Source organism: Lytechinus variegatus, chromosome 2 (genome assembly GCF_018143015.1).
Source record: "Lytechinus variegatus isolate NC3 chromosome 2, Lvar_3.0, whole genome shotgun sequence".
In the NCBI taxonomy this organism is placed as follows: Eukaryota; Metazoa; Echinodermata; class Echinoidea; order Temnopleuroida; family Toxopneustidae; genus Lytechinus; species Lytechinus variegatus.
The window spans coordinates 17,360,187-17,504,365 of record NC_054741.1 but is presented as its reverse complement, the minus strand read 5'-3'; the positions used below and the strand labels follow the sequence as shown (position 1 = coordinate 17,504,365).

Below are 144,179 nucleotides of genomic sequence, written 5' to 3'. Positions count from 1 at the left end.
GATTCAAATCAACATTTTTCTGAGGTGGACTTGACCTTTAACTTCGCCAACATACCCGATACAGTAAAAACGATGTTTACAAAATGAACCTTACAGTATAGTTGATTAACAGTTTAAACAACCATGATTATTTAATTGAGAATATTAAAAATCAAACTTGATTGTTTAAGATTTTTTTTAAACATTTTGTTTTGTAGGCGTTTCATAAAGCTGTTCGTAAAGTTTCGAACGACTTTACGCACGACTGGAACCTGTTCTTAGGTCATAAATCAATTACATAGGGATATCGCATAGCACAAGAAAGGATCACTAATCGTACGTAAGGTCATTCGTATCTTACGAACAGCTTTATGAAACACCCACCTGTTTAAACAACAAATTGAGGTTCATATATCATAGTAAACAGTGAAGTATACAACAAAATAAATTGAATTTACTATGGAGAAGACTTATTTTCTTTTTTTAATACATGTTTTGGTTTATTTTTTTTACATAATGTAGACGAGGCAAAAATGTGAACCCAAGGCTCTCCATGTAGTGTAAGGCAGTTGGAGCTCTAAAGTGACAAACTATTAAAAAAACCGACAGTAATTACTTAAGTAACTAAATTATCAGTCACTGCGTGTTCTCAATGCGGTGTTTCAATTCGTTCGTTCTGTCGGCGTTGACTAAATTTGTGGTTGCTGATTGGCTTAAAATAAGATAAGAACTATTTCTCGGTGACAATTTTATAAATAGGTCATCAAATGATCTACTTGATCAAGATATTTTCTTTTGGTCTTGCCGATCTAGCTTTCTCATGTGAGATTGTCAGTCTCCCTTGAACGACGTCGCTCTGGTTACCTAATCGGATATTTCGAACAAGTCCAAATATTCGAGTATCATTATTACCATCGTCGTCACCATCATCACCACCACCACCACCATCATCTTCATCATCATAACCGCATCATCATCAAAATCATCAGGTTGATGTATTTTTCAAACTATTTACTAATTCACATTGTGTTAATACATTTCATCTGTTAAGGACTTTTCAACACAAACACTGCTTATATACAAATTCTCTCTTTATATATATTATCTCCAAGTGCGTATGTTATTACAATCTTTGTGATGTAAAAATGAACATTATTTAGTTGCAATCTATATGAAGGCAGAAGCAAGTAATTCTTCAAATTCAAATTACGTAATGTGTTTCAACATCAAGTCTACTTCAAGTTTACATTATACTCGGTCCCAAATGGCAATGGATAACGGTAATTTAGACAAGATAAGGTATGTAAAAATAGCTACTTATTCCCTTTTCCTTATTCAAAATGTGAAGTTAGCTACTTATTCCCTTTTCCTTATTCAAACCACACTCTCCTTATTAAATATTGCTCTCTCCTTCATGTATTATGAAGAAAAGTGTATTTTGAATAAGGAAAAGTGCATATTGAAAATAGAAAATTGTAATTTTGAATAAGGTAAAGTGTATTTTGAATAAGAACAAGTGGAATGCCTCTGGCCGTCTCACCTGCATCACGCGGTTCAATATAGCAGCAATGCTGACTTTGAATACTACTCTAACTCGCACAAGATGTTTAGTGATACATGGTTACTCTTATGTCCACTTTTTATGAACTAGACCAATAAACCTACAGAGATATGATGGTTATTCAACAAAAAAACCCAACATGGCCAAAGTTCATTGACCTTACATGACCTTTGACCTTGATCATGTGACCTGAAACTCGCACAGGATGTTCAGTGATACTTGATTACTCTTATGTACAAGTTTCATGAATGAGATCCATAAACTTTCAAAGTTATGATGGTAATTCAACAGATACACCCAATTCGGCCAAAGTTCATTGACCTTTGACCTTGGTCATGTGACCTGAAACGCACACAGGATGTTCAGTGATACTTAATTACTCTAATGTCCAAGTTTAATGAACTAGACCAATAAACTTTCAAAGTTATGATGGTAATTCAACAGATACCCCCGATTCGGCCAAAGTTCATTGACCCTAAATGACCTTTGACCTTAATCATGAGACCTGAAACTTCCACAAAATGTTCAGTGATGCTTGATTACTATTATGTCCAAGTTTCATGAATCAGATCCATAAACTTTCAAAGTTATGATGGGAATTCAACAGATATCCCCAATTCGGCCAAAGTTCATTGACCCTAAATGACCTTTGACCTTGGTCATGTGATGTGAAACTCATGCAGGATGTTCAGTGATACTTGATTAACCTTATGTCCAAGTTTCATGAAGTAGGTCCATATATTTTCTAAGTTATGATTACATTTCAAAAACTTAACCTCAGGTTAAGATTTCGATGTTGATTCCTCCAACATGGTCTAAGTTCATTGACCCTAAATGACCTTTGACCTTGGTCATGTGACATGAAACTCTGATAGGATGTTCAGTAATACTTGATTAACCTTATGGCCAAGTTTTATTAACTAGGTCCATATACTTTCTAAGTTATGACGTCATTTCAAAAACTTAACCTCAGGTTAAGATTTGATGTTGACGCCGCCGCCGTCGCCGTCGGAAAAGCGGCGCCTATAGTCTCACTTTGCTTCGCAGGTGAGACAAAAAGTGTATATTGAATAAAGAAAATGTATTTTGAATAAGGAAAAGTGTATTTTGAATTAGGAAAATTGTATTTTTAACAAGGAAAAATGCAATATGAAAAAGGAAAATTGTACTTTGAATATCAATAAGGAAATGTGTATTTTGAATATGGATAAGTGTATTTTCAATAAGTAATAGTACATTTTGAATAAGGGAAAGTATATCTTGAATGAGAAATAAGGAAAAGGAATAAGCTAACTTAACACATTGAATAAGGAATAAGTAGCTAACTTCATGGACCTAAAAAAAAAATTAAAAAAGGGTAAATAATCCCCTCTCTCTTGTCTCACACACACCCACACACATTTTTAAGACAGGTGCGTACATAGTTACTCCGAATGCTTTTAGCAATTCCATTTATTTGAATTTGGGATTTAAAAAAAAAGCAGAAATGCACTGCTCACGAGCATAGGTGCCATGGACCACTCGGCCACGACCCCCCCCCCCTTCCCTCACACTCACCCACACAAGTCTTCCTGATAAATCTTTCCATTTCACCATTTCTTATTTGACCTGAGAACCATTCTGTTTTCTTTTTACATGTATATGAATCATCACAAATACAACAGCAGCTGATAAATTACTTTTGGAAATAGGAAAATCATTTATTACATTGTACATAGATATCATTAATATCATTCTGGAATTATACAATTGACAGACAATCAAAAGATGCATAGTAAAACTCACACCATCTACAGAAAATCAAAATCAAGACAAAAATTAAATACAATCAAAGATTCGTATTCTGCTTATTCAGCTAAATCCCATACACAAAGAGTGCCAAAAAATAGACCTCTAATTGGGTAGCACCCTTTGATTATTCTATAGGAATTAAGTTTCATTAGAATACATGCTAGCAAAAAGTGCAGTGACATGAACACAACTAACTACATAAGCAAGAAAAGATAATAAATGAATATCTGTCCAACAATTCATTGTATCATTTCATTATGCATACTGTGAAAGGACGATATATATATTTATTTCTTTGAAAAGAACTAAAATCATATCCAAACTATTGCGCACAAGGTGAGCTAAAGAAGTGTTTCAAGTTCTTATCAATAATATACTTATACTTCAATTCACCGGAACAGAGGCCTTTTTTTCATATTGTTTTTTTAAAAAGGTTGAATTATTTGTATTTGAGGGATTCAAAGTATATATATATATATATATATTAAATCTTCATCTGTATAAAGTGAGAAACATGATTATGTATATTCCTAATCATATATTAATTTGACTTAAAGGCCCATATCCTCAAGAGATTTCAATTGTACCGTGATACACAACCATGGTTTATGCAGATTTCTTGTATGATCATGATTCCTTGTTTAGCGCTCTTTCCCAAAGGCATGCATTTGATTGCATATTTTTTAGTGCGTGTGATGAATTAAGAGAGATTATGTAAAAAAAAACACTGAAAGAAATGGATAGTTCATGGTTTAGTACCATGGTACAATTGAAACCTCTTTCGAGAATAACGGTCCAAAGATTGTAAATTTGAATATTGTGGAAAGATTTGAAACTTGTATTGGTTAGATGTTTGTCTCAGACAGTCACTGAACAATTCTGTGTATCAACATATTCCTATTACACACAGAGAAGGTGGGGGTAATATAAAACAAATATATAACAAATCTTAAAACAGGTGATATAAAATCATTGATTTCTATTTTAATCTTATTTCATTACAATTGTAACCCAAAATATGCCATACAAACAAATTGATAAAAACATGCAAAACTATTTCATTGAAGTCAGCCGAAACGAACAATTTTCACTAAACACTCTATTTTTATTTATCTTAGTGTTATAAAGGAATGCCAATGTTCCAAAGTTCTTTCTATTTTGCATAATCAATAATTGCCTTAATTCTCTCTTTTGTTATTTCAAAAAAAAATAAGCTACTTGCTCTTCATTCATTATTCAATTACTTTTTCTGAAAGCAGAAAGGAAACAAAAATGTATGCATTTATACGTTATAATATTAAAATACATTGTAATAATACTTCAATCAGAAATATCATATTTGCTGTTGTATAATTTTTTTTAAATGTTTTTGGAAGGAGACAATACAAAAACCTCTTGTGTTGAACAAGGCGGAAACTTTGCTGGTAATCTGCTCAAAGTAATTGTGGTTATCATGTAGTGAAATGTCATTCCGCAACAAAATAATCACAGAAAAACACCTATACAGCAAAAGAAACTTCATAATAATAATACAAAGCAAATAAAATATAGATTACAGAGATTAAATATGTTTCAGAAGCCAGAGAAAATCAGAAAATATATCAAAAATATATTTTGTAAGGTATAGCATTTTGTCTACAAGTATCATTACATATCATAACACAAATACACTTCTTTCAACACAATTCTCTAATTTAAAAATCATGTAAATTCAAAATATTTCTGAATGTATTAAGACCAAATTTGAATATATATAACTTTCAATCACAACTGTTTTACAGAAAAAAAAAACAGAGTGATGTTTTGAGAAATGCCATTTATAGGCTCAGTCGTGATTAAATACAATACTATACAGTTTCTACATTTAAAGAGAGTGGACTGAAAATGAAACTCATAATCTAGAAAGGAAATTGACTTTGAATAAAATGCGTTGATGACTATGGCTCATACATACAATTGAACAACTTAAATTCTTACATATTCCTCGGCTATACAGCACTTTTACACGACAGTGAAGCATTCCCCTAATGAAGAGAATGATTAATATTATAATCATAAAGACTAAAACACATAGACGACAATATGTGTATAATACAAGGTGATGTTACATTAAATTTTCAGTGAATTAAAGTGTATGTTTATAAATAACCATACATGATATTTATGCTCCCATAAGAAATGCCTAGTCTAAATGTGTGTGTGTGTGGGGAGTGTATGAGAGTGTTTTCTGGAGGGTGCGTAATGATTTCATAAAGATTAAAGGCTGATGCAAGCAACATTGGCAATTATCAACTAAAAAAAAATTGTGACTGATCAACTCAAGCAGAAAATTAATCCATACCTGTTGAATGGCGCAGACTAGCAATCAATTCAAAGAGATTTATGATTGATTGTATTTTACTTGCAATTAATCGCAATTTTCTACAATGCCACATGTTAAATCTTGTAAAAAGTGCAAAGTTCATTGTATCGCTTAAAAGAGATACTTATAGCATTGCACTTTTTTCGTCAAGTCATTACCAATATTCTGTCCAGTACATAGATGCAGACATGATAGCGAGTATTGACAGAAAGCCTTAACTAAAAAACAGTGATTTAGAGAAAAGTGATGTTCAGTCATTTTCTTCCATGCAAAACTCTTCATTACCCAAAATGAAAGCATCTTGTTTAGCTTATGTTCATGGCTTAATAGCAAACTTTTTTCATTCTCAGAAATAGAATCAATCAATCGGCTGAATTTTCAACAAGACAAGAAAATCATTAAGCGTCGCTTAAATCACCGTCTTTGAGTCATGGCCTTCTGTCCTCTATACTGGCTTGCCATTAGAGTTATGACAATGTTAGCACTTTCCAAGAAAGAGACCAATCAATGTATATCATGATACATTCTTCAGTCCACAAGAAAGTGACAAATTTTTAAGTACGTAATATATATGTATATCATTCATAGACATATTTGTGACAATGAAATTATCTTCACAACAGATATTAAAATATTGGCATAGGGTATACAGATCTGGGCCCTGTCTTATAAAGAGTTACGTCTGATCCGATCAAGCGCAACTATGGACAGCCAGCAACGTCAACATCAAAAAATATATTCTAACCATGATGTATATTCATGCATTCATTGTTTTCTTGAAAATTCACTTCTCTTTGTTTACAAAGGACCTTTTGCCAATATCCTACAGAAAAAATTATGAGTGATGGATTTCCATAGGGTTACAATTGATTGGATCAATTGTAACTCTTTGTAAGACAGGCCCCTGGTTCTCTCATTTGAACAAAGTAAACGTCACAAGACTTCAACAGTATGAAACATGACGCATACACAGCATGAACGATCAACCAAACTCAAGCCTATTCAAAACTTTTCAAAGTATGTAAAATAATTAAAACATGACACCTACACCACTTTATGACACATCCTTAAAAATATATTTCAACAACGATCAAACAAGCTCTCCATTTTTATTGATTTTTTTTGTATAAAAAAAACTATCTACCATTAATCTACAAATCTACAAAATGGCTATGATTCTATCCTGGCTACACACCTTGTCCTCCCCTCCCCCTTCTTTTTTTTCAGCTATCCATTACACACCACAATATAAGGTGCAGGGAATATAATTCTGTACAAATTTAAGTCCTATAGAAGAAATATTTACACCAAATCTTACTAGATATAGATAATAATAATGTTGATTTGCTGAATGTGAGAGCCTTTTTTTTTTTTAAATATAAATAACAAAACAATAACCCTAATTTGTAAAATGAGAGAGGGGGGGGGGGAAGAAGCATCTGCAAGATGCAGAATGATGACAAAGCAATGTTCTTTATGAGCCCTCTCACCAGTATAAAATGTCAAATGGTCAAATGTACCGGTCAAAAAGAACCACCCCCAATGCCTGACTATGTAGGTCATAAGTTAAAATGAGATTTGAAATAACTTCTTTGATGTTCTAATTCAGGAAGGAACTATACTTTAACACATCGGTAAAAATTTAGTTCTAAACAATTATTGCCTCTCTCTCTTAGTACAGAGATACAAATAATTATCTTGCTTCAACTGGGAAATAAAAAGATCTTTAAATAATTCATCTCCAATAGTGATTATTTTTTCATAAAGGTAAAATTGGTCTTTTTGTAGAGCTTTGTTTTCCTCTGTGTATTTCACAGCTGTCATTTCAACTTTTAAATGTAAATGATTACTTTTACAAATAAATATGAAGTGAAAACCAAGAAATACTTATATTGAAAAAAATAAACATCTTTAAGAAGTTATACGTATCCTCTGAAACCATCTTTGTAGACACCAAAATAATCTCATTAAACACTGTTTGAAATATATTTCCCCTCGCCTCCCCCCAAAATAAAATAATAATACAATAGAACACCAAAAAATGTCTGATTAACATGTTAAAATGATCATTAACTAAACATTTTGATTGATATCCTAACCCATAGTTACAATTATATATCGTTGGGGGGAAGAATTGTACACCAGTATGTGCAGAGCCATACAGAGTATGGGATGACACACTTACTTCTGGGATCCATTTTCATAGAGACTTGTTATGCACAATTTCCTTAACACGTGCACTATCAGCCAGTTAAAATTGAAAGATTTCAGTAGCTTTAAGTTGTTACTGCAAATTTGCTATCATAACAAGTTTTATGAAACAGGCCCTAGAAATGAATCAAACAAAAAAAGAATGAAGCTTGTCTTCTAATATTACAAAGAAGAATAACTTTGCGAGAAATGAGGACTAAAAGAGAAGTGATAAAAATAACACAAAATGATAGATGCAGATAGGACAGAGGTTTTATACCACAGATGGTCTGCAGCAAATCTTATGGCAACATTTTTTGTGGGGTGTCAGCCAATCGGCTTGTCCTGAGAGAGACAGAGATAGACAGAGACAGAATAAAGATGGAAAACTGAGAGCAAACGACGGACATATATACTCTCTGGGAAAAAGGATGATCTTGTACTTTCACGCGTATTCCACACAAAACAGTTCCAAATCTGGAATTCCATCCTAGTTGGTTGCGCGGAAGCCGAATGGGGCCCATCATTATTTGTTTTTTACTTCCTGTCTAACCCGCTTCGTGACACGTCCGCAGCACAGGCCGAAGAAAAAGAGAACCCCCACGAAGGAGAGGAAAACCATCACAAAGTAATTATGGGATGGGGAGTTTCGTATCTGATTGTAAAGGTCGAAGAAATTTAAAGCGGGTGCCACCTGGAGGAAGAAAGAAAAGAGAACAACAAAAAGGCATCACTTGGATGTTTGCTTCAATGGTACACTGAGTAGATCAATATATTCTCGTTCATTTTCTTCTCTCCCGTTTCACTTCTTCTTTCTCAATCTTGTCAACAATCTTCTCAATCATCACCCCTATTCCCTTGCTTTGCTGATTCTTCTCCCCCTCCTCTTTCCACTACTTTGCCTCCTTCCTCTTTCATCCTTCTCCTAATCCTTCTTTCTATCATTTCCTCTGTACATTTCTCTCTCTTCCCATCCTTATTCATCCTATCCTGTTTACACGATCTTCCTTTTGTCTCTCATTCTTCCACTTTTCCTTCCATTTCTCTCTTTATTCCTTTCTCCTCCTTTTCCCCTTTCTCTCTTTCTCATCCTATCCTAGTTTTCATATACTCTTATAAGATACTATTCTCTTTGCTTTCACATTTTTTAATATTTATTCTTTTTCTTTTCCTATACCTCATCCCTCTTGAAGACTTATCCCAACCCCCTTTTCTAATTTCTCCCTTTCTCAGCACATCCCTCCCTATAAGCCTCCCTCCCCATATAATTTTACCTGTCCACCCCCTCCCTCTATCCGAATGCGTGACACGTACAATACTACAAGGCAATTAATTATCACGCAGCGAAGTAAACAAAGAGAAACAATCGTGCGTGTATTAACAGTACTCCCCGCCTTCGGATGAGTTCACTGAACGCAATGTATTATGTGTGTACCAAAAATTTTACATGGCTATTGGCGCTGAAAAGCATAGTGAAAATGAAGGTCGCAGGCATAGTGGCGTAATCAGGCGTGAAAAGCAAAATGAATATGAATTTTTGTCTTTCTCTGCCCCTATCTATCTTACCTGTGCAGCATATTCCCACATTTCTTTTCTTTCACTTAGCATCCTCTTGCAGTCAGGTTGTAATCTTACTGCTTTTTCATCTAAAGCTTCTAGCAGACACGACATTTCTAAAAATGAAAATCAAAAATCAAAATAAAATTCATTGAAATCCAATAAAAAATACTTTAAAAAATCCCTCTTACTCCTCACTGGAAATTTTATTATATCGATTAAATTTTCATCAAATTCCCCCCCCCGAACTATTCACTAACAATGTTCTCTTTATGTAAGGGTCGTAATCATATGCGATCTTTGGGCCATGTTCAAAGCCTCACTATATAGGATATCAGGAGTGTCATAGATGGACTAAAATGTGCTCAGTTTTAAACTGATCGTGCTCATATATGTCAATTTTGTGGGATCACAAGCTAACTGTATTTCTGTCTGTTTGCAAATTGTAGTTACTCTACTGGACCGCTGGAGTTATAGCACCGTTTCGGATTGAGAAGCAAAGAATGGTAGTAGTCATAAACAAATATTATAGCACAAGGCAATGATATCTTAGCATCACAGGCTGATGAATTCAAGCAATGAAATTGAGAATTCCTACATGGTAATGATCTCACTTCTATGGTCCCACTTGGTTGATAATACCATAATTTTGAAACTTTACTCTCATCAACTGTAATTACATAATTCCTTATTTCATCAGTCCACCGATTTGCAGGAAATTACACCAGTGACCTGCAGCATCTGTCTGGCACTGGTAGAATGGTAAATTCAACTCAGCCCTTATTAATATCTATCAAAAACAAAAGAGATATGAAACTTACGTTGTCCCTGTCCTTGCGGAATTCCTGAACAGTAATGCTTGATATCTAAGGCACAGGCCTTATAAAGTAGAGGATCAACATGGATATCAGCTAAGCCCTCACGGAATAGACCTACCACTTGCTGTTAGGAAAAACACAAGAAAAAATAGTTAGGTAAAGTACTTCAATTTTTTGTCATTTAAAGAGCTCATGTTGCTACTGTCTAAACAATGATACAAACAAACGACTTACAGTTTAAGAACTGCTTATATGAAGGTATGATATTTTGTTTCATCCAAAAAAATAGTCCGTCCGAAAAATGCTCTTATCTCATTGACACCCTTATAACTCAAGTTTGGTACCACACAAAAGATTGTTTAGCAACGCTTTTTTCCATATATGGCATACAATATGTTTATGTTGTAAATTTTCATGTTACATGCATTTGAATGTTGTGAGACTAAATGTGTGTACACAAATCTCACAGGAGGAGAAAAAATGGGTTGTCATCCGAAGGGATGGTTTGTAGTCTTCTCCAGTTCTACATATATTGAAATAACTATAAAATAAGTTCAGCAAGGGTGAGTTGAATACATACGGAAGGTATTTAGTGACTGAAATTTGAGTAGATATCTCTGTTCTTCATATGCTCTCCAAGTAAGCATTGGAATTGAACGTTTAATACGATCGTTTGAAAATGAAAACCTTGCAGTAAGACAGGTTGACAATGGCTTGAAGGATGTGGTCACGATGGTGTTAATACAGGCTTGAAACATCACATCAAGTAGTAATACGACATTTGCTCTTAAAAAAATTGCTCCTCACCTAATTTCACTGGAGAAATAAGGTGAAAGATAGGGTGGTTGTAGGGTTTGAAAATCTGGGGGGTGTTTCACAAAGATTAAGTATGACTTAAGTCGCACTTAAATGCCGACGCGTACAAGATATGCAACGTGCGATCTTATTGATAGATACGCATTAGTGCGCGTCCTCTTGAGACGATCTGACCAATGCGGTCAAGCCTTTCATACCGTACGCAACCCGGTATTTAAGTGCGACTCTAAGTCATACTTAAATCTTTGTGAAACACCCCCCAGGTTTATCTTTGGCTTAATATGTTGATGTTTAGTAGGAGCATTTGTCACAGGAGCAAACTGTCAAGGAACCCAATGAGCACTGACCTGCTGACACTTTCCATCCTTGATCTCACCAAGGTGAGCCTTGAGGCACTCCTCCACCCTACCGGTGCCTGGGTTATCCATCTCCTCCGAACACTTCTCCTTGATGGTGGTGGAGCAGTACTTGACCAGGTTACGGTCCAGTCGGTAGTCCTCTGCGCCTTCTTTCAGAAGCTTCACAATAATAACAAAATATAACAATTACTATTACACGATGAGGGGAATCCTTATCATACAGGCCATTTTGTGATAACGATTTAACTTAAGAAGTTATAGCATATTTAGATTTTCTTTGACAAAGGAGTTAGGTGTACAATAAACTCACTTCACATTTTGTCTGATTTTCTTATATTGTGAAATCTAGGCTATTTCAAGTTTTGTACGTTTGACAATACCAGAAAGCTTTTATTAACTGAATCAAAACAGGCTACAACGATGAAAATTACATATGTACAGGGAGGAATCAAACCTTGTTTCAATTTATAATGTGAAATAAGTATTTCATATTTCACATAATAAAATGCAAATAGAAATAGTGAATGGGTGCTATCATCGGTTCTCTCATTTGCATACTGACAAGAATGTGCCTATATCTGTTTTTTTGTGAAATAAAAATGTCATAAATTTATTTTTATTTTATAACAGCATTTTCTCTATTTACTGAGTTTTCTCTATTTATTCATATCCATTTGTTGTTGGGGTGGACTTGGCCTAAAAGAAACAAACCTAAATTGAAATGTAAAAGCTCTATGCCTAATACTCACTCCACTTATATGCTGCTCACAGGCTGGACTCAATTTCTGTAAAAGAAAATAAAAACAGACAAAATCTTAGTGTGATTTCTGAAAAGTAAACCAATAATGTTTATATTAATTTGAAATGAAATCAAATGAGTTGTACTGAACCAAAGTGAAGTGGATGAACTGAACACATTGATGGAGAGAAAATTATCAAACTCCACCGAGTTGAGTGAAATTGAACAGAACTAAAATTGGACTGAACTGAACTCAGCTGAACTAACATGGACTGAACTGATGTGAAATAAACTGAACTGAGCTGAAATGGACCAAACTGAACTAAAGTGAGCTTAACTGAAAACATAATGCCTTTGGCAACCACCTACAGTTAGCGAAGGCATACGTTGTACTTACAGCTTGTCTCTTGGAGAACTCTCCCCTGAGGCATGCGATGACCTTTCCTTCCATGGTGGTAGGGTTCCTGTTCACTTCTTCGTTGATGTCCCTGCAGAACTTGGGGATATCCAACTTGCAGGCCTTACGCAACTGTGGATTCAGCTGGATGTTGGAGTTGCGCTCCATCTGGCGTTTGTTTAGGACCATCCTACATCTGTGGATGGAGAAAAAAAATGAAGAACTTCGTCAATCAATAATGGGAAGAATAATACAAAGGAGTATTCATCAATGAAAGTACCTGACACCATGTTGATATGGACTAAAAAGGAATTTGTCAGTACTGGCAATTTTTCAGAAATGGTGGTCAGTTCTGCAGGCTGTTTCATATAGAACCGAGTACATAACTTTCAGTTTGAAGTGTCTTAAGTCTCACTTAACACTTTGTGAAACTTCTACAAGGGATTGTTTCAAACAAAATACTTCTGAATAAATTTCCTCAACAGTAGGAAGCTGATTGCTCTGGGCTTCCACTGGGTCTATTTATATGACAGTGTAATGCAAAAGGATCTTACACTTTTGAAAAACTTAAACCTATGTTAAGATTCAATCCACATACATTCATCATAACAAGAGGCCTACTTTTACTTGTGGATCAACAAATTTTTCCAAATAAAACACACTACAAGCAATAATTGAAAACTTCATGATATATTTAGCTGAATGATTGATCCCAAGCATAGGGAAGATTAAGATTTATGAAAACCAAAAGATCCCAAGCAAAGAAAACTATATAAATAAAATTTGTTATAACTTTAAAAGAGGAACAAGGTGAATGATGCATGTTGTTGGTGACACCACTTATCTTTAACCAATCTTTAAGAATCAATGTTACGAAGTGACAGTAGAAAAGGATGCAACTTGCATGAATTGTGAAATGGCTTAAGCTGCAACATCCTTTATGTTATTATCAAGATTCTTTAGAGAGCAGTCTCACCTTGGTTCTGTATCTGGATCATCCTTGTGACCTTTAAGACAGTCAATCAATTTATCAGGGTCAACATCTTTACACTTTAACTGGAAGAACAACCAAGAAAAACAAATTAGTTTTGACATGTTAAAAAAATAATAGCTTGATATGTGAAGTTTTATGAATCTGATACAAAGATATTCTCTCAACTAGACTACTTCACATCAGCCACTCCATTTAAGCTACAAAACTATATTTTTATATTTATGGTCTCAATTAGCTGATGCTCCATCAGCCAAAGTTCGCTTCAAGAAGATTGCTGTCTGTTCATGGAGAAAAAGACACCATTTGGATATAAATCACCCAGAGTAAAATGGGATTTATGTCTAGTAGACAGATAATGTTATGCCACTGGAAAATGTTTTATGATAAAAGTCATCATCTCACTTTCTCTGGCCTGACAGTTGCCAGAGGCTAAGCAAGCATGGTCAAAGATTTTCTTGCTGGTACACCATACTTTGCTTACCCCCAAAGATGTCTCTGTTACATGGAATTCCAATGCTTTTGACAAAGCCTGGGGTCAGCTAATGATAACCTGCTCCCAATGAAAGTCGACACCCATCTGACTTTAATAATAATAATAATACCAACATGCTTATACAGCGCATATCCAAATGCGTCCCTATGCGCTCAATTGGAAATTATTACCCTGGCTTTAGCCTCGCAGCCTTTTACAGCGCGATGGCATTTCAAGGAATAAATTCCTGCCAGGTACCCATTTACCTCACCTGAGTCGAGTGCAGCACAATGTGGATGAATTTCTTGCTGAAGGAAATTACGCCATGGCTGGGATTCGAACCCACGACCCTCTGTTTCAAAGTCCGAAGACTAATCCACTGGGCCACAACGCTCCAAGATTAAAACTCAAGATTCTAGCCCTATTAGCACTCTATGGCCTGAATGCACAAAGGTGTTTTTTAAAATCATCGGCTTTACCCAGGGTTTATGCAGATTTCTTGTATAAATAATGCTATAAAAAAAAGTCCAATGCTGATGCATGCTTTTGTCAGTGCGCCAAATTGACGCCTGTTGCTGTGGTTATCCACGCTATATTATTCATGAGTCCACTGTTCTGAATTCATGAATTAACTCATGAATAAAATAGCATACTTAACCAACAGGCGTCAATTTAGAACACTGACAGAAGCACGCATCAGCATCAAATTCTGTACTATACACAGTATACAGGAAATCTGCATAAACCATAGGTTCAACCAATGGTTTTAAAAAGCACTGTTGTGGGTTCGGGTGTTTGGGATTACTCACTACTATCTCACACACCTTTAGAGATTCACAACATCCGGGAATGCACTTCATGAGCTTCAGAACTCGCTCATCTGATCAGAAATTGCTCACAAACGTGATTTCATGCAAAAATCCCTTACAAATTGTGTTTCCAGCATGAAGTCATAATGTAGGGTTTTCAAAAGTTTTAGTTCTAAAACACAACTAGACTCATTATAATATAAATAAAAAATAAGTAACATAGTGGCAAGAAGAGTTTCCCACAACAAAAATGTCTTTGAATGGTATAAAACATTGGTGGAACTATCATAAAATGTCAGAATGTGGGTAAGAAATCCAAGATAGATGTAACACCTCATGACTAAAACTGATGCTGTTACTGCATTCACGGACAAGTATGATTGTGAAAAGTAACATACCTTGATGGTTTTCTTGCACGAGTGCATGAGAGCATAATCGATGTCGGGTTTGGCAGCCATTTCTTTCTCCCTGTTGAAGACCTTGACATGGCAGTCGTTGCCCAGTTGTTCCTGGTGGGACCGCAGACACTCCATCATCCTGGCATTTCCCTGGGTCACCTTGGGACAAAGATCTCGGACTTCACTCTCGCATGCTTTCTTTAGCTCGGGATCCAACTTGATATTTTCATCCTACGGAAGCAAACGGGAATGCCATCAAGTGATCCTTCAAAATTATCTAGTTAAAACAATCTTTCATCCTTTTAAGTGAAGACCAAAATCCTCACAGCTGGAAAAAACACACTCTTTCAATTTTTTTTCTTTCCTTTTTGATCCAGTTACTCCTATGTCCCTTCTACATCATCAAGGCCCAAAACTGAGCTCAACTGAGCCCTCATCAACCCCTTTGCATGAATCCAAGCAGATTTCCTTACATGAACTGAATTTGACCTTTAATGAATTTAATTGACCTCTATCTGCCATCTAATTGGGCCTCATCAGCAACCTACATTATCCTACAGTAGCTAGAAGACAAGACCTGAATATGATACTGAAATAACCCTACTTTACCAAATCTCACCTCTACATGCCCTCTTCTTCTTCTCTATCAAACCATACAAGACTTCAATGAATCTGAAAGGTAGCCCCTACAGGATCTGAGCATGATTGAATCATGAACTCACTCTGACCCCTATCAAACCTCTATCTGCCCTCCACCTGACCCTCAACAACACTACAAGACATAAGTGCAACAAGGTGGTCTCAAGTATGATCGCAACATAACCCCAAAATGACCTCTCGACCCCTACCTGACCTCTATTGCCCCTCTTGACCCTAGCAAAATCTTAAACCTTCATGAAAATAAGTTTTAATGAAGTTAAAAGATGGCACCTACGTGATCTGAATATGACCCTAACTGACCATAATCGACCCCTTCTGACCTCTTTGTGACCTCATACTCACCCTCTGGAGGAGTTCAAACTTGAGTTGCGAGCGGCACTCTGGATCTACTGGTGGTTCCATTTGCTTTAAGACACTGTCCCGCACGGCTGAACTAAGGCAATTGATGATGGAAGGTCTGTTTGTGACACAAGAGATGTATAAGGGGATGGTAACATTGGGTCGAATATCGAGGACAAGCAATTCATAGAGTATACGAAAAAATGATGATGATAATGAGTACGATGATGACGATGACAATGGTAATGGTGGTGACGATGATGACAATGATGATCAAGATAATGGTGATGGTGGTGGTGAAGAAGATGATGATGATGAAACTGACAATAATGATGCTGATAACGATGATAAAGATGATGATTTACAGCATCTGCATGATGCCATATAACTTTTTAAGCATGGACCTACTACAATTGGACATTTAACGAATCCACCCCTTTGAACAAAAGGTTGTCTGCTAATCCTTTTATAAACCGAGCACTGACAGCGGATGCTCATCAAGCCAATCGTAAAATATGCTGCCACTGAAGGACAGCAGAAATCAATTGTGCGCTGCTCCCACACATTGTGATGTTGTTCGTTCACTTCAAAAAGCAGTACGCACAGCAGAGAACACGAGCGCCATCAAAATGATCACAGAAAAAAGAAAACAGCCTTACACTTCCTCTTTTTTTATGTACATCGCTAACAAACCACTCACAGAAAATTTGAGGAAAGACATAAAAAATCCCGCATTTTAGAAGACTAATTACATCGAAAGTCGCACTAATCTTAGCTCGAAATGTGATGTAGATATGTAAAATTTCACAAGATTTTTTTTTCGGACGAGAATTGCACAAAATCAATAGCATATTATCATGCACTGAAACCGGATGTTAAAAGCGCATAGCACTAATGGTTATATAAAGCGAACAGAATTATAGCTAGAGCATGATCGTCTCTGGCAAAAAGAGAACCTGTGCTTTCTTGGTGACAATGATCAGGTTCACATAACTGTTGGATAAACATGCGCGGCGGGCAAGGTCATAAAAACAGCTTTAAGAGAAAGTTAACTGTGTGACAGCAATTTTGACAGCTGAAGATAGGTGGTGGCCATAAAATTCTCTTTTTTAATGTCCTTTTGTAATAGGTCCATGGTTTAAGGCATTAAAACATGCAAACTCCGTCAAATTTATCATTCAAACATCTCAATGTGAAAGTCTTGAGGAGCTCCAGACTCTTAGTGTTCATGTTTGGATAGGAAATCAATTAGGCACACTGATAATATCATACAAAATCAATCAATCAAACAAATTCAATAAAAGCAATTGCTTATAATACTGTATTAGCAACGCAGTCTATTATCCGACTGCAAGAACAAGGCACTTAAAATTCAAGATGAGCGTTTGAAAACGACATGTATCTGAACAATACTTACTTATCTCGGCTTCCTTTACACAGTTTGAGCACATCTTTGCGACAGCTCTCCTTGAATTTGAAGGTAAATTGGTAGTCCTTCAACTGAACCTGTAAATTCAACAAAGGAAATATGTCATCATAGGATTTCATGGTTATATCAAATGGTCAATTTGGACAAAACATGCCACATGTGATCCATTAAATTAATACCTGCAGTTAAAAGTTGCACAAAATAGGCATAGTTTGTGAACAGAAAAAAAGTACGAGGTGGCTCAGGTTTCTTCATCCCAGTAATGTTATTAATGACTTAAGTAGCCTTATTTCATGTTGAAGATACCATTATGGCAGAGCTGCCAACCTAATACCTTGGTCACATTTGCTCTACGGCGGCTGTACAGCAAGTCGAAAACAGCCGTTTTAACATTTTATGTACGAGCTACATGTAGGTGGTTTGTATAAAAATTAATAAAACGGCTGCTTTCGACTCGCCGTACGGCCGCCCTAGAGCAAATGTGACCAAGGTATAAACAAGAACATTTTCAGTATTTTCAAAGAAATATCGTAGGACAACACATTACACTGAAATTTTAGAAATCCATATTTTTGCATGAAACCATCAATATTATTCTCATTTTTTGGTACTTAATGCAGAAAATCTGTATTACTTGAATCTGTTTGTTTGTAATTTTCCACATTTTTAATCTTTCCATCCATTCATCGACATCTATCCATCAGTCTTCAATGCAGTAATCAATCCTACCCTTCTTCCATGCCACATTCATCTCTCACTATACTTACAAGTTGAAAGTGTTCAATGCTTGCTTGGCATTTAGCTTCCATCTCGTCATCATTCTTGTGTTCTATTAGACATTTCAGAGCTTCTCCTTCATCAACTCTCTTAGCTTTCAACTTATCCTGATAAAAGAACAAACACACAATGATATCGGATTTAGTGTAACTTTCAAACACAGAAAAAATAATGGAGAAAACTAATTTAGCCTATAACGTAATAGATATTCTCACAATAAATACAAGTTTTTGGTTCCGCAAAATTGTAAAATGTTCTGTTCATTCATGAGATATTACTGAAATGAGTGCATGTCAGAAAGCTTAACTATGTCCAATTTTAAGGCAATTTCATGAATTATCTCTTTCTTTCATCACCACAACAAGATGAATTTGAGTCAAAATAATCATATCGCAACTAAAGTCTTTCAAAAATGAAATATTTACAGTCACTGAAATAAACTTTTCAATTGTAACCTTACTATGCCGTTTAAAAATTAACCTGAAAATCAACTAAGTAGTCTTACAATTATGTGAAAGGATTGGAATGTAATGTGCTATATAAAAATCAGTGAAAGAATAATAAATTGATAAAACAATGTTGAATGTCACATACTGTGACACAACATTTGCTCCTGCGACATTTTCTCTAGGCTTAATTTTGTCTTCGATGTAAGGTTAGGTTTACAATAGGGTTTCATTTTGGTTTAGGGTTAGGTTTAGGATAGGGTATAGTGTTAAACCCAGGGTTGAAGTTGGCTATTAGTGTTTGGAATTTAGAGCGGAGCAAGTGTCATGAAGCTGTCACATACACTGCACATAGAAAGAAATGAATGGGACTACATTCACATGCAGGTTGAAAATTTGATCTGAATATAAGCACATTTTTTTTAATTCTCAGGCATTCAAAATAATTACACTTGTTACCTTTAAAACAGCCCGTTAGGCCGGGTCGTCCATGCAATAAATGCCGTCACATCACTCCGTGCAAGCCTTGCAGGAGAGTTGCGGCCAATCATTAACAATTCACCCGTAACAACGTTTTGAGCATGTTTAAAACTTTTCTCCGTGCAAATGAGACTTGCATGCGCTTCTGCAGGCAACTGCGTGCGACCTGTAGGCGACCGGCGGGTAGCAAAAATAGTCACCCGCAATGCTTGCATGGAACGATGTGACGGGGTCTTAATGGCTTTGATGATGTGAGAAACTACCCAGTTCTCCTAAGACAACAAAAATGAACTGATCCCACCATAATGATTGATTTTGGTTGTTTCCTCCGTTGTGGTGCAACTTATTGGTGGATTTGAGGTGTGAGTCACATGACAAGTTTAAGCAAATGGCTCCAAACAGAAATAGGCCTACCTGAAAACTCTGAAAAACCATGGGAACAAATGATAAAGAAGTTTTTTTCACAAATTTTGATATTTTCCAATATTCTACTAGTAGGCAAAGACATTTTTTTAAAGAAAATGGGAATTAAAGGGTAAAAATAAGCTTTTCTTCTCCAAAAAACTGATATTGCCATATCTCACTGTAACAGACTGCAGGAACAACTTGAATCTTCTTCAGTTTTATTCATATGAATAAGTATTAGTGATAAGGGGTTAGGTATAATTTCCTATGACCTTCAAAAAAATTTCCCTCAGCAGTCTTAAACATTGGGAATATAATGTATAAGGTAAAAGGTGTAAGAAATGAAGAGCAAGGTGTTAGGTATTAAGTACAAGGTGTAAAGTGCATGACGTGATAGGTGAACATGATACATACAAAAATATATATTAAACAAGGGTACAGTACAAGCAGGAAGTTGTTAGGAAGGAGCGGGGTCAAGCTGCTTTCCTTTGATCCCATGCTTGACATCGCCGTTAAGTTATGCGCTAATCTGCGTCTGTTATCCAGCTGGTAAGATACTATAACGCATGAATAGTAAGTATTTCAAACTCATGCACCAGAACATTGTGTCTCGGCAATGATTTCTCATCAATGGACAAATGTGCAATGCATTTCATGAGCTTTTGTAATATCATATCATACCAACTTGTTCGGTGTGCTATTTCTAACACAAACCATTCATAAGCTTTACAATTTATATTGCGATTCAACAAATATTTTTATAAACTTTTAAACTGGTTCAAGGCTCCCAAAAATCACCTCAGCTGACTAACAGCGTGCCGCACGAAAGTTCAAAGACAAGTGGAATGCTACGAATCCCGTTGTTACACTTTAGATCCCATCAAAAACGTTTTGCATAAATTACAAGAGTTACGGCTCCATCCTAACAACTATCTGGTACAAGGTATGCCGTTTAGATGAAAGAGCTCACCTGACAGAATTTCCTCAGCATAGGAGCACATGCAGCAATGAGCTTTCTGTTCATCTGGACATCTTCAGCTTCTTCAACAGTGAAGTTACCAACGGCTTGCTTGCACTTCTCTACTAGTTCACCCAGATTGTCTTGGAGACACCGTAACTCCTGCAGAATTCAAGAAATTCATCATTGTTCCATGATTAAAAAATGTGTGTCTGGGGCTGATTGCATGAAAGGGTCTTTGTTTGTGTTTGTGTTGCCGATTCAATATGATGTGATGTTCGAGGGAAATTCAAAAAAATGTATCAAACTATGAAAATTACTTAATTAAATGAAATAATACATTATTTATAACCAACTTGTTTATGCTAATGGATGAATAAAATCATAATAAATCCTGAGTCTCTGTCCTCCTGACCTCATTCCATACAATGCAAATTTTTTATTCTATTATCATGAAAAATACAAGAAATCTGACAATTCTTGTGTAATAGCACTCATTGATAAGGATGGCATATATCTCAAATACCGGGTCCTTCATAGAGGATCTAACACCATCAGTCCTCTGGTTGCTTGCTTAAAAGTGGTAGCTCGAGCTAAAGCAGGGGTATAAGTATTTGTTTTACTTTGTATCCTCTGGCAAAAGCAACCCCCCCAGATCTCTGCCGTTGATTGTGTGATCAAGATGAAACTTGGCACACACGTCACCCTTGACGTAATCTCTACAATTCAGTTGTGAATTTTACCAAAATTATTCAAATTCGTTTTTAATCAATTCTTCGACTTTCCACTCAAGTGGACAAACATTTAAAAAAAAATCTGTACTGTAGTGGGGTTATGCTTGCCACAAACAGTTTCTATTTTATAATCACCGTTTATGGTCTTAAAAACATTAAAGGAGAATAAAACCTTAGGAAAGAGATAGCTTGTGTGAAAACAGAAAAATCAAAGAAACAGATCAACAAAAGTTCGAGAAATTCAGACAAATAATGAGAAAGTTATGAGCATTTGAATTTTGTGATCACTAATGCTATGGAGATCTTCACATTGGCAATGCGACAAAGATGTGTGATGTCACTTGTGAACAACACTCCCCATTACTTAAGTATATATTTCACTTTAAACTGCCTCTTTTATCACATCTATCAGTAGATCATGTGTTCTTTCTATAGGAGGGCATGTAATACAGATTTTTAAAGAATATATCATGGATACAAAGTTTGAATCAACATAAGAAAAAGCAAAGAGACATTTGGGGGTATTTTATAGTCCATCAAAGGGAAAGTTGTTCACATGTGACATCACACATCCTTGTCGCTTTGCCAATGGGAGGATCTCCATGGCATTAGTATAAATGGGAGATATCCTTCCTTTTCTTACCTCTCCTCTCTTGGTCTTTTCATTACACAGCTTGCCTAGATCGGCCCTACAGTTTTCTTCTATTCTTGGGTTGAGGTGAACGCTCACAGCCCTCTGGCGCAGAACACGGTGGACTTGGTCGGCACAGCGCGATTGCAGCTGAAATGCATAAGGAAATAATGTTCATGTGAAGGGGTGTCATACATGCTCTATTTATCTCCATCACTATCTCTCTCTCTTCTTGTTATTTGTTCAAGCTAATGGGTCTTCCTGTCTCTCTCCTATTGCCACAACTCCTCCTTCTCTCACCTTCTCTTATCTGCCTTCAGATACTGTCCCTCCCCTCTCTCTCTCTTTATCTATCTTCTTCTTTCAGTCTCTACCCTTGCCTTCCTTCCTTATTACGTCCTAGCCCTCTCTCTCTCCGGTCTTTCGTTTATTCAATCTACGAGTCTCTGACATATTTATTCAAATCTAGTATTTGTAATTATCATCACTTAAATATGTATACTGCACTCTTGCCATAATGCCTGAAGTGATTAGAATTTGTGTATGTTAAACATTTGCTCCGATGGAAAATATGCATGTTACGCCAAACATAACTAAATAAACTATCCTTATCTTCATATTATTCTGAACAAAAACTCCACTACTATCCTAACTCTAACCCGATGCCCTCAGAAACTGAAGCAAATGTCACAGGAGCAAAAGTTATGTCACCAAATATTTACCCCCACCCTTACTTTCTCTCCTTCCTATGTTCATTCTCTCCTTCCTATGTTCAGCCCCTCTCTGCCTATCTTTCTATCAAAAATGTATGAGTACCTCACATACTATTTTATAAACATAACATTGCTCATATAATCATTATTACTACTCATGAGTACTGCACTTTTGCCAGAATGTAATATCAAATGAAACAAAAATACATAAAATCAATATAGTACACTTTTATTCTTAATAAGAAGTTCGAGGAGCTTCAGAGCAAATAAGAGAAACATAATAATGTAAGAAAAATCATTACAATTTTAAACATATTTGTCAATGTTAAATATTTACCCCTCCCCCCAAACACTTTCTCTCAGCATTATTTTTTTTAAGATTTAAAATCTCTAATGTAAAAGCAGTGATGAAAATAAGTATTTTTCCCCAAAAAATCACAAACATTTAGGCATCTCTGTGAAAACGAGGGAGAGTATACCTACCGGGCTCTGGTGGTCATGGAGGTGACGATGAAGACAAGAAAATACAAGTCCACTGGGAGTTCCTTCTTTTCCATTCCACTTCTGCTCGTAGCAGTATATATTTGCATCAGATTCACAGTTTTTAAACAGGACAGGGTCAAGCCTTCACGGTCAGGGAAGATAACAAACACAGCAGTTTGAAATTGATGCAAATAATCATACTTTCTCATACTGCCTCTAACACTTTCTTTATCACAATTATAGCCATGTTGTCACATTCATAATGGGTCACTTCAATGCTGTCTTCTTTTTCTTTTATTTTTATTTGAATTTCAAACCAATATACTGGAAAAATTAGATATCAATCTCACTATATAAATATATTGCCTGAACTGAAAACATTATTGCCCGAGTAGTCAATATTACAAATATTTGTCATACCACATTAAAATGAACTTCTACTATTTTCTAATCAATGACTTTAATAATCCAACCAACATTCGCTTTATTATGGGTTGCTAAATTTGCTTATTAAATTTATTATCAAATTACAATGATTGCAATAACTCAAGGCTAATGTTTTAAAAAAATAACAGATGTCATTGAAAATCACTAATTGCACAAGGAAGCACTCCCTTTTACTCAGAATAGCGATTGCAGATTTTTCAAATTAACTTGCATGCCTGAAAGAAACCAAAATATAATGAAAACTCACCTGAAATTTCTGGAGATGAAATATTGTATTTCAAGAAGCTTCTCAGCACAGACATCCTTCATCTGATTATCTTCAATATTTTCCATCAAACAAGACAATGTTCTATGAAAGATAACAACAAAAGTGTAGAACCCATTTTTAGGCTTGTTAGGGTTTATTTTCATTGATATCTAATGCATAAAGCAAAGAAATAAAGAATGAAGAAAGGACTATAGAACTGATGATGATGAAATTATTATCATCACTGCTGCTGCTACCACTACTACTGCTGCTACTGCTACTACTACATTATCATCATTACTATTGCTACTTCTCCTATTACTTCTACCATCATTATCATCATCATCATCATCATCATCATCATCATCATCATCATCATCATCATCAGTATCATCACCACCATCATCATCATCCTCCTCCTCCTCCTCCTCATCACCATCACCATCATCATCATCACAATCATCATCATCATCATCACCATCTTCGTCATCATCACCATCTTCGTCATCATCACCATCTTCATCATCATCATCACCATCCTCATCATCATCATCATCGTCATCATCATCATTATTCAGACACTTACTCAGCATCTGACTTCTTGGGGCAGAGAGCATCCTTGGATTCCTTACAAGCTTTATGAAGAGCAGGGTCTATCCTGTAGTCTGAACCAGCATCCGCCTCCTCCACAAGCGTAGACAGCTAGGGAAGAAAGTCCACGCATTATTTATTTCGGGTCAAAGGTCATAAAACTCAATGAATAATTTCATTATCATTTTCATTGAGGTTCTTTACAGAGCTGTGCAAAACTTGCTATATATCACATCTTTATATGTAGCATTCAGAAAATAATGCAAAGCAAATTCTGATGCAATATGAAATTTATGTCGTGAATAAAATCTGTACAGCAGAATACATAGATTATTAACACACTAAGCCTTATACCTCAGATGACTCTTTGCAAAAGGTTTCATACAGAAAACAAACAAAGTTCATAGTTTAACATAAGCTTTCTGACACCATCCTGATCACTTGATTTCCAACAGGTGTATGCCTTTTTGATGCGAAAATTATCATAAAGAGTCAGGGAATAAGTTCAGTAGTTTATTTACCACTAAAGCATGGTACAAAAAATCCAGTTAATATCTAAGGACAAAGATAATTATATTTTGTGACAAATATTTTTTTCCCTCTCTATCTTCAGATCGAGGTAATTACAAACAAAAATGTGTACGTATTACAAACATTATAACAAAGTAAAGGTTCAATGCAAACAAAATTTGTTATCACAATCTTTTCCAAACTTGATTTTACATTAACCTAACCTTCCCAAATAATTTAAAATCAACCCATGAAAAATTGTGTTATCTTTCTTACCTTTAAATATACTTTTGATGTAATTTTGCAATTGCGAAAAAAATTAACATTTCATAAGATTGTATTTATCAACATTTAAAGTTAATTTGCTGTGAAATGCAGCAATTACATAACATCACGGTTGGGATGTGGGTGGGGCCTTTAAAGTGAGATGGGGTGTCAGCAGGTCAACTGCAATCACTTACCCCTTTTTTGCATTGAGGGGACATCTCTCCCTTCTTAGCCAGTGCCATGAGGCAATGGATAGTCTTGCCCTCTCGTCTCAACCCTCTGCATTGGTCCTCGATCTCGCTGGAACACGCCTTGACAAGCTCTGGGTTGATCATGTAGTCGGACATGATTTCCTTACGTGTGTCTGTCAACTCCGCCTGGCATTCTCCGGAGAATTTGGCTCCTAGAGGAAGACATTGAGGTGGTGAGTGTAGACTTAGGGTCAGGGGAGTGTGTACATCCTTCACTCGAGGTCTGAATATGCACCCTTAAGTCAATGCCAAAGACCAGGAGGTCTCTCTCATTAGATAGAAATAGTCATTTTTATTTGTGCAAGTCTTGTGTGAAGACTCACTTGTTGATTAAAGTTTCAATCAGGGTCTGCGCCTGCCGACTAGCGTCGGTAATTTTTATTTGAGCAGGGCCCCGAGATTATGCCATGGGTATAATGGGTGCGATCGACGGCCGAGATCATAAGGGGGGCTGAATCAGCCCCCCCCCCTCTGCAGTCTTCTTAGGTGCCGAAAAACTCAGTCTATTTATAGAGTTAATAGAGGTAGTTCATTAATTACTTGTTGGTACAGTGTCAGAGATAGTGACTTCAGATCGAGAAAAAAAGTGCTAATAATCCACAAGAGATTGCCTTTGAACATATAGAGATCAATACATATATATAAAGAAGAAAAGACCAAGAGCAAGAGGAAAACGGTGAAGAGGAAGAACCAAAGAGGAAGAGGGTGGAGAAGAGAAAGAGGCAAGACGGGAGGAAAAAAATCTGAAGAGGACGAGAAAGATTGAGATGACAAAAAAAGTAGAAATAAATAAGAGAAAGAATGAGAGAAAGAAAGAGAGGAAGATGGGAGAGGAAAGGAGTAATGAGGATGTGAACTGGAAAACAAGTTACCTCCTTTGCCAGCTTCTTCCAAGCAAAGCAAGATTTCAGCCAACTTAACCTCCTTAGTTTTGGCTGATGCTGGTAGTTCACCACAGGCAGCTTGTTCTATTTCTTTCCTGCATCGACGCTGTAGCCTGTAGTTCACCTTGTAATCCTGGGCGACCACCTTCTGCCTCGTAGTGAGTTTCTCTTTACACTGTAGATTTCAAAATTAAATCACATCAAGAGTTATGTTCACATGTGACTATCAGGGTTTGAATTCCTGAGGATTTGTAACTGTAAGAATTTAAAATCGATGGCTAATGCCTGAGTCAGGTTCACACAGAGTGCATATCCCTGAGGATAACTATCCCAGACTCTCTTCATCTTTCACTGCAAGTCTTGCAGTTGATCACTACCATGGTTTCAACAAACCAAAGTTAGTCAACTCATCCTTACAGCTGAATGGTTATATGTATCTTTTTGATGTATCACATCATAATCCATCCTAATTGAATTGAATCCTAACTTTCTGGTTGATTGTGTAACTTCACACTTGCAAAGTCTGTTTCCGTTTAAAGTAAAATAAAATCACCAGGTCCCTGTTGCATAAGAGTTACTACAATGGTAATTTTGCCATCCAATGATAACCGCCATGGTAACGGTGATCAACAGCCAATCAAAATCAAGGATTCCATGCAAGTTACCACTGCCAAGGAACAACGATAGCTTCTAGCAAGGTATTCTGAGAAGTAACCAAAGGCACTACAAGGGGGAGTCTGGACACTTTGGCAATTTTTTTAAAAATGCTCAATGCATTGGGTAAGTAAACCTCACACATCAGTGGCTGTGTTTAAAGCACATGGGGGCAATGACAAAGGGACTTCAGGAGAGAGGAAAAAGGGCTGTGCTTGGGGATAACTCCACCTCTCCTTTCCCATAAACCTATAAGATATATTCAACTCTAATTTTTATTAGAATTTTTTTGAAGGGAAAAAAAATCTTCCACCATTTCCCTTCATATGTTTCCTACACAACCCAAACTGGTGATACGCTATTATCTTACCTTACACTGTAGGGCGTTCTTCCTAAGTGTTTCATTACATGCTCTATTGACTGTCAAGTTTTCCCTTTGTAGTGTCTTTGATGTAACTTACTCATTTATTTCTTATTTTCTTCAACCCACAAAGGTACAATGTCTCCTTAAAGATACACATTTGCAGTTTCTCATTATCCTGAATGCTTGCTATCACACATGGAATATGGGACTGGAAAAAAAAATTGGGACTAATAAGACAATGTGATGAAAGCAACAAAATATCTTTTAAAATGCAAATTGGCAACGTTTCAGTAAATTTACTCCCTTATCATTAATTCAGGGTCATGTTATAACCATATTTAATTTTGTCAAAGTATGAAAGTCAATAGAAAATAAATGTTGCCAATTTGAGGAACCCAAAACAGATTGATTTTGAACTTATGGAAGCTGTGCAAATCTGTGGGTTATTAATCAAATAGTGTGAAATAAGTTTTGGAGGAAATTTCTGAGTTAATGATATGGTATGCTTACCTCTGTACTCATCTCTGGATTAAACTTGTGTTCCTTGAGACACTTGTAGATGTTGCCCTGCCCTGCATGAGTCTTGGCGCAGAATCTCTCCCGATCTTCCCGGCACGCAAAATAGAGAGACCTGTCCTCGTGGTAGTCGTTGGCGGAGAGCTCAGCAACGCGAAGGATCTGAAGCTTGCAGGCGCCCTCAAGTGACTGGATGTTTTTCTCCAAGCAATGGATAGTGCCGCCTTGAGAGTGAGGCAGTGGGGGCTGTAAGGGGTAAAAAGCAAACTTGACTCAATACCTACCAATTTGAGCGATCTGCTATACTGGCAACAAGCTAAATTACTCGACATTCACCACAAATATTTGACAGCACCTTTTCCAAAACAGACAATTCCCTGTTCACAGTGAACTAGTGATCTTCACACTTAATTTCAAGTGAATTTTGTAAAAAATAACCATTTGACACCATTTGGACATAAATCACCGTGATTAACAGGATTTATGACCAGCAGAGATTATAGAATGCCACTGGAAAATGCCTTATGGGGAAACTCACTATTTCACTTTCTCTGGTCTTACAGTTGGCTAAGCAGGCTTGGCCAAGGAAATTCTCAATGGTGCACAGAGTTTGCTTACCCCCTGAAGATGCCTCTATTACAGGTATTTCTAATGCTCTACACAAAGTCTGAAGTCGGCAAATAATCATCCACTCAATGAAAACCGTCGGCCTTTAAAGACAACTCCCACACCCATACCCTAAATAAAATTCTCTATCCTCACTGAAACTACGTAAAACCATTATCCGTACCTTGTTTTGCGGAGGAGTCCCATCTTCGTTGACAACACCACACTTAAAATGTTCAATGTCTCCTTTGCAGGTATCAAAGAAACCGGAGATGAGCCTGTAGTCGCTGAAGATGATCTGTTTCATTCTGTTGAGGTACTGGGTACACTGGTCATTGCCGATATCTTCCAGGTGGTCAAGGAGACACGGAAGAACCTGACCCTTGCCGCTCTCAAGCTCTTTGCAGTCTTTTAACTGTGTATTTCACAACATAAACAAAATAACAGTAACTGATCTTCTACAGAAATAGAAATAATAGAAGTGCTAAATATCATGGTAGAAGAGGAAAGGAGGTGGAGACAGCAGAGGAAAAATTGGAAGAGGAGGAGGGAGAGGAAGGGGTGGAGGGGGAGGAGAAGAACAAAAAAAAGAGGAAGGCAGGAGGGACAGCGGAAACAGAGGATGATGATGAGGTGGAAGGGGGAAGAGGAGATGGGAGAGGAAGAGAATGCAATGGAGGCAGAGGAGGGGGAGAACTAGCCTAGGAGCAAGAGAAGGCAGCGGAGACAGAGGAGGAGAAAGAGGTAGAGGGGGATGGGGAGGAGGAGGAAGGGGAAGAGGAGAAGGAGTAAGACATTAAGGAGAAGAGAAGACATTAGACATACATCCAATAATGCTACATGTAGTTTGAACTCTGAGACCTAAACATGCAAGTTTGGATATTTAAATGCCTTACCTACAAAAGTGGGTTCATGCAATTTTGTTAATATGGTTTTTCATTTATAATTATATACTGCTCCTTTTATGTATACTTCACAATACAACTTTCTCAGAGTATCCTTTTAACATCCTCAATCATACACACATGAATTATTAAAACATGTTTCAAAACAATCATTTTTATGGAAACTTAAATGCAACCATAATTACCTTTCCCAAGTCCTCTCTGCATACTTCAGATGCAGCGTTGTCAAAACGGTAATCCATCGTCAAATTCCTCTTATAATTCCAAAGGAACTGGAGAAAAATGAAAATTGAATGAAATAGTTGATAGCTTTTAAACACCTGATTCTGCAACAAAAAACAATGATTTCATGAGGAAGTCTAAAATTGTCACAATACAATGATAAATCAAATTAATGATATATAAGCTGAAAATGACAACAATGAAGATAAATGTAACCAACATAGATAAGCATATGGTGCATTGTTATTGCTAAAGCCCCTATCACATTTATTCAGAATCAGCAGGAATCAAGCTGAAGCTGGAACAAAAAAATGTTTTAAAATCTAGAAATTTTGGGGAGGAACTTTATGGATTCATCAAACTGGAGTTAAAATTCAGTCAATTGACCAGGTGAATCATCATACACTAGTCAAAATAAACCGATTGATGATTAGTGCTACATTCTTGGACATTCTAGGCGCATTCTAAATATTTTGACTGCATTCAAAATATTTTTGTACTTTCTTTTGGCCGTCCCAAAGGTTTTGGTCATGTTCAAAACATTTGAGGGGTATATATTTAAATGACCAACTGGTGATCGAACAATAGTCCTTTTATTCCGGCCAATTCTGCTTGATTTGGAATAAGTGTGATGGGGCTTTAAAAAAACTCTGACATCTGACTGAAATGCCATGCTTGTTGAGTCAATGTCTCCTTTTCTAACGGAATCACTTGGCACATTTTTTTTCCATTAATACATAAACAATTTGGTTGTCATTTTACGGTATTCTATAAATACTGTAGAAGCCAATATATTTTGCCACACAGATGAAAGTTTCCTCACAAACTCATCAATCATGCAAAAGCTCTTGTTTGCAGCAACAACAATGAATAGATACCAGTATTTTTAATTTTTACAATGAATAGACATTTTAACTTTTGTATTTATTTCAATCTTTTTATTTATTTATCTGTATGAGTGGGGGCATTGTGGTCTAATGGTTAAGACACTCGTCTTTCAATCTGCGGGACGTGGCTTCAGTTCCCAGTTGAGTTTTCCTTCAGCAAAAAGTTTACCCATTGGGCTGTACTCAACTCAGGTGAGGTAAATGGGTACCAGCTCGAAGTACTTCCTCAAAAAGCTGTGATTACCGGAATCGGTAGACTAGCTTAATAGCTGGGGTAATATAGAAGTGCCTTGAGCAACTGAACAAGGTGGATACATGTATGTGTGCTATATAAATCCTGCATTACTATTTATTGTAAAATCCTTGAGTTAATTTAAAGTGTTGTACACATGGAGAACACTGTTTTTTTCTTCCATTATCTACATGCGAGAATGTTGTTAACTGTTAATACTTCCATTATCATGTACAAAGGCTTTTTCTTCTTGGATTGATAATGTGATAATTATTGCTCAAACGCTAAAAAATAATTCCATGTTTTTATAAAATTGTACTCTTTTGTCGAGAAGTGACGAGAGGAACATATGAGGTATAAAGGCAATACAAAATATACCTTCATACATGTCATGTAGGAACCAATGTCATTGTTTTTATGTTGACTTCCAACCCTTCAGAGGCCATCAAGATTTACCAAAGGTAAAATGCACATACAATGAACAAATATTGGTATTTATAAATATCATTATTTCCATCCTTTCTTGTTGAGCTAAAAACGGAAGCATTTTTTTAAATCACAAATCAGTCAAGCTCGAAACTGCATTCAATAGCAAAAATGTTGAACTATGCTTTTGCATTATTATCTCTTTAAGGCTCAGTGGTGTATTGTATGATCTCAAAGTCATAAGGGTGTATGGCAAAGACTGTGTACACGTGGACAATGAACTGTGCATACAATATCGACATGTGTTTAATTGGAGTTCAAATCCAAATGATTTGTAATGATTTGGAACTCATTTTCACTTAAAATTCTTGCTTGATAAGGGATCTGTATCACACAGGCTTCCAATCAATATGCAAGGGCTTGTTGCCAATTTGCCCCTGAATCCCATCCCCTATTTTACTACATAAGAGCCCCTAAGACTCCCATAAGGTCCAATGTAAAACATGTAGCTAATTTGGGCAGGTGAGCTAAAAGGCTGCCCTTAAAACTAAAAGTAATTAATTTTGCACCTGCTATGTTCTATCAAGATCATTCATGTGTTTGCATTGGGTTCAACTAAATCAATATCCCATAAAACAAATAACATTTCTGTTATTCTGATAAAAAGTCCTTATAAAATTGTTATCCAAGGTTACAAACAGTACAAGTATTAGAATAATACATAACACATGAAAAGTGTTTTTTAAAAAAAGAAGATAAACTACATGATTTTGCCTTTATGAGGCTCTTTTCAGAACTTTGAGGGCATTTTCACTCTTGTCACTTCATTTATTCCTTGAAAAAAAACCCTAGAATTTATGCTTATTCAATGAATAATGATTCAATGAATACCAATTCTACAAATATTCATAATAATTTTAAAAAAATATTTTCCACAACTACTGGATGGTTACGGTTAGTTCCAGGGCCCACAAACATACTTTTCTTCAATGAATTTAAAATTGTGTATATTACGCTACATATACTCACATGGTTGCAGTCTGCTGATATATCATTATCTGCCTGTAAAGCAAAATAAAAGAGAAGAAAAGGATAGAATAAGTATTGAGTGCAGACATGAGCTACATGTACATGTAACTTTTCATTGAAACATTTGAAAAGAAATCTGTTTCAACTTTTATTCAAACTAAAAATTAAATTCAGCATCAAGATAATATTGTACGTCAATTCATGAAAATATATTTTGGAGTTGTTCACTGGAAACTGTACATGCCTCTCCTGACAGAAATTCCATTGTTCCATAGTACAACAAACTACAGAACTGAAAATAAGTATTACATATATGTGCATTTTTAATAATTGCCTTTATATAAATTGGAAAATAATATACATGTACAATTAGGCATAAACAAGGAGACCCTTGGTTGATACATCAGAGAGTTTATGACTATGTCTGTTTGATGATTAAACTACAAAATAAATAAAATTTCTCCATGTAGTCAGAATTTACATGAATTTAAACTTCAATCATTAATCAGATTATTTGGCTGAAAGAAGCCTTTGTGTACAAATGGTTCCGGTGGGACAATAAAAAGCGTATGACATTTTCATTTATTTTGTATTTTTATTATCATATGACAGATTTTGAAGTCAGTATATCATTGGCCTGGTTCTAACTGTAAGTAACCAGGCTAATAATACATTGACTTAATTGGGGCTAATTATGTATTCATAGGTCATATCTAAGACCCCACGGTCCAATTCCCACCAAATTTGGGTAGTGGGGGAATTTTATCATGCTCTACCAAAATATGGTAACAAAAATCCTGATATGCAAAAAGTGAAAATTGATAACGTCATACTTCGGTACTCTACACACACATCAACTACAGGGACTTTAGTTTATGCTAATATTCAGAACACATTCTTGGGTACAATGTAAAAAGTTGTTCAGAAAACTATTAAAGACTACTCTTTACTTCATTGCAGTTTGTTTGTAACTGTGGAAAAGGATTTTCCATCAACATTTTATTGATCATGTTGTTTGTTTTAATACTAAGATAGAGGCTTTTGTCTAGAAGCTCTGACTGACTGAGACACTGAAATGTTATGAATACATGTATGTGCAAATTGTGGAGTATAATTATACTTTCTGGATGGTTTGCGATTTACTGATGAACAACAAATTACTGTTCTTATATGTGTTTCTATGAGTTACAAAGAATTTAATTGTTTTTGGTGGGTTTTTTTAAGAGGAAGGTCAATCACTTCATTTCTTCTAGATCTTTAAAATTAAGGCATCATAAGAGCTATAAAATTGAGGGAAATAAGGCAAAGTGTTGCTATATAACCTAAAACCCAAGTCAATTTAATGACAAAGATAATTACACAACTCCTAGCCTAAGCTCTCCTTCGGATACTCTTTCTTTTTCTCCCTTTTTTCCAATACTAAAAAATTACACCCGCACCCAAGTAGGTCTGCGGGCACAGACCCTGATTGAAACTTCTCACCATGCAATGACTAACAACGAAACGTGCTGTTTCGAACGAGAGGGCTTCAGTACACAAGGCATTATAGGCTGCACATTCAGACCCGTACATTAACTCGAGTGAAGGGTTTGCACAGCAGACTACCCCCTCCCCCAGCAATGCCCTTTACTGTGCCTTTTCATCTCTTGAAAAGGCCCTATTCATCAACTTTCAGTGAATTTGAACAAACATGAATCATTCACTGAGTTATGATGCTTAAAAACAAACGACTCGAGTAAATAAAAAAAATTGTGCACGTCTCTGAATCTCCTTTTTCTTATTGCCAACAATACACAGAGTTTTCCTTTTGGGACATACAGGATGTTTGCATGCATGCATACTGTACATGAAGACCTACAATTTATGCACTTTTGCATACTTTGGTGTGGAAGACGCCTCTGTTCATTTGATTTGCTTCTCTTCTCCCTCTCACGCATAACTAGCTAGAGTGCTTTCAGCCATATTGGGCAAACAAGGGGTTTCACACCTGCCCTGTCAGAAAAAAGTACACATAATGTACATGTACCTGGGGTCTTTCACAATCCATGAAGGAATTATTAAAGTTCAATGCACAATCTCCTTGGTTTAATACACTGTAGCACGTTTCCCCATGCATGATTTGACTGATGCAGTGATGCATATTAGACTATAAACAAACTAATATTTAAGTCTGACTTTGACTTTTATAATCAAATGAAATCTTTGAAAAAGCACCCTTGGTAATATTGTCCTTAATAGCAATTTTACCCATGAGTAGCAGATATACTGCCCACTGGTGTGGAAAGAACGTACTGTACATAGAGCCCTAATTATACACACAAAAGGAAATTTCCACAAGTACATGTATTAAATATTGTAACTTAGAAATATTTACATACAATGTAGTATTAAAAAAAATTCTCCAAGCATGAATGCACATTACCTTTTATGAGAGGCAAAAGAATAGTGGACAAAAATGCCAAAGTACAGTACTGTACATTATTGCAGACTCATACTACAAAAACATTATACGGCTTTAATAAAAAGGAGTGAATGGGACATTCATCACAATCAGGTATTTTAAGGTCTGAACAAGTTCTTGTGGGTACTTTTCTGAATGGGGAGGTGCGAACACACCTACATATATAGTGTATAGTTTTTAAACTGAACTGATGACTGCACAGTACATCTCTATATCCCTTTAAATGTACTTTTTTGTCTTTTTTTCAACACCATATATTGTACACTATACATTCGCAACATTGGAAGTGTTTTTGTTTTTTATTCCATTTGCACATGAACATGTTGGCCTATAGAGAGAAAAATAACCCTATTTTCCTACACATGTTTTTCTTTTGCTTTTCTTCCCCCTTTCGCATCCGACAACCAATTTCACTGCCAAGTTGAAAATAGAGGTACATTTTCTACATAGAACAATATAAATACTAGACTGGTTGCTATTTTTATGGAAACTGAGCTATAAAGGAGGATTCAAGTATGCACTTCCTGACATACCAACATACATGTACATATCTTTGGCAGTCATCCGAACAGTTGTATCATACATACAACGGTAAAATCGACTTGTTGGAAAGACCAAAAAGACAATTGCTTGACATTGGTATTCTTATTTTTACACAAAACTAAGGATCAGAGAAAACATCGCAAAAGAGCTACATTCTTGAAATTTTGGTTTAAGCGGCTTAAATTTTCCCTGTACAAAAACGCCATAGGGAAAAAGTGATACAACGTTTTGACTGACCGCAATTCCAATGCACGTGATCAGTGAAAATGTTGTAGCGCTTTTCACATGCAAAGTCAATGTAGTGCCCATTACGATACAACGGTTTGGCTGACCATGTGCATCGAAATCGCGGTCAGTCAAAACGTTGTATCGCCCTCTTACAGTAGGCCTACACGTTTCAAATGGGATTTGCGCATTTTATTGAAAATTTGTATGGCATCGTCGTGAAAATTCTCTTATATCTCAAAAATCTCAAAATAGATTTTTTTTGGGGGGGACCAAAATTGACTGATAAGATGGTTCAGATGAATGCCGATGATATCTCTAATTAAATGTATAATCCATTGAATTGACAACCTCCCCACCCCCTGTAAAATCTGACACGAGCTGTCCAGTGTTTTGAAACTGAATGAATTGATATGAAATGTTCATAGAATTTCAGATGTTTTCACCAATCTAAATACCTAATTCCAATCACCAAACCCTACATGTACATGTAAGTATAAAGATCAAAGATAATTCAGTTGAATACAGAAATTTGTCTGATACTAGATAGTAATGTGATATTTGGTGGAACACTGCGATAAGAAATAGGCCTACATGCAGTATGCACTGACTACCTCAAAACAAATTTTTGCACTATGCACAAAAAACGAAAATTATACAGTAAGGAGCAAAGCAAAACTTGCCAGATCTTTTCATATTTTTTCTCATCATATTTCAATAAATATGAGTAATTCATGTAAAATGTAAATGATCATATTCCAATACATGAATGAGTGCATGGAGATCCAGCATTTATTAGCCCCCTCCCCCCTTAAAAGGGGGAATGACGACAACATCCACTCGGCCCATGATTTGAAATGAAATTGGTGGTATGATTTACACCAAAAGTAGGACACAACCAAATTACATTCTCATTTTTCACCTTGATGGAGGATGAAACTTCACAACCTCCCAACACTTGGTACTTGAACAAATGCAATATCCTCAAAGACTCATTTTTCTTTTATTGGCAAAGCAAATACTGTGATAGATAAGCCAGTGTACCGGAATGGCTCACTTATGATCTTATTTCGCTTTTAAAATAGCACTTCCAGCCCTTACTTTACATACTTATTGATCTGATATCATAAAAGCTATACAGAGATTACATGTACAGTATGTTTAGACCATACAATGCTTCAATGAAATGGTTTACAAAAACAAAATATGCAGACATTTTCATTTTGATCTGCCACCCGATATCAATTTTTTGTTTCATGTAAAATTGCAAAATTCTATCCACATGCATGTACATGTAATTATTTTTATTACCTTCACATAAAGGCATACACATACACATTCATATCATTAACAGTATTGTACATATATTAACGAATTAACGAATAGCAACATTTCGAAAATTTACCAGATATCCTAATCCTATAAGTACAAGTTGTAGAATAAGTGCTCAATGTGTTAAAATATAAAATAAAATCATTACCAAGACTAGAGAAGGTAACAAATACATGTATCTGATAAATATAAATTCATTAAAAAAAATTAAATGGCCACCGTAGGTTTAGACTTCAGACTGGCATCAAATCAGTGTTTTTGATTTTCTTTCTTACAGAGCAGCAAAATAATAAAGAGATAGCCCCCAAAATTCAGAAATTGTCCAAATGTGGCAAAAACGCAACTAAAAAATAGAAAATATTTCCCATACTGCAATGGAGGTGAAATAAAATCTATTGATCATTACCATTTTCAAGAAAAAAATATCAATGGCTCATCTACATGTATGTACATGTAGGATTAAGCAAGAGATTGTGATAGAGAATTTAGTATGACATGGGGAAGCCTTCATTGATCACTCTAATAACTGATCACTGCATTGGATAAAATCACCTTACACTAGGATCAGAGAGGATGTCTTGTCAAGGATAGCCTAGCCCAATGTACACAACATGGTACAGTACCTGTTGTACATTCACACATGAATAAAAATTAATAATATCCTTTCAAGTGAAGTCATTGGCCCGTATTCTGAACTCGGGTTGATCCAAACTCAGTGGTTTAAATATGGGTTGCCAACTGTATCTAAAAAAATCTTTAAAAGTAGGGATTCTATTTGACAGCACATTCTTTAAAAAAAATTCTTTTATAATGATTTTCCGGTAGTCTAAACTTATGTCCCATTCCCTTTTTATTCAAATATTTAAAGATACAGTATCATTAATGCATGTGGATGTACACACCTCAATAAGTTCATATTAGAACAATAAAGCATGTTATTTCAAGAAGAACATACATGTACATTTCATGCAAACATGGCAAGCCCTGCCTTGTAGAAGCCAACAACAAAATGCTAATTGATGGTCTTATCATACAGATACTGTCAATGTCATTCACCATGGAATGGATAGCCAGTGTATCCTACAAAGCTGTGAGACATCATGACTTTCAAATGAACTTGTCACCAAGGCAGATCTGTCAGTCAGGTTAATAGGCATTCATGTACATGTATGGGATTGTAGTCTCGATCTTGAGCCCCTTTGGAACTAATTTGACACCTAAAGATCGCGTTCTTTGGCAAGGCATTTACCTACATTTGCCACTCTCAACCCAGGTATAGTAAATGGATGTACAAATGATTGCGCACCTACATGTACGCAGCCCAGCTAAAGCCAGGGTAAATACTGTATATTCATGTTGAGCAGGGCTCACTAGGAGAACGCTTTTTGAACAAAAATGTATCCGTCCTATATACCCAATGATTATACGTACCTGTATGTACATTACTATGTAGAACTTTTTGTCTCCTGTTTGTCACCCATTGCAAACTTTGAACCATTGCACAAATTAAAATATTCAGTTTGTGTTGTAAAGTACATGTAGCTCAGAAACTAATGACCTTCGGTAAAAATAAATATTTTGGAAATGTATTCCAGGACCTTGTATTCATTATTATAAAAAGGGGGGGGAGAATTCTTGACTGAATTAATACTGTTGATAACAGATTGCATAACTTCCCCCATTACAAGTTCACATGCAGTTTGAAGGGTGAAGCTGACGTCATAAATACAAAAACAAAACAATTATTTTGAAGTAAATCTAATTGGATCCAAACACTGGAACACATGTACACAGCTTCACTCAAATGAGCAAATAGTATTTTGAATGATACATATAAATACAACAAGTCAACCTTGATACGAATTTTGCATGTTTTAGTACCCATACAATGTAGGCTCGCATGCAACAAGCTCAAAGGGTTCAGCAATACAGGGGAACATCTCTTTTATAGGATCTGTTTCTAATACAGAATTTTTATACTTTAATTCTCCTAGAGCCAAATTAAAAGCAGCTCGCAAATTTGACAGGTAAGCTTTAGAGTAATTATTCCCAGCTGCCTTCAACTTATGTCTTTGCTCCACATACTCAAATCATAGAGCCATAGAGCTATTACAGAAGGAGAACCATCTTCCAATTCCTCTCAGTGTTAATCCTTTGTTATCGCTTCCTTCGGGCGAAGGAAGGATATCTAATATCAATTGGCGAGCCACCAGGCGAAAGTTAGAGCTCGCTTACATAACGTGATAAGCCCGCTCGTAAAATCTGAGGTCAGAGATTTTTTGAAGGTCCCTGCATGGCACCACCGTAAATGACGTTCTCCCACATAACTTCCCTTCGAGCTCTGTTTTTTTTTTCAAAATTGAAACACAACTTGCTGTTCTTCCAACATCCATATCTCTTTGTATGGATTCCTGATGTACGTCTTTTATGTATGGTTGAACTTCTGAGATGATCCCCTTTGCATACATACCAAATACGTTACAATCTGATTCAACCAAGCCATGGTACGTACGGAGAAAGTTGGTTATTAGTCATTTATGTATGTCTTTCTTGCTTTATTTAAACCTTCTCCTGTGCGCTCCTGTCTTAAAAATTGCAATGAGGGGGAAAGCATACTTCAAGGTTGATTCAGATTGTAAGATTATTTGTTGGTCGTGTATGCCTTGAAAATATAACGACGAATCTACAAGGCATTTCTACATGTACGTCGATTGATGCATCATCGAGTATCTTCCGGTGCCCCACATATATTCCTATTTGTGTAAGTTGAAGGTGAGTGTGATGCTTGAGCTCACGCGCTCAGCTCATTCACACAATACAGGCCTCAGCTCCGGACCGTTTCGGAAAAATACTAGAATTGACGCACTTGAAGAGATAGATTTAGACCTAACTTTTATGATATTTCGTTGATTATGATCTGTAAATTGTATTTATATTAATACATTACCCAATAGGTCCGAATGATGGCATTTTAAATTGCATTCGATCAACTTTCCCTATCTGACTTAGGGCTGATTTACGGGCAGCATGTGCCTGTGTGAAAGTGCCGTGATGGACCACCCTACTGTGAGAAGATTAGCGGTGCCGCGCATGGGGCAATGCATTCGTGAGAGTCAGTCCTCCTTCTGTAATAGCTCTATGCTCAAATTGACAAGATTTTTTGCCAGTCAATCAGTTTGCTGCGCAGAACCTTTTCTCAAGGAAAGTGGTCTGTGGCTTGTGTACACAAGGTCCTCCATGCCCCCCCCCCCATCCCATAACATAAAGCATTGGGATTGATTATGAGAATTATATTTACGTTTGGTCATACAAAATAATCCATATTAATCAAACATAGAAATCAGCCCATCAATCAATTCCTAAGCTTTATGTCACAAGGTCTCAAAATTGAAACGCCCTTTTCTTCTCCTTCTCTCAGTTTAAAAGAGAAATGCCAGTAGGTGCAGTAAACACTGATTTCGTGAGAAAGTCTGTAAAACGAGGCTTCATTGTCAAGAATATCATCGATGATCTATCATCTAGATCTGGTACAGTTACATAAACTGAACTTTGTGAAATCTTGAAATCTACCCTGAAAAATGTTAACACGGAAGATCACCAACACAGATAGGCACACGTGGGACAGTGTATTATTATTGCTGGAATAAAGACCCAATGGAAGTGACAGAATCCACGCTTATGTTGCTTATTTCTCAGCAATTACACAATTTCTCCCAGAATCCTTTGGCACATATTTTTTATTCATACAAACAGACACTTGGGTGGTCATTATATTAGATTCTGTAAAAAGTCATTTTGAGATCATTACCAAAACTGGAACTTATCTTTAAAAGCAACAATCAAAGCTGACTTGTTGCATTTCTGCTAGTCTTGTCTTTCTTATGACCCATTTGTTCAATCAGGGTCTATGCCTGCAGACTACCACTCAATCTAATGAAGCTATCAATCTTTAATAAGTTGCGGGGATATTCATTCATCCATTAGTCACAAAAGTAACAATACTACATGTATAATATGCTATTTTCATTTTCATCAAGATCATTCTCAATTAGCTTCCATGCAATTGCCATGAGTTCACGCAGAACACATGATGAGCAGGCTGCTGCAAATATGGGAATGCATGATTCATTAAATTAATAGGATTAATTAAAAGAAAAATACATGTGTACATATATGTAGTACTGTACATTGCATATTAGTGTATTACACTTGAGACAATTACCAGTAATTAATGAATCTATGTAAAAAAAAAACATAAATCTATGATGATAAAGCTAAACTTATTAAACAAAGATGGATCAAGTGATGCATGCACTTTCAGTTTCAAAGCTACTTTGCTAAAATGTAGAGATGTTTACCATGTTGCGCCCCCCCCCCCCCTCAAATTTGTTGGCTCATAATGCTACCGGACCCTTCCTACTTGTTCATGTGTATTTCTGGCTCTCTCTTTTTTTTTATTCTTTGTTCATGAGGAAATAGGTAATCTTGAATAAGTAGCCTTTGTCTCGTTTGTGTCTTAGACTACATTGTGTAGCTATAAATAACTAAAAAGGTTACACTGTAGACACTGAATTAGTTTGAGAAGTTTTACCAGAACTGATTGGCAATTGAGATCATTCCATAAATACATGAACCTGTATGTGTTTCACTGCTACACAATTCCAAATAGTACAAAAATTACCATTCCACCATCCCCACACATGCATAATGCAAACCTGTCTATAACATTGCAGTGAAGGGGCAAATGAAATATGGACATTTTAATATTGCATGGAAGATGAATGCAAATTGCAACCACATGACAAAAAAAGGTCAATGGATTCAATGCCAATGGGATGAATAAAATTATTCTGTTGATAACGTGGCAAACTGCATTCAGGCGTATCCAGTGAATATGGAGCTCAAAGTACACGTACACAGCGTAACACGAGGGGAGATCACATGCACAGTCAAATGACTACAAATAACATTACAACTATTGTCATGGTCGCATTTAGGACGTGGAAAATGTATTGCACCTCTATAAATTGTTCATACATACATGTATTATCAGCAAGCAATATAATGCCTCTTGTCTGCCTACATGTACATGTAGTAGGACGTTCCATGGGCACATAGGGACATGGACCTGTGCCTTGATGACATGTATACTGTAGCATATGAGTCCATTAAATTCAATTCCATTGTCGGAACAGTGAATTTCCACGATCATGAAAAAAACGGACGGAATTCGAAGAAACAGCCTTTTGAAACAGAAAATGGCTTATCAAACGGAAAATCACGGAAAAGGTATTTTTCCTAAAAATGCACAGAACAGCATCCCAAATCCCAATTAAAAAAAAGGATACCAAATGGCCACAAAACACGATCTCACTTTGCTACAATCATCGCAATCCACACATCGCGCCTAGACTGCATTCGATCTCATATCGAAAACATTCACAAGCGCAAGCTGAAATAAGAGACCAAAACCAACGAACATAGAAGTCAGCAACACGGCCGTGTATTGCTACCCTCTGCATTTAGTGATTAGAGCAGCATTATCAAGGTACTCCTCAAATCCAAAAAGGTAGATAGGTGAAAGTCTTTGACTGCCTGAAATGATGTCCAAAAAGTCTCAAAATTATCTATAAAATCTCATACAACCCTAAAATAATGCTAATAATGTGAAAGGTGAGGATGTACATGTAGTCATGTTAAATGTGTTTCATATCTCTTGGATCAAAGTAGATTCTTAAGCATTGTTAGTACAGTGGCAGATACAAAGTTTGACCAAAGCGAGTATCGACATCGCTACTCAATGCGTATCGATTTTCCATGTTCACAAAACTTTTTCATGTACACAAAGTCTATGGGGAAACAGAATTTACATTTTTTAGACATGCTAAACAGAATATAGGATATTCTGAAATGGAAAAGTTTATTTTCTGAAATAGTATTTACTGTCCCTACCATTGCAATTTTAAAGTTTTTAGGCCTTAATTGCACAAAGTACATGTATAAGGGGGTTGAATTTTAGTAGATCTATGCATTCATTAGCAATAATTAATATAAACCCATCTTTTCCCTTCCATTAAAAATTATGTTTCTTCAATGTAAATAATTACAAAAATATCAATATTTTTCAAATCTACGATGTTCATTGCTTCATGCATGTACCATCCTGTATTGTCATTTGTATTAAAATTAAATTGATCGATCACCGAATGAAATCTTGACATTGCCTACATAGGCATGCAGGTGGCAATGTGTTTATCAGACTCTTCCAATTTTCCTACACAACTTGACATCTACATTATTTCATTTGCAGGTCGACTGAGCAAGACAGTGGGGGACACTGCCGAATGACATGCTCTCTCTGGACGAGAACGCACTGTTCTACAGATTGAGGCATTTTCTAGTGTAACAGCACACACACCAAAGAAGCGAGGCAACATGAAACGTGATGATATCTTCTTCGCTGCACATCAGGCCACAGAGCTGCTTATTTTCACGCTCTCTTTTGCATACCCTGGAGGGATAGAGTGACTGGCTGACTACTATTTTTTTCTTCTTCAGTTTATCGAGATCACGGGATCTCTAGTTCTGTCTGATGGAAATGGCGCCTTGCTTGATGAAGGATATGTTTACAAGCATTAAATAATAAACACAATCCTCACTATCAATCCAGTAGCACATTTCTTGCTAAAGGTTACAATATTTTCCTAAGATTTGCTACAATAATATTATGCATCACTTTAATCAAAATAAAAGATTTTGGGGGAGGTTAAGAGTTGGGTAAGACCAACTCACATTAATCACCCCCCCCCCTTTTTTTTTAAAGGATGTGAGACCTACTATCATAATGTTATTGAATTGTTCTACTCTTTATTATCAAATATGAATAGTCAAGTGAAGCAAGACAAAAAAATAAAAGAAAAAAAAAACTTCCAGTCAGACCAAAGGTCCCTTTGCTGATGAGCAGGATTCATCCTCCCTCTTCCCTTCAAAGTAGTGTGAATTCCTTTCTTTCTCTATTACAGTTGAAAGTTATATTCGATCTCATTGAACCACTTGATTAATAATACATTGTATTCAAACACTTTTAGGTCTAAAAAAAAAGGGCCGCAAAAACAGCATATTGCAAAAATTTCATTTAGACTTTGGAAACCTGCTGCATAATACGTGTACAGTATTATCATCATACAACTGAAAATATGAACTTTCTTGTGATATCATTCTTCATATGTGGCACCTTTAATCTTGTCTGCAGGCACAGACCCTGATTGAATCTTTGATCAACAAGAGTGTCTCCATGCAAAGACTAGCACATGTATACAAAGCTTGCTGTTTCAATTCCTGAGCAAGAGCATGGCGAGAGGGCCTTCAGTACACAAGGCATGAGTAGGTTGCACATTCAGACCCGTAACTCAAGCAAAGGGTTTGCACAGCAGACTACCTTTAATCAGATCAAGATCACTCTTCCCATCAAGATATTAAACAGACAAGATTTCAAATCCAAGTTCCACATTGAATGACATAAGAAATTTACTCGTGATTATTTATTCATACAGGCTACTTTTTACATTCTGAACAACAAACTCTTAGTATCAGCCACATTACTTGAGATTTTATTCAACTCCCTGGAAGCCACAGTACATCAATCAGCAGAAAGCTTCCATCTCGCAGTCCCCCAAGAATGTACCATACAGACAAATTTGTCAATAACAGTGACAATCCTTGTCATGTACTTTATTGCATACATAGCTTTCAGAAAAACTAAAGTGTACAACATACTACATGTACATGTTCATGTTTGAAAACGTGGAAGGATTCAGAATTTGAGCTGACTTTTCATCGGTTTCCTTCACCACTTCCACCTTATCTGAACTTGACCCGTGACCTCTTGAAATGAACTCTACCTGCTGCTTCACTTACATAGATGTAATTGTTTTCAAACTTATAAACCTTGAATTGTGCATGTACATTTACACAATTCTCGAATTAAAATGTTTGAACAATGGGAAAAAGGATTCAATGAAGTTGGGTGCAGTCCCATAGGGAGAAAATGATATACAAAACAATGCACATTTTATGTAACTGTCTGCAGTGGAGTAAACAGACAAAAGAACATGACCACACCCATGCATCGGGATAATAACGTTAGGTATATAATATACTTATTTTAGCGGTCCGCCAGCCTCCACCAAAAATTCACATTCAGTCATCAAATACCAAAAAAGTAATGACTTGGCCCTACATGTACAGCAGTGTAATCCATACACTGTATGCAGGTCCAGTCCCACCAAGAAGCATGCACTGTATCCCATACACATGTACAGCAGTGTTATCCATATACTGTATGCAGGTCCCAGTCCCACCAAAAAGCACATCTCGTACACATGCACATTACGTGTGAAACTAATCAAGGCATTCCGAATCTCCAACTTTATTCATACATATGTTCATCATGATCTAATTGATACAAATGAAACAAGACGATTGCTGTGATAGGTTTCACACATTTTAAAGCCATGTGATTGAATGCCACTATTTCAAATACATGTACAATGCTTTATACTGCAATAGACAGCAAATGTAAATGTACATGTAGGCCTACAAGCCACTGAAAATGCACTGCAGATATTCTAATTGCATATTTTTCTAACGAGATGAAGAGAGATTCTCTTCGATGCCCGGCTAATCAATTATGAATGGAGGTGGTGAATATACTTTACACAAACCGATGGAAACAAAGCATGAACTGTAAAGTGGACTAGCAAGAAGGCTCTTATGAACAATATCAAGAAAAATGCAATATTCGCAAGGCTACAGGCAGGGAAGGGGGAATCTAACCAAATTGGAATATTCACAAGGCTATGATGTTATTTGAAAACTGCATTACTGGACCTGACCTGATCATGTACTTAAATCATTCTTCATTTGTTGCAGATGTGTACAATTGAGATGAAAATTGCATTCAAATGAGTAAACAACCTAGACTCCTTTCCGTTCTCAGTCAATGGTAAACGTACCTGGACAGTGCTAGATAATTTCTTGTGTCACACATATCAAACAGCATTTAATGTCTCTATGTGCTTCTAATGGGACTTTGGACATTATTAATGTGGCCTTAGCCCAGCAAGCATTTCAGAATTTCGAGGAATAAATTCCTGCCAAGTACCCATTAATACAGTATACATGATGTACATGTACCTCACCTGGGTTAAGTGCAGCACCATGTGGATCAACTTCTTTCTGAAGGAAATTACGCCATGACTAAGGATACAAACACACGACCCCTCTATTAATACCCCTTTTACACACGCTAAAATTTCCTTAACCCTGTACTATAGGTGGGGCTAAATTGCCATTTAGCCCTACGTCTAGTACGGGGTTAAGCTTAGCCCACTTTCTTTTTACACAGCATTTTTGCAAAGTGGGCTAACCCCACCTTTAGTACGGGATTATTTGGCCCTGCAAAAGAGCAGGGTTATCCCAGCAATTGCGGTGCTAAGAGCGATAGTACAGGGTTAAGATCGCTAGTGGAAAACGAAAGTGGGCTAACCTTAACCCCGTACTATAGGTGGGGCTAAATGGCAATTTAGCCCCACCTACACTGTAGAGTACGGGGTTAAGCAATGCTAGCGTGTGTAAAAAGTGTAAGAGTAAAGTACTTGTACTACTAATGATTGACAAATGTATTTAAAGCATGAGCTACCACTAGTCCGGGGTTAGCGAGTTTCGTGTATGAAAAGCAAGCATTCCTTATCCGGGGTTAGCAATAACAATTTGGCATGTGTGAAAAGGAAAAAAAATAGTACGGGGTTAGCAATAGTCCGAGGCTAAGAAAACCCTGTGTAAAAAGGGTATTAGAAAATTGGAGACAACTCCACTGTGCCACGCTCACTTTAGAACCACATACTGAAAACATCATTTGTTGATAAATTAAAGTATCAAAATCTTGACAAAGATTGGTACATACAGATTAAGGCTTAAAGACCCTGACCGTGTAAAAAACAATCATATATTAAAAGAAAGGCAATGATTCATACAATACAAATATACCAAAAATATTCTATACATCTCCTTCCATTTTTTAGAAATATTAGATAAAAATCAAAGAAACTGCTCCTCCAAAGTACGCTTCGACTGAGCACCCCACGTCGCCTGGAAAGGATGACGTCATGTTGTGTCTGGAGGGTTGCGATTCCATAGGTTTGTGTACAAAAGCATTGGGTATTTTCTTCCATTTCTATATTATGAATCCTAATTTTTTTTTCGTTTTCAGATGAAAATGGCACTCACAATTATTCACTGTTGAAATTGATGGAAACTTACTACTATTCACTGCCTTTTTGTAACTTCTTTGTTTGGCTCTTATTGGGCCTAAATTGCTATGTCAGGAAAAGTTGTGATACATAATCTGAATGCAGATAGATTTGAAATCTACGCCAAATAAGCAGAAAATAAACTATGGCAAAAACTAGTTCAACACTGTAGATTTCATAATTCAAGCATGTAGGAAAAAATATATGTGAACTCTGTGATGGAAGTGAAGAAAATGAAATGCGTAATCTGGAAAGCAAAAAAATAACCCAGTTTTTCTGTGTACAAACCTATGGAATTGCGACGCTTCTTACACAACGTGAACACCACATGTTAAAAACACTCGTCTAAAGAGGGTTGTAAATCATTTCAGGGTCTAGTTGTACAGGAGTCATGTACATTCTTTACCTGCCTCAATCAACATCTTCATCTCTTGACAGCCCAATCTGGAATTGATTAATGAGGATAACAGCTTGGAAAATATCATCTATGAAAGGGTGTGGGTGATATCTATAACATCATTAGCATCTTGCTCATTTCACCTTGCACATCCTGGTCGGTATGCAAATGAGGGGACTGATGACTTCATCCACTCACTAAAATTCTTTTGGATTTTTATTTTATTACTTGAATTATGAAATATGAAACAATTCTATTCCTCATTTTCAAGTTGAACAAAGATTGATTCCTCCCTTAACGGTGAAATTAGCATTGTTTCGATACTATTTGATCCTGTCAAGTTGGTCCTTATTGTCAAGTCTGTAAAAAAAAATGAAAAATTCAAATAAAATAAAAAAGAAATAGTGAGGGACATCATCGACCATATCATTTGCATGTCATTGAGTTGTGCATAACTGTTTTGTGAAAAGTAAGTTAAACTTTATAAAATGTCATACATGTAACTTTCTTATTTGACATCTGATTTTGATGACATTTTCAGTGTTATTCTAGTTTGATTTTTCTCTATTCATTCACATCAAGATATTTCTGGGGTGGACTGTCCACTACAGTGTGTATGCAGACATCACTTTTGCAAGTTGCTGACTAGTTTTACACACATATACAAGTGCAAATAACTTTAATTCTGCAGTGAACACATAGACCCTTCCCTAAAAATTAATTTAGATGTGAAATAACGATGAGTTTCAGAAAAAAGAGATGTTATTAACTCCAGTTGGACCTTGGCAGATAGTTCATCCAGTAGGGTGGCCAGAAAAAGCCAGTTCATGGTAAGAAATTGAAGGTGAAGTTGAAAGCAAATCTGAGGAAAGTGAAGGTGAAAATGAATCAGATAAAAATGAGTTTGAAAACAAATCAGAGGAAAGTGACAGTGAAAATGAATCAGATGAAAATGAGTTTGAAAATGAATCAGATGAAAATGAGTTTGAAAATGAATCAGATGAAAATGGATCAGATGAAAATAAGTTTGAAAATGAATCAGAGGAAAGTGAAGGTGAAAATGAATCAGATGAAAATGAGTTTGAAAATGAATCAGATGAAAATGAGTTTGAAAATGAATCAGAGAAAAGTGAAGGTGAAAATGAATCAAATGAAAATGAGTTTGAAAATGATTCAGAGGAAAGTGAGATGGAAAGTGAATCTAGAGGTGAGAGTGAAGAGGAAATAGAGCAAGAACAGCCAATTTGAAAGAAAGATATTGAACAAGCAACTGGGTTCTTGTGAAGTTTACAGGAAAAAAGTCTGTGAAATATTTTGTTTGGCAGATCCTAGTCATACTGGTGACTTTGAAGTAACCTTTCTTTGGAAAGCGAGTTACAGTAAAGAACATTTTTTGTTGGCCAGCTAAGAGATCTCTCTCCTCTATTCACTTGGATTAAGTGGTAACGAAGCTGCTACATCCAGAAAATATCATGAGAGGCATGGTCAAATTTGAAACAGACCTACATGTTATTAGCAATTACAATATTGATTGATGACACAGAGGGCCAAGAATAGAGTGTTTTTGTTTCCATTAGGCAATGTCTTTTTAGGTTAAACTTGAAAGTTGTGTTCTCTTTCATGCAGATTTAAGGGGCATTAATATGTAATTTAGAAGGCCCTGCCAATATCATGTTGATATTTATGTGAAAAATCTGACCTTTACAATAACCTTATTCAAAGGAATTTAGGAAACTACATGTATTTTGTGAAACTAGTGTAATTTAATCTGGCTAACTAGTATGTATTTTTATTTTCTGGCATACAACCTGGAAGTCTGCTTAAAAATAGAATTAAAGTGTTTCATGAACAACTCAAAGGTATTGTGGCTAGTTATCATTTGCACAGTTAACAACTAAATGATGGTACAATACTTTTACTTACCCAGTTGGTCAACTACAGAGTACCAACCTTGCTAATATTGCAAGTAACATGTCCACAGAAAATTAATGCAGTGCCCTGTTTAACTACACTTTTTCAAATTTGTTCATTTATAATTTTGAATATTTAGGCTTATAAAAAATCAAAATATCATAGCTAAAAAATTGCAAAATCTGGAGAAAAAAGTGTGCAACCAAGTGTCTGTTATTGCCCCTTTAAAATTAAATTTCTTACATATTAATTGTTAGCAAAATTTTGTAGATAAAATGCCGCAAAAAAAGTATGTACAAGTTGTACTTGTAAGTCATTATTTGGTGGCTGTTGAAAAAATAAACAGATTGGAGTTGTTCTGATTCCATAGTTCCCCCATAAGGAGGTTAGCTATACAGGTGATTATGCAATAAGATATTTATAGTTGTCAAAAGTCAACCTAAACTCCGGGATCACTTTGGACAATTTTGAAGAAGAAAAAATCATGAAATAAAATCAACTGTTGAGAAGTCTATATAGCATGATCTCCTCTTTATTAATACTTGCTAACCCCCACATTACTCCTGTAATTCCTATGTTCATAATGAAGATATTGATATAAATTTGTCCACAGCCACCCCAGCTTACGGCGCTCTGTCTATGAAAGTGAGATCAAAGTCTTGCGTGAAGTTAGACCTGAAGGTTTTTCTCACATTTTAAAAGAACCAGCAGCAATGCATGGATCAGTCAGAGTCTCTAAATCGCTGCCATGAGCTGTGCAGAGCTTGGCTGTTTGTGTCACACAGTCAATGGGCAAAATTTCGATGTGCATCAGAATTTCCATTTTAGAAAATTCAGATCAAGGTTCGTTTGAAATGAAATTACAGGTTTACAGAAACAAAAAATGGCATAAAAAATACCGAACTGTTCAAAATTTACCATTGTCCCTAAGCACGACTTACTGACTTTTTAATGCATTCAAAGATATCACAATGCTGTAACTTGCTCAGGCTGTTAAGTTAATGAAAAAAAAAAAAGATTGTTTCAGCGACACTCACCATTTGCAAACAGTCAAGAACTGCAAAATTATTTCCTTTTCTTGGGCAAATATGTTGAACATCCGCAATGCAGGCTGGATGGTCAGCTATCCTCACTGGCTTCAAAGGAACAGCTTTAGATCTGATTGCTTTCTTCAAAGGATTTTTGTAAGCTGCAGCTTGGCCCAAGTCACCTTGTCCTTGTGGTTGTGCTCCTTGCTGTTGTTGGAACTGGCCTTGTTGTTGTTGAAACTGGCCTTGTTGTTGATCCCTAAAATTGTTCAAATTGGCAGCCTGCTGCTGTGGTTGAAAAGCATTATTATTAGCTGCAAGTTGCTGGTTCCTCTCATTCATTTGCATCTGTAACTGGTTCGGTACAGGCCTGCCTCGCAACTGAGCTTGATCTTGAAATTGTTGCTGCTGAAAGTTCACACCTGCTCCAGCGGGCACCCGAGCATCGGCTCCCAGGCCTGCGGCAGCCTGCCTCGCGTCCCGTCGGCGTCCGGTTCCATCGAACCGCCCGGCTCCGACATCACCTTCCCTTCTTAACCTGTCTCTTACCTTATTAAAATCATTTTTGATCAGTTTACCTGTATCCTTTATGAAACCTTCGTCACGTCGTCCAACTCCAAGGACAAATGTGACTTGAAAACATATTAAAATAGCAACACATGCTGCCTGTTTGACACGTAGGTGAGCCGCCATGTTGGATGAAAGAAGCCACTTGCACAACACCAACTGGCCACGTCATTCACTCAATTCGATCGATCGACGGTAGATTTTCTTAATGTGAACTGCGCCACCGCTGAATGTCGTGTCCTACAATATATGGCTCAGGACAAAATATTATTTGTTGTTTTGCTCTTATCTTTATAATAATAATAAAATATTTATTTACGCCTATTTCAAAAACATCGTGTGCTTGTAAGTATTAACTCAGCTCATAGTAACAAATTTCCGGGAACAAATTGTATTTTATACCTTAATGCTAAATCAGTCAAATAAAAAAATAAACACTGAAATTTTTCAATCGGAAGAGGAAAATTGATGATTTCGGCGAAGCAGATGGAGGCTTGATATGACAGTATATGGGGGTATATGGTTAGCTTTACAATCAGGGTATCCAAAAAGGGTTTTCTTTGCTGACACAAATTGAATGTGTCGGCCTGCTGTAATCTCAAGCTATACTCAATCCTATTAAGATATAAAAAAAAGTATTGAATACGTGGAAACTTATCAAAACTTGAACGTATCTATAAATCAGGCATAGCGTCTTGTCATTTTTTGGCCCAATTTGGAGCCCGTGCATGAAGCATGCATTGTTTTATTAAACTCCCGCAAAGCTCTCTGACAATTTTGATTTTATGATGTATTGACCGAAAATGGGTTGTTAATTCTTTCAAAGAAATATCCTTTCAAAATAAGGTAATTTATACGCAGACATGTATGCCCCCCCCCCCATTAGTTATATAGACATGACTTGATTTCGCGCTTGATCCATAATGTTTTTGCTTACAGAATGCTTGTATAAAATTACAGCAACACACTTCAAACTTAGAATATGAATCTTTGCCCACGGCCACTTTATTTTTCAGTTAGAATCTAGGCCTACACTTCTGGGGACCGTTTCATCAACATTTTCGTCCGTCAAATTGTCAGGTCTGACAACTTTCCTTGATTGCGATTGACTGAGAGGAACCGTTACCATAGTAATTGTCAGATAAAACAGATAATGACATAACAAGTTGATAAAACGCTCTCCCGATGTTGTCAACTCCAATTTTATCCAAAAGTGTCCTCCCTAAAAGAACAATAACAATAATGAGTTGGTGACCTCAATTTTTTATATGCCTCAAAATTCAAAAGATATAACCTATATTTCACTTCTTTATAACACATTATAAAAACTGAGGGAAAACAAACAACTCCGTTTTGATTTAGTCAAATGAGACACTGATAGTCTGGTTACCCTGGCTGTAAAGTGACCCCGGTATACTAGGGGGGGGGGGGGAGGAATCCACATTTTTTCCGATCAGCTGATAAAAGCAGATCTCTGAAGTTTTTTTTTTGGTTTTTTTTAGAGGGCAGTCCTAACTACATAGTATCGCGAGTGCAAAGCTCAAGCTCATTTATTTTCAATATTTCATGTACTATAAGTTGGATGCATCTATTCAATGCTTATACTACTCTTTTAATAGCCAATTACTCATCAGATTCGTTTATCATGATATATATATATATATATATATATATATTATTATCATCATCATTATTATCGTTATTATCGTTATTATCATTATCCTTATTATATCATCATTACTATTATTGATTCAACCTGATATTTGAACATTGTAAGCAGTTCAGGTTCATGTAGTCATGGACAACTTCTTGCACTGACTTATGAAGAGAAAATCTCTTCCATAAATGCGAGCACGAAGTGCGAAATCAATGTTTGAAATTCCGACCCGAAAAAAAAAGATCATTCTAAATAATTTTGTCATGAACAGGGTAGATATCTAGCCTGTGAGTGCGCTTGTTGATATTTTGGCGATCTGAAATTCAGACACGTTTTTAAATGAAGAAAGACTGTCCAAAATGATTTTTTAAATAGTAAAAAAAAATGGGTGGGTTGGGGGTAGGAGAGAAACGGAGGGAGACAGGTGAGAAAATAAGAAGAGTGTAAACTATAGAGGTCTGGTTCGTGTATTATATTTATAATTCCATCGAGAAAAAATATGACATCACCTTTAGTTAGTCTTCCCCCCCCCCCTCCATCATAACTATCCTGGCGCGTCCCCTATCTGTGGATAATACCCAGTCGAGCTCTTGATTCAAAATTTAATTCATATAAGATTTTAAAATGAATATTTTGTATTAAGTTTAAATATAATTCTAAGGCTTTAAATGGCTGTACATGTAGTCCGAGAGAGACATCTTGCTTATATCAATCTGAGAAAGACTGCATGTTCTTAAAAAGTAATACGACCTCCCAGGCTTGTCATCTTGTTGGTGGACCCTTCTTTTAGAACACACCAGGGGTGTTTCATAAAGCTGTTCTTAAAGTTACGCTCAACTTTATGCACAACTGGAACATGTTCTTAGGTCATAACTCAATTACACAAAGAAAGGTTCACCAGGGGCCCGTTGCATAACACTTTTTACCTGAGAAAACTCAGGTTGTTTTTTACCGGAGTTTTTGCCTGTGTTAAAGTCATTTGCAGATATGAGACTAAGTGACTAACATTAGTTTTCAGTTTTTACCAGAGTATTATCAGGTAAAAGGTTTTATGCAACAGGCCCAGTTGTGCGTAAAGTCATTCGTATCTTACGAACAGCTTATTGAAACACCCACTTGTTGTGTATGTTTCTATGAGTTCGGCGGATTCTCTGCTTCACTATCGATCATCGATCGCCTCTTCTCCCTTTCTATTGTGAAGACTGTGACACTTGTCTGTAATATTTTGTATAGCACATTGGCATCATGTAGTGAATGACGGAATCATATTTTGATTAAAAAAACATCCCTTTGATTGTTTTGGGTGTTTTTTTTTTTCAAATGACGATATTTTGTACCAATACTGTTAATCATAACCAAGATCATAGGTACTCCGGGTTATCGAATTTTAAAGTTATTCATTATGTCATTTGCGTATTGTTATATTATGCTGAGAAAAAATTATTACACTTGTATATACTTTTGTTATTGGAATGTGGAAATAAATAAATTCTTTTCCCTTCCTCTCTTCTTTATCTCCACTTTCTCTTGACATATCTTTTCTTTTTCTCTCTCACTCTCCTCCCCTTCCCTCTCTTCTTCATCTCCTTCCTCTTCTGAACACATTTTCAATCCCCTCTTCCTAAGAACTCACCTTCCATATCTTCCTTCTCTTCATACCCTTCTTTCTCTCATTTTTTTCTTTAATTTTTCCCTCTCTCTGTCACTTTCCTTCCCTCCCTTTCTTCTTTATCCCCCTTTCTTTCACCATTCTTTTCTTGTCTTTTCCTTTCTCTCGCTCTCCTCCCCTTCTCTCTCAACACATTTTCAATCACCTCTTCCTAAAAACTCACCTTCCATATCTTCCTTCTCTTCTTCATACCCTTCTTTCTCTCATCTTTTTTTCTTTCATTTTCCACTCTCCCTGTCACTTCCCTTTCCCCCCTTTCCTCTTTATCACCTTTCTCTTACCATTCCTTTCTTTCCTCTCTTCTTCATCACCTTCTTTTTTTCTCAGTCTCATCTGTATCTCCCTCTTTCAATCATCATTCTTCTTTTTCCTTCATCCCCCTGCTTTCTTTCATTCATTTAATCCTCCTGGTTTCTGTCTCGTTTCCTTTCCTTTCCTCAACTTTCTATCAATACATTCGCTCCAAACCCATAGACCTGTCAAGATAAATCACAATTAACTCAAACATTTTTTTTCTAATGGATTTATTTCAAACCTGCATGAAAAATGTAAAAACAAGCAGCAAATTTGCTATCTACAACTACGCCATTTAGATGCTTTGCACTAGCAGAAAAGCCCAATTTAAGACATTGACAGAGAATAATAAAAGTAACTTATCAAAACAAAACACAGATAATTGTCTAGAAATTAGCAATAAGATTTTTTCTGTAGATGGTTCCTAATTACAGACTCAGAAGAAGTACTGATATCATCTTTTTAAAAAGCCATAAGGGCATCAATAAATAAATTCAATACATAGTGCTGGTATATAAAGATCTTAATAATATTTGTTAAAAAAAACCTCAACAATTTATGCAACTTTGAGAATCGCATGAAGACTTTAAAAATGTCAAACTACACCAGTATTGATTCATGTTACTTAATGTACAGCTCATTAATAGTTAATCAAACAAATCATACTCATGTTTTTTTTATTTCCTTTTACAACTCTGTAACACTTAACCACTCCTCTCTTAAACTAGATTATTTCTTTTTAATAATTTTTCATAATCTTTTTTATTAATTTTTTCTTGGAGGTATGGAAATAAGTATAACTAGTTATTACAAATTGTATCTTTCTATTTTGTTTCATGAAGTTTCAGAACATATTAAATGTGAAGCAACCATATTTTGCAGAATGCTTAGTTGTTTTTCATGATACACATGATTTTTTTTTCCTTGTTGAGGAGTGGAGGGGGTAAAGTTCTTTATCAAATTTCACACTAATTATAAAATACAAGTGTTGCTGACCAACTGCATTTCAAAGGAAGTATTTTCTTGGTGAGATTTGATTTCTCATAGCTTACTGGTTGCAACGGTGACATAAATTGTGAATTTATAACACAAATATTAATTTAAACAGTTCTGAAGCATTTTAAAAGATAAAAGGAAGGAAAAAAAACAAGGCTGTAGTCCTACAACACATAAAGCATCACACCTGTTAAATTTCTTTTACAAGATTTTACGATTTACAAACATCATAAAACTAGTGTTATTTACACAATCACACATATGCAAAATATTTCTATGATTTTTGACCAGTGGCTTGAAACACAAAGCTCAGTGATTGATCTTACAATAGATTGGTACGATTGATTGTACATGATGGTCAATATAATCAATTGTAAAAATCAGGCCTACAATCAAACACTAAGCTGTGTGTTACTGGGGCCAAGAATACTGATGCTACAGGAAGAACTAGAATGTGACTCTTTTTTTTTTTAACTATGATGGTCAAACTGGCTGATACGCGGAAAGAAATATGAAACACATAATGATTGATATTGTATACATCCTTATTTATCAAACTTGCTTTGGTGGTCGAATAATATCTTATACAAAATATATACATAAAACTTAAATAGATAATCAGAAAATCATCTCAATATCTGGAGGAAAAAAGGACCAGTCACCAAAATGATATTTTTCACCCCCCCCCCTCCCTTGAGAACAATAATAAATACAAGTACTTGAAAGAAAAAAAAAAACAGAAAATGCTCTTTCATTTTTTAAAATATCCACATAATCAGGATAAGTATGGCTATTCTGTTTAATGTGTGTTTTCATCAAAATATAAAATAAAGCACTTCCTTTTTCATAGGCAAACATATAGGAATATACATGTACCTTTGTTATCAGTATTTCCAGAAACTTTCATAATATCCATTTTTATATTCTTGGATCGATTTTGATGACAGGTCCTTTTAAGTGCAGATGAAATAAAATCATTAAATACAGTCATAAACATTAAAAAAGCCTGGTTGCAAATGATAACAACATCATAAATGTCATTACAACGGGTGACAAACATGAATAATATGATTTATCACATCCATGCAAAATCATTTTAACTATATCAAATATAAGTACTTCTATTTCCGTCAATCACAAATTATTTTTAAAAAATGAAATAGAATAAGTGAAAACGATTTGTTTACCTTTGGCTGAATGAAAGAAGATACCTTGAATACAGAGTGTTTTTTGTGAACATGTCTTGAATACTGCTGCCTATTTACAATAATGGCCATGTGTACCTTAGCATAAGTGCAAATCTATATTTGGTTTTATTTTCAACATTTTAGTAATCATGCAAATTAAAAGCTTTAAAAAGGCACTGCACTCATTCTTTGAGAAAAGGTTCAAATCAAATTTCATTATTCCCTACATATAGCAACTGATATCGTGCCTTACATTTACTGTTTTGAAATAATTAATTTCTGCTCCTATATTGAAATAGAAACAATTTGAGAACAATGATTATGTAATCTTGTCTTTACACAATTACAAGAAGACTGAACTTCAAAGAAATAATTCCTGTGTTTATGGCAAAGGTATTTAAATATACATGACAAATTTAAATCATAGATGATGGTGCGAAAGCATACTAGTAATACAAGATCCCCCACCCATCCCCCCAAAAATATAGCTAATAAAAAATGAAGAAATGAATACAAACTGATGAGTTGCATGGCCTAATACGTAAATGAAGCCATGAAATACACTTTGAAAACATCATCAAGTTATTTGAGATATACAAAAGTGAAATTTCCATGACAAGAATAAAAGCATAATCAAAAATAGTTTAATAGCCATCAAATTATGCATTTATTGATAGTATCATTATATTTATATTAAAACTATTAACATGGATTCATGAATTTTTATGACCTAAACAATATTTTCTGACAAACTGATATGTTCCATATGAATACTTCAGCTCCTACGAGATAACTCAAAATAAAAGAGTTTGATTATCAAACAAATTCTGAGTCATGCCTGTTGATGTAATCTAATCCAAATTTCACGAGAATGTAACTTGATGATCAATCTCCTACTCATAGATTGTTTTGCAGAAACTTGACTCCAAGTTCCAGGAAGCATACAATACATTGCAGTGCATGATGAAACAATAGAACGTACTATGTGCATCTTTTACAATGATTTAGTGGATTCAAATCTCACAGTAAAATGTAGGGGTACTGTGAGCCCCTTCCATCTACTATAGTACTATATATTCCAAATTACACACATTGGCATGCATGGCACATGCAGACAAAATATTCAAATTCCACACATGCATTTCTAAAAAAAAAACATTTAGTAGACAGATTGCAAGTCTGCCCGAGCTCTTGCTTCTTCATTTCTTTCTTTCTAAGCAACTATACATACTTTAGAATATCAGTACTGAAATAAAAACTATATACATCCAATTAACCTCCATGTCTTATAAAATGAATCTTGAATCTTAAAAAGGATAAAAACAATCATTCTTGTTCTGTCATTAAAAAAATTGTAGGTTCTATCGAACTTATACAGTTGAATGAGTAGAATTCAAGTTTTTCTAGTGTCTTCAAAAACTGGAAATGCCTCATGTAAGCTATTTGACTATTCCTTGTGGAATTATATTTAATGCTTGTCAAAATATTTATTTCTATTTCATCACAGAAATAGATTGTTATTTGCATGATAAGGGGAATTCTGTGCTGTGGAGAGGGGAAAATGATTATAAATTAGACATTCATTTCACACACACTGAGAAATGTTGCCAGTTTAATATACTGAATGTTTTCAAATCTTTATGTACACTTGATAAATCTACTTTATTTTTCCTCAATCATTAAATAACAATATCAACGCTCAATTACAATCAACAGACAAATAACAATTATCACCAACATTCATTCTCAACAAAGGATGGCAACACAAAGATCTTTTCAACACTTAGACCCTCTCTAAAATGCACATGGATGTAATAACTGTGTATACAATCATTCATTTAACAGTAATAAACATAAGATAGCCTGCAAGACAAACCCTTTAGTACCTTAAAGTCACATTCTTTGCACCAAATGTAAAGCAGTAACAGATTTGACATGAGCACAAATTTCAGCAAACTGTCACTTTTAAAAGTTTAGGCGGAAATCCCCCCAATTTTTTTCATAGATATTTACCTACATGAATTCCAGTATTAATTCATTTTCATTAAGTTACAGAAGAAATTTACTTTCAGGAAATTATAAATTAACTGTCACAGACTCATTCTTATAAATAATAATCTACTCATTCTGTGTAGGTGCTAAAGGGTTCACAACATCATCAATTTATTACAGAGAGAGAGTTTAAAACATCAAGTACTATCAAATGCTGCTGCAGAACACTTTCTAGCTGCCATACATATCGGCAAGTTTCCTGAACTGTGGACCCCAGTCGTTCAAGTAGTCATAGTTCTGCTCGGAGTCTGTGCTACTGCTGTTGAGGGAGCTGAGAGAACCTGCCGTGGAGCCGTCACCCTCGTAGTCATAGATGTGTGGCTCATCGTAAGGTGGCCCTTCGGGATCATCATTTGCTCCTTTAAGACGATCATTGATGAAATCACCGACATTGGGGTCAACACCTGGTGAAAAGATTAAAGTAGACAGAGGATATCAGAAATCTTGCACTTTGTTTTTGTCAAGTCCAATTGTGGTTTTATTTGTCAAATATAAAAATCAAACAATAAATTGCAATGTAACAAACGAACGATATACAAATAAACTGACACAAGTTGGTAAACCTATTAAGTGTATACTGGCAATTTTATTTAAATAAAAAAGGAACATCTTACTTATAACTGGGATCAAATGATCATGGCTTGGGAAGTTCATGTTGTGAAGTAAGAAAGGAGAAGAATGGGGGTTGGACATACAGAAAGGCTGATGATTTATGGAATTGCCTGAATCTATGGCATGATTATAACTGTGCACGGACATAGTAAAGACTGTTAAGAATGTCTTACCTGAAGGTCTGCCGACAGGTACCTCTGAAACCGGGGCAACCGGCTTCTTCTCTATGCTACCTGCACTGATAGCATCCACAGGCTTACGCAACGTGCTGAGATCATAGGCATCATTATCTTCCTCTCCTCCGCCTTCCTCATCGTAATTGATGAAGTTCTCTCTGATGTCGTCCTCCGGATCAATGGCAAAAGCAAGGGCAGACTTGCGATCCCGTCTTTGAGTGTAGAGCACTAAGCCAAGGAGGAGGACTGAAATGGGAAATGGATTGTGAGTTAAATATGTATAACCACTTAGTAGTTGAATAAAGATTAATGTTACAAGCTCTTTATAAAAACCTATAAAAAAAATTCATTGTTCAAAATAGGTATCTGAAATGGATATACTCCCAAAATTAATTTTGCCCATATGATCGTGGCCCCCGCAGCCACAGTGCAGCATCAGATCAACATTGCTGTACACCTTACATCGTTGAACGCCAAACAGGGTAGCAACAACTCCCATCTGTTAATGTCTTTTGGTCTGATGCGGCCGGGGATTGAACTCCCAACCACCAGAATGTGAGAAGGATGCTCTACCAACTGAGCCAACAGACTTGCTTTTGACAGATAAAAACCCATATGACAGATAAAAACCCATAAGGTTGCCAATAGAAATTTTTATCATTCCAAATTCCTTGATGAGGCAAATCCTTTTCTTTGTTGGTAGTCTTTGATTACATCAGTCTTCTGACAGTTTCAATAAGGATGTTTTTCAAATAAATCACAATGAATGAAGAACACATTCCAATACACAAATTTAACACACAAAAAAATATAGCAATAACAGTATGATGCAGAATGTTGCCAAATTCACAAATATGAGCCAATGAAGAAGAAATTCTAATCATCCAAACAAATCATCAAGGCTTGTGACTTACTGATAATAAGCAGGATGCAGAGGATCATGAGGATAATGCCTAGAGGAGTAATACCAAGACTAGCTCCTTGTTCACCAAACGCAGCTTCACATCTGTCTCCATAGTAACCACTGGGACAGTCACAGGTGTAACCTGTTGGATCGCCCTCCACGCAAGTTCCTCCATTGGCGCAAGGGTTGGGTACGCAGTCAATGATGGCCATACAGGTGTCTGGATCATCTTCCACTTCCTCCTGGCCTTCAGGGCATCTGATGGATCAAATATTAGTTTGAGGAAGGGCTTGGTTATCTATTATCAGCTTTCGTGCACAATTTCATACCATTGAGGGGATTATCTATCCAGATATATCAATGACGAATGTTTTGTAGTGTACTACATATTCTACACACCACCTCCTACAGTAAAGTCATTATCTCACTATCTAACTGCCATATTCATATTTAATACTTTGTAATATTTAGAATAGCTTTTGCAGGGTTGCCAACACTGTAAAAAAAATGCAGTATTTTGAGGGATGAAGGAAAAACTTATTTTCCTCTTTGTCAACTAGACATGTTTATAATAGAATTTCGGAGAAAAAAAGTCATGAAACCTGCAGTATTTTGAAGAAGTAAAAGAATGTAGTTTCAGCAAACATTAATTTCATGAGAAAGTCTTTAAAATCAAGGTTATTTGGCACCTTATTATCATAGACTTAAATCTGGTGCATTAACACAAAGTTATCTTTGTGAAATCAAGAAATCTTAGCTGAAAACTGACAACACTTATGATACACTAACACAGAAAAGTATATGTGAGATAGTATTAATTAATTAATATTGCTCGGAAAATACTCAACAATCCCATGCTTATCTTGCCAATTAAATAATGACTGAGATTATATGTGTCTATATACATTCATGAGTGTTCAAATAAGTGGTTTATATTCTTCACACACACACACACACAATAAATCAGGAATCCCTCCTTCTGGCCCATAATAGACATATTTCAGAATTCAGACAATCGGACAAACTTACAAGCATTCATAGAACCTCCAGTAATCTGTGCAGACAAGGACGCTACCAGGACAAGGGTCGCTGTCACAGACATCAGAGGGACAGCCTTCCGTCACTCCTGCAGACTTGGTGGCTACGGCATAGTCATTAGTGCCTTCCATTCCCAGGAAATTATGGTTTATCCTGGGGTCATTCATACAACCTGACAAAAGAGAAAAGCAATTAACATGTCACATATTTAGTTAAGCACATGATGACAACGTTCGCAAGCTCTATTCAATTAAACAAAAATAATCCATCAAGAACAATAAAAGAATGAGATGAAGGTCATCTCCCTTAATCAAGAAAAAAAAAACATGTGGGAGTTTAAGATGAGGCACATGCTTATGACAATTGATGATTCTTGAATGTACAAAGCGGGAGGCAATGTCAAATAGCAAGGTGGGTGCTGATGAGAGTACGGCAGCTAAAAAGAGGCAAACAAGTAGCAGAATAAAGTGAATAAAATTATTCCTATGCAGAAATAATCTCTAATATGTATTTCCTCAAATTTATTTGGAAATATTTTGATGATAGAGAACAAGGTGTTATATAGGGTTTTTAATCTAATACTAGTAGCAGAGGACAGAGGAAGCTAAGTCTTACCCATGAAGTCATCTGTCACCGTATTAACATCCACAAATGCTCCAATAACCAGTGAGTTTTCATCAACGTCCAATCCAGAGTATTGACTTTCTCTGTTCTGTATCTCCTTGACCCCGCCTCCTCCATCGATCTTGATTGTGACCACAGAGTCATAACGATCAAAGTTAATGGCGTGCCACGCTCCGTCGTTGATGCTGAAGTTGACCATGGTGACAGATACAGGCTTATCTCCAAGATGCCAGTCAGCTTTGAGTTCTCCTTGAACCATCTAAAATTTGGCACAATGGGGGGGGGAGTTATGATATTTTTATCTTTTTTCATTGTAATGAAAACAATGAATACATCTGTTTAACCCTTGGGAGTTATAGCAATTCAAAGCATGAAAGAAAGTTGCTTCCTGCATGTAAGATACTGTCTCTGAGAGGTACACTTATCATCATTATAACAACAATTTTAACAAAAATAATAATATCTAAAATTACTACTACTGCTTCTATTAAGAACAATGATAACTTCAATGACAACAAAAATGACACATTTCTGCCAATACTACAAGTCCATAAAGAGGTCCATAGAAAGCTGCAAAAAATAAGAAATATGGACATCGCAAACTTTTCCACACCACCATATGGACAAACTTTCACAACAGAAGGTACAGGGGGACATTATAGGTGAAAATTATTTTTCTTTCCCCAAAATAGGACTGTCCCTAATTTACTGGCAAGGATGATGCTAATAGCAGTATCAATAGAAAGACTCTTACCTCCATTCTGATGTATTCGTATGTGTTAGCACTGGAAATTGACCAGATGAGTCCATTCTCTTGTCTTGTCCTCACCATGATCTGGTAGTTGGAAGATCGTGCATCGTCATACAAGGAGCTGTCCAAGAGCTCGTAGGTGATGTAACTTTCTATTGCGAAGTCATATGGCGTCAACTCTGAACATGAAAACAAAATGGAACGTTTTTGCAAGAGTAAACCATGTGACTGATACATAATGGTCAGTTATATACCTAGACAATGATAATTCAACACAGGAAAAGGATTATTGAACAAGGAGTGGATAGAATAGCCAGGACTCAATCTATCTATGCAAGACAAGCAAATTGTTTAAACTTTAGAACAAAAATCATAATACTGCAAAGTTTCTTTTAAGTGCTTTATAGGGGCATTTGATGTCATTTTTTTAGCCTTAAGGCCAACCGGAGTACAATCATTTCAAGGAACAGCTATTCCATCTATGTATCTAGTTTCTACAATTTAGCAAAGGAAAATAAAGCCATGTCTCTGATTTAAACCCTTGAACTTCTGAATGAAAAAAATTAGAGTCAGAACCTCTGTACTAAAATACACTAAGAAAAACATATACTTAAAACACTGTAAGGTCTCGTAGATATGCAGCTGAGTGGAAGATCGTGCATGATATTCTGACAGATCAAATGATGGTCTAATTTCCCCAATACACACTGCATACTAAAATTCAAATGGGAACATCTTTGAAAAAGGTGAGAGAAGGTGGCAAATTAAATTGAGGTAAACTCAGAGCTACTGGATCAACTCACCGACATCGCAGGTTAGTCCGTTGAATCCAGGGAAACAAATACAGATGAAAGAGTCGATATCAGCTTCACAGGTGCCATTGTTACAAACAGGCATGCCATTATCATCTGTGCACTGGCCATCAGTACGAGGGCATCCTGCCTCACTCTTGGAAGATGTACCAGGTGTGCCGAGGTCATACAGGAAACCGTCCGAGACCAGATTCTTGATGCAGCCATCAAATCCACTCGGAACGGTCACGTCATAGTCCGCACTCATACCTCCCAAGAAAAGAGGCGTGTGCACATTTAAGAACCTGGAGAAAGAAACAAAGTAAATCTAGTCAGCAAGAGTTTCATATAAAACTTGTCATCAATGAAAGTTAATCAAAGGTTCACAAATGAACCTGGGGATCAAGGAGTTAGTATGTACTTCACTTTCCAAAGGGGCGTTTTCACCAAACAAATCCTCACTATGTTCATTTACAAGTTTGTAGTTAGTAAACAATTTGGTTGTTTTTGCACCCAATGTAATCCTAGTTCATTCATAAACGTCTTTAATAACTCCACTTCGTCTATGAGTTTACATCTAATTAGAAGTCAAGAACAGACCTTCTGAAACCAGGTGGCCCTTGAAGAAGCCTATGGATATAAGAAACTTCAGAAGTCATCTAGTTCAAAGTCTGTTACTGGTCAGTTGCAATGTATCATATTGTAGGACATTTTTCAGAAGGTTCAATGTTCTAGACAGTCAAACCTCAGGTCCCTACGTAATGTAGTTATAACTACCTTAGAGAGATTGGTTATCATGACTAAAGCAGATCATCACCAATCACGAAACAAGTTAAATACATGAACTTTGTTAAAACACAGTCTAAGCACGCTTCAAGACTGTAACAGCAAATCTATATGCCTACTGGGTCCATTTTAAATGCATTTTAATCATTTATGTTTCAATGATATAGTTGATTTTTTTCATGAGAACAATCCCTAAAATACTTAAAATGTCACTGTGAGTGATAGCCTCAGTTATAATTCCCTTTTTAACAAGCAAATTTGCAAATGCTTCACTTGGAACAGTGATTTTTATCTTTGTTTATATTTGTGATTTCTCTTATTATTTTCATGCTGGGTGCAAAGCAAAACAGAACAGTATTTTTTGTAGGGTTATTTTTTTCAAATTTTTCAAATTGGCAACAGTTTTCATTTTTTTTGCTACATTTTGTGTATGACAAATTAATACAGCTTGATGGAGAATGTCTTTCCAAGTAAACTAATTGCAAATTTGCTTGTGAAAACAGGAATTTCGAGTTCACCACTCACAATGCCAATGTCAAGATCTTGGAGATTATTTTCATTAAAGCAAATAAATGTGATGTACTAATCTGCACAAATGAGTTCCAGGTTACAAAAATGGGCAAGACTGAGGTTATGTGAAATACCCAGTCTATGAGTGAAGTGTGGATTACTCCCAAGATGATTATTATGATGTTATTCCAGAGAATAAAACAATTTTGCTGATGTAAAATATACAATACTGAATGGTATTAAGTATATATATATATAAATATATATATATTTAATATACAACCATCCCCAATACTTTAGTAAATAGTATATGTATGATATGAAGAGTTCTCGTACATATTTGCAATATGCTGCATACTCGCTTTTATGCATGAATCTGTGTGACAGAATTCTACTTGTATTGTATTCTTATTGTTCCTGCAATGGATATGCTAATTTTTTTCTGTAAAATTAAGATTATTTAAATAAAAGGAAAAGTAGCTGCTGAAACATAAATCACATTTTTTATTGTATTTTAAGCATCTTTTGTGTGGCACGCTGTGAACTGCATTGCAATGATTTCTTATGTGTGTTTTATATTCAAAATTTGATCGCGCATGCGTATTCGACTGTGCAATACGGTACCATACTTTACAGCAAATTTTGTATAGTAACCCATGGGATGTTCGTCAGATGTCAGCGCTCCATGCAATATGCTCTCATACTGCACAGGTAAATCATGCAGACCAAAATATGTGGTTTAAATGCATTGTTAAACCAGATATAGATAATACAAAATATTTACATATAAAATAAAGTACATCATATACATTGTTTTAAATACCCTGAACCATTACAAAAAAATTAAGCTTTTAAATAGCTGGTAAAACAGTAAACAGCTGGACTGTGGTTAATCAAATAAATGTAGCTATTATTAAATAACAATACCAGGCCGACAGCAAAAAACAGCAAAACTAACCTTAAGCTTGAAAATAAACAGAAAAAACAAACAAAAGATGCGTTAAATAAAACAAATCATTTTTTTTTTCTTAAAGGAAACTGACTAATGATCAGGAAGGGAGATCTCCTCAACAGATTTATTATTTTTCTACATACATAACATCAAAGATACATGCATTCTCTATATGAATGCAATTATTTCTTGAAATGATACTGACTCAAAATATTGTCCAAATAGACATTGCCATCAAGTTTAGCCAAGGGTGATATCTTATATAAAATTTTTGCATACAGATATTGTATCAGGAAATCTTCATCTGGTCACATGAATGAGAAGAGCTTTTAGAACAAATTCAAATAGGACCCTAGAAAAAATGTCACAGATTCCATCCCCAGATTCCCCACCATCTCAGTGTCTAGCTTGAATGAGAAACTTACTTGTTTTCGCCGGGTGTTGTTCCATTGACTCGACAGCTAGAGGTATCCAGTGTTGATGAGGATGAGGTTTCTGCGAAGAACACACCCATACATCTGTCTACTGTCATCTCAACAAACTGAATAGAAGATGAAAAAGGAAGCATCACATTATCGGATTGCTTGTTGTTTTTTGATCTCTGGTCTGATAATTCAAGAGTGGAGTTTATTTGAGATGTTTATGATCTATGATGTACAACTTTTTGATACACATGATTTTTTTTTTATCTTTCTCCATTGTCATACATCAATTCAAAGTTTTCTCAATTTGAATAAGATCCATGCATCTCCCAAACCTTAAATAAATCCAGCATTCTTGTCTAGCACCAACCTGAGTTCTAAACTACTAAAATCTGGCCAGGTTCCAACCCAACAATCTAAGCAGTATAGTCTTGGAATACAGTCCAACTTCAAAAACATCACATCAATTCTCTACTCATACACATTCATTTCGTACTATAATAATTCTGTAGTAATTCTTATACCAAGCAGCAAATCGGGTACTTATCCTCTCAACATAATTATCAGTTTCTCTATACAAACACAATCATTGGCTAATTGTTTTCTCAATATCATTTATATTAATCTCAAAAGGTATATTTTAAGACTAGTAATCTACGATAAATAGCCCATACGATGTTGGTCAGTTCAGTATTATCCTACTAATTTTCTGTGAGGACGTCATGATACCTACTTCTTTATTAGGCGTTGCTTACAAAATAATAATTTCCACTTAGTTTACCACATATGAATGTTTATAACTAAATAATGATATCAAGGCTGAAAACAGATTGTGCTGAAAATTGCCAAACAATGATGATCGCATGTGGGCATGCATATTATCATTATTTGGCCATATGGGTAGAAAGAATCCTAACTACTGAACGAATGTTAATTACTCAATTTCTACCAGAATCGTTTAACACATAATCAGTGTTTATAGATGAAGACTGGGGATAGTTATCTTGTTTGATTCAATCAAATGTTATATTGTGATCATTGCCACTGTTAAAGTTCTATAGAGAATATTCTTACCCTCCCATTACGGTATACATCGATTCGGTGCCACTCATTGTCATTCAACTGGGTATCATCAGTAGGAGCCTCTAATACCAAGTTATCATCAGTAGAATCAGTGGACCCAAGGTTGATAGTGAGCCTGGCCTTGCCACCTATCAGCTCCAGAAGGATCATATCGATTGGATCATCACCCGTTGGCGTAAAAATGGGACCGTTGTAGAGCAGGGTGCCACTGGAAACCTCAGTGATGAACTCGATGGAGAGGCTGGTCTCTTCACATTGTCGCAAGGTGGAGAAGGATGCATAGCCGTTCTCAAAGCTACGCTTGGTCTGCTGGCAGTTGGGCCCATCAAACAGGTAAGGACACGTGCATCTAAAGATAAGTCACAAATTTTAATAATAATCATCAGCCAAACATAACTGATTACTCATGGACATCAGCAGTAACAGTTACACTTCAAATTGCTAGCCACTGTGGACATCCTCACATGTGCCTCCATAAAGACAGGGATTAGAATCACAGGCACCGGGATTAACTATCGTAGGGGCCATTTCATAAAGCTGTTCATAAGTTAAGAGTGACTTTAAGAACGACTGGTGATCCTTTCTTGTGATAAATGGGATACACCAAGATGTTCATTGGTGACGGTTTATCGCGTAAGAAAGGTTCACCAGTTGTTCTTAAAGACACTCTTAACTTAAGAACAGCTTTATGAAACGGCCCCCTGGTACTGTGTATCCATAGTGCTTGAGACTTTCTGTATGAGCCACCATGGCCATCCTCACATGTGCCTCCATAAAGAAATGAATCAGAATCATATACACCAGGAGCAACTGTCCTGGTACCAAGTATGCACGTTGCATCAGACTTACCTGTATGTGCCACCATGGACATCCTCGCATGTGCCTCCATTAAGACAGGGATCAGAATCACAGTTTCCAGGAGTAACTGTCCTTGCACCGCATATGCACTGCGCTTCCAGTACCGATGTAATCGCTACAAGTGAAGCCGTGCCAGAGTCCACCACAGTTGGTGTAGGGTCCACTACCAGAACATTTGTGCAGGATGACTCACAGACGTTCTCCTTCACACACAGGTCAACAGGGATCTGGGCAATGCTTAAGCCTAACTCTTCAATCTGTACATAAGACAAATCCATGGAGAAAATTCTATTGGGAGTCCTAGTGCAATCCATCACAGTAGCCAAAATTAACCTAAACTCAGCCTTTTTGTGAAGAAATACAAATTGCCACAAGTTTTACACAATTCCTGGCAATATTCAAGACTAATCCCAGGCATTTTGTGATTATGCATCTACCCTTCATATTCCACAGTATTCCAAATGTCATTCATACAAAGTGACTATGTTTGTATGTTTTGGCCAATAACTTGAATTGTGCCCTAAAATTCTTAAAAAACAAATTAGAAAAAGAAATTATGCACACACTGTGCCCATCTTCAAGTCCATGCTGAAAACAAATTAGAATGAATATCACTACTGAACTCCTTAAATTGGGCACATAATGACATGCCAAAATCAATTTTTCCAATAAAAATTTATGTAAAGAAAGTTTTTATATTATCTACATATATGTTGTTTATACATAAACGGATTTTAAAACAGGAGCAATGAAAGAAAATTACAAATATTTAAGTATAAAAGCTCGTCAGGTAAGGCTTCACAAAGAAAAAAAATAGGTGTCCACAGGCGAGTTAATTGTAGCAATGTAGGTTGACTACAAAGTCACTACCTCACAATTAATAACATGCAAATTACTTTTGATGGATCATACCTCATTAGATACAGACAGAGCAGCCAGATCAAGTTGGTCTGCAGGATAGTAGGGTGATCCATGGGCAGCATAGCGGATATCAACAGTCCTTTCCATACCGACCACATTCAACACGCTGAAGATATCAAAGTTGGCCAGTTGAGCTCCAACGGCATTGGCAAGGATGACTTTGAGCCTGTCAAGATTGCTGACACCTTCCGAGTCAGGAGTTATCAACTCCTCCGCTGTAGTACCCGAGAAGCGGATGGACCCTGAACTGAAGACAGCCTCCCGTGGGATATCCTTGACGGTCACTATAACTGTTGAGACGACAGATTCATATGTGCCATCATCACTTACACGGATATCCATTTCATAGACCCCAGCTGGGGTGCCTTCCGCCATGGTGATATCACCAGTGTCTGAATCCAGCTGCAAAGGATCAAAGCAAAATTTCTTTTCATATGTTTGAAAGTCTTATTTCCCACCTAATCAATTTTAACCCAATCAGTGGAGAAGACCACTCTCAACTATACACAACAAAAAAAGTAAGTCCCCCCTTGAACAAACATCAATAATTTCCAAACCAATTCGAGCTTTTGATATATCTTTACATGAGCGTGTAGGTAATTTTATAAGCTACCCTCTGAGTAAATGTTAAGGACGTAATTTACGCCATGCTTCAGTGAGCACCGTCAGAAGGCAAAAATGTCACTTTTCAAAAGTCACAAGCCATATATCATGACTTTGATCCCATTTTATTGGAACTGATTCCACATTCTCATCATGAAATATAGTCAGAAGGGTTGTAAAAGGGACTATCTAAAAGACAATACAACTTTTTTGGCTTAATATAATGGTTGGATAAACACAAGTCCAAATTTGCTAAGATTTGATTTTTTACACATATTTATCAATAAAAATGATAGAATATGGTGACATTTTGGTAAGAGTATTTTCAACAATATTCATTGTTTCATGGTTCAATGAACACTGAAAACAAAAAATATGATTTTTAAATATTATAGGCAAGTATTGTTTCATTTTGGTAACTGAAACTGATCTTTTATCAACTTTTTCATTTATTATTTTTCCAATTATACACACATGTATGAAAATATGAAATAAATTTAATTTCATGTAATAACATAAGAAAAGGGACAGTGGTGAAATGACATCATTGGCCATCTGATAAATATTCATGATGTTCATATAGCTGTTTCCACAAAATATTGCTAAATTTTAAAATGCACTATTAATAAACTTTGTTATTTGTTATCATATTTTGATATTTTCAGTGTTCGGCTGAATGAGTTTTACTCTATCAAAATATATTTCAGCCTGGAGTACAACCTTTGAAAAAAACACATGCTAAAATTGTGCAAAATCCTGAGTAATTCGCATTACTTTCATACATACATTACATACCATATTAAAGTAAAATCTTAACCAAGCATAGGTTTACATCATCTCAGCATGATTTGGATATAAGCTAAAGCATTAGAAAGTTGACTTACTTGAAAGAAATCTGGTAATTCTCCCACTGCTTCATAAGTCTTGTCCTCTAAAATATCGGGGTCTTCTACCCCAACCTTTCCAACCTCTGTCGTTGGAATGTTACCTGTTCATCAAACAAAATGAAAGAAGCAAATCTTGAATATTACATTGGAATATAATAGATCGATCTTTTAGGATTGCCTCAACATTTAGCCTTTACTGGTCGCGGGGTATTTTTATTCTTGTCACTCGAATGGGGAGGGACCAGTATGGCCCCCTACAGATCTCAGGCGCGGATTGTGCAATCGTGACCAAACTTTGCCCGATGGAAGAGACTGGGTGCAATCTTTTGTTGCATAGGAGAATTTCAGTAAATAAATATATTTTATTTTGAATCGATTACGCTAATCCATTCATGAAATCATACTACTTGCTCTTATTCATTGAATAAAAGCTCCTACAATGCTAATTATTAGTGTTAATATTCTATATAGCATTCCTAATAATTGTAAATGAAAAAAAATCTGGTATCAAAATCGATTCATGTACTTTTTTCATAGCAAGTTTTTATTGATTTTTTTAATTATCTTACATATTTCTTAATTTTTTTTTACTGTTTTTTATAAATTTTTTCCTGCAGAGTTATTTCAGCCATAAAAAGCACAAAATTACGGAAATTTTTTTGTTGTTGTCATTTTTGGTCTGACATGCATGTACAAAATGTTACACAATTTTGACTAGGGTGTTGCAAAGTTGGTCTCAAGCGTTGCATGAGACTTCAAAGTAAAATGTCAAAAATGTGGAGGGTTAACTCATTTATTAGATTTGTTTAATCCATGCATGTCTTTGTGCATTACATAAACAGCATCTGAACAAAATTACATTAAATTTTGATATTAGAAAGATGTTATATCTAAGAGAAAATCAAATCAAATTTAAAGTAAAGAGGAATATGAGAAATAACAAGGTTCACAACTTAAGCTAAATGAGCTCAAGAGTCCTTATACTATAATTTCATTTTCATTCTGAGCTTGATTTTTGTGTGGCAAGGAGAGGACAGCACACTGTCAGCTTGATATTTACCGGCATACAATTCACAATACATCAATGATTTGATTTTCAGTGCTGATGCCTGGTGTTGGGGTTAGTGTACCATTTAACACCAGACACAGCACCAAAACCTGAATGGAGTCTTGTGTAAGGACTGATATGACTTGGTGTTGAGCTTTCTAAAGACTAACTTGTATTGGTTTATTCAGTGTTGGAGCTAGGTCAGGCAACTTGATTTGTGCTACTTTAAAACTACACCAAAACCAAAGTAGAAAACCAAATAAGGTAGAAGTATTTTAATCACTAAATAAATTAAAAACAAAGAAGAAAAACAACAAAACTTAAACAAGAATGGACAGACAAATGTGTCATGACACTGTTGAGACTATTACAAAGTTGACAAATATTGTTATAGAGTATCAAAGACATTAGTTAAAAGGATTTGAGTTTTAAGCTGAATGAATAATGGTGACTAATAGAAATCATGGTATTCATTCAAACTTTTAGAATCATACTCTTTAAGGATACTAACAGACATGAAATTGAAAAGTTTAGTCAATCTAGATATGAAATATTTGATCTATGATGATGCTGTCATGATATGATTGGTGGCAGCAACGACATCATCTTTAACAAATGTGGAAATGAAAAGTTAAATGAACTTTACATTTGGAGACTTTTCATCAAAATTTTCTTGTATATAGGCTTAATTATTCTGAAAATATAACACACTCAAATGAAACCTGGAAAAATAAATAATTACAATTAATCTGAAAGAAAGAAAAATGTAGAAGCATACTCTATTACAAACCCTGTAACATAAATGCATACAATTTGTATTTTTCATTGATTTTCAACTTTGATCAAATTGTATGCCATAGACTTAAAACAATTTGTTTAATTGAATAATTGATTAAGCCTTCAGGTTACAGGGTTTATAATATGAACAAACTACACATGAAAAAGATATTGTATATCAACAAATTACACAAGAAGATTTTACAACATATGTACAACACAACACGACACACACACACAGTAACACTCATGCAAGCTGATTTATACACAAACAAACTAATGCAACATACAATGCTTCAGATGAGTAGGGGTATTAGGTTAATTCAGGGATAAGTCCTCATAAGTCTGACTTTTCCTTCATAAACAGAGTCTTTCCCATCACAATTTTTCTTAGATATTCTCACCAAACAAGCACTTGAATATTATGTCTACAAACTCAGACTTGTGAAAGACTTAAAAAAGAATGGACTGGTAGTGGTGCGTGCAAAACATACAACGAAGCAAAGAAGATTCTATACAGTTGAGGGTTAGATATACACTGTACGGGAAAATAGTGGGGGTTTTTTTCTGCTACTTTTAAGAGATTATCATGATTGATCATCTTTCTTCCAAATGATATGACTCATTTTACAGTAAAAATCATGTTTATACAAACAACCCAAAGTCTAGACTAATATGCTAATTTCATCACCATTTTTATACATTAATTTCACAAATGATCTTACTTTAAAAAGAACACCTAGTATTGTTTTATAAAGCTATCAATAAGTTATGCAAAACTTTACATGTAACTAGTAACCTGTTCTTGTGAATATAATTTTCAGTGTCAATACCCTCATGACTAACTTTCATTTAGTCCATATCAAATTCAGACAATCTTTGATACATTAAGATTCCTTTTTTAATGACAAGAATTAAAATCTATTTAGTGCTGGACCCCATCTTAAAACAGCTATGATTGAGCTGATCAACCTCAATTGTATGGAAATCCATCAGTGTCATAGTTCTCTTTTCTAGAGAAAGTTTCTAGAGAAAGTTTGCAGTGTCTTTGTAAACAAAGAGAAGCACACCAAACTTTCAAGATAATGGATTTATGAATGTATCTTGAAAATATTTTGTACTCGTAAATATGCAGTATATATAGTGACCTTGCTGGCTTTCCATAGTTCTGGTTGATGGGATCAATCACAACTCATTTTAAGATGATCCAGATTTCAAGTTTATCTCATGGGATTATTTAGCAGTTGGCACTCAAGATCAGGCTATTAGCTACGTAAAATTATGCGTAACTTACATTTACAAACAGCTTTATAATACACTCCCATTGGTTTATGGTTCACACAACTTAAAGGGAAGGATTCTTCATTTACTTCTGTTATGTTTCTTTTGATTTCTTTCAAATTGTGATTCAAAGTGTTTTAACATATTAAGCCAATATATATAGTAAAGAATAGTATGTTGGACAAACCATGCCTCAACCAGCATGCTTGGGTTGGAGTCGAGTCGAGGTTAGGGTAAAGATTAATAAATGAGTTAAGGCTAGGGTAAGGATGGGTTAAGGCAAAGGTAAGGATGGGTTAAAGCTAGGGCAAGGCTGGGTTAACACTAAAGTAAGGATGGGTTACTGCTGGGTGATGGCTCAGGAAAGGCTACAGAAAAGGCTCAGGCATGACTTGTGTAATGCTGGATTATTGCTGGGCCAAAGATATGTTAAGTTAGGGTTCATGTTCACAAATAGGTGGGTTCACAAAATTACTATTTACAGACGATTATAGAATGGATATAATACATACCAAGGGATACCTCAGGGGTTTCACCTATAAATGGCGCGTTTAAATAGCAAGATAATTACAATAAAAACAAATGTAATTATTAATGTTACTCCTGACAAACAAATGGTAATTATAAAAACCAATATGGATTAACCGGACTTAAAAATGGAATTTAGTACCAGTAGTTTGAAATGAGTAAAAACCAATGATGATGTGTTTATGATGACAATGCAAAGGAATGAAGCAGTTTCAAGAGGGTTTTTTTTTTACAGGGAATACAAAAGTGACTGACAAATTTAAAAAGCAAACTGCGATGAAAAATTTACAATTTTAAGGGGAAACAATATATATCATGAGCAACATTTTCTCTTATTAGTTAGACTAAAAAAATGATCTCTGCAACAAAGAGATGTCAATATAAATAACAAATTGATTTCCACTGGACAAATTAAAATAAATCCATCAATCGACTATTAGTTACACAGTATGATACTGCCGAAGGTCACGTCCACCCCAACAAAAAATGTGATTTTAATAGATTAATCAAACAAGCATGCGGAATACGTTTGGATATTATTTTTACAAAACAGTATCACATGCACAACACAGGTTAGAAATGAGAAAGCCAGTGTTGTCAAATGAAATCCCTACATCATATTCAACAGAACATTAAAAATTTATCACATTACGATAGGTTTTTTTTAAATAGCAATTCACATGTTCAGGGAGGAACTAAACCTTGTTTCACATTTAAAATTGAGAAAAGAAATACAAATATTTCATATAATAAATCAGAAAGGAAATAATGATTGGTTAAAATCAACAATTCCTTTTTTTCATATCAAGGAAAAGCAAGTGAAATTAAGCAAACACACTAAAATGTCATAAATGTCTTTTTCACATTTGATGTGTTTTTTTCTTTCTTCTTTTCTTCATTTATTTGGATCATATTTTGTTGAGGTGGACTTGGCCTTTCATTGTAATTCATGTAATATGGAGTTTAGATGGAATTAAAAAAAGAAGCTTGGATTGCACTTTCTTCAGTGCTACTTTTATTAACTGTTGATGCAAAGCTTAATGGGTGGAAATGGTATGGTTTTATGAATCACATTATTGCTTTCAATAAATAATAAAAATGCCCCAAATGCAAGACTTATTCCTAAAAGGGCATTATCATTACTAATAAAGTCAAAATGGGCATTAAAATATGTATATAGTCTATAAAAAGGTATTTTGTCTAGTTTCTTTTTTTCAGCAGTCTTAGAAAGAGAATAAAATAAGGAGAAGCAGAGAATGGTCCATCAAAAAAATACAAAATTGGAGCAAAGGTTTAAAAAAAAACGACTGCATATTGTATACATATATTTTTTGGTTTTACATGCACATAGCAATGCAATCAAGCTGAAATTTGGTTGCTCTTTTCATTTTATTTGGTTATTTCAGCAGTTTAGTTTCGAAAATCAAATCAGTTGAAACAAATGATTACTTTGTAATAATGGATACTATGTCTCTTTTCAACCTTGTATACTTGTCAGTCATACTTTCTACAAGATCATGTTACAGCTGTCATCTTGATCATAATCATCATCTCCATCATCACTGTTTCATCATCATCCTCCTTATCATCAACACTGTTGCTCTCAGTAATGTCAGTATCATGATCAACATCTTCATCATCATTATCACCATCATCATACTCATCATCATCATATCCATATGGAGATCCACATTTCAATAATTTACTTTGCAACTCATGTTATGCAGACAACTGCAAACTTTTTTTTTGGGGGGGAGGGATCCGCATTGAAATATTTTCATACTTTATTTTGCCACTCATACATCATGAATTATCTTCATCATTGGCTTCCTAATCATCAAAATCCCCTACATGAAGACCACAACCACCAACACCATAATTGTAACATCACGCTTCACAACAATAGATCAAGCAAAGTAAATAATACTATTGTATCTTTCTCAGTAGCAACCCAACGCAGTACCTTACCTTCATAACTATACACCAGGATATCCTTGGTGATCGCTACATGTGGATTGTCATTGACGTCAGAGATCATTATGGTCAACGTCTGGGTACCGGTCAATGCTTCTGGTGTGCCCACTTCTGCGATCAGGAATACGATATCAAAATATGGATGCGTTTCACGGTCGATCTCCAACCCCGTTGTGCTTACTCTGATGCTTCCGCTGGTAGAGGTTCCTGGATAGATGAATCAAAGTTGCGAAACAAATTAAATTCCAACACACAACTTCAATATATCAAACTGACGCTTTTAAGCCGAAGAACGATTTAAGCAAAATCATTTTCACTGACAGAGTAGCAATGATTTAAAAATCATTGCCTGAAATTACCATAAATTATAACCAACTAAAATGTGATGCCATGCCAGACAAGCCCTAAAACAGTTTGTATATTTCAGTACCAAACAAACATAATCATATTAAAAACAATTGAATTCATTATCAGCACATTTTGAGCATTTTTGTTTCAACCTGATCCCTTAAGAATCTTAAGATGGAATAATGTTACATATCATTACACGGATTCATGAATTTTCATGGGTGATCACAAATAATAGCTAGAAAATAGCATTGCCTCCTGTTATACAAATGAATGCAGTTGAAATAACTAAAAAATGTGAAAGTTGTTGGTTGGACAATAAGCATTTGGATCTAAACAGGGTCTGGAGAAGGTCTGTATGATTTTTTTCAACCTTCTTATTACTACTTCTTATTTTCAAGTTCTCTGTTCAAACTGATGGTTATTTCGAAACACGATACGATGCAAAGCAGCAGATGAAGCTGTATAAAGGTCACAGAACTGTCAAATATGGGGGCTTTATGATATTTCTGCAAGAAAAAATCAAATTGCATGTGTTGTATACAGTGAACTGTTGACCGTATCAGTTGAAGATAGGACCGAGAAAGAAGCACGATGTGAAAACATACGTGCAGGAGTCTAATAAATAAAGCATAAAGACCCAATTGACAGCTACTTGAACTCTTTTCAGCCCCAAATTCATATTTTTGGGGTACGCTTTCGTACTCCTGTCGTATCTATCTAATAATGCAAATTTATATTTCAAAGTTGGCAGCTATGCTTACCCAGTCCCTCTATATCAAAGAAGGTAGTCCAGTCATTGGGTTGCGGTGCCACGTTGTATAGGAAAGGTGGTCCAGATGGTGGGTCATCATCATCTACAGCTTCGACACTCACCACTTCCACGTTAGCCTCAATGGGGCCCTCCTCAACCGATGGGTTGTAGTCTTGCGCGAAACGAGGGGGCGTGTCATTCACGTCCGTAACGGTTACGGCAACGGTCGCAGTACCCGACATCGGAGGCTCACCTGGGATAGCAAGGGACAGAAAGAGTGAAAATGATCTCTCGGAATGATTTTTCCGAGATGGGATACTGGGTTGTCTCTAATCATCTCGTCACTTAATTTTGCCATCATTTTTGCCTCATCAGGGGACTGCCGCGGAGCTAAAAATGCTATTTGATTTTCAACCGACTAGACGTGTGCATTTTGGACTTCAAGTCAAGCATTTGAGCTGTATATGAGCATAAATTTTCCTGAAATGAGCCAGAATTCAACTATATATCAAGAAAAATACACCTTCCTCTGTCTGTCTGCTTCTCTCTCTCTTTCTCTCCCATAGTCCTTCTCTTTACCAGCTTTCCATAAGGGGTCTTTTACATCTTTGAAAACTATAATTTTTCCGCCTCTTCCCTTTTCTTTTTTTTCCTACAATGTTTTTTCCCAACAGTCCTTTCCAGGGCTGACCATATGGTGAACCATATCTTGTTCATTTCCAGTTCAGGTTATGGTTTTTACTACATCTGGAAATCACACCAAGTTTTTACAAAGGCAAGCGGACATTACGTAACTAGACTGCCCTTATAGAGAAAAAATTCCTAAAATGTCAGAATAAGGTGATCTGCAAAGATGAGATGCATAAAAAAAAAGTAATCTCTCATTTTCAGGACGCCACGCTGAGCCCCAGGAACTTACCATTATCAACAGCATATACTTTGAGCTCGTAACTGGCTACCGTCTCTCTATCGAGGGGAGAAGCAACGATGAGCTGTTGATTTTCATTGATGGCAAACTGGCCATCTGGATCAGTGGTGGGGTCAATAATATAACTGGAAAAAAAAAAAAAACAGGAATGAATATCACATTGAAGGTAGGTAACAAGGGAAGAACACTAAATGAATTCTCAACTGCATGCAATCAACAATTATGCTTCTGCCATTGCCAGACAAAGAATTTACCACAAATCTAACTTTTAACAACTCTAAAAAAAAATTCAAATGCAGTAATGATCATGTGACCTTTGACCCACACAGATCATTGTAACTCACATGCATACATGAAGCAAGGATGACGTTAATCCCTCATCACACAGTTCTTCAATGTGAAAAAAAGATAATTTTATGTATGAACTTTGACCTCGTGACCTCCAAATCTAATCAGATTATTGCCACACCAAAATTTGAGAATGCATACAAGGGTCCAGTTTGAGGCTAAATGGTCAAATGGTTCCTAATTATCATGAGTACAAGATATTGTTGGGTCTGTAATGACCTCATGACCCCAAAACCTTATCAGATCACTGCTGCCCCCATATGCTTACTCGAGAATGAGATACCTCCAGGTCTAATGACCTGTGACCTCACAACTAATCAGATCATTGTCCCTTATCTATGCATGCTTGGACCAAATTTGCAATTGCTTGTCAAAATCATGTTTGTCTTACTTCAACGTTGCACCTGGTTCATCGCCATCGGTTGCAGAGAAGGTGAAGGTTCCTACTTGTGAGTTGATGGCAGCATCTTCTGACACGTCTCCATCGTAAACATCTTGATCAAATACTGGAGCAAGGTCATTGGCATTTTCCACAATGATCTTGACGATTGCAGTCTCAGGGCGGCCAGAGTCTGTAGGTCCCTGAGAATCCGTAACAGCAACGGTCAACGTGAATTCGTTGGTAGCCAATGTTTCGAAATCTAGCTCCTGTTGTTGCAAATCAAAGAAAAACAAATGCATGGCATAATTAAAACATAAGTTAACAACATTTAGAGATAAAAAAACAGTGCTGGAATTTAAATATTTATTTTTTAACTTATTCTCATTCTTGCAGACACTTTCATGATATCCGCAAACTTTATAGAAGCCCCAAACATTGACTTGGTAGTGCAATGTCAAAAAGTCAGATCAATGATTACCAATGCCTTGAATATGAAGGAACTGTTGAACAACATACTTTATTGACTTGAATGAGACCTTGAAGCGTGGCAGCATCTGCAACGATCCTAAATAGCTCATCGGGGTCTCCGCTGTTGATTGAAAACTCTACTGCGTCTCTGAAGTCGACGTCAGGATCGATAGCTTGGACGGTTGTGATGGTTGTCCCAATGGGTTCCGTCTCCAGGACAGAGGCATCAGGGTATACATCCTCAGAGAAAGAGGGCTTGTTATCGTCCACATCATCGATGCTGATGGTGACCGTTGTACTAGCTGTATTCAGGCAAAACATTTACATATCCTTATTTACGCTTCTAAATATTGACTATTACTATTTATTTTCATACCATATTTCATATATCATATTTCAATCAGCCACATTACTTATTCACAATATCATAATGTGATGCACAACCCCTCATGCAACTAACTAATCCCTGAAGAAATTAGATAATTCGCTTATACTTGCATGTCTCTGCAATAAAATTGGGTATGAATAAATTGAGTCCAGTCACTCAGATTTTGTTTTGAATATTTCCTTACCATTGGGTACTTGTGTTTACATGTTCCACAGAATATGAAACCAAATCCTGACAAAGCATGCTTTTGTGAATGAAACTAGTATTTCAAGATTTCTTACAATGAACAACTAACCCACATTAATTTGAAACTAAGTTTAACCACAAAAAAAAAGATAAATTATTGTCACATGCTACATGTTAGATATAATCCATTTATAACAATAGAACTCATTTCTGTATTAACATCATACACTGACCTGTGTTAACGCCATCGGTTGCTTGGACCTCTATTTCATACTCGGAAGGAGGGGTCTCCCTGTCAAACTGTCTTGCGGTGGTGATTTGTCCAGTTTGGCTGTTGATGTTGAAGTCGGGACTCGGAGTGGGGAAAGAGTACATCAGGTCATCTGCTGTGTCTGGATCCTCCGCAACCACAGCAACTACAGGGGTATCTGTTCAATACAATGTAAAGTGATAATAAGTACAATGTCATGACAACAACAATAAAAATAACTAGAATTTAATTCGTCATGCGGACGAATTAGGTGGTCTGTCATGATTTGTCATTCAGTGTCGGCTGATGTATGAAATAAATCATTTAGATATCATTGATAATCTTGATCGTAGACATCCTAAGAATAAGTTTTGACCATTACTAAATGTGATTATTGATGTGGTGATGACAATCGTCAGACATACATCTTCAAACAGATACATACAAGATAGATGATTATACCTCACGGATCAACACGGCAATGCCGGCATGATCCGGGGAGGTCCGGGATAGTTTTGCCCCAGATGACTGTGAACACGGCATCAACACGGCAGCTTCACACGGATCTACACGGATCATGCCGGCAGAGCACGTCGTCAACACGGACCAATACGTCAGCAACACGGACCTACACGTCAGCAACACGGACCACCACGTCAGCAACACGGACCTACACGTCAGCAATACGGACGAACACGTCAAATGCGTTATCCATTGAGCTAGCATATTCCCCATAGAGATTACACGTAAGCAAATTTGAGAATTACAATTCCAATTTTGTAAGCGAAATACGGGCATGATCCCGGCATCTGATCAAAAAATGGAGGGCACATTCCGAAAGCTTAGAATCTCAGCTACAACATACTAAAAGTTCAGGGAAAACTGACAAGAAACAATAGAGATATGGCTCACGAAATAGAGGAATGTCGAATCTAGTTTTGAGAAAAAGTCATGTCCCATAGAGATTACACGCAAAATACATGTGATATGAAAAAAGCAATTATAATCTGTTTTATCTTGCTAAATTTAAACTTTTATACCTTTTAATTATCATAAAGGATCATGTAAGAAGTGGCAAAAAGAAAAAAAAAAGTGAAAAAAAAATTCATCTTGTTCACCCCAGGACTCGAACCCGCGCCCTTTAGAAAGCAGTCAAAGCCACGATATTCCCCATAGAGAATACACGTAAGCAATTTTGAGAATTACAAGTCCAATTTTGCAAGTGAAATACGGGCATGATCCCGGCATCTGATCAAAAAATAAAGGGCACACTTCCGAAAGCTTAGAATCTCAGCTACAACATACTAAAAGCTTAAAGAAAACTGACAAGAAAAAATGGAGATATGGCTCACGAAATAGAGGAATGTCGAATCTGGTTTTGAGAAAAAGTCATGTCCCATAGAGATTACACGCAAAATGAGGAAAAATGACATGCCTCTTTTCATCGCTGTTTTACGCAATGATGCGTTTCTCAAAACGAATAATTATGTTTACTAACGAGAAAGAGTACATTCTAAACTACAACATATCGAAATGTGGGCGAAAAACGATCTATATTCGAGAAGTTACAACCAAATTTGCATAAATTTGATGACGTCATTTTTGAAAAAATGAAATTTTTAGTTTAGGCGCCATTTTGATGACGTCACAATATAATTTAGGGACATTGATGACATGAAATCAAATCTACAACTCATACTCTATCGATATATGAAAAAAAAATTGGGGGTCAACGGATTATTTAAAGAGCTACAGTGAATTTTCAATAGGCATGTTTTTGCCCATATATGGCCTATAGTGAGAGCTCGCGCGCACACGTGCTGCAAACTTTAACGGGTGTTAATTTCGTTATTAATGGTCGTAGAAGGTTGATCAAGGTATCAAATTGTTCAGAATTTTATTATCAATGAAATGATGTAAAAAAAACGGTGATTTTGTGTTGCGTTTAGGCGTTACGCGCGGAAACGCGCGCGCAAATTTTTGAAATGCTTAGAATGACCTAAAACGTACTCTCGTTTGGTCAAAAAGTGATTTTGAGCATTTTGAAATTTTGACGCGCGCGTACGCGCGCGTCGTGACCTCCAGGTGACCTCTAATGACATGACCTAATGAACCTTGACCTGAAGTTGATGTGATGTAAATTTGATTGATTTTTGATAATTGATAATGGAGATGTGATTGATAATGTGATTTTACAAAATGGCGCCTAGATGACGTCATCATGACGTGATGACCTTGAAAAGCTTATTTTGACGTGTCCATGACAGATCCTATAGATGACATGAAATTCAATGAAATTGATCAAGTCTATTTTGAGATAACTTGGCGACAAGAAAATCCGTAAAAATAAAGAAAGAAAGAAAGAAAGAAAGAAATAAAAAGAAAATTCTGACGAAATTAAAAGGTGATCTGTCATAAATGACAGACCACCTAATAATAATTTACCAAGGGTAGCAACTTTAGTTCCGAATCCAATTAAAGCTAATTACTTAATTACTACACATCTGCTAAAACAAGTGAGTTTTGAGGAAAGATTTGAAGAGTTTAATGTTGTCAATTTCATGGAGCGAAGAATTAGGCCTTTATTAGGCCTATATCATGGCTGTAAGGCTAACTTCAAGTGTAAACATGTTCAATTATTTAGAACCTGAATAATGAACAGAATTCTGGATAGCAATTAAGTCAACTTACTTGGCGGGCGGTTTTCTTCTACACTTCCCACGTATTCCTGATCGGGGAAGACTGGGGCATTATCATTGATGTCTTCCACTTCGATGGTGACATCGACGTAGCTGGTAAGTCCGTTTCCATTGTCATCGGTAGCCACTGCAGCCAGGTTGTACGTGGGAATCTCCTCGCGGTCCAGTGCTTGAGTTAGGGTAATATTGCCAGTCTGACTGTCGATTGTAAATATGGTTCCTGCCCCAGTCCCTACCAAACCATACACTACTGCATCGTCTACTGCATCAGCATCTCCATCAGTGGCAGCAACCTGCACATAAGTTATAAAAGCATTTTAATCCAGGTTACTTACCGATCTATTCTCAAGGACGGACACATATCTTTCAAGTCACCATGCAGGCGAGACAAATTATAAATGAGCTCTGCGACCATTCACCAGATAGCACTTTTTTTTTCTTTTTTTTGTAGGAGTTTCTGCATTTTATTCATAAATCAACAAATGAAAATAGAATGATACAATAACAATGACATAAATGAGTACATTTTTGTGTGACAATCGAAAATATAAATAATGAATAAGGCTGAAAAATACATAAATGAAGCACGTAAAATAGTAAAGTGGGTAAAAATGCAGGGGCCAGCTATAATAAGCAGGTAACTGCTTGAAACAATAGCAGCCATCATTTTAATCAGGATATTTGTATAATGAAATTTGTGCACATAATCAGGCACAAGGTTTGAAGTTGATTTGTGACATGATTCTCAAGAACTAATTATTTTCGAATACTGGTACAATGACTGCTGAAACCTTTTGGCCCTGTGACCCCTAAATAAAGGTTATGGCGTTGATTGGATCAATCGTAACTCTTTGTAAGACGGGTCCCTGACATACATACATACATACATACATATGAGCAAAGATTGTTACTTATACATTATGGGTCAAATTATTTTTAGAACAAAGACAGAGAAGATGAATGCAGATGAAAAAGAAGAGACATTTGGTTAGACCACCACCCCCCCAAGAAATCTTCTTCCACCTATCTTCAGTGTGCTGTAGCAGAAAAAAAGAATTTGTAATTGTGCATAAGTGTGCTCGGTGATCAAGCAAAAATGACTAAAGATTATAACAGATGTTTCAAAACAATTTTTGAAGGAATCAGGGTTTTCCATAAAAAAAACCCTTTAAGATGATCAATAATCCTCTTACTCACCGACAGCAAGATTCTTGGTAGATTAGAGTCATCTTCCTCAATCACACTAGCAGAGTAGGCAGACTGATCAAACTGTGGAGCCACGTCGTTGACATTGAGGACATTGATTGTAACGGTAGTGGTAGCAACGTTTTTACCATCGTTGACACTGTACTGCAATTCATAAGATGTCCTTGCCTCGTAGTCCAGAACACCTGCCTTGCGGATGGTACCTTCCTCTGCGTCCACTGTAAAGGCACCACCCTCATTTCCTCCGCTGATAAAATACTCCAATACCTCGGCTGCAGGCAAAGAAAAGTAATGAACTCAGGGTTTAATGACAATCGAACACACTTAGTTGGTACCAGTAAAAGATTTGATTCAGCAAAGTACTGTGGTATTAGCGTTGGAAAAAGTATTGGATAAATATTTCTGATTCTAGTAGACATATATCAAGCAGAGCATTCAGGTCTAATGTTTCTGAGTCTCAGCTATTGAACAGAAAGTCTGGAGCTTGAACCCAAGCCATGGTGTATTTTCTCTGAGCAAGAAATGTAACCACATTGTGCAGCACTCTACCCAGGTGAGGTGAATGGATACCTGGCAGGATTGACTCCTTGAATGCACCGGGCACCTATAGCTTCTGAAGCTAAAGCCAGGGTAATGCATAGTGTACCAATGAATAAGCAACTATATAATTAGGCCTGCTATATTACTATTATTATTATCAAAGGGTGTAAATGCATGATATCATGCTATTCAAAGGGGAAGATGACAAGGCTTTAGCCCCCCCCCCCCGAACAATAGATTTGGTACTTGAATATAGTGCAATGTTATTAACTTAAGACTACGTGATCAAAACGTTGCATTTTGGGAAAGTAACCAGGAGTTCTTTTTGTATATTAGGGCATAAGATGCTGCTATTACAAATGGCTGTGGAATATTGGCTTCAAAGAAAATGTCAGTGGCCAAAGACCAACTGGAACATTCTATGAATTCCTAGATTTGTTTCAAGTATCCCAGAAAATTGGGGACTTAATCATAATCTGACAGTTACAATTAATTGTAACTTTTGCTACAGGGCCCAGTACTTACAGATATCATCATCTGTGGCTGTTACTGTGCCAATATCGTAACCCATCCCTACATCTTCAAGAACATCAAAGCTAAAGGTTCCATTAAATTCTGGTTCATTGTCATTCTCATCGACTATGGTGATGAAGACTGTAGCAAGATCTGGGGGCAAAAGATGAAAACAAGAATCGGGTGAAAGAGTATATCAATTACATTACAAATTGGATCCTTATGAAATGACAGGTGGTGCACACACAGGTAACCAGCCCCTCCCCTCGTCTTACAAAGAGTTGTGATTGATCCAATCAACCACAACTATATGGAAATCCATCAGTATCATAATTTTCCTTCAGAAAATTTGCACAATGTCCTTTGTAAACACAGAAGTGCTTACCCAATGGTCAAGACATTGATGAATGCATGAGAATACATCATATCTGGAAAATATTTAGATCAAGCATGGTGGCATTGCTGGCTTTCCATAGTTGCACTTGATCGGATTAATCGCAACTCTTTGTAAGACGGGATCCTGGCATTTATGTTGCCCTTCTGACTGGTGACGGGTGGTCATAGTCAAAGTATGCAGCAACTGCAGAATACCCTACATGAGTCTTGATTTGTCCTGGGGCCCGTTGCAGAAAGAGTTGCAATCAATCGCAACTCTAAAAATCAACCAATCAACAGCGCGCATTTGGGACTTGCGATCGATTTTTTTACTTGCGTTTAAACGCAACTCTTTCTGCAACGGGCCCCAGGGGCCCGTTGCAGAAAGAGAATAAACACTGACAGAATAAACACTATTGTGGCACAAAATGTCGGGGCATTCTGCAATAAAGCCCAAAGAATTATGACCGGCCATGGTTTGAGAGGAGGATGGATTAGAAAAGAACAAGGCAATAGCCAGATTGTGTCTCGCCCATTCATCATCTATTCCAATGGTGAATTGGTGGACTAGATCAGATCAGTGATTTTTCACTCAAATTTTGGACATACAACATCTTCCTTATTTATTTCACCTTGTGATTTCTTACCTGATTCCGCCTTTTTTTCCACAAATTTGAAGAAGGGAAAAACATTGTATCTGTGGAGAAACAATATCTGGTAGCCTATGTGATTTATATGTTAATGCAACTAAAATTGACAAGAAGCTTTTGATTGATGAATAGAAGACGTACCTTGATTAACACCGTCTGATGCACGCACTGTGAGGGCAATACTACTATCTTCAATGGCTTCCCGATCAAAAACCTTTAAAGCAAAGATCTCTCCTGTATCCTCATCAATGCTGAAGTCTGACTCTGCGTTAACAAAACTATATGATATCTGCAATAATGAACAGAAAACATTCTTGTTAATCACTCAATGCATTCCAACAGAATCCAATAAAACTAGAACTATCACTGATAGTGATTAATACCCCCGCTGTATGTATGCCATTACCATGGCAACACTTTCCGAAACATGGTAAAACTAAGTCCTGCATAGTTTTACCCTATTACCCTAGTTTTTGCCAAATGAGAGATTACTCAGGGAATGAGCATGGAATTCTGTTGAAAGTCATGGGGCAATTGCATGCAAGAATCTTTCCAGGGACTGTCTTTCGTCTCGCCCATTTATTACAAGCCCAATTAAAATATTATATTATCATATTTATTCAATAAAGCACTGTCACTCAATATTCAAAGGTGTTATCCTGATCATTTCGTAAAATTTAGAATCCATGATTTCAAAGAGGAGTGTATAAAAAATCATTTTGTTTCTAATCACATATCAATTACTCAAATAAAATGAATTTGAAATTTCTAGAAATAATACAAGTTATGGAATTGAAAAAAGATGATGAAGTTTCATTTCTCCCTTTACATGTGGAATTACCATTGTTGTAACCTATTGTAATTGAATAGAGTCCTGATAGTCAAATCTGAAATATTATAAAATCTAAACATTACAATACAAAAGAAATAGTGAGAGTGACATCATGGACCCACTCATATGCACATTAATGTGTTGTGCATACTAATGTTTTGTGGGGAAAAAATGTAAGAGAAATTTTAATATGTCACAACTTTTTTATTTCACATCTCTAATTTTAGCTCTATGCTTTTTTGATTTTCCCTTTTTACATGATTCAACCATTTGTGGGTGAACATGACCTTTAATTAAAACAGATGCATAACAAGACAAACCTGGCTAAATTCTGGAGTTACATCTCCATCCGTTGCTTGCAGTGTGATGATAGGGTCCGAATTCGATACGGGCTGGTTTTCGGCAATGTTTCCATAAAATGTGACGGCAGGAAACTTTGGTGCCACGTCATTAAAGTCTTCAATCGTGACGGTCACAGTAGTCTGTGCTATGAATTCTTGACCTACTCCAACATACTGGGCCGTTACTAATAATTCATATCTGAAAATGTGTAAAAACAAAATTGGAAAGGTTCAAATCAAAATTGGTGGTTAAGGATATATGTCTTTTATCTGTAAAAAACTGGTAGAATTCAGCTTATGCTTCACACCAATCTTGAAATAAAATACCATTTTTATTATTTTATTCCTGGGTGGGTGTTTCATAAAGCTGTTTGTAAGTTAAGAGCCACTTTAAGAACGATTGGTGATCCTTTCTTGTGGTGAATGGTATATACACCAAAATGTTAAATGGCGATGGGTCAACTTGTAAGAAAGGTTCACCAGTCGTTCTTGAAGTCGCTTAACTTACGAACAGATTTATGAAACGGACCCCTGGATTGAGATATAATGTAAAGCATCACAAAAACGGACAGTAACACATGAGCAAACTGTGAGATAATATCCATAAAGAAAGGCAAAAAAAAAAAGATTTTCACATTAGCAGCTACACAATGGCTATGCGACCTAATACAAACTTCACCTAACATTAACTTATAGTCAAATTATGAAATGATATCAAAAAGTAAATTTATATCAATTGGGCGTTTCATCAAGCCGTTCATAAAGTTACTTATGACTGGAATGTAGGTGCTAAGTTAGTTGCATAGGGATATATTATTTAGCATGAGAGAGGGTCATCAGTTGTAAGATAAGCTGGAAATAGATTAGGGAATTAGGGAAAGTGACAATTGGAAAATTAGATCAGCTCTAAAGTAGACCAACACAGCTATAGGTGTCAATTGAGCTGGGAATAAAAGAAAATTGTATTACAAGAATCTCTGAAACCGAGAACTCACTCCTGAACAGCTTCAAAGTCCAGCTTCTCTACCAAGGTTAAGTCACTCTGCAAGTTATCATCACGCGTAGTCAAGGTAAATGTTCCATCAGAGTTGGTAGAAGGACGTGACCCACGAACGATGTCAAAACCAACCTCCTGTGCTCCGTCTACAGATACAAGAAGGATGACATCACCTATCGTTGTGTTTTCATTGATGGTGACTTGATACGGTGTATTGCTGAAGGTTGGCACTTGGTAGGTGGTGTCATCTGGGCTTCTTACAAAGATATCTACATCAACCCTGGACTCACGGAGAGTATCGCTTGCCGTCACTATGCAACTGACATCATTTCCAGACTGAAACAAGATATTAGTTAGAAGCAATTCAAATGTTTGACCTGCAATTAATTAATTCTTGTTGTGTTCGGTGATCAATAACACGTCAGACATTTCTCAACAGCACAGTTTATGCTCTTCATTGACAACATTGTGATGCAATGATGGATCCTCAATGCATATTGTCTATGGCAATATAACAGACATAATAAAAATAATAGTACACTGTACATTGTGTATAATGCAGGAAATGTGCTCTGTTGAGGCGTCACCGCTCATGAATAAAAAAAATTTGGATGCGCAATCTATCACTACTAGCGACTGATGGCGCTATCAATCTGGAGCAGCGACCACGTTCGGGGAAAGGGGGGGAGGTTGTGTGTCACTTTGACATAGGACAAATTTCTTCATTACATCTCGAACAGAAAATAAAATTACAAGGGGCTCCAAAATTTTCAAAGCAAATAATACTGGCATTGATGAGAGTCAACAGGGCATCTACGTCAACCTTGGTGGTCATGGATACTTTAAGGTGAGCTAACTATCTTATCCCAGAAAATTTCCTAATAGATGTTTGACTGAACACGAGCATCTCCATGTGCACATCGCCCTTTCAAGCAAATGTAAAACATATATTCATCATGAAAGAAGTGTTACTTACGATGGCTGACAAATCACCTCTTGTAATGATGACTGGATCTGCAGGAGACATGGTGAAGTACCTCCTGCATTCTTCCTGACTACTAGCAAGGTCGTATTGCAGGGTGGAAGATGAATCAAGATCGTCGGCTGGCACCGAAACCACCTCAGAATTCGATGGAGCATCGCTTAATACTGAAGCTATAATAGCAACATCCAAATTTTAAAAAATTAAAGGTATATGCCAGTAATGGTAACGATATCAAAATGAGTTCGTACAGAATCCAATGAAATGATCACCAAAGTGTCTGTTTGTATAAATAAAACATATGTGCCAAAGGATTCTGGAAGAAATTGTGTAATTGCTAAGAAATCAGCAAATAAGGATAGGATTCGGGTCAAGCGTTGGGCCGACATTCAAAGCAATAATAATACACTGTCCCACGTGTGCTTATCTGTGTTGGTGATCTTCAGCGTGAACATTTTTCAGCGTAGATTTCAAGATTTCACGAAGTTCAGTTTATGTAACTGTACCAGATCTAGATCCTCGATGATATACCGACAGTTAAGCCTGGTTAACAGACTTTCTCATGAAATCAGTGTTTACTGCAACTACTGGCATTTCTCTTTAAGGTGATAGGGCACATTGTAGCGAGACATTAGCAAGAATGTAGTGAGATATCAGCAGGGGTACAAAGTGATAGAATACACTTCAATGAAACAGATCTTGAAGTCGACATAATGTGTTTGGCTATTTCCTTCTCCATCCCATGTTCTCACACTCTGGTATCTGTCTTTGCTAATCTGCTTAACTTTAAAAGTGATCCAACATTTTGAGGCAAAACTCATGACATCTTGATTCCACAAGTTGAAATAACGATTCCATTATGATAATGATATGAATTAATTTTGATATCCTGACACATGTCTTATTTCAGGTCATTATGATTTTGTTCTCGCATTCTGTAAAACCTGTTTCTTGACACCTCAAATCCTATAAACTCTGAACCTATAGGTATCACAGAGGTAACCAACCTCACATAATGCAAAATAAACACAACGTAACTGCAAACTCACCGATACTTTAACATCATTTCACGTACCTTTATAATCAGTAAAAGGAAATTCGGGGTAGTTGTCATCCACGTCTGTCACCACCACGGAGAATGTACAGAACCCTGTGAGAGATGGGTTACCACCGTCCTCCGCTTCAACGGTCACAACAAACGATGAAGTATCCTCGCGATCTAACAATTTCTTTGTGGTTATCAGCCCATCCTGATCTACTTTGAATACCTGGTTTGCATCAGTGTTAGAAGCAAGTTGATAAGTGATCTCAGCATTTGATCCTTGATCAAGGTCAGAAGCCGATACCTGTGAGAAAGAAAAGCGCGTATATATCATTATCAACATCGGTGTATCCAACACACCAATGTTCTTGTCATGAGCTTGAGCTGGGAGAGATACCATCACAAAAATGATTTTTAAGTGCTGATTATAATGTACTAAAGAATTGGTGAATGCTCAGAGTTTGGAATGGCTGAAATGACATTAAATTTAATGTACTTTTCAGTAGGTCATATGGGCCTTCTGTCAAATGTTCTACCCAAACACATTCACTGTTCCACGTCATAAGTTGAATGTAGGGGCTTCTGATGGCCAACCCTTTGCAGTGGACCTGGGCCCGATTTCATATAACTTGTTACAACAACAAAATTACAATAACAGTTGAAATCTAATGAAATCCTCAAATCTGACTGGCTAATAGTAAATTTGATATAGAAATTGTACATTTGCTATCATAATAAGTCTTTATGAAATGGGGCCCTGTATATTACTACAACAGTCATAATGATTGCTGTTATCTTTTCCTCAAAGGAAATTTCCCTTCAAGAACCTTTTCACAAGTGAAACAAAAAATCATTTGTACAAAAAGATGACTTTAGCTGACTTTAAACAATGAGCCATGGGAAAAATTTCCTTGTGTGAAAATTGAACAATATGATATTCAGACTAAAACATGAACTCCCCATCCGAACGAGATTCAACGCACCAAACAGATACAAATTATCATATGGAAGAAGTAAGGGAATTTTCATAATCTGTTTCTGTTTATGGCAGCTCCCGTAAGAACTCGGCAGGACAGCGTTTTGCTGGTTAACGCCAAGCTGGTATATAACCGATTACCTGGGAAACATTTTACGTCTAGCTTAATCAGTCACAGTGGCTGACGTACAGAAAACAAATATTACTCTCAGGCCTTTTTATCAAAGTGGAGACAATGGCAGAGTAGAAATTCAAACTCACAACCTTGCGATTATGAGTCCAATGCTCTAAACACTGGACCACACTACCCGTATGAACAGATTATGTTTCGAACCAAGCGGAGTCAAAAATGTGTACAGTTAATCATGTGAATAGTGCACGTTCATCGACGATTACATTAAAAAATATCAGAAGAAAACAGTGTGAAATTTGTAACAAACATGGATTTTAAGTAAAAGTTGGCAGCTCCATGTAACAGTTCAGCACATTTAATTGGCTTTGAGAAAATGTGTACCACTACCACTCCTCAATTTGCTGTTTCATGTCATTTCCCTTTTGAAACAAATTAGCACTTTGAATTGTCATTTGAAGATCTCTTTGGATGGACACCAACAAATTCCTTACGTAATTGCAAGTACATGTTTGATACTTCATGTAAGTGCTGCACAGTTTCTCTGCGAGTATTGGATGATTTGGTATAGCAAGAAGTCACCATTTTCCCACAGAAGACATTCACAAATGAAAATGTGAAGTGCAATGGCATATTCCTAAAGAAGGCAAGGGGAAACCAAACTACAGCTTATGGAGCCATACCCAGAGATCTCTTGTGCTGATGCCTCTAATGCAAATACAGAAATTAAACATTTCCCAAACTGTCTGAATTTCTATGAGTTTTCCAAAGAAGAAAATTTTCTCTTTTTTCCCCCATTTGTGGACACCATAAGTCTAAACAGATAGTGTATGTATACTTACCGTTATGATAGATGTGTCAATGGCAGCATCTTCAGCCACTGTACCTGAATAACTTCCACAATTTGGAAATGTTGGGATATTGTCATTGAGATCGGTGAAAGAAACTTGAACAGATGCCATGGCAGAGTTGCCTGTCTGATCCGTAGCCACAACCTCAAATGTATAACTTGAATCTGTTGCTGCTGCAATCATGGATATAACCCCTGTACAAGAAAAGGATCAGATGGTAAGAAAACTTCCAATGAGATTATTATACAAAATGCTCAGCATTGGAGATATTCAATGAGCCTATATCGTGTAATAAGTACAGATGTCACCTAGTTTTGCTCATAAGAAAATATACAAGTAAAAAAATGAGTACGATAAATAACTGTAAAGTGAATGGGGGCATTTAACCCCCCCCCCCCGTATGAAATTTGTGATCGCCACTCAGACATACTATTAGACGCCTCTTTTTTTTCTTTTCATAACAAAATGACATGGATGATTTGATTTCTCTAACGTGACAAATTACAAAACAATTTCATTGCCAAAACCACCTAGTAGCAAAACCTTGAAGGTCGCAGCACTCAACATGTTAACATTACATGAACATTCTCCGTCAAATCAGGAGGAAAAAACAAGATGTAAAATGAAATGAATCCTATTAAAATAAGATCCATACTGTATCTCGGTAACACAAGGAGAGGAATTTACCAGAATCGTTAATGTCAAAGGGGCCACCTCCATCGGGAATGTCTAGTGTCAAACTGTCGCCCACGTCATCATCACTCGCATACACTGTCCCCACTTCATAGCCGACCTGTGCAGTTTCATCCACTCTGAATGAGTAAGAGGTAGGTGTGAAGTAAGGAGCCTCTTCCGCGTTGGCAATGGAGATGACGACGGTGGCGGTGCCGGAAGTCGGAGGGGACCCCCCATCGGTGGCTGCAACCACGAAGGTGTAGTAACGCTCTCCTTCCTCATAGTCTAAGATGACAGCTGGGGAGATGACCCCGTCGTCGGGGCCGATGGTGAAGCCGCTGTTGGGTGTCGTGATTGAGTACGTCAATTCTGCATTCACGCCTACATCACAGTCAGTAGCAGTAACTGAGGATGAAACGTTACAATGAGGATTTACTGTGAAGGCAGATATACATGTCATACATTCAAGTCAGGTGCGACATAAAAAACTTGTGAAAATATTAGCAGCTTTTACACTTGTTTTGAATTGAATTCATTCTGCATCTAACCACCTCACCAATGCGGCATAAGGTACAGTTGCAGTTAGGCACTGCAGTATGCAACATCCAGAAACCACAAACGAATCTTCACTTTAGAAATAATGATACCAAAGTTGGTTTAACATTTCAGGATAGTTACTATTACAGCTCTGAGTTTGTTACTTATTTACACATGGAAAATATATTAATAATTTGCATCAATTATGGCATAAATTCCTGAGATCAAAATTTGCCAGTTCATATCTGTGGTGTTATTTTTATGCAGAACATGTGCTCTTCAACCCATGTTTTTATTTGCATACTGAAATACTATGATTAAACAAGTGGAATGCCTCTGGCCGTCTCACCTGCACCATGCGGTTCAATATAGCAGCAGTGCTGACTTTGAATACTACTCTAACTCGCACAAGATGTTCAGTGATACATGGTTACTCTTATGTCCACTTTTTATGAACTAGACCAATAAACTTACAGAGATATGATGGTTATTCAACAAAAAAAAACCAACATGGCCAAAGTTCATTGACCTTACATGACCTGTGACCTTGATCATGTGACCTGAAACTCGCACAGGATGTTCAGTGATACTTGATTACTCTTATGTACAAGTTTCATGAATGAGATCCATAAACTTTCAAAGTTATGATGGTAATTCAACAGATACACCCAGTTCGGCCAAAGTTCATTGACCTTTGACCTTGGTCATGTGACCTGAAATGTGCACAGGATGTTCAGAGATACTTGATTACTATAATATCCAAGTGTAATGAACTAGACCAATAAACTTTCAAAGTTATGATGGTAATTCAACAGATACCCCCAATTCGGCCAAAGTTCATTGACCCTAAATGACCTTTGACCTTAATCATGAGACCTGAAACTTGCACAAAATGTTCAGTGATGCTTGATTACTATTATGTCCAAGTTTCATGAGTCAGATCCATAAACTTTCAAAGTTATGATGGGAATTCAACAGATATCCGCAATTCGACCAAAGTTCATTGACCCTAAATGACCTTTGACCTTGGTCATGTGACGTGAAACTCGTGCAGGATGTTCAGTGATACTTGATTAACCTTATGTCCAAGTTTCATGAACTAGGTCCATATATTTTCTAAGTTATGATGACATTTCAAAAACTTAACCTCAGGTTAAGATTTTGATGTTGATCCCTCCAACATGGTCTAAGTTCATTGACCCTAAATGACCTTTGACCTTGGTCATGTGACATGAAACTCTAATAGGATGTTCAGTAATACTTGATTAACCTTATGGCTAAGTTTTATTAACTAGGTCCATATACTTTCTAAGTTATGACGTCATTTCAAAAACTTAACCTCAGGTTAAGATTTGATGTTGACGCCGCCGCCGCCGCCGTCGGAAAAGCGGCGCCTATAGTCTCACTCTGCTTCGCAGGTGAGACAAAAAATGAAAATCCGTATTTTATTGTTCAAAATAGATATACCCCGAAAATTATGGGTCCGGCAGCCGCTCTTTCCCTGAAAATGTTGAAAGCCAAACAGGGTAGCAGCAAACCCCATCCGTTTACGACTTTTGGTCTGACACAGCCAGGGTTTGAACTCCCGACCTCCCGGTTGTGAGGCGAACGCTCTACCAACTGGGCATCTTTTCGAATACATTTGTTTTTATTTCTCCCAAACCACACCTCCTTTTTTACTGTGATTAATAGAATTAGGTGAACAGGTGTTGTGGGTCTCCGGACTTTAAACAAGGTCCGTGGCTCAAATCCCATCGCAGCTCTCACAACCCATGGCAAGTTTGCAACTCTCAACCCAAATATAGTAAATGTGTATCAAGTATGAAGAAGTTCCTTGAATACTCGAACGTTTGATCCGGGTAGTCATGCTAAAGCCAGGAAAATAGTATGCAGCGCTAGCAAACATTATATTGAGCACAACATAAATATTGCACATTAATTATCATCAATATCGAGGTACATGTAGATGATGAAATTATAAACTCACCTTCCCCAACGGGTTCTCCTATAGCTGTTGTTTCGCTAACATCATTGAAACTCAAAATCTCTTGTCCAAAGGTAGGGACACAATTATTAATGTCCTCAATCATTACATTGACCTGAAAATCAAAAGAAAAACATGAAGTGATTGCTTCCAAACCATGGCAAGTCCATTTTTCATTGAAACCAAAAATGATGGTCAATTATTTCTTGCTCTCCGCCACAGAATAATAAACAAGTCAGCAACAAACATGCATGATGATACAATATTCCAATATTCATCAAGTATTAAAATGCTTGATTAACAACTTTACAAAAATGTGAGATGTTTGCTGTTACAGAAAACTCATCATTTACAGTGACTACCATGGGGGAAAAAATGAATACATACAGAGGTTGCAAGCAATCTCAGTGCAAATCAATCTGCTTTCCTAGTAGTGACTGCAGATGCACCCCTACAGAAACACGCTTGTATAGTGAGTCTTAATTTTTTTCAGTTTTTTTTAGTGACTACAGTGAATTGCCATCCTGTCTACTTTCTGATTGACAGGGGTGTAAATATATGATGCATACCATTTAAGTAGGGGATGAAACAATAGCCCCCCCCCCCCCTTCGAACAAGAGGTTCACCACTTGAATTTATGCCAGTGCTGTTTAGTCTCAACACAAATGGTCTAATCCTGGATAACTATAACCAGTTCCCTACTAACCATTAGGTCTAATTGCCATTTTGCCCATTTACTATTTAGACTGATTTCCAGTCAGGCTATGCCCATCATGTCATTTAAAGGTATTGTTTAACTTTGTGTGCAGCCGATTTAAAAAATTCTCAAACCAAGATGAAATATGTGCACAAGTGCATGTATTAGAACTAATAAACCCTGAAAACAATCATTATTGAGAATGAAAAGCTAAAACGACAAGGCAAACCCTGATTTTGTAAATAGGCGTCTTATAGACACCTAAATAGTACACAGAAGTGTATGGAATGAAAGTAAGATGGTGTTTCCGGTCACTTTATATTTCAATTTTTGAAGCACTTAATAATTATTTTCAACCGCAATTTTTCTGGGCTTCATTTTTGTAACATATCACAGACACAGGTGACAAGTGTGACCAAATCAAATGAGTATATCCCAGTTATTGATAGTAAATATTCATTGACAAAATATACAATAATGCAAAATAATGAAAATAAAGTACAAAGTGTGGCAACTAGCTCATCTGGTTATTTAAGAATTTGATTCAGTGAGAATGAGACCTGGGCTCCGTAACACAAAGATTAGCGATCAATCGCTAAATGAACTGACCAATCAATATAAACGTTACACGCGCATTTGGTATGAAATTCTGACCAGGAACCAATCAGTGCGCTTCTCTCATATTTGCAATTCATCGCAAACCTTTGTGTTACGGAGCCCTGGGTTCCGTAACACAAAGGTTAACGATTGATCGTACGCCTTATTTTCACGATTGATTGTACAGCGTAGTCAATGGAATCAATCACAGAAAAATGTTCTATGATCATTGCTAAGTTTTGTGTGGTATTAGTTTGGCAAAAAGGCAATTAGACTAAACTAATACTAGACCAAGTGGTTATTAACCATGATGGTTTTAAAACAATCTGAGAAATGAACAATTTGCGAGTAGGCCAAGTCTATCCGAACACTGACTACCATGGAAAAAGATGGATACATACTCGAACATCTGATGAGAGTTGGTTGCCTCCCTGTTCCGTTGCTCTGACAATCAGGAAGTAGGACTGCATATCCTCTACCAGTACCGCCTCTGTCAGAGTGATAACGCCACTGTCGGCGTTGATCGTATGGCTAGGCCGGTTTTCAGGGCCAACGATGGAGTAGGTTACGGGAACGTTTCGTGAGAAAGACGAGGCTTCTACTTGGATAACCCTATTAAACAACAAACAAACATTCATCATGGTTAAGAGTTTTAATGAAAATAATGATATAAAAAGTATGTCTGTCGATATACTGAGAGCAAATTAAACTTATTTTCAAATTTCTGACATAGATAACACCTTATAGAAATTATATTGGAATAGAAATAAAATCGTCATAAATTCTGCATAATTATAGGTCACGTCCACTGTTTAAAAAGTTGATTTGAATCAACAGAAAAAAATCAAGCAAGCACAATGAAATTTTTCATCCAAATCGGACATAAAATATGTAAGTTAAAACATCTAAAAATGTTGCCTATTTTTCACAAAATAGTTGTATGCACAACTTATTGATATGCAAATGAAAGGGTTAATGATGTCACTGACTCCCTATTTATTTTGTTATATTTTTTTACAGATTTGACAATAAGGATCCTCTTGCTTGAACTTCATTTTTTTATAATGGTAAAATTTACATTTCCAAGGAGGAACAATTTTGCTTCACTTTACAATAAGGAGAAAAAAATTACATTTCATACAAAAAATATGAAAGAAATGGTGAGTGGGTGATGTGATCAATTCCCTATTTACAAGCCAACCAGAATGTGCAACATCAGTCTTGTAAAATGAAGCAAAAATATCAAATGCCATACCTTTTTGAGTTTATATCAAATTTTTATGGAATTTCTAATATTTAGCTGGGATAATTTTACTCTTTTATTCAAAATCAACTATTTGTTCTGGTGGAATTCCCTTGTATCTTACATCTGATTATTCTGAGCCTCCCGTACAGAAGCAGAGTATTCCTCTTGGCTGAACTGGGGTGGATGTGACCCACCAAAAACGAAGACAGTTCCATCAACTGCTCCAACGAAATCATTGCTTGTGCCTGTTGCCCTGACACTGAGGACATATTCTCTTCCATCCTCATAGTTAGGATTCTGTGCATTGACGACCGTGTTGATGCAGCCATCCGTTTCACCCACTGAGAAAGCACCACTGTCACCTGTGAATAAAATATGCAACAGAATAATGATAGTTACATGTACATGTATACTTGCTGACATACAGTAGTGCTAAATAACACCTCTTTGTCAAAAGTCTCTAAAAAGAGCACTCTACAATGAATTCAGCATAAATGTACCTGACTTTGACAGAGCTGTTATGTCTATACAGATCGGTATACCGATCATATAATGCCAGCTTTCAACATTACTTTAGATTTATAACTTGTCGACAAATTCTGCTTGATAAAGATGGCGGCCTCCAGTAGTAAGCAATTTTGGTTAGTACACTCATGAAGACTTGAATGATTTTATTATCTTACTGAACATTGAAAACACCTCAAAAATTCAAATACAACAGTCAGTTTTCAAGGAATTTCGTTTGGAGGTGGGAGTAAATTTTGAGGATCTAAAAACATACATCATCATCATCATCATCACCATCATCATCACCATCATACCATCATCATCATCATCACTATCATCCTCATCATCATCATCATCATCATCAGCATCATCATCATCACCATCATCATCATCATCATCATCACCATCATCATCATCATCATCACCATCATCATCATCATCATCATCATCATCACCATCATCATCATCATCATCATCATCATCATCATCATCTACATTATCATCATCATTACAATAGTAGTATTGTAGTAGTCATAATCTACCTGCCACCAAGGAGAATGTAATTTCACTTCCTGGGTCCTCGTCCGAGGCTTGAAGCCTGTAGATACAAGCCTGATTAGGGGCATCGGTAGGCACCACAGTGATGTAGGGATAGACCGGCATGGTCCACACTGGAGGGTCATCGGCATCCTGGATGTCAAAGGTCACTACCAGAGTGTCACTTACTTCTGCAGATTTGGGAAGAAAAAGAAAGAATTCAATTACTATGAATTTAGGGAATGGTCAATCTAGGGAAATGATAATTGAAATAGAATAAAACTTACATGCCGAAGCTTGTATTATTGTATAACCACTGCACAATCTGATTTCCTTGTGAGACAGATATGTTCAAACCACAATAACATTCAAGCTCTTTTTTATTAGTTGGTTGTAAAAATAAATGTCTTTCGAAATGCAAATATGAAATGCTGAAAGCCGAACCATAATACTACTATATTAAAGCATCTCTTTATATGGTATTTATCTTTGGTGATGTCTCTTTTTTATTCAGTTTATGGAACATAATATTAATGAGAATTTAGATTTTGTGAATTTAATGCTTGATTTCAATGAACATGTACACTTATTTTGGATTAAAACCTTTATCAGTGTATCTCCCAACAACAGACCTGTATATTTGTAAAACAATACAACCTGAAGTGTATGGGAATTGTTTGTATACAGATGACCAACTTCCTTTGACTGTCAATACAAAAGGGTTTTGGATTAGGCTCAAATACTGCATCTCCACATAAAGGTTGCATTGTCACCTGAGACTTTAATACATAATGTGTGTGGGAATATGAACCACAGGGGGGGGGGGCATGGGTGAGCAAGCATGGGCCATTTTTATCCCCCAACAATCACAAAGGTGACAGATTTTAACAGCGCTGTGTTTGGTGTCCATTACATGAAAAGATGTCAGTTTTTACAAAGGTTACTGCTTTTTAATGTTTGAAATATGTAATGAGTCTTTCAATTGTTTGTACTTTGTATACATGAACAATTCAGCCATTTGGCTGCGACTCATGTTTTTAATAAACCTTGAAGTGAATTGCATTGAAAAAGATCTGATTCAGTTGTATACATCATGAGTAGCCTATTTTGCTGTTATGATTTATACAATGAAAGCGTACCCTTGCCTGTTGGCAAAAATGTATGTTCATGTATTTGCATGTACATTACCGGTAGGCCCTAAGGGTCACTCAAATTTTTCACAGTGCCAATCTACAAACAGGAAAAATGTAGAAATTAAATGGATTGATATTTTTTTTGTGGCAAATCGAAATAAGTAATTTTAGGGGGTCGATAACAGCGATAAAAGCAACATGAGAAAATTGTTATTTTTGTGTGTTGTAAAGGGGGAAAAGGTAATTATGTTTTTGGAGTAGATCAGTCTCATACTGCAATCTTTTCCTCCATGGTCCATGAAATGCAAATATTTGGTATTTATGTTTTACATGTATTGTAGATTGTAGTATTAATTACCATGAACAATTGGGAAATTGATTCATGAACTTGATTTCTACAGAATTCTCTGTACTGAACATTACACAGACATCAGCAGGTGGCAAGTTCAAATATACAATACACCCCCTGCTGCTTCAATAACTAAACACTAGAGTCAGAGGTTTCAGGATGCAAGTCAAACTCAGCTACATGTATGCATCATTTGCGTTCACTGCATACTCGAACGTGCACACACACCCCCACATCTAAAGCCCACATCCACACACAAAGACCCTATACACATTCAATCCACAGGTTCACCAGTATAAATTTTCACAAAAAGCAGCAGAGAACGGTTCTGCACCGCACTGTAACTCACAGCATCGTGTGGTTGAAAGGTGAGTCAGTCTTGCGGAATGCAGACAAGCATTGCGTACACATGTACATTGTACCGGGGAGTGTGTGCATAATGGAACCGCACCTTCTTTTTCTGCGACAGTCATAGTTGGGTGCACACAAACAAACAATCCTTTCAAACATTAGATGAGATCCTTGACAAAAGAAAAAGCCACTGCTGAGTCCTCACTATGACTGTACATGACAGTCTATAGGCGGTTTCAAACCGCCTCGATCACAAGAATCCCCGTTAAATTACGAGAACTGTTTTCGGCTAAAAAATACCCGTTAATTATTCCTGCATTCACACCGCCCCGAAACACATCCTTCGGGATAAGTTCCCGAAGTTACGAGCATGCGCATTATGGTCTGATAAGCAGGCAAGGCGCGAAATTCAAAATCACTAGCCCAGCAGCCACCCACGCCGCCGCGCCCAACGACACGCTGGGCTAAAAGTTCCCGTAATTTGCTTTCACATCGCCAAAATACCTGCGACCTTGGAAAAATCCCCACGAAAGTTCTCGTAATTTCGCCAAGTACCTACTATTTAGCGGGTATTTTCTTTCGGGGAAATTACGCGTAGTTTGCTTTCACATTACCAAAATACCTGGTATTTTCTGATCGGGGTAAATTTCCCGATCAGAGAATACCTGGAACTGGCGAACTTCGAGGCGGTCTGAAACCACCTAATGTGATTGTATAAATTTAGAATTTGACAGACTATTGATTTTTCTGGTATGCATCTGATTTGGGGTTGGGAAAATGGGGAAATAAAACAGCGCGTTTTATAGTGTTACGAGCAACAGTGATGAAAATGTACAATATAACATTACAAAAAAGAGGAGAAGTAATCAAGAATAGGTGCCTTTTCTTCAGAATGGTATCTTCTTGTAACTTCCTTTTTTTCCTCTTTCATATATCTTTATTATTATTATTGCTATTTTTATTATCTTGATTTTTCTTAGTTTTTAAACCAAAGATTTTAATTTATGATTATTTTTGTAAAACAAAAAACATTATTCAATAACCACAACTTGAACAACTTGTCAGTGAAAGGAATAAAGGAGGAGGTAATTTATAGAAAGGGAGAAGGAATTTTACATCAAAAGATATTTTTAAAGAGTCACGGAGAACTTTGTCATCGTATTGGAATGCCTTTGTGTACTCGACATATATCTATCTGTGTTCTAGTCCATACACAGTCATGTCTTGTCCTTCTTTATGAGCTTCTTCATCAATAAACACATAGTGGGTAAACATTGATAAACATTTGATGAAGGAAAAATAAGTGTGTGTGTACGTGCACGGGACATGTTTATGAGACTTGACTTGTCGACATGCTGTTTAAAAGTTTTTACAATAAAGTAAAAATATGAAAGAAATGTTTCAGATTTGATGAAATCCATCACACAAAGTAATGAAGATTTTTCAGTTTTAAGTTTGTGACATCCCTACAGGCTGCTCTCCTTATCATTTGTTTTAATCATACATGTAAATGATGTATGATTTTCTTTAAAGCATTATGAAATAGTATGCTTCATTGATTATACATGTACCTCATACATAAGTAAAAATTTCAAAAAATAGTATAGAATTCAAATGAGATGATGCATGCTGGAAAAAAAAAACATGTCATCTGAGAGCAGCTTAAAATGAAAAAATGAAATCGCATCAATAATATACTAGAGAAATCACTTTTCTCCATCTTATTTTCAAATACTTTAAAAATAAAATTGAAAGATCCTACATGTGATGTTATCAATTCTGTTGATTTTTGTGTTGATCAATTTCTCACTATTTCTGCTTTTATTTGCACAAATTGTTATCAGGGTTCATTCCCTTCAGAGTGATTCATTATCATCAAGTTCCTTGTCGAAGTATATGGGCATCTAATGAGTTCCAGTTTCCTAATACATGTACATGTAGCTACTTTATCAGTAGTCACTTTTGCAATTTCTATCTCTATGCTATTGTTAGCAATTACAAAAGGATTAAAGCTATATTGTCAGAAAGGGGAAAATGTACTGAAAATAATGATAAAATCCAAAGAAAAATATGTGGTGCTGTTAATGAATAAAAGTTGTTTAACTTGGGTAATCATTACACACTCTAAATTGGCAACAAGATGATAATAAGTTAATAACAAAATCAGTTTTAAAAATGCAAATTGGTAACTTAATTCTTTTATCATAAATTTGCACTCACGTTACATCCACATTTTGTTAATTTATAAAAAAAAAAAAGAAAATTAATGAGTGTTGACATTTTGAGAAGCCAAAGAAGATAAATTTTAAACTACGGAAAGCTGTGTACATGTACTGTACATCTAGGATTATTATGCGCCCATGGATGAATTATGATATCATTCCAGCCTTCCCAGGGCTACGATGAGCAATTACCACTGACTGCGAAAGGGATATAGTGATCATGCAAGTTAATTATCAGACAAAGAAATGATGATGATGACATTAAAAGGGAAATGAGATGTGACAAACAGACTGAAGGACTTGACCGTTTAATAAATCTTTGATACACCTGCACAGCCTGTCAACCTACATGTATGATAAGTCCAATCTCAACCCGTTTATTGAGCATCTTGACTCTGCATTTTCTTTTTTTTTTTTCTTCAATATTTGGTTTTGCCCCCCCCCCTTTCAGAGCAGAGGCTTATAATGTACATGAGTGTATAATTTCTAAGTCATTCAGACTTAGGAGTATATTACTGGATATTTTTTTTTACAATACTACTAAATGAGTGTTCAGCTCATTCATGAAATAATGTAATTATTATGAATTATTTCATGTAATAATTTTAACTTTGATAGAATTTTCATTATTAATTTCATACATGTATACATTGCACTATTTGAATTGAATTTATTGAACTACCTTGATATTGGGATTAATTGATTTGTTTTGGGGGGCGGTGTATAATGTATAATTCATTTGCACAATACACCCCAAGTATGTGTAGTTTGTCTCTGTACATATACATGTAGATACACATGTACACTGTACAGTATGTACTTATCTCCATAAATTGGTTGTTAATAATCAACCAATATTTGTTTACTTTTGTTCACATTCTCTCATATTTGAATGATAATGATGCTGAACATTGCTTTGATTGTAAATTTTCTTATCAATTCAGGGACATGAAGGAATTCTTATTTGATAAAACAAGCTTATTTTGAACTTCATGTTTCTCATTCTATTGTGTTTGTGTTTGCCTGTTTACATGTACATCCAAAAATAATATATATTTCAATCAAATTTTTCATTTATTGTACGTACATTTTTTAAAATTCAAAATTTGTTCTTATACCATTCTGAGGAATCCATCTCCTATACATCAATTACATTTTTCATTTAAAAAGGTACTGTCATCTTTGGTTGCATAGTACATGTAGCAAGTGTTGATTTACATGATTATCTTAATTACTTCCTTTGTCAGGAAACAATTGATTTACACGCTTTCAACGCAATCTGTCAACTTAGATATTTAAAGAGAAATTCCAGTAGTTGCAGTAAACACTGATTTCATGAGAAAGTCTGTAAAACAAGGCTTAATTGTCAGTATATCAGGATCTAGATCTGGCACAGTCACATTAACTGAACTTTGTGAAATCTTGAAATCTACGCTGAAAAATGTTCACACCGAAGATCCCCAACACAGATAAGCGCACGTGGGACAATGTATAATTATTGCTTAGAGCGTCGGGCCGACGCTCTACCCGAATCCTGTGCTTGTTTGCTGATTTCTCAGAAATTACACAATTTCTTCCAGAATCCTTTGGCACATGCGTTTTATTTACAAAAACAGACACTTTGGTGGTCTTTTCATTGGATTCTGTACGAACTCATTTTGATATCGTTACCAAAACTAGCATTTACCTTTAATCTACATACTGTACATTTAGACCTACCAATAATAGGTACTGAACTCAAAATTAGATTATGTTCACCGAGTCAAACAAGTCACTTGTCCCTGAATGATTGAATGTAATCTTCTAATCCAATTAAACCAGGTACATGTAAGTAGTTCAAAATGTGGTGCAAATTGACACTGGTTTCTTGCAAATTAAGTTTCTCAGAATTATGAACTATAAAACTATCACCTGTAAAAGTACAAATAATTATGACAGTGTTGACTGCAAAGCTACACATACATGTACATGTGGGCCTAGTGTATGTACATCTAAAAGCCAAAAATTCATATTGACAAAGTTGTGCAAGTATCACATATTCTTGTTGTAATTACAGTACACAATTTTACACATGTAATTTTTATGATCTTTCACTGAGCTGCATTACTTTCACAAAATTGTTTCGCCATTAATCTTTTACACAGCTTATTGTACCGGTATTTGGAATAACTAAAGAATATACCTGTATATGAAGATACACTTTAAATGTAAAAGTACATGTAAATCAAAAGAAAACAGTGCAGCATGTACCAAATAGATATACTTTACATGTACATGTAAGCCTACAAACATGTGCTGTATAATATGTACTGTACATGATGATCACCGGACAAACATTTTTATAGGGTGGTCAACTGGTCGGTCGCAAATGACATCGTGGCTAAATATCTATCAAAAGCATAGGCGGATCCAGGGGGGGGCCCGAGGGGCCCGGGCCCCCTATTGGCGGAGCAAAAAAAAAAAGAAAAAAGGGAAAAAGAAAGGAAAAAAGGAAAAGGAAGGGAAAGAGAGAAGAAAAGAAGAAAGGCAAACATAAGAGGAGGAACATGATTGAATAAAATAACATGAGGGGAAGACTTTGAAAATAATTTTTTGAAAAATCTATTTGTTAGGATATAAAATTTTCGCTCGCGCTTCGCGCTCTTATTGTCTTTTAGGGGATTTGCATATCTTGCTCAATATGGAGCTTGAAATATCAAACTTTGAAGTCAATATAAAAAACATATTTCAGCTGGGAAATTGAACTTTTATTATTTTGTTTGATTTACAAATTGATTTTTAAAAAGTGCTCTGTCAAAATGTCTGTGTTATGGTCTGAATATTATCATTTTCTGCTTGCGCTGCGCGCTCGCAAAATTTGATTTGTCAGGTACCTATTATTTTCATGTATTCCATAAAATTCTCAAAAAGTTCCCTATTCAGGTCAGATTGTCAAAACGTATCAGCTAGCGCTTCACGCTAGCATTTTGATTAGTGAGTTATGTATATCCCAATATTAATTCTAAATCAAACTACTTTGATGACAGTTTATCAAAAATTTCGGCTCGCGATTTCCGCTTGCATTGATAGATATCATGCATTTTATGCATAATTACAAAAGAGCTTTAAATGTCCAGTTTTCAGGCCATAATATTAACAGATTTTTCGAGCTCTCATGCTTAGGAAGAGAAATAGGAAGATGTCATAATTTTCTTATGATGACATAATGCCCTTATAGAATGTCCCCGTCCTATGTTAAAACTCAAAGTAATAATAATAAAATACATCAGCTCTTTTTTAACTGTCATCCATCACGATTCACAATTTTCCCCACAAAGTGTTTGCAATACAGAGCTTAAATTGACCCTTTGTTAGATCGGAATATCATATGTTTTTAGCTCGCGCTTTGCGCTCGCTTTATTGATTTTCATGATAAGAAAGGTATATTACTTAGAATACCAAATTCTAGGTCAAAATCTAAAACACACGTTAATTCAGATTCGCAGATTGTTCTCTATTTAAATCATTATCCAGTTTCAGATCACAATATCAAAAAGTGTCTGCTCGCGGATAAATAACTTATCCTTTTCATGATTTACAAAACATGAATAGAGTGTCCAGAATTTTTCCGCTCGCGCTTCGTGCTTGCATCAATAAAGTTTAGTTTATATACTTAGAGTCCTTCCAAGATTACAAAAAGTGCTTAGCATTTCCATTATTCAGGTAAAAAAGGTCAAAATTTTTCAGCTCGCGCTTCGCGCTCGCAATATTTGAATGTTGAAATATGTAACGTCTTTATGGCTAAATGCAAGCAGTCCATAACAGGTACAATTTCGAGCAGTTCAAAACGTATACAAAAATTTTCTGCTCGCGCTCTGCGCTCGCATTATTAATGTAAGGAAGATCCCCATTTACTCATCCTTTTCATGATTTACAAAACTAAATGAATAGAGTGTCTTATTCAGTAGGTCTAAATCTCGAAATTTTTTGCTCACGCTTTGTGCTCGCATGTTTAATTATATACCTATTCTGTTAAACAAAACGTGCTAAGAATTTCCATTCCTTAGGTAAAAATGTCAAAAAATTTGGCTCGCGCTTCGCGCTCGCATTATTTGATTTTTAAAAATGTGTAACGTCTTCATGGCTAATTGCAAGCAGGTATTTAACATGACCTTTTCCATCACTCTTTACGTTCGTAGTAATTATTAATTTGCATACACATCTTTTTTTTCAGGAAGACAAACATTTCCCAGAATGTTCAAAATTTTAGGAAAAAGTGCATAAGATTTCCAAAAAATTTAGCTCGCGCTTCGCGCTCGCATTATATAAATAAGGGTTATGGTATTATACATTTATGTTTCATAAGAATAAAGCTAAAAAGTGACCATTAGGACTACCCCTTCAAAGAAACAAAAAATCCCGGCAAAAATCATATTCGAGCGGCCGATCGGGGGAAATATGGCTGAAAAAATTTCCGGGCCCCCCCTATTGGCGAAGGCTGGATCCGCCCCTGCAAAAGGGTAGTGCATGCTTATTGATTTTAATTGATTTTAGAAACAGCATAACATGTACATGTGCATGTAGTAATATTTAACAATTTTTGTTATAAATAAGGTTAACATGAATTTTTAATCAAGACTCATTTTCAGGATTGCGTGAGGCATGCCCTCATCAAAATATGATTCAAGTGCCCCCCCCCCCCCCTCCTGGACCATGTACAGGTAGATATTTCTGTTTATGTGTATTTGACAAATTCCTATTACATGTACCTTCATGTACACATACATGTAAATAATATATATACGTACTTGTACTAGCAGCCTACCGGAAATACATGTTTGGAATCGCTTCATCTCACCCGTTGAATTTTATTGCATTTCACTGGTACAAAGGTACAGATTGCAGCAATAGGGGCATTGAATTTCACTGACAGGCAGCCTCAGGCTGTATCATTTTCAATACTGCACTTGCTTGATAAAGTATTGAGTTACTATTACAGTGACCCATTTGAACTCTGTCTTCACACAAGATGAATTTAGACTTTATTTTGTTTGATCCTTTTAATTTTTTCAAGGTTATAAGTTCAGAGAAAGATGGGGGGGAGTTCTTTTATTGAATTATCAGCACTGTACAAGTTGTAAATTTCAGTTATTAAAAGCTTGTTGATTTGTAAATACTGTATCAGCAGATAATCAAGTTCATTTTTCGTGGGTGGTTAAATAATTCTGAGTACGTTTCTTTTCTGTATGATATGTTTAGAAAATATACCATTTAAACTGTTTAAACACAGATACATGTACATGTGGGTCCTTTATCTTTTGTTGAAAATAATTATGTATTAATGTGACATGCATTTCTTCCTCACTTTCTTTGATTGGCGTTATTTGACGAAATGCCATGCAATTCTGTGGAAAATGATTTCGTTAAATTTGAGTTGAGAGAAAAACTTGTTTTATTGTTTGAGTGGAGTACTAGTATGCTGATTGCTGGGGGAACTATTTGGCTCAGAATGCTCTTGGATACATACTGTATGAATTGGAGGACTATAAAGGAATAATGACAAACATTTTAAATACATCACATGTACTGTACATGTACCTTACAATGTACATGTACATATTTTTTTCATTTCCCAATTAAATTGAATTTACATGTACAAAAAATATCATGCAAAGGGTTCAATGTCAGGCCATGACATCAATACCATGCCTTATTCATAAACATGCATGAGCCCTATTCAACTCTCAATGATGAATGCCTGTGTTGTGTGTATTATCATGCTGAGCAGCGAAGCATACAGCACTTGTACAAAAGAAAATGATGTAAATTACATGTACAATGATATGGTTTGTGCGGAAGGGCTATGACACCAGGCATGCATACATGTACATGTACGTAGGCCGACATGTATTTCATTTTGCTTCATCCATCTCCACAAGAGAAGTGCACTCTGTACAATATGATTCCCATGTTCTATAAATCTACCGGTGATAAAATTCTGGTATGACGAGTGTTAACTTGGCTACATGTATGTAGTAGTTGAATGATGGGAAAAGGATGACCTCCCACACAATCAGATGCACTGCATGTTAGACCCAGTTCTCATCTACTTTCTTGAACTAGTTTCTCTTTTAATACCAGTTTGAAATGGAAACTAGTTTTACATAAGATATTGCTTTGCAAGCATTCTCATTGTTGCCATGGGAATACATGTACTTTCAGTGGAGTCACACATTTTGTGCAAAATTTGAAACCATGCATAGGTACAGAGTACTGAAGTGTGACGTCAGTTGCCATGGAGTTATGGCGGGCTGGTTCTAAACAGAGTCTCAGCTGACAATCGTCTACGACTGGCTCGTCTGAAAAAAAGGTTGCAAGCGATCAAATTCCGATAGCAGCCATTTATCCTATGAGAAACACACTTTCATTCGGCGGGTTCATTTGTTTAGAACCAGGCCACCACGACACCATGGCAACTGACGTCATTGCTTCGGTACTCTATTCTACACACAGTGTGTACTGAGGGGTGCATCCAACATTTACACTCGTATACCTCCATGCGAAGATCGCTTCCCAAAGAACGGTTGTGTCCTCGCCTACACGGTTTAACGAGGCAAAGCGGTCTTGAAAACAACATCGAGAGATGAATTTCCAAACTGGTTTGGCAGAACGATTGCTCCCAAGATCACTTTAAGCATTCCCAATAGTACACGTTAAACTGGTTTCCAATAAACTGGTACATGTAGATGAGAATGAGGTCTTACAAACTTGTCAATCTGTGGAATGCAGATGATGAGATCCTGTTTCACAGGCCTTATCAAAAGTTGGTGGTAACAAACCCTGAATTGGAGCTTCTGGAAGTTAACCAAAGTATCAATAGGCGGTTTCAAACCGCCTCGATCACAAGAATCCCCGTTAAATTACGAGAACTTTTTAAGGCTAAAAAATACCCGTTAATTATTCCTGCATTCACACCGCCCCGAAACACATCCTTCGGGATAAGTTCCCGAAGTTACGAGCATGCGCAGTGTGGTCTGATAAGCAGGCAAGGCGGGAGATTCAAAATCTCTAGCCCAGCAGCCACCCACGCCGCCGTGCCCAACGACACGCTGGGATAAAAGTTCCCGTAATTTGCTTTCACATCGCCAAAATACCTGCGACCTTGGAAAAATCCCCACGAAAGTTCTCGTAATTTCGCCAAGTACCCACTATTTAGCGGGTATTTTCTTTCGGGGAGATTACGCGTAGTTTGCTTTCACATTACCAAAATACCTGGTATTTTCTGATCGGGGTAAATTTCCCGATCAGAGAATACCTGGAACTGGCGAACTTCGAGGCGGTCTGAAACCACCTAATGACATGGTTATGTAAGATAAATATGTTGATGTGATTCTTGTCCTATCTTTACTTCACTCCTGTCAAACTACATGTAATGGTCATAAATGGGATTACCTAAATTAAATTTCAGGATTTTAATTCATAATATCAACCTGACTTCATGCAGCTACCAACAAATTAATATCTGAAAGTGAAAGTTTGTGGCTTGTAGGCCTCTATCATGTTCATGTACATTACACGTAGGCCTACATGTACATGTACTGTACAGTGTACATGTATGTAGTTCAAAATGTTAAAAGGGGTTTTTATATGTACCTGCCCGATCAGAACAAAAGAGCTATAAATTACAAGGAATTGTTCAGGCCTCAATATAATTGAGATAATTATTTTGAGCATTCACACCCATCTGAATCACATTAGCCTGCAAGACTTAAAAGAGTTAAGATTAAAAAAAAGTTGTTAGAATTTCAATTGGTTGATTTGTGATGTTATATGAGGACATTTTTTGGAGGATTTTACTCACACCTAATCACCAGTAATTTTATGATTTTTTTTCAGACTTTTCTTCAGGTGGAGTTCCCCTTCAATACTCATGACAATTTCTTGGTCTTTGCTTTCTGGTCCTACATGTATTTTACACTGCAAATTTCCCTGCAAACTTGGGAGAAATCCCTGCAAAGCTTTTGACTTCTAATTTTGAAAACTGGCCTACATGTACAGTACACACTACATTGTATTGTAATTTGCACATGTACATGTATTTCCAGGGATATTTCAATAGCTTTCACACTTTCAACAAATTAACAGAATTTTTAAACGGTATGAAAGCACACATGAATACATGTACTGTACATGTACCTAGCTCTCTGACCGTGGTTGTTTTGTACATGTACATATACATAGCTCCACCTCCATAATACTGGATCACCCCTCTAAAAATGTTATCTGTTTGCAAAGTATGACTCAACATCAGTGCTATGAGGTCTGGAACAGTGATGAAACCATGGATCCATGATGAAAGCAAGCAAGCCAATAAAACATCAATGTGAATGACATGTCACTTCCAAACAATACAGGAAAAAAGTCCGGAAAAAACCTGACACAAGAAACAAATGGAAAGTGTTGGTAGGTGAGCATGATCGGTTAAGGGTTCGCATTGAGGTGAAAATTTTTTTTTAAGGTACTTTTATCAAATTTGCTTTTAAAATAATCTTTGATATCTCAGGTTTCAAAAAACTAAGTTTCATGAAGATTGATGATTCCAAAAGTACCGGAATAGTCCATTTTATTCATGGGGGTGCTGCTACCTCTCATCACGGACGGACATTTTTACTCAAATTAAATTCACTCTAGTTTTATTGTTTTTAAAGTTACTCTAATTTGGTTTGGATGTTCTTGCACTCTGAACATTTCTCTATTATCAGACATAATATAGTAGAAAAAAAATATTGGGAACTAATTTTTTTTGGTAGGTGTTAACATTTCCATTTTGAAATTTCCGTCCGTGATGGAAAAAAAGATGAAAAGTTTTTTTATTCTTTATCAGAGTAGAAATAAAAAATAAAAAGGTTTAGAGGTATCTCTCTAAACACTGTACATTATTTTATTTGAACATGGCTAAAATCCATACATTTTATCCATATCATAAAGTCAGTCGAAAATGATCACGGAGGGACATTAATTTGATCACGGACGGACAAAGTTAATTCACTCAAATTCATTTCACTCTAGTTTTATTGTTTTCAAAGTTACTCCAATTTTTTTAATGGTCTTGCACTCTGAACATTAATCTATCATCAAACATAAATTAGTAGGAAAAAAAATATGGGAAGTAAACTTTCCTTGTAGATGTTAACATTTCCGTCCGTCCGTGATGAAATTAATGTCCGTCCGTGATCATTTTTATTAGGATAAAGGTGGTGTCACACCTTGGCGTTTTAGACAGCGTATGCCCGACGTATCAAAATTTCTCTAAAACGTCGGCATACGCTGAACTTTGATATTTTTTTTTCAACTCTGGGCGTATACTTAGCGTATTCATAACGAGTTGGACGTATACATAACGTATTAGTAACTTATATCGAACGCTTCGTTAACTTATAAGTAACGTATTCCAACGAATGCTTAGCGTTTTGCTGGCGTACACAACTTATGCCCTACGATAGCCTAACTTACGCATAGCGCGCGGCAGCGTATCGCTGACGAACACGTGTCGTAGCCTATAAAAAGGCTGCCGCTCGGCGCTGTCACACCTAGGCGTTTTAGACAGCGTATGCCCGACGTAGGAGGAATTTGGCGAATACGCTGGCGTACGTCGAATACGTTACGAGTAAGTTTTGCATACGTTAAGAGTACGCTAAAACACGCTGGTATACGTCGTCATACGGCGAGGTCGTCGAAAAATTTTGTGCAAGCACAAAATTTTTCGACGTATGCCAGCGTATGGCTCATACGCCCCGCACACGCGGGCCATAAGTTGTAGGCAAGTTACGCGATCATTGATACACGTTGACACACGTTACTCGTAAGTTACTCATAAGTCGATGTACGTCGAGATAATGTCCAGCGTACCCTAAAACTTACTTCTAACCTATGAGTAACGTGCTTTGAACGTATGTGTAACTTAACTCCAACGTATATTGACGTATGAAGACGTGCTCCGGACGACCACAAAACTTACTGAACGTGTTTATAACTTACAGCTACCGTATAATGGCGTATTGACAACGTTTATAGGAATTGGTATATAAAGGTGGGGTTCACAGGAGTTTTCTTCGGCATGGCGGTGGTGTATTGTGCGGTTATGATTTGAATAGTCGAGCGGCAGCCTTTTTATAGGCTACGACACGTGTTCGTCAGCGATACGCTGCAGCGCGCTATGCGTAAGTTAGGCTATCGTAGGGCATAAGTTGTGTACGCCAGCAATACGCTAAGCATTCGTTGGAATACGTTACTTATAAGTTAACGAAGCGTTCGATATAAGTTACTAATACGTTATGTATACGTCCAACTCGTTATGAATACGCTAAGTATACGCCCAGAGTTGAAAAAAAATCCAAGTTCAGCATATGCCGACGTTTTAAAAAAAATGTTGATACGTCGGGCATACGCTGTCTAAAACGCCAAGGTGTGACAGCGCCATAACCGCACGATACATCACCTATCAATACCACCGCCATGCCGAAGAAAACTCCTGTGAACCCCACCTTTATATACCAATTCCTATAAACGTTGTCAATACGCATTTATACGGTAGCTGTAAGTTATAAACACGTTCAGTAAGTTTTGTGGTCGTCCGGAGCACGTCTTCATACGTCAATATACGTTGGAGTTAAGTTACACATACGTTCAAAGCACGTTACTCATAGGTTAGAAGTAAGTTTTAGGGTACGCTGGACATTATCTCGACGTACATCGACTTATGAGTAACTTACGAGTAACGTGTGTCAACGTGTATCAACGATCACGTAACTTGCCTACAACTTATGGCCCGCGTATGCGGGACGTATGAGCCATACCCCGGCATACGTCAAAAATTTTTGAGCTTGCACAAAATTTGTCGACGACCTCGCCGTATGACGACGTATACCAGCGTGTTTTAGCGTACTCTTAACGTATGCAAAACTTACCCGTAACGTATTCGACGTACGCCAGCGTATTCGCCAAATTCCTCATACGTCGGGCATACGCTGTCTAAAACGCCAAGGTGTGACAGCGCCTTAATGTCTATGGACTCAGCTTTTTATTCTTTATCAGAATAGAAACAGAAATAAAAGTGTGTAGAAGTATTTCACTGGACACTGTTCATCATTTTATTTGAACATAGCTAAAATCCATACATTTTATGCATTTAATAAATCAATGAAAAATGATCACGGACGGACATTAATTTCATCATGGACGTACGAGTGAAATACTTGTGGAAAGATTCATATATGCAAATGAGAAACTTTGCTGAGCAGATTATGAGTTTAATTTTAGCTTCTAATTGCAGTGAAAAATGGCTCTGAGAATTATTCAGAACTCAAATGGAATAAGCCTACAACTCTTCACAATTTTTTGTGATATCTTTGTTTGGCCGTTATTGGGGCTATATTGTTGTCAGGAAAATTGTTAAGCATTATTGGAATGCAGATAGAGTTGAAAAGCTGCATGTACATGTATATGCCAAAAAAGCGGGAAACAAAGTATGGCAAGAACAAGTCCAAAGCTGTAGATTTCATCAATTCAAGCTTGCAGAAAGTGATGGAGAAGAAGTAGAATGCAATGCATAATCTGATAGGCAGAAAAATCAATTTTTCCATGTACAAACTTATGGTTTCACAATGCTTCTAACAGAACATAGGTTTGTGAAAATTACATGAATACCTTTTTTCGAAGTCCATTTTGGAGCTAATTTTAAGCAAATCGCTTATCTGGTAAACTGAAAATGCATAAAGCTTGCAATATAGTGTTTAGAAGTTAAGCTTTGGATTGGAATATCAATTTCAATTTTGGATTCGGTCAGGGCCTAAATACATGGGGTGTCTCCGCTTTATATGCAAAAGATGGATTTAAAGAGAGCCCCTGACAAGTGTTGATCCAACAAACAAGCATAAGGATCAGTGACCTGTTAATCTTTTAGATTTAGTTTTTGGACCTTAAAAAAACATCTTTGCTCTTGGAAAATTAATGCCTAAAATCATCATGATCATAAAAATACTTGTATCAACATGATCAATAATCAACTAGCTGTTGATTTTTAACCTACTTGTATTCTACACTTTAAAAAGACAATAGGGGAAGGCGGGGTAAGTTGTGACACTTTTTGCATTTTGCACGTTAGAATTGATATGACTAGTAATATTGTAGAAATAAGTACCTTACCTTTAAATTTGATTCTTGGGAAATATTTTTCACCTATATATAACTTTCTACCCCCACGCTGAATGTCATTGTGACCTTTGAAAAAAAAGGATGTCAAATTGCTCAACTTGCCCCATCTGTGGGGTAAGTTGTGCCATCGTCTGGGGTAAGTTGAGCCACAAAAACTATGTAAAAAATGTATGCGGGAAGAACCAGGATGTCAATTTTTCATTTAAAGTCTTTTCACTTGCTAATTCTCTATGAATACTAACATCTTCTGAAAGTAAAAGGACTGTCATGTGAATTTGCTCCTTTCTGCCTGCATATCAATGGCTTTTTACGTTTTTTTTTTTTTTATTATACAGTTGTACATCACCTATTTTTTACGTTCGATTTTGACAAGAAATGTGTTAAGAGCAATCGTATGTCTAGATTATACTGTGCGTCTAGCATAGAAATCAAGTTGCTACATCTTAAATCAAGTTGCAGCAACTTGATTGAAGTTGTAGCAACTTGATTGTGCAACTAATACTGTTTAATATTATTAAAATATGTACAAATCATCAAAACAATTGCATTTGTTTACCAAAAAAGTACTAAGAACTTTTTACAGAGTACTTCCATTGTATTTTAATTGTGTCCGTCCGTGATGTCCGTCCATGATGTCCGTCCGTGATGGAAAATATTTGCAATTCTCTCGGAAGTTTGATATTGGTTAAGAATTCAATATGCTGAACATAGAAGCTAACATACCCGAGTGTTAGGTGCATTAACAATAATTGGTCCATGTAAAGCTGTTTAGATAGAAACAATAAAAATTTACAAAAATTCTAAAAACCACATTTCTATCTTGTCCGTCCGTGATATGGCACATTTAGTGGATACCTGTGTTTGTAGGTAACCATGGCAACAAACTTTTTTAATCATTCAGCATACTATGTCCTACCCTTCACTATAAAACACAAAGGAACCTTGTTCATCTTATTCCTAATTTGTTACAAGCTTTCAAAACTTTCAAAATCTATCAAATGTCCGTCCGTGATGAACCGATCATGCTCAGATACACATACACCTGTACATGTACATGTAACATACAATGAGAGAAAAAAAATCAAATTAAAGTTAAACCGAAACAGAAATTGATAGTTCTAAACAAGCAAATTCAAATTAATTTTTCCAACTTGAAGATAGCTTTAATATGCATCAAACACCAAGTTGAAGACACAAGGGCCTCCCCTTGACATTCGCCACCTTAATGTGAGCATGGATGAACTACGTTGTTACAAAGTAACGTCCCCGCTCGCATTCTTGACATGTGTTAACATACTGAGAGGTACATAACACACAGATGGGGCCATCTGTAGGGTCTGTAATTGGTATGTAGTAGGCCTACATGTGTAGGTTACATGCTCACTCGTTATTGACAAATTGATTGGCCTACACATAGGCTACATAAACGAACAACACATCTTTTATACACAAGTAAAATGTACAAGTAAATATAGGCCTACATGTACAGGTAATGTACATATATGTGCAACATTTACATTTCATGTACATACATGTATTACCATGTAAATCCTTCCACAATCGTTAAGGGCCAAGTAAAAGAAATGTCATTTTTATAAAGAAAGTTTTATGCAAAACAATCAAAATTTGACAATGAGAATTTGGTAGCTTTCACCGATGAAAAAAAATATTACAGCAAAGCAATGAAAGTACCGGTAATGAAAGAAAAGCACCATGATCCTGCTTTTTCTACAACACCAGTAAAAGCCTACATGTACAGTGACATGCATCCTACATGTACATGTACATGTGCCTTCATTTTATCACCCATAGTCCCATATAATCAAGAAATGCATGAGGATGCAAAAAATGTTGCCAAACCCAAAGGAAAACTGTAGCTGCAAGCAGGCAGAATCCACACTGTAGTTTTCTATTAATGCGGATGATTGGAAGTGTTTATCACAGGACATATATTTCTAGTCCTGTGTATTTACACTGGCTTGATACTCGTAACAGGTACTTTGTCATTATCAATCACTGGCACACCGACAGCTTCATGGGCAGGGGAGTGCTGGCAGACTAATTGATTGCTATATTTGACATTATTCATACATGTACATGTACTGTAGTGACTGTACAGCTATTGTATTAGCCTGAATAAACGAGAAGTGATGTAATGTGCAGGTGTAGTCCAATTTCAAAGATCATTCAATAAGCTCTGCAGATAAGGATGTACATGTACTGTACTTGCAGTCTGGCTGCCAAAAATAGAAAAGAGAAATCATGAGGTACCGGTTACTACATGTAGGTATGATGAACTGTGTGACCGATGAGACATACTGTATTGTACAGTACATGTACATATCATTGGCGTTAATGACATTTGCGAACAATGTCATTTACTCATTTTGTAAATTTACTTTTTAAAGGTCAAGTCTACCCCAGAAAAATATTGATTTGAATAAATAGAGAAAAATCAAACTAGCCTCGCACAACCAAAATTATTCCCTGCATTCCATGCACAATCATGAGGGCTCTGCGTCAACTTGTATCAATACTAATATTACCCCCAAAAAAATGACTTTAAAACTGGAAAATAATTTCCCATTCATAACAAAAGGAGACAAAGGAGCAAACCTGATTGCAATACATTTGTAGTCCACACAGTACCAGGCAGTGTCATTTTCTCTCTTGGGAATGCACACAAATAGTCAGTAAATCCTCTCTAGAGACAAAAACTCTTGGGTATTAATTAAAAACTCTATAGCATTTTGAGATGTATGATGGAATCTACAGTGTATGCTGCAAATGTTATTTGATAACATGGCATAGTTATTGAGATGAAAATTGACAAATATAATTTTAGAAATTTCCTTGGACAGTGAGCAGTTGTAATGTACATGTATGTAATTTTATCATAATCTGTCCATAAAACAACTACAGCATTCCATCTTGGAAAATTGCATCCATTCACACATCTCTGACATTTGGTTTCCTCATAGATGACTTTACCATACACACCACAGAGTAATTGTGGCAAATTGATTTCATCAAAACTCGAATGTACCATCTGGAACTTAAAGGAATAATCGGTACTACATTTTGCACATTGTGTACTTGTAGGAATGTACTTCAGCCAGAGTGAAGCATGTACATGTAGGCCTGCCTCCCTGGACAGGATGCCTATTAAATGCAGCAGCAAATAGACTTTAACAAAATTTATATCTTTCAACAAAAAAGGAATAAAAGCTATGGTAAACATTACACAATGCAGAATAAAGACATACATTGTAATGTAATGATCATGTACCGTAACCGGCACAAATACATTACATGCATGTACATGTATATACCATAACAAGCATATAGAACAACAATTTGAATTAAAAATATTGAAAATAAATGTAGTCAGGTCATACATGTACATGTATAATTAGGCATCCAATTAAAATTTTGTTTTGCTTCCGGTGATGTTTTAAAGGATTTTCTGTAGTTTAACATGTACCGGTACACTGTAATGATTGATTAATTTTGTTGACTTTTTAATTAATTCATTTATTTATTTCTGTTGTGGGGTGGCTGAGAAAGATAAATAGATAATTTGTTATTTACCTTTTTTTCCTTATTGTCTGTACAATTTCATGAAATCAAATGACAATATAATTTATTGTATAAAAAACAAACAAACACAAACACGTGGAATACCTCTGGCAGTTTTGCTTGCATTACGCTGTTCAAAATAAATGTAGCAGCAGAGCTGACTATCAAATAATTATTCACAAAAAACACCATTCATATGATAGTAAACACTATATTAATGACCTTTGATCTTGATCATTTGACATAAATGTCCATGTAAGAATGTTCATAACAATATTATTGATACCTGATTACCCTTTTGTCCTTGTTGCATGAACAAGATCAATTAACTTTCAGTTATCAACAATAACCCCAACATTGGCAAAGTTCATTGACCTTACATGTACATGTATGTAAATGATCTTTGACCATGGTCATGTGAGCTGAAACTAACACAGGGTGTTAAATGATAAAAAAGATCCATAAAATTTCAAGGTTATGATAACACTTATACAAATACTCCAAACATTGCCAAAATTTGATGACCCTATGATCTTTGACCTTGGTCATGTGACCTGAAACTTGCACAGGATGTTTTAGGGATCCTTGATTGCTCTTATGACCAAACTTGTGATCGTTATTTACTTTGGTTTGTCGCAGTTCTAGTTTCCAACAATCCCAATTCCTAGACTCTTAGCAGGTCTCTTGACTGCTAAACCAAAATAAATACATGTACATGTATCCTCTTTGAATTTACATGTTTCAAAGTGAAAACACAGTTTAATTCTGGTTGGTTAGTCATACTAACTATTGCTCTCCTGATTCCTGAATTTAACCTCACAGACATGCCAGCGTCTATTACATACATGTACATGTATAACACCCCCAGGCATACACCCGAGTGAAAGACTTTTAATAATTCCTTCTCCGTTCTCTAAGATTGGCCTTGATTTCCCCATAATTTGCCAATGAAAGGTCGCTTTAAGATATTTAATGTTGACGACGCTGTCGTCGCCGCCATCTCCGCCGCCACCATTGGAAAAGCGGCGCAGGCCTATAGTCTCGCTCTGCCATGAATGCAAGACAAAGATGGTAAATGTAATTTCTGTCTTCCAAAAGTATATATTTGATATACATGTATACTTTTGGAAGAGAAATTCATTAGCTTACCTGAATGAGAAGCATTTGTTATCACCACGTTAACTATTTCCTGAGGAATGGCGTAAGATTCATAATTTATGGTTTCCAACAGCCTAATTTCTCCAGACATCTCATCGATGGAGAACTTCTCATTGGCAGGAGATCCCATGGCATAACGCAGATCAGTACCAACTACGGTTATGGTGTGGACAACAACATCCACTTCTGTGGACTCTGGAAGATCTACAGATTCTCCAGGAAGGACGTCACGTTGGACACGAACATGGACCATTTCCACAGGCTCAGCAGGAGGAAACAACATATCATTCCCATATGCATGAAACTGGTTGGTTGACTCCTTCACTAAGGGTGGTACCTGGTTGTTCGCTGTGACTACATCAATAAGAAGCTCTGCAGTAGCTTTGGAAAGATCTAGATCTGAAGCCACCATTTCCAGATGATATTGTGAAGTTGTATCCATGTCGATGGGAGCTTTGGTGAAGATGTGAACTCTGCCTTCAGGGCCGACTTGAAGCCTGAAATCATCACTATCCTCTCCAGCTAGCTGGTATGATATAGGTTTTGTGGAATTCACCTGGAGATCATCCAGGCCCACAACTTCTTGGTTTGCTTCATCACTCTCGAGGACATATCCTCTATACGACTTCTTTATAAACTCAAGAGAAGAGTCCTCAACATACATATTCAAGAGGTCGTCCCATGATCGATCTCTTAATGTGTGTCTAATTTTGAGAGCAATGTCACTATTCGCCAGGTGCTTCAAGGAGTTCTTGACTTCCAAAGCACCATTTTCAGCTATCTGGAACAGATTGTGAATATCTGAGTCTGAAAGAAGTTCTGAACTTTGCCCATCTTTCTTTACTTCAGTCACTCTGAATCCTGGCAAGGCATTAGAAGGCACATTGATCTTAGGCAAAGTGAGGCCAATTGTTAGTTGTAATGTTGCTAATAGAAATATTGCAGATAAACACATACAACGTGTCATATTCCACCTTAACTTCACAGCCATTGTTCTTCTTTCCCCAATCTGGACAATCGTCGGAAACTTTCCTTTACTTGAAAAATCCTATTGACAACAAAAATTGCACAAAAGTTGTCCTTTAATCCTACATGTGTTTCATGACTGACACCTCACTCCTTTTGATTTCATCTGCAATAATTAGAAGGAAAAATAGAAAATATATATTATTTGCATCAACTTACTTCCAAGGTCAGAAACTACTGTGCATGTACACGTACACGTACATGTACAGTAGATACTACATATAATGTACTGCCATTCAAATATATACCATAATGCATTTGACTATTAAAAGCTGACTAATAAAAATGAAGGAATGTCAAAGAGAGAGTGGTATTCTGATTATTAAACCTACATGTAGGATTAACCCCATTCTAAACTAGAATTTAAAACTACACTGTACACTTCTATGGAATGCTGGCTTAATAAATCATATTTCTTCCACACTCGTGGCAATATACATGGACATGTAATGATCAAATAATTCATTACAATTTATATATTTTTTTTCCTATTCTTCCAATTTCACGACTCGATTAATTCTTTGCAAACTTTATGCAGAAGCATAAGAATAATTTTGTTTGGTGAATGAGTTCACAACTGGCACTCCATAATATGGTCTAAGTTAACCCATTTTAAACTAAACTATGGCTTTCAGAATACCGCCCATGTAGTTTATAGGGGAATCCAACATTGGTCATGAATGGTGTGTGAGAGAGCAAACAAAAAGGAAAAAGGAAAACAGAATGTTGAGACTGAGAGTTTAAAATAAATTGTAATTAAGCAAAAAAGAAAATTATGATTATTTTGATAATAAAAAAGATCAAAGCTTCTCAACAAGCATCGGGAGATCATCAGTTTGCAAGCAGATATCATAAAATTTGAGAAAAACATGGTAATGATCGATTATATCCTATTTCGACATAAATATACCACCTTTTGAGCCTGATCTTTTGTTTAATCATTCACAAAACTTTTTTTGTGAAGTTACATGTAGATCCCTTGTTCAGAAAGGTTGTCTACAGTCATGCAGCAAACTAGCACTGTGCGAACTCGTTGATCAGAAAAGAATTTCAGATCACAATACCTGCAAAACCTCTTGACCTACTTAACATTTTTGTCAATAAGTTTTTAGTCTACGATCTTACCATCAATTTAGTAGCTGATACTTTGGAGAATTGGTTTTGTATAAAATGTGAATATTGAATTTCTCAATAAATTTTTTTTAAATGTCCAAAAAGTTTGGACACCCTGTGTACAGTGAATCATATGCTGTTTTTGCCCTCTGTTACATGTTACTATTAGGCATTCATTGCTCTTTGTAATATACGAAACTAAGTATTTGTTGGTATAGCATATTTTTTTCTTTCTCTGTAGTGTTTATCTTTAATCATTTTTAAGGTTACATGTAATCTCTAATTTATTGGGCCAGGTAATAAGACCACATACACCTTATTGCAAGACAGGCACATGCTGCGAACTCTGTCATTCAACAATATAATTTCAGCCTAGGCAACTCTGGTATCTGATACCAATTACCAATGACATGAATCTTGAGACTCTCCACACTTCTGGAAAGCTTGTTGCAAACACATAACAGTGTTTATATTACAAAATATTGGTATATACATGTATGTTGAGTCGTTCTTTCCATAAAATGGCCATCAATATAGCTGCTAATTCAGTTCTAAAATGGTTGTAATATTTGCAAGTCATTTGGCCCGTTTAATAAGGTAGATTTACAAATTTTTTTAAAAGGTTTTTTTAAAAATTAAGGACAGGGGGCACACTTCTGTTTTGACAGCATTTTTACATTACAAATTTTAATTTTGCTTCTCAAAATTAATCTCAATCATTAACCATGATTGTACAGTAAAGAGGCAAATATACAGAGGTACATATAACATAATTTGTAAGCATACAATATTTAAACACACATACATGTAATAAAATACCAAGAAAGTCAACTAGCTATATTTTATTTTATGTCCTAACTTACAAAATAACCTAGAAAAGAAACAAATCATTTGGTTTATAATCCTGGCCAAGAGGCCTAGTCTTACATGTAGATCGTACCATATTCATGGTAACTGGTCCCCAAAATCTGCGCACTCCCCCTTGCCTGCGCACAAGCGCATCTGCACAATTCTAATAAAAAGATATGCAAATTGCAATGACCACAAACTTTACACCATGTACACATGCGATAGACAGATATTTATTTTAAAATTTCCATTTCCAAACGGTAGAAAATAATAAATGGAATCTCTGAATCATGCGTAAAATGAATGCGTGCGCAGACATGGGCCCTGGGGCACCATTGTTTTGGTCAATATGAAAATGACTAGCCGGAGTCTTTTCCAAGAAAATCATATAGGCCCTACATATTTCTTTCTCAGATTTGTATGAGATTTTTGGCAAACTTACTCATAAGATCTTACATGTAGATCGTACCATATTCATTTATCAACTAATTTTTTGTGAAGTAAAAAAAAAAAGTAACTGTTAGGGCCTAAAAAGAAATTAGGTTAGGCCTGTAGAGTCTAGTCTATGTAAAGTAAATCTTCAGACAGAAAGTCATGTGTTATTTAAAATTGATATTTAATAATATAGCTGGCTTAGATGCGCAGACGTGCATACATGGCCTGGCCGGGGGCGTTCGGGCTGCTGCTGTACTAAATTTAGGCAGGTAGAAGCCCCCCCCCCCTTCATATCACAATTAAAAATACAAAGTGACTCAAACTTAAACTTAGTTACAAGATGTACCGCCAGGCCCACACTCAGCTCAGCCACTAACCCAGGCCCAGGCCAGGAACTCAGGACCTTACGTGTTGCAGTTGACCATACTCACCTGAGCTGACTAGCGTGAAGTACTGTCTGTATGGTCAAAATATTTCTCTGAATAGTTAGGAAATCAAGCACTTACGATTATATGGATGAAGGCCTAACGAGTGGCAGTTTCCTGACATCTGGGCACAAACTGGAACCTCAAAAAAACGAAAAGTTCTCTCCTTCTACAGCTACCCCAGTCTCGATCTGCCAATTTTTGTTACGATTCATGGCCGGTCGAGAGAACTTTCCTGCTTTTTGAGGTTCCAGTTTGTGCCCAGATGTCAGGAAACTGCCACTCGTTAGACCTTCATCCATATAATCGTGGTAAGTGCTTGATTTCTGTTTTAACTATTTATTCGGAGAATTATTTCGACCATACATCACGCTAGTCCAGTGAGTATGGTCAATTACACGGTAAGGTCATCGGCTCCCGCCCGTCAGCCACCAGCAACAACCCAGCTCGCAGCGAGGCGAGAGCCGACGTCGAGCCGACACATGAGCGAGAAATTGCTGCTAGCTCCCTGAAGCTGCCGAGCGATTTACAATTCTTGAAACTGCACTAATCATACGTTTACCACCTCCATATTCACATAAATAAACAAATCAATATGTTCAATACTAAATGGTGACGCTCTTTCGATTATAATACCTGAGAAAAACTTGCCTATTTAGATTTCTTGCTATTAATATGTATTCCAAACAGGGTTCCTAGACTATCGCTTCGAAATTAACGGCAAATTGGTTTCGATATGCCGCGCGCGCTCGTCGCGTCGTACGTACGTCGAACGTACGCGTATAAAATTCCGAAGTAAAAAGTCACACAAATGATTCAGGGATGTTGTTTTGCCGTTCCATTCACCAACTTTACACCCTGAGATAAACGGGGAATTTCTCCCTTCCATCAACAAATTCAGTTCATATCAAGTCAAATCTAACAGTTGCACATAATACAGCATTACAATTCAGTGGTGGAGAACGTTTAATTTACTAAACCGCGAACTTAAACTAAAAACATGTTTAGTATGGACATTTTTTTTAACTTTCTTACAGTATGCAATGCTTTTTCGTTAGTTCGAAGTTGACGTTCAAACTATCACATTTGCAATGAATTCGTTTGATATATAAACAAACATCATTAGCCATTTAGAGAAACAGACTACCATTTCATTTGATTTCGTAGCTGTGATTTTGTGAATGAATTTATAACTGCTACCTGATCACTGATCACTGCATGGGTGGGAGGGGTTTCCCCAATAATTATGACATCATCCACCTGTGGACGTGGGAGGAGTCGTGTAATATGATAGTACAAGGAAGTACGACTCTTCCGGAAAGGGTACTCGCCCCCCTCCCTCCCTCCACACGAAATGCAAATTTATGTTTTTAAATATAATTTCTCTCTCTCTCTTCTCTCCTTTGTTTTATTTTGTCTGTGTGACTTGTGTCATGACAAAATCGCAACGGGAAAATCTCGTTTTACCCTCATGCACACAATTCAGTAGAAAATTTTGTTTAGGTCTATATTTCGTCCATGATTTTACCAAAGTCTTTTGGCACAAATACTTTGTCATTCACAATAGATCACACGGTTGAAGGAAGGTAATTCCATATTAACAATAGTATTTTTTTTTAATGTAGCATTTACAAAGTAAACTTCTCGTCATTCTTGACCCACTTTGATGAAATTGTGAACAAAGTTTCATAGGAATGGCTCAACTCCTATTATTTCCCCTATATACAATGTCGGTGCTGCGACATCAAATTCATTATGGCTTATGAGGATGGGAGTATAGTTTGTTTGTTTGCTTGAAATTTATTTCTGCGTTCCACATGTTCAACATAATACAACATAATCAATTATTACATAGATTTTACATATATATACATTTTAGACACACGTATCATTTACAATCTCTTTCTGAATATAAAAAAGTATATGAAAAATATTATTTAACTAAATTTCAGAACGAAGGAGACCGTCGTCATGAGCGACCTGCTTGATGTTGACGACGGCCTCAAGGTATAGTGGTTTTTGGGAGGACCGGATCTGATGGGTTTACACCGAACGGATCGAGATGGGAGGAATGCTGCAAGTGGAGAGGGTGCTTTTCTTTAAAAGACACATTTCAAAAATTCTGTTAAAAATCAACTAACGTTTAGTGAGTGGGAACATGGTAAACAGAAGAAATTTGAAGAAAAATAAATAAATTGGAGATAAGATTAACATTTTATAATTGTGTTTATTTATGGTGAAAAATGAGGGAATGGGTGATGATTATATTAATTTGTGTTAATCAGATGGAAAATTGTAGCTAGGCTTTGATGATTATGTTTTATAATTCAGTATTCATATTATATCAGTTTTTGAAAACTGTTGTTCCCATCTAGTTGTGTGTGAAAAAAAATATGTAAGTTTATGAGAAATCAAATCGATGAATACCCAAAATACAATACGGAAGATGAAAATCATCGTGGTAGTTGAAATAGAGATCTATTGCCACTTCCTGTGACTACAGATGTTTATTCTCTCCTAAAATATGAATGTATATATAATTTATATCACAGCGAACTCAAGCGAACGAGCGAGCATACTTTATACCGCCATCTATTGGCGAGATAATAATTGCGGCGAAAATGATTTGAGGCGCATCACTGTGGCATGGAAGGGTGTGGCTGCCAGGCGCGGATCCAGAGAAGATAGACTGCGGTGGGGGGGGATAATTTTTAAAAATCAATTTAAAAAAATGCCAGGTCGCTAAAAATAAAAGTATCTGTAAAGAAATATATCTGTATAAAGGGAGGGCTGTATATGTTTCCCCACTTTGCAGCAGTGTCATTTAAATTAGATTAGATAAACTTTAGATAAATCGATTTCTTTCATCATCATTATATTCATACACTTACTTTTCATCACCATTTTCTTTTCTTTGATTTTCTCGTACTCGATGTGAAAATTTCATGAAAAGTTGTCTGTGTTTCAAACTATTGCCTCGCATCTGATTGGATGAGAGGAAAAATAAAAAAAAAACTCTTCACGAAACGCTTCCTGTGCAGTTACATTGCGGAGTGGGCAGTATAATATATAATTAAAACTAATAATAGCAAATTCATCTTTGGCTATTCTTTCCCCAACCATCGATCCCTTTTCATGAATTTTCAACTGTTTGTCTGTTGGTTGCCCGCCCTAATACTCTTATCTTTCCTCTACCCATAACACAGCATTTAAAAAAAATCTTCCATCTCAACATACCGGTAAAGAATATAATTATTTCTGTCAGAAGTTGAATAATTTTTTTCTTCCCTTTATCTGTTACACTTCTTCCCTCCATTAGTTACATTTCTCCACTTCACCTCCTACACTTCTCCCCTTCATCTCTTATACTTCTTCCCTCCATTTCTTACACTTCTCCCCTCCATTTCTTATACTCCTTCCCTCCATCTCTTACACTTCTGTTCTTCATCTCTTATTCTTCTTCCCTCCATCTCTTCCACTTCTGTTCTTCATCTCTTACACTTCTTCCCTCCATCTCTTCCACTTCTTTTCTTCATCTCTTACACTTCTTCCCTCCATGTCTTACACTTCTTTTCTTCATCTCTTATACTTCTTCCCTTCATCTCTTACACTTCTGTTCTTCATCTCTTACACTTCTTCCTTCCATCTCTTACACTTCTGTTCTTCATCTCTTATACTTCTTCCCTCCATCTCTTCCACTTCTGTTCTTCATCTCTTATACTTCTTCCCATCATTCTCTTCCACTTCTTTTCTTCATCTCTTACACTTCTTCCCTCCATCTCTTACACTTCTTTTCTTCATCTCTTACACTTCTTCCCTCCATCTCTTCCACTTCTTTTCTTCATCTCTTACACTTCTTCCCTCCATCTCTTACACTTCTTTTCTTCATCTCTTATACTTCTTTTCTCCATCTCTTACACTTCTGTTCTTCATCTCTTACACTTCTTTTCTTCATCTCTTATACTTCTTCCCTCCATCTCTTCCACTTCTTTTCTTCATCTCTTATACTTCTTCCCTCCATCTCTTCCACTTCTTTTCTTCATCTCTTATACTTCTTCCCTCCATCTCTTACAATTCTTTTCTTTATCTCTTATACTTCTTCCCTCCATCTCTTACACTTCTTTTCTTCATCTCTTATACTTCTTCCCTCCATCTCTTACACTTCTGTTCTTTATCTCTTACACTTCTTCCCTCCATCTCTTACACTTCTTTTCTTCATCTCTTATACTTCTTCCCTCTATCTCTTACACTTCTTTTCTTCATCTCTTATACTTCTTCCCTCCATCTCTTACACTTCTGTTCTTCATCTCTTACACTTCTTCCCTCCATCTCTTACACTTCTTTTCTTCATCTCTTACACTTCTTCCCTCCATCTTTTACACTTCTGTTCTTCATCTCTTACACTTCTTCCCTCCATCTCTTACACTTCTGTTCTTCATCTCTTACACTTCTTTTCTTCATCTCTTATACTTCTTCCCTCCATCTCTTACACTTCTGTTCTTCATCTCTTACACTTCTTTTCTTCATCTCTTATACTTCTTCCCTCCATCTCTTTCACTTCTTCCCTCCATCTCTTACACTTCTTTTCTTCATCTCCTACACTTCTTTTCTTCATCTCTTACACTTCTTTTCTTCATCTCTTATACTTCTTCCCTCCATCATTCTCTTCCACTTCTTTTCTTCATCTCTTACACTTCTTCCCTCCATCTCTTACACTTCTTTTCTTCATCTCTTACACTTCTTCCCTCCATCTCTTCCACTTCTTTTCTTCATCTCTTACACTTCTTCCCTCCATCTCTTACACTTCTTTTCTTCATCTCTTATACTTCTTTTCTCCATCTCTTACACTTCTGTTCTTCATCTCTTACACTTCTTTTCTTCATCTCTTATACTTCTTCCCTCCATCTCTTCCACTTCTTTTCTTCATCTCTTATACTTCTTCCCTCCATCTCTTCCACTTCTTTTCTTCATCTCTTATACTTCTTCCCTCCATCTCTTACAATTCTTTTCTTTATCTCTTATACTTCTTCCCTCCATCTCTTACACTTCTTTTCTTCATCTCTTATACTTCTTCCCTCCATCTCTTACACTTCTTTTCTTCATCTCTTATACTTCTTCCCTCCATCTCTTACACTTCTGTTCTTTATCTCTTACACTTCTTCCCTCCATCTCTTACACTTCTTTTCTTCATCTCTTATACTTCTTCCCTCTATCTCTTACACTTCTTTTCTTCATCTCTTATACTTCTTCCCTCCATCTCTTACACTTCTGTTCTTCATCTCTTACACTTCTTCCCTCCATCTCTTACACTTCTTTTCTTCATCTCTTACACTTCTTCCCTCCATCTTTTACACTTCTGTTCTTCATCTCTTACACTTCTTTTCTTCATCTCTTATACTTCTTCCCTCCATCTCTTACACTTCTGTTCTTCATCTCTTACACTTCTTTTCTTCATCTCTTATACTTCTTCCCTCCATCTCTTTCACTTCTTCCCTCCATCTCTTACACTTCTTTTCTTCATCTCCTACACTTCTTTTCTTCATCTCTTACACTTCTTTTCTTCATCTCTTATACTTCTTCCCTCCATCATTCTCTTCCACTTCTTTTCTTCATCTCTTACACTTCTTCCCTCCATCTCTTACACTTCTTTTCTTCATCTCTTACACTTCTTCCCTCCATCTCTTCCACTTCTTTTCTTCATCTCTTACACTTCTTCCCTCCATCTCTTACACTTCTTTTCTTCATCTCTTATACTTCTTTTCTCCATCTCTTACACTTCTGTTCTTCATCTCTTACACTTCTTTTCTCCATCTCTTACACTTCTTCCCTCCATCTCTTCCACTTCTTTTCTTCATCTCTTATACTTCTTCCCTCCATCTCTTACACTTCTTTTCTTCATCTCTTATACTTCTTCCCTCCATCTCTTACAATTCTTTTCTTTATCTCTTATACTTCTTCCCTCCATCTCTTACACTTCTTTTCTTCATCTCTTATACTTCTTCCCTCCATCTCTTACACTTCTTTTCTTCATCTCTTATACTTCTTCCCTCCATCTCTTACACTTCTGTTCTTTATCTCTTACACTTCTTCCCTCCATCTCTTACACTTCTTTTCTTCATCTCTTATACTTCTTCCCTCTATCTCTTACACTTCTTTTCTTCATCTCTTATACTTCTTCCCTCCATCTCTTACACTTCTGTTCTTCATCTCTTACACTTCTTCCCTCCATCTCTTACACTTCTTTTCTTCATCTCTTACACTTCTTCCCTCCATCTTTTACACTTCTGTTCTTCATCTCTTACACTTCTTCCCTCCATCTCTTACACTTCTGTTCTTCATCTCTTACACTTCTTTTCTTCATCTCTTATACTTCTTCCCTCCATCTCTTACACTTCTGTTCTTCATCTCTTACACTTCTTTTCTTCATCTCTTATACTTCTTCCCTCCATCTCTTTCACTTCTTCCCTCCATCTCTTACACTTCTTTTCTTCATCTCCTACACTTCTTTTCTTCATCTCTTACACTTCTTTTCTTCATCTCTTATACTTCTTCCCTCCATCTCTTACACTTCTGTTCTTCATCTCTTACACTTCTTTTCTTCATCTCTTATACTTCTTCCCTCCATCTCTTTCACTTCTTCCCTCCATCTCTTACACTTCTTTTCTTCATCTCCTACACTTCTTTTCTTCATCTCTTATACTTCTTCCCTCTATCTCTTACACTTCTTTTCTTCATCTCTTATACTTCTTCCCTCCATCTCTTACACTTCTGTTCTTCATCTCTTACACTTCTTCCCTCCATCTCTTACACTTCTGTTCTTCATCTCTTACACTTCTTCCCTCCATCTCTTACACTTCTTTTCTTCATCTCTTACACTTCTTCCCTCCATCTTTTACACTTCTGTTCTTCATCTCTTACACTTCTTCCCTCCATCTCTTACACTTCTTCCCTCCATCTCTTACACTTCTTTTCTTCATCTCTTATACTTCTTCCCTCCATCTCTTACACTTCTTTTCTTCATCTCTTATACTTCTTCCCTCCATCTCTTACACTTCTGTTCTTCATCTCTTACACTTCTTCCCTCCATCTCTTACACTTCTTTTCTTCATCTCTTACACTTCTTCCCTCCATCTCTTACACTTCTTTTCTTCATCTCTTATACTTCTTCCCTCCATCTCTTTCACTTCTTCCCTCCATCTCTTACACTTCTTTTCTTCATCTCTTACACTTCTTCCCTCCATCTCTTACACTTCTGTTCTTCATCTCTTACACTTCTTCCCTCCATCTCTTACACTTCTGTTCTTCATCTCTTACACTTCTTTTCTTCATCTCTTATACTTCTTCCCTCCATCTCTTACACTTCTGTTCTTCATCTCTTACACTTCTTCCCTCCATCTCTTACACTTCTTTTCTTCATCTCTTACACTTCTTCCCTCCATCTCTTACACTTCTTTTCTTCATCTCTTATACTTCTTCCCTCCATCTCTTACACTTCTTCCCTCCATCTCTTACACTTCTTCCCTCAATCTCTTACACTTCTTCCCTTCATCTATTACACTACTTCCCTTTCCTTCATCTCTCGCCATATCTTTTACCTATTAAACTATCACTTTAAATAAAAGGCTTTTCATTAATCTATCATTTCAACATATTTACCTATATTTCAAACCTCAAATTCCTTTATCTTACACATGCTACCCTTCATTGTTCATTTTTCCTTTATACTCTTTCCTCCATCTTATACTTCTCCCTTCATCTATTTCAATCTTTCCTTCCCTTTATCTCTCACATGTCATGTTGTTTTCACTTATTTTTAAGGGCATTTTTTTTTAGGACAGCTATCCCTATCATTAACAAAAGATTTATCATTAATCAACCATATAAAATGATTTGGGTATTTTGCAATAAAACATTAATAATGCAATTGACAGGGGACCTATTTTTTTACAGGTTTATGTATGAAATATGTCACACCTTACACCTATATCTTGTATTTCGTTTGAATTTGTACCATTATTGAAAGATTCCATCAATTGACATCAAGGTTATGTAAACTGCACAATCCCCTCTACCTTCATATTGAATGTCAAACTAGTTACCCATGTTTCAACTACAAACTGCGCAGCAATATGTCACATCTTGTAGTAAATTGCTGGGACTCAGACACAGAACAAATAATCTGCAAGACACACTAATAACAGTATCATACATTATTTTATTCAAATATCTCCAGACTGTTGAAGCACATCATAACCCATGCCATTTTCTGTAAGACTAAGCACAATGACCAAACTACTGACACACCCACTTTTAAAATGCTATCGATTCTTGTGTCCCTCACTGACTACATGCACAAAATGTTATACCAAAGGAAAACTTTCTTAGTTGTTTTACTGCTTAACATTTTCAAAATATTCCCATCCCTCAATAAATACATACGTTATTTATGATACCCATTGCAGGTGATCGTAACAAGAATGTTGGTTTATTTTTTGGTATTACAGCTTTTTTGAGAAAGTTTAACGAACATTTTCCTTCTCTGCGCATAAAGTTCGGCCAAAGATATTTAATCTGAATCGTGTCTTCTATGAGGCTACCACGTACAGTACTTGTCAATGTACCAGACTCCCATATAACAAAATGCATTGGTACTGAACCAAATAAATTATGCATTGTAATCAATTAAATCAATTGTTAAAATTGGTTTTATGATCAATTACTAAGCTCTGTGATACAGGGCCCAAGAGTAAAATATGAATACAGATGAAATTATTTGTTGTGAGCTTAAGTTAATGCAACTTCAAATCTGGTTTAGAGAAACAGGTTGTAGCTGTTCCACAATACCCTTTTCACAATACAGATTCATCACAAATAAACCTGTTTAATTGCATTCCAAATATGGACACAAGTTACTCCATTCTTGATTGACAAATAAATCTGAAATGTATTTACAGCATATCATTTGGTATTGACCTCTCCCTTTAAAATCTCTCGTCACTGTCATTTCAGGTCAATGCTAGATATGGGCCCTGCAACATAAATAGATCAATCTCACAATCAATCATAACTGTTTAGCACATGGCTTGCCATCAATACCAATCAAAAGATAAGGTCCCTGTTTCATAAAACATTCAATCAAATGTGCAAGTACAGGTAACTGTACACCGATCGCAAACCAGGTACAAGATTTACAACCGATTGTAAGTACATGTATAATGACATCTCCATATGATATACCAGAGGCCCATTTCATAAAGAGTTAAACTATTGTAACTTTGCCATAAAGGCAATTAACATGGTAACAAGGCTCAGCAGCAAATCATAATCAAGGTTGCCCTGGTAGTTGCAATAATGGCAAAGTTACCATGACCGTAAGCAGTTATGAAATGGGCCCCAGTATTTGCTACAGTCCACTGCACCTGCTAATATCTGAATATATCTATAGTATTTTATACAATTCTAATACGGTGTCCCTCATTTATCCGACTTCTCCTCTGTCTTGCCCTGTTCCAGTTGCTCTGGTGCAGGCTCCCTGTGATTAGGGAAGGACTCCCAGGGGCTTGACAGGTCAAACTTGCGGAATTCCTGAGTCATCTCAAGAGGCTCTGCAACTACCCTCTTCAGTTCATCATCATATCGAACCTATGGTAGAAGTTAATAAGAGTACAACATGAAAGCTCTAACATGCTATTGCTGTCATCTGACACCATAGAGGTAGCATATTGAAGAGGGTTTTTTGTTCTTCAAATTCAACGACTACCCTTATATAAAATTAAACACAAAGATTTTTTAACAGATGCAGTGACAACAATGACCTCTGACCTCATGACCCCATATATTATTATAAATTTTCAGTTTGACATGCATTAATGGGCAAGTTTTATTTTTTCTCTGTTGAATTGCTTCCAAGTTACAATGAGAACTAATTTCATGTATCATATAATATGACCTGTATTACTATGTAACCTTTGAGCTGTGGTGGATAAGGGTAAAGTAAAAAAATTGTGGGAGAATGCTGGCCAGCTTGGTGTAACTAAATTGTCCAGGAGGATATTTTGCTGTATACAACCAAAGTAACTCAAAAACTATTGTCCCACATGTGGAAAAGCTAAAGCCAGGCTAATTATAACAATTATAACAATCATGGCAGTCTGGAGAGTAGAAAACAATCACATAATTTGTATAATCATAAAATTCTACTTCATTCAACAAAAATGTGAATTAAAGACCGAGTTGAAGTGACCTTTTCTATGGCACTCACTCTAACCCCAACCACATTCCTGAGCCAGTTGTCATTAGTGCTAGTCCATATTTGGTTTCAATGTTAGCCAATTATCGCCAGCAAAATATCGCTGATGACACGATATATCGCCAAGTCAGAAAATCTATGGTAGGCCTATACGTTCATTACGAGCTGCAATTCTGTGAGAGCAGAGAAGGGAGAACTGAAAGAAAATCTGTCATTGGTGCTATTCAATGAAAAGCAGACATTTGGGTACCACTTACAAAGTTCGAAGTTGGTTTCAAGCAATACAATGCAGCATTTATGGTCAATTAATAGTGCTTAATTTTTCATAATTGACAATATTTTCATCATATGATGTTATGCAATATATCAACAATCATTAAACCATTATCAAAATATTCAATTTAACAGTTTCAATATCGCATGATTTTGATTATATCATAATATTGCCCACCACTAATTGTCATGCAGAAAAAATTGTTTAGGGGCAATTCCATACAAAATGTACGTCCAACCATTAGCATGTGAGACCTCCCTGACATGACTTGTCTCTGTTTTGTTCATATAAAAAATTGTATTGGTAATCATCATGGCTTCAGTAGTTCACAAAGTAAAGGAAGAATGGGGAAATTGGGGGTTGGACGTACAAAAAGTTGATTAGTCAGGAGGTACTTGGTCATATCACAAGTGACAAGCTGTTGGAGGTTTTCTGACCTTGCGGGTGAATACTTACCTCTACAAATCCACTGAGAGGGAAATCTTTCCTGAGAGGGTGGCCCTCAAAGCCATAGTCAGTAAGGATTCTTCTCAAATCAGGATGGTTGGCAAAGAATACACCGTACATGTCCCAAACCTGAAAAAAAAGTTTGATAAAACAAACATAATTTGGTTAACTTCCACTAAGGGAAATATTTCCCTATAAAGGGTGACCCTCAAAGCAATAGTCAGTAAGGATCAGACTTAAGTGGTTGTCAAAGCATACATCATACATAAAAATATTTTAATTTGTAATCATGTGATTCTATCTGGTTGATCTCCTAGTGCCTGCCTGATGCCATCACCTACCAGTGCACTTCTCAACAACTGGTGCAATTATCAAATAAAAGGGGGAAAATGAATAAATACATGAAAATAGATTTAAAATTTGAATTTCATCACTTCTACCAAGGCTTTCACACAATATCAACTTTAAAACCTCAGAGAAAATGAACTTCAGGAAAATTAGTGCTACAGGTTTCCTGCTCAAACAAATCAATGTCTCTTAGGTTTTGCACTGGTCCAAGGCCATTGTATTGTTAAAAAATCCAAATTCTTGGATGATGTCAAGTTCAGTGTTGACCTCTTGGTGTTGGTGTTACAGTCAACTTTTACATGAGTATAAAACCAAACATAAAATGAAGATGGTCCTGAAAAGTCACTCACTAGGTGTTGAGCTGTGAATATTGTGATCTATATTATTTATTTTAACTCAGAATAAGTTTTGGAGCTAGGAAATGCAATCCAAAATGTGCTTCCAACAACAACACTGAACTTGAAATCACCCATTTTCAGCTCGCAGCAGGAGCACAACAGGACGTCAAGTTAGTTAACAATGTAGCAAGATCATCACAAAAAAAAAACATTGGTACCTGACAGGAAACACACTAGAGCCCCCGCAGAGATCAAAGAATAATTCTAACTGGTTCCTCTTTAGTCTGCTTGGAACGGTAATCCTGATAGGCCATTTCATTCAGCCATTATTCGCCAACCTCTGTGTTACGGGGCTCAGATGGATAGCTCTCACAATACAACATCAAGATGAATGCATATTCAGTATTCATTGAATCATTGATTGCATTTTAGTGATAACCCCAAAATGACCTTTGACCTACCTCTCTCTCCAGCCAATCAGCTCCTTTGAAGACAGGTACTAATGAATCTACAGCACTCAGTTCATCTGTATAGGTCTTGATACGAATACGTTCATTGTATCGGAGAGAAAGGAGATTGTACACCAACTGTGGAAGTAGAGGACAATTAAAAGCCAAATTTAATACAGAATAAAATGTAGATAGCAGAGTAATCATCATCAATCAAAATAACAAAGGTCTCTTTAATATAGTAACTAAAGTCAAGTTAAAATCCTGTCAATCTCACAACTAAATCTATGAATGATTAAACTATCATTGATTTTGCACATAAAAAGCTAACATGAATTTAATAGTAATAGCTTCACATTAATTTTTATCTGTTCATGAATAGGTTGCATTTGCAGCAAGATACATAGATCACTTTAAATAGCTAAGTTCAATATCATTTTTAGAAACACGTTTTTAAAATGGAAAATTTTCATAAAGGTAGCATTTACTGTAATACAATATACAGGCCTCTACAAAAAAAAATTTCGTCACTTGCCCTGTCGGTCAAGTAATGAAAAAAATTTGCAACGTAGGCCCAAATCAATCCGTTTATTTTGATTTTTTTCGCTATTTATACACCTGGGGCCCGTAACACAAAGCTTAGCAATGATCGTAGTACATTTTTCTACGATTGATTCCATTGGCTACAATGTACAATCAATCGTAGAAATCAAGCGTACCATTCATTGCTAACCTTGGTGTTATGGGACCCAGGGTCTCATAATATTGATTGTGGGGCTAATTTTTATGATTGATTTTACATAATAATCAATGCAACCAAATAAAAAAATCAGCCCCACAATCGAACACAAAACTTATGTTATGTCATGAAGCTCTGATTGAAAGACTCGGGTCAAAAGCACTACACAAGTGGCCGTGCTGCTTCCAATGTAAAGTGTGAAGTATTACCTCAAAGCGATGAGACCTTGTGGGTACATCAATGGCCGTGATGTCAATGAGTGACTTGAACTGTGCATTATGATGATCCCTGAGGAAGGTTATGACTGGAATGATGCCTTCGGGATGGATCATCACCTCCAGTTCATTACCGTAGGTCACCTGGACTTCCTGGACATACTTGGGGAGGCAGTCTGCCACGTAGTTGCCAAACTCTACCAGTCGCCCCTTCTGGAGTTCATCACGAGGCCGTACTGTGGCTGAAGATATCAAGTACATATATGCAACTCACACATTATGATGTCATAAACCTACATGAGTTATTAAACATATTTTCAATGAAATCAGCTTGAGAATTGATAATAAAACTTCTGTTTCATCAATTATAATGTAAATTATTGAAAAGGTGTTTTGAAATAAATTTTAATGCAATCTTTGAAGGACATCACTGACATCTGGATTCATTAAGTGGAGTCATGCCTTACTTTGGCGCAAATCAAAATTTACATCACTGCAAAGAATACCTCCTGATCATCCAAGTGTTAACATATACTACATGAATATGGTACCAAATTATTTGGCAGAAAATACTATTTCGGGCTAAATATATATAGTAATCATGCTTTCATGACACATGCCTTCCTTAAATTGGGGATTTGTGAGGTGTCAAGTTTTTTTACTCACACGGTATAAAGCCCAAGTTTAGAAGGTATGTATAATATTTTTTTTTAATGAAAACGATACCAAACTATCCCCCAGGAAAATGAAGCTCAATATATTCTCCTTCTTCAAAAAAGGTTTGTTTAGGTGGTTTGAGATAGATAGGCCACATGTCAAGAAGGGAAGATGATGAACTTATAAAAAGAGCATAAGATCCGGTGATTGACAGCATAAGAGAAGACCAAAGATTGCATGGAAAAATATGTTGAAGAAGGAAAGCAGTAAGGTTGGTCTAAAGAGGAGAATGCTCAAGACAGAAAGAAGTGGACAGAGGGAGTTTAATCACGGTGTGAGTCAGAAACCCATTGCAAGAGGTCAAATGCTGACTGAAATAAATGATTCTCCTTCCTACCTTTTATGAAAGATGCACTTAAGGTTTACATCTTAACCATGGTGAGGTTTACAGCTGGATTTTCCATATGGTTTATATACAAAAAATAATAAAGAAGTGATTCAAATGTCTGACTTTTTACAACAAAGAAATCAGAACATTGTTAAGATGAGCATAGGAATTATGTATTACTTACGCTTGTTTGTACTGGAGCATAAACTTCGTGCACCATTCTGGGCCAGCAATTTCCCTGGAGAATTTCAAAGAAATAAGAAAATTATCAATGTCCAAATACTTCATGTACAGCCAAAATGTAAATTTTATATAAATAATTGTTAAATAATAATTTTTCTATAAAATGGTGCTTCATAATGTAGCTCATCGTAGCTATGTAACAACAAAGAGTCATAGGTCAAGACTATTGTATTACACAAAGTGGGAAGATTTTGCAATGGCCACCAGGAGATTGGTCTGTAACAAACCTCTAATTTTTCATGTTTTAAGTATTATATTTTTATAACTTTATGCGCATTAGGTGTATAAAGGTATACTAGCACATCAATGATGTGGAGCTCATCCGGCATCTCACAAACAAATTTAATACAATATTTGATTTCAGCCCAGCTTACACTGTTGTGTGAATTATATTGGTGACATAAATTGAGGAAACAGAATTGAAATTGATGAAGAAATGACAGAGAAGAAGCATATTTTGTGATTTATGAATAAATTTTATATAAATAAGCATAAATAATTTTCAGTCAAAATTTCTAAATTCTGTGTAGAACCTTGATGGACCTCATGTCGCTGTCCCAGATGGAACAAAAAAAATCAGAATTGATCAACAAATAAATAAGCATTTATTTGTCAATATGAATAAATTTTGCGTAAATTAGCATAAGTAATTTTCTAGTCAGAATTTTGAAATTCTGTGTAAAAGTTTGGTGAACCTCATGCAGCTCTACCAGATTGGAATGGAAAAAAGTCAAAATCGGTGAACAAATAAAGAAAAGGCACTTTCTTTGATTTATGAATAAATTTCACATAAATTAGCAAGAACAACTTTCTACTCAAAATTTAAAAACTCTGTGTAGAAGTTTGGTGAACCTCATGAAGCTCTACCAGATGGAAGAAAAAAAAATCGGTCAACAAAGAAAGAAGAATATTTCATGTGAATTTTGAAAATATGCATGAATTAATTTTGCATAAATTAGCATAAGTAATTTTCTAGTCAAAATTTCAAAATTAAGTGTACAAGTTTGGTGAACCTCATACAGCTTTACCAGATGGAAGAAAAAAAATCAAAATCGGTGAACAAATAAAGAGGCACTTTCTGTGATAATAAATTTCACATAAATTAGCATGAATAATTTTCTACTCAAAATTTAAAAACTCTGTGTAGAAGTTTGGTGAACCTCATGAAGCTCTACCAGATGGAAGCAAAAAAATCAAAGTTGGTCAACAAATAAAAGCAGCTTTTTAAAAAAATTTTTGAAAAAGCGCATTAATTAGCATATTTAGTGAGTTTTAAAATTCTGTGTCGAAGTTTTGAATCCCCAACCTAGTGCTATCATATAAAGCAAACAGAATTTAAATCGGACTTGAAGTGACCAAGAAGAAGCATTTTGAAATTGTGGACCGACGACGAACGCCATGACATGGCAGATGCAAGTATTTTTTTATAAAAGTTGGCACTGCTCATGATATTGTCGCCCTCTATACGCAAATCGCGCGATTTGCGTGCTGTCTCCAAGAAAGACAATGAAATCAAGGTGTCGACGTAAACACGATGGCAAGTTTTCCCCATCTTGTCATAACATTTCTCTCGGTTTTCTAATGAATTCTTGTTTAAAAAAGAAATCAATATCTTAGAAATGTCGGAAATGAAGTTGTATCCCATCTACAAAGATTTACGATTTTTTTAGGGCTAGATCTTAAATAGAAGTAGAAATCTCGGAGGCGAAAGTTTCAGGTGTTTTGGCGGTACACGCAGATAAATGGGAAGGAATCCCTGGCTCCGTTGAGAGATAGCATACGTCAGTAAATGAATTTTACTCTCTAGGAGCCTCCTGGCTAGCGTGGGGAAGGAGTCATTTTCGTCTGATAATTTTGGAACGTCCAAAAGGCGTCCGATATTTGGGGGGTTTTTACTCCAACTTTACAATCCAATGTCATAATCGATTATGAGAGCATGGACACTAACTGTAGTGTTAGAATGAATCATCACACACACAATACATTATATCGTACGACATTGGATTCTAAAGGTAAGCTAACCCCCGCAATTCATTTTTTTAACTACAGACAGTAGGCCACACGAAACCCTATGCGTGGGACATACGGTTGAGCAAGTGCAAAATAAGAAGGAAAATAATGAGCAATCAACCATCAACTATACGATTCAGCAAACTCAGTTAGGTTTAAAAATCATGAATTTTCACAACTCAACATTCATCGATTACCTAGGCATTACGAAAATGCGTAGTAGTTTAACTTACCATGAGAAATACTAAGATTTCTCAAGGAATTTGTGCACCTCGACAGAAGGGAAGCCATCGTGAAACCTGAGTCGGCTCGAAATCCCACAGTTACAATTCGTCCGGCCGTCCGACGTCCATATCCGGATATATATATGGAGCTATTAAGCTCCATGGTCCAGGGGTCCATCCATAGAATTCACAATATCATAAAAATGTATAAATTTGCCCAGGGAAATTTGCCTGTCAAGAGAGGGTGGACAGTTTGGGAGTGCCGTTGGAAACAGTTCAACATGCCTGGAATTAGGCAATAAAAAAAAGAAATCAAGTTTAGATTTTGGTATAGCAATAGGGTCTAAATAATCAGTGTGTGGCCGGGGCATAGCCTGGTAAAAAAAAGTGTTCATAAGTATGAATAAAAAATATGAGCCAAATGATTCTTATAGAAAATGGTGAGTATTTGCTGAGACTAAAATTTACAAAACACATGAAACAAGCATGGCATTCCACTGACATACGTTTCTAAACACCCTCAAAGCCTCATCAGTACTCCCGGTCAGTACTGTATATTAGACTGGACTGAACTTAGGCCTAATGCAAGGGGGTAATTTTTCAGCTTAATCATGATTTCACAGAATGTGAATAGATTAGATCTGGATGTCATAGTGACGATTGACGTTGATTGTAAAGCTCTCATTTGTTTGCTGCAATTTCCTGCCCACACTCAGACTCTCAAATATTTGTTTTTTTACAGTCTGTAGTCCGAGTATATTATTTGTAATTATTTCTCGATTTTTCAGTAGATTTAACTTGTCTTTTAATTTACTTGATTTATTTTTTTGCCTCCGACGAAGATTCTGCTAGGATCGAAAGCTTAGGCCCCTTTTGACTCTCTAATTTACTCCATTGGCTCTTTTTTTTAGATGAGCAGTTTTCAGCAGCTTCTTTTTGCCTTTGATTTATTTTTCAATATACATTTAAGAAAATTCGCGTATTGCTAGCCTATAAGGGACTTCAATTAGGCAACGATGATTATTACTTGCAAAAGACATGTTGAATGTACTTATTTAAGGCCTTATTTGAATATCTGAATATTTTTTTAATTCATTAAGAGCAGGTAAAAGTTAATTGTTTTAAATGACTGTCATATCTATTTGTGTTTGAAATTGTTGGATTCAGTAGGATGTATATAATATTTCATTCTTTTTGTTGAATCAAAGAGAGCAACAAAATTGTCACTCATCAGATTTCAGATTTCCTGAGGTTTTCGAAAAATTTTAATATTATTCTCACTGTTTTATTTGTTGGGATGAACCGGTCGCAAATAGATATAATACCATGGTCACATTTGCTCTACGCCGGCCGTATACGGCGAGTCGAAAACAGCCGTTTCAACACTTTTTGTACCAACCAAATATAGGTGGTTTGAATTGAAATTAATAAAACGGCTGTTGTCGACTCGCCGTACGGCCGCCGTAGATCAAATGTGACCAAGGTATAAATGTCAGTACCTGTCATGAATAGGTAAAGTGACAATGCATGAAATCTAATATTTGGTTAAAAGATGTCTATAAGATGAAAATAATGCAACTGGAAGTGGGACGATGGGGGAGTGGACTTTCGAAACACGAAAGTCCACTACCCTATTTTTTGTATGTCAGTGATAGTTTTACTTAATTGAATTAAGTTGTTGTAACTTAATTTACTTGAGTAAAATGGATGCAAAAAAGTAAATTTTACTTAAAACTGCCTAACATAAATACTTGAAAAAATAGGGAAAGTTTTTGCCTGTTTTATTGAGTAATTTCAAATTATATTTTTACAGGGCAGTCAACTCTCACAATACGTGCTTTGGGCCTACTGGTAATATAAAAATTAGTACATCTGTCATCATCATCATTATTATTTCCATTGTAATTCTGTTATTGTTGTTATTGTATTATTATTTTATAATAACTTTATCATCCTCTAGCTCCTCATTATTATTGTTGTAATTATAATTTTGTTAGTATTGTTATAATATTATTATTATATATATTAACCTGATCATCATCCTCATCATCATTATCATCATTATCATTTTTACTTTTATTACTATCTCAGGCCCGGATCCAGTGTCGACCCCCCCCCCCTCAATCATTTGTCCTCCCCTGTAACCGCGTCTGACTTCACTACAAATAATTATTTCATTTCATTTCATTTATTTCCATATCCATGATATCACAAAGTATATAATATAACTCATACATACAAATTACACAATTGATGTTACTGAACGATAAAGCATATAATAATAATGAACAGATTTGGATATGGGGGAACATGCAAAAAAAGCAAAGCTTGTTACAAGGCAAGTTCCCTAAAATAACAGTATGTAATAATCATAAGTTATCTTTAACAGGAAATAAATCAATAAGAACGGACATTCTTGCTATAGGTACAGTTTGAAAAAAAAGGAAAAGGGAAACAATATATATATTACTACTTATATGGCAATAGAATAATAATGATAATAGAATAATACTAATATAATAATAGAATAATAATAGTGCACATGATATTAAGACACAGAAGGAGGAAGAGAGAGAAAGACAGACAGACAGACGAGATATACATGAGAGAGGGACAAGTAGAACAGACATGACATAACATGAAGACAAAAACACAACAATACAATTACATATAATCACATATAGGGCTAGTAAGATAAGACAAGAAATAAGAGGTCAGCTTACAGAGTATCTATTGACAGTAGCAACAGCATTTGAGATGACAGTGTTGTCATGTAAGCTTGCGCATGTGTGAGTAGTTTAATATCTTTGAAGTAAGAACTTTTTCAATTTACATTTAAATGAGAGAACACTGAGAGATTTTTTAATTTCGTTCGGTAGCGAGTTCCACAGTTTGGGTCCTGTATAAACAAATGTCTTTTGAGCAAAAAGAGTACGCTTTAATGGCAAGTGAATGCAGCTAGCCTGTCGGGTAGGATATGAATGGATCGAGTTATTCGAAACAAACATAGGAGAAAATATGGACGGAAGGTTTTTCGTATGTAAATTATACATGAAGAGGCCTAGTTGTAACTGAGGCCTAGTTGTAATCTGACATGATCTATAGCTTTTAATATCTTTCTTGTTTCCATCTCCTTGCTCTTATTTTGCTTCATTACACCTTTCCTCCTCTGTCTAGTCTGGCTGTCTGTCTCACCCCCCCCCATATCTCCCCCTCTCTCTGCGGTTTCTCTCTCGTTCTCTACGCCATCGCAACCTGGGTGTGTGGACGTGTGTGTGTTTTTTTTTTATTGTTTTTTTATTTTAGTAAA

At 36.1% G+C, this 144,179-nt stretch overlaps 3 protein-coding genes across 6 annotated transcripts; all 3 read right to left on the bottom strand.

Moving 5' to 3' along the window:
• Nucleotides 1-3,215: 3,215 nt before the first annotated feature.
• LOC121407468 (Golgi apparatus protein 1-like) lies at nucleotides 3,216-51,274 on the bottom strand. Of its 2 annotated transcripts, XM_041598554.1 has the most exons (24): nucleotides 50,552-51,274; nucleotides 32,336-32,368; nucleotides 29,725-29,811; nucleotides 28,819-29,049; nucleotides 28,023-28,274; nucleotides 26,483-26,669; nucleotides 25,554-25,762; nucleotides 24,578-24,693; nucleotides 23,992-24,093; nucleotides 23,298-23,439; nucleotides 22,114-22,251; nucleotides 20,749-20,898; nucleotides 19,788-19,796; nucleotides 18,438-18,554; nucleotides 17,659-17,747; nucleotides 16,245-16,359; nucleotides 15,243-15,473; nucleotides 13,546-13,625; nucleotides 12,570-12,765; nucleotides 12,183-12,218; nucleotides 11,422-11,592; nucleotides 10,262-10,382; nucleotides 9,450-9,556; nucleotides 3,216-8,577 (listed from the first exon to the last, which is right to left on the bottom strand). In XM_041598554.1, exons 1-24 carry the CDS (start codon nucleotides 51,233-51,235, stop codon nucleotides 8,410-8,412), a joined length of 3,771 nt encoding a protein of 1,256 aa, XP_041454488.1. In that variant the 5' UTR covers nucleotides 51,236-51,274; the 3' UTR covers nucleotides 3,216-8,409. The 2 variants fall into 2 exon arrangements, with proteins under 2 accessions (XP_041454488.1, XP_041454489.1); XM_041598555.1 differs by lacking the exon at nucleotides 19,788-19,796.
• Nucleotides 51,275-54,958: 3,684 nt separating this feature from the next.
• On the bottom strand, nucleotides 54,959-125,018 carry LOC447796 (G-cadherin). Of its 3 annotated transcripts, XM_041598550.1 has the most exons (36): nucleotides 124,925-125,018; nucleotides 120,432-121,572; nucleotides 99,462-99,647; nucleotides 98,534-98,774; nucleotides 97,568-97,778; nucleotides 95,876-95,987; nucleotides 93,364-93,756; nucleotides 92,668-92,870; nucleotides 90,753-91,023; nucleotides 89,672-89,850; nucleotides 88,694-89,031; nucleotides 87,678-87,897; nucleotides 86,667-86,814; nucleotides 85,513-85,653; nucleotides 84,439-84,719; nucleotides 83,234-83,534; nucleotides 80,526-80,720; nucleotides 79,767-80,020; nucleotides 79,260-79,516; nucleotides 78,512-78,645; nucleotides 77,603-77,845; nucleotides 76,485-76,697; nucleotides 74,501-74,524; nucleotides 70,880-70,983; nucleotides 69,384-69,794; nucleotides 68,463-68,728; nucleotides 67,605-67,962; nucleotides 66,534-66,649; nucleotides 66,115-66,120; nucleotides 63,873-64,165; nucleotides 63,073-63,248; nucleotides 62,310-62,577; nucleotides 61,686-61,866; nucleotides 60,667-60,914; nucleotides 59,750-59,998; nucleotides 54,959-59,368 (listed from the first exon to the last, which is right to left on the bottom strand). In XM_041598550.1, the coding sequence occupies exons 2-36, from the start codon at nucleotides 121,429-121,431 to the stop codon at nucleotides 59,136-59,138; spliced, it is 8,454 nt and encodes a 2,817-aa protein (XP_041454484.1). In that variant the 5' UTR covers nucleotides 121,432-121,572; nucleotides 124,925-125,018; the 3' UTR covers nucleotides 54,959-59,135. The 3 variants fall into 3 exon arrangements, with proteins under 3 accessions (XP_041454484.1, XP_041454486.1, XP_041454487.1); XM_041598552.1 differs by lacking the exon at nucleotides 66,115-66,120; XM_041598553.1 differs by lacking the exon at nucleotides 74,501-74,524.
• An 8,193-nt stretch (nucleotides 125,019-133,211) lies between these two features.
• LOC121407467 (NADH dehydrogenase [ubiquinone] iron-sulfur protein 3, mitochondrial-like) lies at nucleotides 133,212-140,976 on the bottom strand. The gene is made up of 6 exons (XM_041598549.1): nucleotides 140,879-140,976; nucleotides 138,577-138,630; nucleotides 137,342-137,589; nucleotides 136,406-136,531; nucleotides 135,268-135,387; nucleotides 133,212-133,930 (listed from the first exon to the last, which is right to left on the bottom strand). Exons 1-6 carry the CDS (start codon nucleotides 140,934-140,936, stop codon nucleotides 133,763-133,765), a joined length of 774 nt encoding a protein of 257 aa, XP_041454483.1. The 5' UTR covers nucleotides 140,937-140,976; the 3' UTR covers nucleotides 133,212-133,762.
• Between the last annotated feature and the right edge of the window lie 3,203 nt (nucleotides 140,977-144,179).

What these genes read in the sequence shown, in the direction of transcription:
- LOC121407468 (XM_041598554.1), bottom strand. Translation starts at nt 51,235, where the DNA reads ATGGCGGCTCACCTACGTGTCAAACAGGCAGCATGTGTTGCTATTTTA. An exon ending in GCAGAGAGGACTTGGGAAAG is followed by an intron (nt 29,050 to 29,724) that starts GTAATTATGGTT and finishes TGAAATACACAG; the next exon opens with TTAAAAGACTGCAAAGAGCT. An exon ending in AAAAGACCAAGAGAGGAGAG is followed by an intron (nt 20,899 to 22,113) that starts GTAAGAAAAGGA and finishes TGAATTCTGCAG; the next exon opens with GAGTTACGGTGTCTCCAAGA.
- LOC447796 (XM_041598550.1), bottom strand. Translation starts at nt 121,431, where the DNA reads ATGGCTGTGAAGTTAAGGTGGAATATGACACGTTGTATGTGTTTATCT. An exon ending in GAGGCTCAGAATAATCAGAT is followed by an intron (nt 97,779 to 98,533) that starts GTAAGATACAAG and finishes GTTGTTTAATAG; the next exon opens with GGTTATCCAAGTAGAAGCCT. An exon ending in GTCCATGGTGGCACATACAG is followed by an intron (nt 67,963 to 68,462) that starts GTAAGTCTGATG and finishes ACTTATCTTTAG; the next exon opens with ATGCACGTGTCCTTACCTGT.
- LOC121407467 (XM_041598549.1), bottom strand. Translation starts at nt 140,936, where the DNA reads ATGGCTTCCCTTCTGTCGAGGTGCACAAATTCCTTGAGAAATCTTAGT. An exon ending in ATGCTCCAGTACAAACAAGC is followed by an intron (nt 137,590 to 138,576) that starts GTAAGTAATACA and finishes TGATATCTTCAG; the next exon opens with CCACAGTACGGCCTCGTGAT. An exon ending in CTGATTGGCTGGAGAGAGAG is followed by an intron (nt 135,388 to 136,405) that starts GTAGGTCAAAGG and finishes CTTTTTTTTCAG; the next exon opens with GTTTGGGACATGTACGGTGT.